Source organism: Meriones unguiculatus, chromosome 8, assembly GCF_030254825.1.
Source record: "Meriones unguiculatus strain TT.TT164.6M chromosome 8, Bangor_MerUng_6.1, whole genome shotgun sequence".
NCBI lineage: Eukaryota > Metazoa > Chordata > Mammalia > Rodentia > Muridae > Meriones > Meriones unguiculatus.
The window spans coordinates 100137442-100252789 of record NC_083356.1 but is presented as its reverse complement, the minus strand read 5'-3'; the positions used below and the strand labels follow the sequence as shown (position 1 = coordinate 100252789).

General features: G+C 44.3%; 1 protein-coding gene across 1 annotated transcript; it reads left to right on the top strand.

The window, feature by feature from the left end:
• The first annotated feature begins 3050 nt into the window (after positions 1 to 3050).
• Positions 3051 to 115082, top strand: Pla2r1 (phospholipase A2 receptor 1). The gene is made up of 30 exons (XM_021639237.2): positions 3051 to 3328; positions 20201 to 20587; positions 24315 to 24488; positions 31440 to 31613; positions 38154 to 38267; positions 38811 to 38951; positions 46488 to 46682; positions 48757 to 48914; positions 53060 to 53158; positions 54130 to 54242; positions 62109 to 62278; positions 76256 to 76467; positions 80056 to 80201; positions 83286 to 83370; positions 86988 to 87120; positions 87612 to 87647; positions 87996 to 88153; positions 91700 to 91764; positions 92416 to 92519; positions 94661 to 94797; positions 102131 to 102248; positions 102890 to 103020; positions 103452 to 103596; positions 107153 to 107391; positions 108076 to 108244; positions 109636 to 109776; positions 110741 to 110857; positions 111978 to 112154; positions 113993 to 114025; positions 114131 to 115082. Exons 1-30 carry the CDS (start codon positions 3193 to 3195, stop codon positions 114343 to 114345), a joined length of 4422 nt encoding a protein of 1473 aa, XP_021494912.1. The 5' UTR covers positions 3051 to 3192; the 3' UTR covers positions 114346 to 115082.
• Positions 115083 to 115348: the final 266 nt, after the last annotated feature.

The following is a 115348-nucleotide window of genomic DNA, read 5'->3' as shown; positions in this document are numbered from 1 at the left end:
TTATTAAGATTAAAACTCGAGTCAGACTGGTGAATCTGAATGATCCCAGACCCATGACATACTAGGGGGTCTAGCTTAAGAGGTTCTCTATTTGATTGAAAGGTGACATAAAAAACTTTTTTTTTCAATGTGCATGTCCCTCATGTTTCATCTGATTTTAATTTTATGCACACTCAATTGTGCACAGTCATAAGATGGCAAATAAGAGATTCTCCCTAAAAGTTCAAGTTGAAGACAATTTTGCCTCATGAACTCAAATCTGGTTTGGTTCAGATTAGGCTTTCTGGTTTCCTGCCAGGACAAAGGGGACTGTGGAACAGAATTAGTCTAGCTTTGTCGTGAAGGGGCGGAGAAACCTTTTCCATTGGTCAGAGCTGTGTGTGTGTGTGCATCCTGTGTGCAGGTTATGCCTCGGGCTGCCAAGTGTATTATTTTTACAAAGGGGTGTGTGTAGCCCAAGTGAAGTGGGGTACCAGGCTGCTAAACTACTCTCTATGTGTGCCTGTCTCAGCTCCGAGACAGTGCCAGGAAGTTTCCTGCCCAGGAGACTCAGAGAGAAGTGAAATATAGTCACTTCTTCAAGGTTCTCGTGGTCGGGGGGGGGGGGTGTACAAGCAAACAGCCCCAAGGCAAAAGGATAAGCAAGATATCTGCAGGTCTGCAGGGGCAGAGTCTGCCCAGGGTGATCTTGGTGGGGGCAGGAGACATCCCCAGGGATAAAGCGCCCTGCGGCCTCGCTCTGATGAGGGTGGCCGCAGTAAGCGCTCTGCATTCATTAGCTCACTGTGAACAGCATCCTGCTGATGCCCTTCTCCCCATTCTACAGGCTAAGGCTTAGGGAGAGCTAGCCACAGTACTGACGAGTTGCCACCACGCCAAGGCCTCACAAAGCTGAAACGGAAGTCCAGCATGAGCGTGATGATTCTTTTCCTCAAAGGCTAAAACCCCCCAGGACGGATCTCTGCCTCGGAGAGGCATGAAAAAAAAAACCCGGTAGCTCTTTTTGAGTCTTTAATGTTGAATAGGATATGCCGCGTCACAGGCCAGGAAGCTGTCCTCACCTCTCTTCATTACGCTAATTGCTCTGAGGATGAAATACGACTCATTTCCCTCTCTTGTCCTCCTCCTAGTCAGAGCTCTGCCACTTTAGAATATTATCTGCAAGGAGCAGGGAAGGCTCCCCTGCCTCATTATACAGAGGTTAAAATTTGAGATCCTAGCAAGTAAAAGACTTAACGAGTTGCCTCGTTTGCTAGGGTGTCTGTTGGCTGCTCTTTGCTCCAGCCAGGCACGCCTCTTCTCACCGGAGCACTTCATTCTAGCAACTTCCTATCCCAGCCAGCCTCTTCTCCCCAACAACCATGGGGGTGGGGCGGGGTGGGTGGGAACGTGAACTTCAGAGCCCCCTACTTCCTCCTGTCTCTCTCCCCTTTGTCCTCACTGCCCTGCTTCTCTCCGGAGATTGCTATCAGTAAGCAACTTTGTTACCTAATTAGGCCACATGGATTGCACCTGCGTGCCACCACTGATGCCAACCAAGGCCAAAACCTCCCACCGCAGGCAATATGCCCACAGTGGTGTGCTTCTGAGGCCAGGTGAGAGAAGACTGCTGTTGGGGACTGCAGGCTGTCCGCTGTGCCCACAGCATGCCTTTTCTGCGTATTTTCGGGCAGAGGTACCGACTTCCGCATAAGCTGGTATGCTACAGGCTGGAACTTCTCTCATTGTCCTCTTTTCAGCCTCGCTCCCTCAATTCCCTTCACAAAGGACAACCAGACAGAACCTCACGGTTCTTTAAGCCAGACTTCTCAAGACTCCCAGAGCTGCTGCTCCTCCTCCTCCTCTTCCTCCTCCTCCTCCACCTCCTCCCTCCTCCTCCTCCTCCTCCTCCTCCTCCTCCTCCTCCCTCCTCCTCCTCCTCCTCCTCCTCCTCCTCCCTCCTCCTCCTCCTCCTCCTCCTCCTCCTCCTCCTCCTCCTCCTCCTCCTCCTCCTCCTCCTCCTCCTCCTCCTCCTCCTCCTCCTCCTCCTCCTCCTCCTCCTCGCAGCCCAGGCTCCTGCATGACTAAACCCCTTTCTCATTTTGGCCTTTCCCTCCTGGCTGTCTCTAACAGACAAAGGCACATTTCCTAGCCTGGCACTGAGGTACCTGTGCCTGTACTTGTCACTGACAAAATACCTAAGAAAGACATGTCCTCCAAGATCCTACCACCTGTCCTCCTTTGTCCCTAGGATCCCTAGCTGCTGTCGCCCCTCTTCTGTTTTACCATCTAATGCCGAGGTCCTGCTCAGACAAGGATCTTGTATCAAACTGTTCCCATGCGCATGGACTGCTTCCAGCATAGTGAATGCTGAGTATTTGATAGGGAAGGTAGCCAATTAGAACGACTGCTTCCGGTCAGGGTCTGGAGAGCCTGGCGTCTTGCATTCATTTGTTGTTGTAGCCTCCTAATTGAGGGAGAAAGTTTTTTTTGTTGAGCTAAGGAGTAACCAATTTCCAATCACTCACCTTTCTGACTGGGTTTTCTCAGCTCCACGGTGGGATGGATACTGACTTACATAAAGCTGATCTAAGGAAACCAAAAGGTGGAGTTTCTATTTTAAACCAGGATAAAGCTGGCTACCAGAGGCCCCTTCTGGTTACTCTGGAGAGATGCTGGAGACCAGGTTGGGCCCCTAGGTGTCTCCTGTGCTCTGCATTCCAGAGGCCTCCCAGGCCTGAGGTCACCAAGCAGCCCATTTTATTAATCTGGGGACAGTCAAACCCTTGCAAGTCCAGTTGACAGGTTTCTTGTCCAGGAGAGGATCAGCTCGCTCACCCTCAGGGCTGGCAGCAAACCAGAGAGAGAGAGAAGTTTGGGCACTTGTGGCGCCCGGAGGGGAGGCACGCGGCACCCCAGCCCCGTTCTCCTCTAACCCCGAAGGCAGGAGTGTGTGAGCTGCGCTGTGCCCGGCCCCTCTTCCTCCTCCCTCCCCAGGGCAGTGTGGGCAGGGCGGGGAAAACTCGGCTCTCCGCGTCTCCACGCCCAAAGCCCCAAGTGCGCACCCTGTGCCGACAAGGGAGGCCAGTTCATCTCCAGGGCTCCGGGGTGGCGTGGTCCTCGCGAAGGGTGGACGCTGCTCTTGCCTCCTGCACCCTAGTCCGGCGCAGGAGACGCAACCGTGACCCCTGCTGGCGCCACCTAAAGTGTCTGATGGTGCAATGGTTAGCGATGTTGCAGCTGCTCTGGCTGCCGCCGCCGCCGCCGCTGCTGCTGCTGCTGCTGGGGGTTCACCAGGGCAGCTCCCAGGATTTGACCCACACCCAGGAACCAGCCCTCGCGTGGCAAGGTGAGTGTCCCGGGCGTCGGGGTGCGGGCAGACTGGCACTCGGGAGTCAGGGCGGGAAACGGGTAGGGCTTGAGCAAGTAAAGTAAGAGCAGGGCAGAGTTTGCGTTGTGATCGTTCAAGTGTACTGTCCCGGAGCAGATGGGACAGACCCCATCCATACTATTTCTTCTGCACATCCTCCTGGCCTTGGAACGAGGGCACGGTGAGGGGGCAGGGTCTTGTTCTCCAGGCTTGCGGAACTAGGTAGAAATAGCTTCAAATTGCAAACTTTACAAGGATCGCCTTTCAGATAAAGCTGGGGGGGGGGGGAATGTTTCCTTCCATTCCCTCCTAAAGCGAGAACTTGGCTGATCCTTCGTACACCCTACAGATGACCCCCAAACAGGTCTGTCTGCTCCGCCCCTTGAGGAGGCGGGGCGCTGTCTCCAGTCTCTCGGCAGGGTGGACCCGATGAGATCTGTACAGACACAGGCTACCTTCTGCTTCTTGGTGTCTCTAGTCTGAACAATGGATCTATGATATTCGTGGAGCCACTGAAAACTAAGTCACATAGCCCAAAACACGTGCACAGACTGATAAATTCAGCATCGTTTTGAGCACCAAGCACAAGACTCAAAGCGAACTTGTTAGGAAACCCAAGGAAAGACCAACATCCTGAAGGCGTGTCCCAGAGTACATGCCTGTGTGGTGATAAAAAGCAAGGAGATGGCCGTAAACTAGAGGGAGTCTCTTGGCAGCTCCCATGTACTCTGTCCTAGGAATATGTTTGGGCAAGAGGCATAAAACAAGATGTAACGCAGTTCTTTTTCCTTCAACGCATGCACACATTTTTAAAAAATTTTTTCCCTCACTGGGCTGTACTTTGTAGCACTCCCCAGGGGCTTTATGCCCAACAAGGCTAAACCACACCAGCATTTACTCTGGAGCAGCCACGGTCAGAAATGCTCAAGAGTGTGCACAGTTGGCCATTTTGCTTCTGAGCATCCTTTTGGGTCTTAGCATCCCTTTGCGTCTTAACATCCGGGTCCTGCCTGGGCTTAGGGGGCAGCAGCTCGTGAGACAGGCTGGGACTGAGCCACGCAAAGCTAATCCTTTCTATATTTGACAGACCCAAATCCCGGCCTGAGATAGCAGCTAATGAAGGCTTCCTTTCCATAATCAGGGGCACTTTGAAAATTAAACTCACCACACCCTACTGTACTCTGCAGATCTGTCTGGAGTTCACCCTGTGGGCACAGAGATTCTTCAAATGCAGGCACTGCAGTTGCTGCGCTAAGCTAAGAGTACAGCTAGTGCAGTTAGAACAGACAGTACTAACTACCGCCCAGGCTCCCTTCCCAACCCCATCACCCGCCCCAACGGAATTACAAGTGAATTGTAAACAGGCTTGAAATGGAGTTTTGGTTAGCAAAGAAGGAAAAACAAAACATTAGTATTGGAAAGAAAAAAAAAAAAACCCTAAAACAGTGTCCACTTCTGTCTTAGGGTTTCTATTCTCGTGACAAACAACACTATGAGCAAAGGCAGCTTGAGGGAGAAAGGGTTTGTTTCACCTCACAGATCACAGTCCAGGACGGAGGGAGGGCAGGGCAGGAATTCAGTCAAGGCAGGAACCTGGAGATAGGAGCTGATGTGGAGGTCATGGAAGAAGGAATGCTTTCTTGATTGCTCCCTACTGTTTGCTCAGCCTGCTCTGTTATAGCACCTGGGGCAGCCAGCCCAGGCAGGGGAGGCCGTGGCAGCAGGAAGCTGGACCCTCCCACGTCATTGATTAAGAAAATGTACTACAGGCTTGCCCACATTCAAGCATCCTCTCGGCTGGACACTACCTCTTCTCAAGTGACTCTAATTTGTGTCAAAGTGACATAAAACTAGCCAGCGCAACTAAAGTTCACATATTCAAGCGCAGGAACCAAGGAAGAGCCATGTTCAGCCGTGTTTCGGGACACTCCCTCTTCTCCCCACCTCAGCCCCGCATTGATTTACCGTTAGCCATGACTGGCGCCCACCTAACAGTGAAGAGGAAAATGCAAATCTTTTTAGTTACACACCCGCTAAGAGTCCATTGATGGCAATGCATAACAGGTTACACATGCAATACTGTTCTGCGCATTCCAGGTATGCCAGCCCTGAGAGGCAAATGAGATCATATTGTGCCTTTTTACTCATTTATCAGTAGTCTTTACGGGAAACTCGGTGAATGTTTTGTCTTATGGCAACAGAGTTCCCTGGGCTTCAGGGAAAAGGCTGGATATGATATTTACAAGAGCTTGAACAACTTGCTTAGTGTCTGTGCCTCAGTTTCCTCCTTTGTAAAAGGTAGAGCCTCAGAAGGCACAAGCTGGCCTCAGTGGTGTGATCATCACGACACCTTCTTCCCATGGCTAGGACTGTGTTGGCAGTTTGGCAGCCCTGGGTCAATCATTTGCTATCCTCAGCACTACCTCTGGAAGATCCTATCCTCCACGTCTGGCCTTTTGTGGTTGACTTTCCTCCCTGAACGCTTCTTCTTCCCTGTTGCTGTGACAAAGAGACTTTGACCAAAAGCAACTTGGGAAGGAAAGGGTTTATTTGGACTTATACTTCCTGGTCACAATTCATCACGGAGGGAAGTCAAGGCAGGACCTCAACGCATGAACCATGGAGAACCACTGCTTGCTGGCTGGCCCACTGGCTGGCTCATGCTCATGCTCAGCTAACTTCCTTACATGGCCTAGGACTACCTGCCCAGGAAATGGGATCTCCTCTTGTGGGCTAGGCTCTGCTACACTAACCCGTCAAGAAAATGCCTCATGGACATGCCTGCCCACCGACTAAGCCAATAAACACAATTACTCAACCGAGACTCCTTTTCCAGTTGTCAAGTCGACCACTCACGTACTCCAGATACTGGGAGAGCAAAGGGAGAAGAGAGAGCAGAGCATCCTGGGGAAAGAAAGGCAATGTGAGTAAATACATTTTGAAGCCACACTGAAGGTTAAGAGCCATAACTGGAAGGTGGCCCTGACCAGAGCATAGCGAGAGAGTTTCCTCCAATGGTGTCAGATGCACAAGTGTAGTGAGCTCCATCAGACCAGGGTACTCCTCTGAGAAGTTAGTGCCAAGAACAATGGGGGTGTTAGTGACCGTGAGGGCAACATCTTGACCACAGGCCCCGCCTCAAGAAAAGACGATGAAATAAGGTGAGAGGCAGGAAGAGAAGGGAACAAGAGCTAAAGGCCTCCCTGGTTTCTGTCTGATAAATGTTATGTGCTCCTTCCCTGTGCGGGTTTTGGGCTCCTCAGAAAGCAATCCCTGAGATGTCTGTTTATTGCAGTGAAGGTTGTTTATTTGGGAGGCGTTTCTAGGAAGGGAGAGAGGTCATGAGCAGGGAAGGGAAGAAAGCCACTGTGGGCAACTGATGTTGAACTTCAGAGTGGACTGGCTTAGAATTCTCAGTGGCCCCCAGAGGGACAGAAAGCTGTAGCATTTTCCACTAACATTCCTCCCCTTATTGTCGTTCCTGAGACATTAATTCTCGGGTGCTTCTGGCCTGCCTGAAACACCTGGGTAGAAACAGAGCCTGTTGGGTGAGTAGAGCTTGTTTGCAGGTGAACAATCTCTGGACTAGAGGAGTGAGCTCAGAGCCAGCAGCAGGAGCTGCACACCCCTATATTTCAGATATAAAAACAGGAGGGCTATGACACTATCTCCAAGAAGCCAAGAGAGACAGACACAGAAACACAAACAATTGCAAAACAATAGTAGGTGCTGAGACAACAAGCAATGAGCAGAGTGATAAAGGGCTGCAGGGGAGGGACTGGCCTGAGGAGCTGGAGACCCGCCAGTGGGCTCTTGTTTTCCCTAGGGATAAGTACAAAGTTGGCATATGGGGAAAGGGAGATAGGGTACCAAGTCACATTTTCTGTGAAAGTCGGGGAACCATGTCAGCAGCTGTCAAAGGTCAGTGAGCTGAAAGGTCCTGATGAGGCTCTTTTATGTGCAAAGAAAGAGGCCTGGTAAGGTCACTGGGGCAAGTGTAGGACTTCTTGTAGGTGTCCCAGAATCTTGCGGAGATTCAAGAATCTTGGCCACTGGAATGAAGCACACATACTCCACCCCCAGCAAAGACATCACCTGGAAAGCTAATGTGAGCTAAGCCAGTCCAAGCAGGGAGCATCATGTTTGAAGTTTTTAAATATGATTTTTTTTCCTTTAAAATGAATAAGTGAAAGGAGATGAGAAAAGTTCAGGGAAGGGAGGGTAACAGACAGTGGGAATTCTCAGTTTGGGAGACATATCCATTCTGGGGAGTGGTACCAAATGTGTTAGGAAGATTCGGTTGTAGGAATGGCCATGAAATTGTACAGCAAGCAAAAAGAGATATTTGAAGCAGAAGGAGTCAAGAAACCAACTGACCAGCACAATACTAGAGCCAGAGTCAAGAGTCTAATGTTCACAGAAATATTTCATACCGCAATGCACAGTATACGTGGGATATATGTGTAACTGTCTCATTTAAAAGATGCCCTTGCCCAATATATCATACTGGTTTTTTTCCTACTCTATACTATTTTGTCTATTCTATCATGGTGGTTATGATACTAAATTCATTCCATGAGCTGCATTAATAGGCACAGCCTTCAGCAGACAAAGCACTGGGCTAGAGTATTGATATATGTATTTGGAAGTTAACGATTTTTAGATGAAGAGAACAAAGGAGGAATCTGCTGCTGCCAGAATCACCGTGTGGGGAGCAGTGGTCCGGGGCAGCAGGCCCCTGTGGAGGAGGAGAAGAGAGACTGCCGGCTGGTAGAGCTTCCTGGGGGAGAAGAAGGAAAGGCACCTACTGGAGGCCAAGGCGGGGAAGAGTCATCGCTCTGACGTTCTCCCACAGAGCCATTTCTGATGCCCGCTGTACTGCTGGAGAGGACTCTGGGCCAGTTGACATGCGCCACTTTGACTTTATCGTTAGCCTGCGGTAGGCCACAGTGATACACAGTGATTCCTTTGTAAAGAGGAAGTAGGTTAGGTAACATGCATCTGCAGGACATGCAGAGCAGAGCTCCAGGCCAGGCATCTGTCCATGAGTGTAAAGGATTGCTAAGTGAGCTCTGTGGGCCCGTGGCCTACTTCCGTCTTCTCCTACTCTATACTTGGAATATGAGGTTTTCAGCCCTAAGATGATCGACAGGTCTTCTTACTGTCTGCAGCTCCTCCAATTCAAATATCCCTTGCACAAGTGACTATTTTCATAAAGCAAAAAATGTGCAAACCTATTGATTTACACACCATTCTAGGGAACTCCTATGTCCTTAGGCAAAAAGCACTTCTCCTAATCTGGAGATTTGGAATTTAACAACAACAACAACAACAAAAACATGACCAGACTGATCTAGCTATGTTCCCTGATCACACATCACTCCTACCCTCTGAACCCCATTTCCCAGGTCATCATCTCTCAGCATCTCTCCCTTCATGGTTTGTTATGTTTTCTTCCTTGTTTTGCCTCCTCTGTTTGGGTCTTTACCTCATCACTTCCTTGGCACATTAGCACAGATTTCTGGTTAGCCTGGTCCTTTCAACTCTTCATCATTAAACTTCTAATCTCATTACCCATTGGTCGTTGTCATAGTAACAGGTACCACCCAACACAGGTTCCAAACCAATGACTAGAAAGCTTGAGTCACATGGGGAGCCCAGTGGCCCCCTCAGTTCCTCTTCTTTAACCTGACAATTCAGTTATTTATCTCAGGTGTCCTGAAGCAAGAGTGCTTTTGTGCTCTCCTTAGCTAGCAAATCCTCAATCGCCTCATTCGCTCTATCAGAGTAGCAGATTTGAGGCATCTACGGAATGTTCCTTCCCTATGCTTTCAGAAACTGTCCTTGAAAGCCTTTTAGGAGATGTTCCAGCACACAGCTGAGAACATACAGTGTGGCTTGAATTGACTGAAATGAAAAAAAAAAAAAAAAAAAAAACACCATAATTTATAAAAAAGAAACAAACCAAAAGGCACCTTATAAATAGTAGATTAACTATAGTATTTCTATGAAGGAAAGCCACTCAAGAAAAATGGGCTCTGTGATAGGTCACTAAATCAAGCAAGAGCTTTCTACTTCCATGAGTGGTCACATGACTTGTTAATTTATGATATTTTCCTGACAGTTGTTCCAAAGGAATGTGTTATTACTGCTGTTGGGAAATTGCAAGGATAAAAATAAACAGGAAACACAGTGATTATATAACTATGAACACTGTCTTTTTTTTTTTTTTTTTACCACCCTTACATCCCAAGTTAGGATTGGTTTTCACTTTTACGAATGTTGTCAAAGTGATCCAAATGACCAAGGGTATCCCGATCAGGATGAGGGATCCACGGCAGAGTCTTTCGTCTCAAGCATGTGTTGTATAGCCTGCTGGCCTTTTCTCCTTAGCACCAACTTGGATCAAAGAAGCCCAGGGAAGGATCCACAGGCTTGTACCCAGCGTAGTTTCTTGGAGTCCCGTGCTCAGAAGAGTCTCCAACACACGGTTTAATGTTCCGTGGTTTGGGGGTCTTAATAATTTTTATCTTTTAGTTTATGTGCCTGGTGTAAGGCTGATGGACAGAGGAGAACAAGCCAGAGACTCGGGGCTCGATTCACCTGGCTTTTCTTCTCTGAGATGGGTTCTTGACTGCTTCCTCCCTGGCACCTCCCCACAACCACTGCTACTTTCCAAGTGAAGTAGCAAGCACACTGCCTGAGGCTTGAGAGCGGACTGCCCGCTGGCCGGTAACCTCACCGCATACCCTAAGAAGACTGAGTGGGAGCTGATCGCGATCGCCTATGAACACTCTAGATACTAAGTGTGTGTCAAGAGTATTATGGGATTGAAAGTGTGATCCTTGTGGACCTGAAGGAGGGAGAGCTATTTCTCTGCGGCTAGCCTGGGACACGTGATTTCTTTTTGCACTGGAGTCTGCAAAGAGTGCAATAAGAAGAATGGTGTATTAGTTACTTTTCTATTGCTGTAATAGAATACCATGGCCAAAGGACACTTAAGGAAAAGAGAGTTCATTTGGGATTATGGTTTTACTGGTGAGGGAAGCATGGCAGCAGGGGGCCAGAGCAGGAAGCCAAGAGATCACATCTTCAACTTTAAGCAAAGGAGAGAGAGAAAGCTGCAAGGGGGACAAAGCTGCACACTCTCAAAACCATTCCCCCGCAGCCAGGCGTAAGCACCTCTCTCCCCGAATAGCGTCACCAGGTGCTCTAATACCAGAATCTGTGGGGACATCTTTTATTCAAATCATCACAGATGGGGACAGGGACAGTTTGAATTGTGTCCTCAAACCCCCAATCAGACGGTAGAGTTAAAGTGAGTTGGTTAGCGTGGCCTTAATCTTATCCAGTGGTATAGTAATAGTAAGAGGAACTTGGGATGAAGAAATATGCATAGAAAAGAGAGGTATGCGCAGAAAATCATCTAAAGCAAATGAGAGGGGCTCCTTCCCTCCCTGCCTCAGAAAGACCTAACCCAGCCCAGCTTGACCTTACTCTTCAGCCTCCGTAACGGGGAGAACAGCAAATTTCCGACATTTAAGCCACTCGATTTGTGGCAACTAATAAAGGTATAAACAGTAGCCCACCTTATATGTTGTGTTGTGTTTGATTTCTTAGCACCTACTTCGAGATTACATTAATTTTTAAACAGGCATGTTCCTAAAGCAGTTAGGATAGACAGCTCAGTGTAAACACTTTTGCCTTAGAGAGGTCATTCATATTGCATTTCTGGAGTCTTTTTTTTGTTTTGTTTTGTTTTGTTTTGTTTTGTTTTGTTTTGTTTTGTTTTTGGTTGATGGTTGGAGCTGTTTGCTTGCTGGGTTCAGTCTGTATCATTTCCCCCAGGGCTTCAATATGCAGGCATTTGAGCAGGAAGTTTAACTCGTCAGCCTTACCGCGTCCTGCCTGAACTTGCTTTCTGTAAGCATGCTCCCTGGTGACTAAGATGGTATAGTTTCAACACGGGCTGTAAGAAAATAACAGAGCCACGGTGAAGAATGAATCCCACCCCCTTCCCCCCCCCAGCAATGTCTGCTGGGTACTTTCCGGTTAAATGAAAGCAAAATGATGTGGGAATAGGCTAAAAAATGAAAAGGAAGAAATGTGTTCCTTGCTCGGTTTTAAATCTTCTTAGTAAGATATAAAGTGATGGCAAAGAGCCTGTCTGGGGGTGGAGGCTAGGAGGCCGGGGCGCGGGGGGGGGGGGCAGACAAGGGATGAGGGTGAGAGTGGGCTGGGATGGCTGAGACTGTCAGAGCAGTCCAAACGGTCACTGCACCTGCAGGGGTTGGAAAGCAGCAATTTGAAGCCTCACAGAAGGTGTGCCCGGTGGAGCGGCTTAAGCTGGGTTTCATTTTCCCCACTTGCGACAAAGGATATTGTGTGCCTCTCAGAACCCGAAGCAGTGATTTGGGGAGATTAGAGAGAAATGGGACAAGATTTAGCAAGAGTGGACGGGTGGGCCTCGGGAGGTGTCGATTATTCAGGCTCACTCAAAGCAAGAAGACTACAGAGGATGCCTCGGAGTCAAGGACATGCTAGGGCAGGGTGAGGGGAGGAAGCACTGAGGCAGGAGGAGTTTCCTGGTTGGGGGTCATTTGTTTGTTTTTTTGCTTTGGTGTGGCTTTGCACGTGATTTTTTAGTTGGTTAATAAAAGGCAATAGACAAAAACCAAGGACTGTTAAAGTTATGAATAACACTCAGGTGATGTGCAATAAAATACACACTCTCAGCAGAGAGGCATGGAAAGGCCTGTCTCCCTGTTCTTTGGGGAACCAGGCAGAAGCCCTTGCCGGGAGCATGGGAAGTTCCTCATTTCTGGATGGCAAAGTCCTATGGAAGAGAACCAGATTTCTCCAGATTTCTCTATCCCTGAGCTGGGAGGAGAGATTGCTTCAACAGCTTCCCAACACCCCTTCCTGCTAGAGTCAGGAACAGCTGTACCCGAATTCCTGTGGTCACTGTGTTTGTTGGGATGCAGACAAAGCCAAATACAGGATGTTGATAAAGAAGGTCCATCTCCAGAGAGAAGCTACCAACCTTCAGACCAGTGACAAGAAGGTGCCTTCCCCACTAACTCCTGCACCCTTCTGTATGCAAGTAGAAATACTGCCAGAAGGGAGACAGGTTAACTGGTAAGAACACTTGGTTGCAAGCATGAGGGCCTGAGTTCAAATCCCTACATGAAAAGAGTCCATCATAGTTACATGTGCTCTTCTTTTTTTTAATTTTATTTTATGTGTATTAGTGTAAGGGTGTCAGATCTCTTAGAACTGGGGTCACAGACAGATGTGAGCTGCCAGGTGGGTGCTGGGAGTTGAACCCTGGTCCTTTGGAAGAGCAGAGAGTGCTCTTAACCACTAAGCCATCTCTCCAGCCCTTGTAACTCCACCACTAGGGGATGGACAGACACAGAAGGATCACTGGGGCTTGCTGGCTTCCAGCCTAGCTCCAGGTCAGTGAGAAACCCTGCCTCAATCTGCCTCAAAGTAATATAGGAGAGAATATCAAAGGAGGACACCCATCTCCTTTGGCCTGCATGAGTACCTGCACACATAAATGCACATGTGTACATCTCTTTCTGTCTCTCTCTCTCTTTCTCTCTCTCTCTCTCTCTCTCTCTCTCTCTCTCTCTCTCTCTCTCACACACACACACACACACACACACACACACACGCTAAATGATCCGATTCAAGGAGAAGCTGCAGCACCCCCTCTGGGGGTCAGTGGGCGATATTTGGGTGGATGAAGTAAAAGGCTTCAAACTCAGGGAACTGGGAAACGAGACTGACACGGAACACAGTTCACAATCTGTGACTTCTTAATAGCTTGTCTTAGGCATTGTGCTGGACGTGAGCTGTGCACTTGAACTTCCGTTGCAGCTCCCTTGACCCTGAATAACACAGAGGCCAGCTTTCTCATGGTGTGACCTGTTGAATACCAGAGATAGCGCCGTAGCACGGGGTTTCTTTAGAGCTCAGGTCTGTCATCTGTTGTAAGTGGTGTTTGTTCAAAGTGCTGGTGCTACACAGAAGATTAACAGTTCAAAACTCATCCTGGCCACGCTCTGCCTCTAAGAGAGGAGCAAAGTCAGGAGACACTGACTGACAAGAGGTAGAGAAAACCAGGAGGTTTCCCAGCAGCAGAAGGGTCTCAAGAGACAAGGTGACTCTAGTTGGCGCTGAGAGGATTTCAGTTGTACTTTAACTCTCAGTGGTCTTGATCGGGTTCGTTTACTCTGGTGGTTAAAGAATTAAAAGGCAGGAATAATCTCTTGTGTGATGGGCAGCAGCTCTAAGAAGCTCTCAAACAGCTGTCAGCCAGTGAAGAAAGCCTTTTATCATGGAAGGGAAGACACATGCCGCAAACACACAAAACGACCCTCCTCAAAGCAGACAGGGTGCGCAGGAAACCGGACCATCTCCCCCTCAGCAACTGGGGCTTCGTTAAGTCTTTGAAGGGTCTTGTTCCCCTAATTTAGAGTTGGTGAGTTTGAAGAAAGACAGACGGCTGATAGGCCCACAAATGTTACATAAACAGGTCATCATTCAGCTTTGAACTTGCTGGGCCAGTCCATCAACAGAGGCCCTACTGGCTGGAGAAAAAACCCAAAGGCTTTTTTGTTTTACAATGCCAAGCTTTTGTTTCAGGTCAAGAGGGTAGAAGCCAGCCATCTTGGAAGTTCCTCATCTTTATTAGCTAGCCCTGGTCCCTCTCCTTATCTGACTGCCTACCAGGGAATCTGTCTAATCTAGTCCCTTACTCTGACCTCAGGAGTTAGGAGAAATCTGATAGCCATTTAAATGCATGAAGCCAAAAACTTAGCCAGTGCAAGGACCTATAGATGTAAAAATCTCAGTTCTCATCTTAAAGGGAATCAGAGATAGTTTATTCTGGATCTATTTTGAGTGCCCATGGCTCAGGAACACAGATTTAAGTTACTGCAAATTCCATCTCCGATGTGGAAGCAGTTTTATGTTTTTGCCTGATAGTTTGAATGTTTTGTTTTGCTTGTTTGTTTTATAGTTTACAGGACAAAGAAAGTCATAAATCCAGGGAAGTTTAAGACACATTGGTGAGTACACAAGAGGGGTGTGTTCAATGAGATGGGGGTGCTGTTCTACAGGCCCAGGAGACACTCTTAGCTCTTGGATTGGTGGACCTAGTGTTTGCTAAGTTAATAGCTTCTGAGAGGTTTCTACTTAGTATTCCAAGGTGTTATTTCAGATACAGGGGGGCAAAGAACGTGTGTTCCACAAAGCTAAAACTAGCCCAGGATAACGTAATTAGCCTCTGAATCTACAAAATCCCAGTCTCCCCTCAATCCTGAGATTCCATTCCAGGTGTCAGTCTCTGAAGACCCAGAAACTCACACCACGAGTTGTTCTGTGCACAGCCAGACACAGCTTCTCTTCAGAGATTTCTGTTCATGTACCTTTCCAGAATCCTTATGTGATGCTCAGCATTTTGTTGCTATAATGAAATAACCAAGGCTGTGCAGTTATAAAGACTTTTGGTTCATTGAGTTCACAGCTCTAGAGGTTCAACAGCTTGTCACCAGATCAGTTCTAGGGAGGACCTCATTACAGATGACATCACAATGGCAGAAGTATGTAAGGACCTAATTACAGATAACATCACAATGACAGAAGTATATAGAGACACTGACAAGACTGGAAACCACAGGAGCCCTTGGAAGACACATGCATCCCAAATCCCAAATCCCTGCCATAGCACCTACCTTCCATTGATAACCCAGTCCTGCCATCTCTTCGCCCTTGTGGTGTCTCCCTCACTTGCATGTCTGTCTCCAATGTGAATCTCCAATTCTGGATCACAATTATACTTTCCAGACTGTTCCTCAGATCCCTCCACATACTACCTTCCTCTGCCTAAATTTAGAGTGTCTTGGTTATTTGTCTTTTTATCTAGGTACCTAAAGTGATGATGGGCACATAAAAAGTGCACTATAAATGTTTTAGTTGAAGTCTGTTTGACCCTAGTTTCTCTCTTAAGTCACAGCCTCAGCTATGTCTTGTTCTAAAAGCTCCCTTTTGTATAATTAATAACATAAAAGTTTTTAAAAATAAAATTTAGGACCGTCATAGAATGACCCCAAAGGACAAAGAAGTCATTCTAAGTTCACATTTTCCTGCTGCCAAAATTTTCTCTAAGCTATGCTGTCACCACCTAAAAGCTGACTATTTTCATCATCTCTGAGCTTTGGTGACACTCCGTGTCCAGACTAGCCCATTTGCAAGTTTCCTCCATTGGCCACCAGAGTATCTGCTGACTCACCTGCCTGTTCTTCTGAGCACCGTGTGACAAGCAGAGGCAGCTCTCTGGGACCAGTACATGCCTGTGGCTACAGATATTAGGCTTCTTGTCAGTATTTCTTGGGTGAGAATTTGAGGACTGTGATTCTGATATTCAGGACCAGAAGATAACCCTTTATCCCTGGCATCCACCATTTTGGACTTCTGTTAGGCAAAATGTAAACATGACCTTGAGCTATAATTACCTATCACTTCCTCCAGAGGGCAGCACTCGGGCTTAGCTATCCTTCCATCTGCGGGTCCCCAAGCATGTCACTCGTCACTGGTATCATGCTTGCTGTTTGAAATTTCAAGCTGCCCACTTCAGCAATCTATGGCCTTTCGTTTCTTCCTTCTAAATGTTTTGGCAGGGTATATGAAAATAAAGCCACAGTAGAGTACAGTCCTCGGTAAACTTCAACTGAGTATCCCAAGTCAAAATGGATTTGGAAGAAAAGCAATGAATGAACGGTTCAGCTCACTCCAGACCTGTCTTTCCCAGATCTGTCTGACTCTGGAGGTCATGGGTCTGGGTCTATGGGCAACGCTTGTCTCCCTGCAACTTATGCTCGTTGGCCAAGCTGAGCAAGCATGAGTACAGACATGTCCCCAAATGGAAGGGTCCCATCTTCTTCCTCCTGACAGCAGTTGAAGGCTCAGTTAAGTGTCTTTTTATGGGATCTTTTTCCTTCGCCCTGGTTTTATTTTAATTACTTATTTTCACAAACCCATTTTGTGTGCAACTGTAGCACTATCTCTTCGGCCCTGAGGGGACTTCCTTTGTTACATTAGCTAAGGTCACTGCTTAAGATGCCACAGCACATGGATCGGATTGATAGTTTCCACAGACAGATTTTAGACTAACAATTCCTTGGCCTCCAGGCCTGTCCCTCTCCCGTCTGGCTGGTACCAATGAGTAATGAGTGCTTGCTGAGTGAATGAATGAGTCAATGTTTTACCTGTATTCAGGAAAGAAAAAAAAATCTTAGCTTAAGCTGAATGGTTGACCAAGCAAGAGCTTCCCTCTCACATCTGAGAAACTCACAAGTAGAAAGAGGGGACTATTTTGCCTGTGTTTTAATGGATGTAAATTACCTTGTAAATTTCTTCTAGTAATCCATACTTCTTCTCCTCCCAAATTTATAATTAGGAAGCAAAGAACATAACACTTTCTTGCAAAGAGATGTAGTGATTCTGGCAGTACTTCATTAATCACTTCATCGCCGCTCAAGCAGAACCAATGTTCTTGACGTCTATAATCAATCTTGATTCCTCCAGCACTTGATTTCCATCCTTTTGGAAATCCACCCACCACACACACTCAGGATCAGTGGCCTCCTTACACATCCCGGGAATTTCAGGGACAACTGTTATGTGCACACAGGAGCAGCCAGAACGGTGACGCCTACAGTGGCTCTCTTCATGGAAGACTGTTTTGTTGTTAGTGAAGTCAAAGGGATTGGTGGTGCTGGAAGGCAGGTGTGGTAGCTCACGCCTGGGATCCCAACTGCTTGCAATGCCAGGGCAGAAGGAGGGAGCTCAGGACTAGCCTATGGGATAGCTGGATTCTGCCTCTGATAAGCAGGGGACAGCGACGGAGACGTGAGTTGTTAGGATCAGACTCCAGTGGCGTGGGTCGTTTGCTAACTTGAAGGATGGAGAGGTAGCACGTTTGTTCGTGTAGGTGAGCCACGCCTACTTGTGTGAGATACAGACTGATTTGCTTCCCCGAAGCTGCATCCCATGGTACGGGCATGGTTCCAGGACTCGGCAGCACAGATCAGGCTTAACTAGTAGTCTTTTATGCTTTGGAATGGATTTTGGTGGTTACGAGTGTGATTCCACCATTTCTAATTCTGCCACTCTTTCCCCTTAAATGTGCATTCATCTGGAGCCTTAAAACACCTCTAGTCCTGGTGATGGGCGATTTCTTTGTCTGCTTATTCATCCTGCCACTCCTATAGTTCTTGTTCATGTCACAATTTTTTTTTCTTTTTTTGTTTTGTTTTTTGTTTGTTTGTTTTTGTTTTTCAAGACAAGGTTTCTCTGTGTAGCTTTGGCTGTCCTGAACTTGTTTTGTTCGCTTCAAACTCACAGAGATACCCCTGCCTCTGTCTCTCCAAGTGCTGGGATTACAGGCCTGGGCCACCTCGCCGGGCTGAGACAAGGATTTTTAAAATCTGGTTCTTTGAATAGTGTGTTTCCATCATAAAGGATAATAGCATACTATCTCAGAATCATGTTGCCCTCACTATGTGTGATTAAGCAAAAGTAAACTTATTTTTTATAACATTAAAAAAAATAGAGTTCTGTTTGGCAAATGTTCAGAGTAGAACTATAATGCCCAGCAGATCTTCAGTCTGCAGTAGGCTCTGCCACTCAGGGTCAGGAAGTCTGAGGACTCCTACCAAGGTCTTGTTGGATGAGCAGGTGAGTGACTGTCCCACCTGCAGTCACGAAAGAGTACCTCATCCAGAGCTGAACAGTTGATCAGGCCAGTGTTCCCCTCTCACTTCTTAGAAACTCAGCAGTAGGGGTCTTACTTGGGTCTTCTCACAGGCCATGGTAATTTTTCATGGTTTATTTACCAGCCTGTCCTTCACATCCTTATGAGATTTGTATCATTCATGGCCCCAACAGTGAGGCTCTAAGAGATCAGGTCATCAGTCCAGAGTTGCACAGCTGGTCTGAGGAGGGTCCACCTGTATCCAGAACTCTTCTCCACAATCCAGTTACTCAATGTGCTCATCTGAGATGGATATACTGAGGCCCAGTCAGTAGCTATCAGAGCTGGATACACTTGACCGTGTACATCAGATAGAAGCTGAGCTACAGGGCGATCACAGCAAAATAATTATCCTTTATTGAAAAATTAATGGAACTCTGAGCTAGCTAGAAAGCAATTAGTGGATTACAGCAGAAATTAAGGCTAGCATTCTGCCCAGGCATGAAAAGGTGAAAAGAAGGGTCAGAGGGAAGGTTAATTATTGAAGTCCATATCACATTGGCGAGAGGTAGATTTGATTTTGAGTGACTGTTACTAATAACCACCCAGAGATGGCTTTCATTAGGAAAACAAATTTCCTGATCTAAATGAAATCTCCCTAAAACTATTCATTACCTACCCCAACCCCTCGGCACTCGCTTCTCTTCTGCTCTGATGTATGGTAATCAAAGCATTTTCCTGACAACTAATTTAACTCCTCAAACACATGGTTATAAGAAAGGTTATCAATTATTAAATGAGGTATGGCTTTCACTAATACATTGACAATGTTTTCAACAAAGTCTTAAGTGATTTGGGTTACCATAAATCAGCTCTCAGCCTGATCAGTTTTGGAGGGAACCAAAAGTATTTCCCCAAATAGGAGGCACTATCCCCTCAGTCCTGTGTATTAGAAGGCTCATTTACACTGTCCCAAACCTCCTATGGCTCTCCCTGTCTCTGTTCTGCCTTTGCTATCACTCTCAGTGTCCTAAGCCCATTTAAAGGAAATGGATAAGCTCCCTTCAGAGTTTTAGAGAATAAATGGGAAGTAAAGTGTAATATGGGAGCCTGGCTAAGGGCAGGACAAAAGAACTCGAGGATCTGAACAGATCTTCTGCGATAAGGCCACCTTACAGCCCAGCTGCCATGGGCTTTAAGCAGCAGCTGCTGACATGTCCAATCAGCAGCAAGCACTTACTAACTCCAGACCACAGCACTAAGATAGCGTTATCACCTTTCGAATACCTGTGAGGAAATGTGTGCTTAGTCATGAAGTAGGTGGCTGCTAGGACAGCAGGCAAGCCGCGGACAAGCCTTCTGTGGCTGGATCCGACCAGCTTTTTCACTGGAGACTGACCCGAAGTAGGAAGACTCGAGAGAGTGCCCCGTCATGTCCTGTGTCATTTTCCACTGCTGCCTCTGTGCCCCGTGCCTCCTTCACATCTAGGCATCGAGCATCTGCTATTGCCAGTGGCTGCATGCTTTCTGGGCTACTCCGCTCCCCTTTTGCACTCCTGGTGGCTCTAGACAGGAAGCAATCTGCAGCTTTAAGCACTGAGTCCTCTCTGGAACAGCTGCAGAGAGGCACTTCCGTTTACTTCATTACCTTGTGGTTCTCTGCAGGAAAACGAGGCTAGAGAGATTTTCATCTCAATGGCTCTCGAATAAGCTGCCGTGTCCCAAACATTAAGAAATTTGTCTGAAGAAAAATCGATTTTGCCTGCTCCCTGAACACGCAGGGTTCCTCTGTATCACTGCTCTCGGTTCAAGTGTTCTAAGACCTTTGACTGTCAGGAAACCCTGTTCATCCATGCCCAGGAGCCTCTTAGATTAGTGGTCTCCCGTTACTGCCAGGGAGGACTCTTCTGCCTGGCAGGGAACTATTGTATGCAAATGAAGACTTTCCAGGGGACTCTGTCCCTTAACTCCAAAATGACTGGCAGCTGTGACTTATCACAGCTTAGATGCACACGCTGGGATCGTCATCGCCTTAGCTAATTATAAATGAAAATTGCATACCACGTCTTTCGTTCATTCTGTTACAGATAAAGGAATTTTCATTATCCAGAGCGAGAGCCTCAAGACTTGCATTCAGGCAGGTAAATCTGTCCTGACCCTGGAGAGCTGCGAGCAGCCGAGTAAGCACATGCTGTGGAAATGGGTCTCAAACAACCACCTCTTCAACGTGGGAGGCAGTGGCTGCCTGGGTCTGAATATGTCTAATCCGGAACAAGCGTTAAGCCTCTATGAATGTGATTCCACCCTTGTTTCCTTGAGATGGCACTGTACCAGGAAGGCGATTGTGGGCCCACTCCAGTACGGGGTCCAGGTGAAGCACGGCAGCAGCACCGTGGTGGCGTCGAGGAAACAGCTCCATAAGTGGATCACCTACATGTCCGGGGGTGGAGACGTCTGTGAGCATCTTCACAGAGGTAAAAGTAGGCGTAGATGTCCAGAGCAACATAGACAGTATACCATAAGTGAATATATAGAAAGAGATGGTGATAGAGATGCAGAAATATAATTCTACAATGTAAAAGAAGCACATGGAGCCTGTGATGCCGAGGCTTCTGGGAACTTTTAGTAGCTTCCTTGCTTATGGTAAAAGGACTATCGGATCTTGGGATGGATGTGCTAAAGAGACCAAAGAGACGGCAATCTCAGAATTTAAAGATGTTGAAGGAAAATATTGAACTAGCTCCAGGAATCACTACAGGTGGGGGAAAAGCCAGCAAGAGGGGGAGGTGGAAAACCAGGACGTATCAAAAGGGAAGGGTTTTGCTCTGACAGGTACCACTTCTATGATTGTGGAGGCTCATCTCCACCTGTGGGGGATTCAAGAGGGTGTCTCGGATACACTCAGATGCCTTCTAAGCCTGGCTGTCCGTGTGACAGCCGTGCTACAAGGCACTGGAAGATAAATGACACACTATTGTCAAGGGTTATTTGTTGTGTACCAAGCATGGATTGTGGGGAGGCATGATTTATAGGGGGACTTTCATTTTCTACAGTTCTGTTACTTTTTGGCATTTTTAAACAGAAAAAGAATGGAGGATATAAAAATAAAGCTACACAGTAAAACGCTGACACCCACGTTTCATCCCTTCACAGGTCTATTCATTTGTCCATCCATCCATCCATCCATCCATCCATCCATCCATCCATCCACCCATCCATCCACCCATCCATCCATCCATCCATCCATCCATCCATCCATCCATCCGTACACAGTGTACACAGTGTGTTGTGGTTGTGCGTGTTTGTTTTTGTTTTTCTTGAGCACTGACTGGGGATCAGACACAGTGTTAGGCACTTGGAATACAGAGACCAAGACAGATGTGGTCTTCCTCCTCAGGATTACAAGTGCAGCGGCAAAGTCCTACGTCCTAAGGCAGGACCTTCTGCTGCTGATGTGAGTGAGTGAAGAGTCAGGTCCAAGACTAAGACTTTTTTTTGGGGGGGGAGGCTTGCATGCTGCAGTAAAGCAAGAGCTTTCTCAGCACGCTGACGTCCCTACAGTCCTCAGAGAGAACTTGATGCTTGCCTATGTTAGCCCTCTAGCCATACTGACAATGCACACAGCAGCCCACGCTGCTGAGTAGAAAACAAGGGACTGAAAGAGATAAAAGGCTGGGTCCTGAAATACCTCCAATTTCTGTGAAAATCCACTGTGTGGTGGGAACCCAGTCCATCCCCTGCCAAATTCGAGGCAGTGTAGAGATCTCCATAGCTGATCCTCTTGTCTAGATGAAGACCTGATGGCTTCATTGAATATGGCTTAGAAACCCCCATCTTAGAAATCACCCGTTGAATCATGAGTGGTCAGTCATGATGGGAGATGATGGCCAAGGAGGACGGATTTTTGCAACATTCTGAGTAAGCTGTCAGCAGATCTGCTCCGCATGGCCATCTTGATGAGAACAGGAGCTAGAAACCGGTCAGGTGTGTTGAGGCTCTGAGGATGGCTTTGCTGGAGACCTGGAATGCCAGAAAAGTGTAGATTCCTGTTTCTCTTCCGTCTCCTAAAAAGGCACTCTGCGGCCATGGCAACCGCCTGACAGAGACTGAGAGGAGGCAGCTGGGCGCCTTGTGGTTGTGCAACTAGACCGGCCAGTTCGTCTTCCCTCATACCGCAGCCCACTTTCTGCCCCAAGTCCTTTCAAAGGCCCAGACTGGCAGCTGGACCTGAGTTGGTACCTGAGTTCCTAGGCACATCCCTGCTTTACAGACCCGCCCACTGCACCCTTGAAACTAAAACAAGTTTCTAAAACTTTCCCTCCATGATCCATGGATTTCTTTTTCTTTCTTTCTTCTTTCTTTCTTTCTTTCTTTCTTTCTCTCTCTCTCTCTCTCTCTCTCTCTCTCTTTCTTTTTTTTTTCTTTCTCTCTTTTTTTGAGGCAAGCACTGCCTGAGAGTACCGGAGTGGGGAGCAGCTTTGCTGGCCATGTCTAAGACCCCAGCTCCCTTAGTGGGATGCTTCAGTTATGGAGGGCACCACCCACAATATTGCTATGGATAGAAGCTGCCTCACCTGCTTCACTCTCCCCATTCGTGCACCCAGGGATTTTTTTTTTCTTTTTCTTTTTAAGACTAGAAGTCTGTTTTCATGACTTCCTCATTTGAGACCCGCCACTGACCCCCCCCCAGCACCCCCAGAATAAAGACGGAAGTATATTAACAGCAATCTGAGGAACAGCTTCCAGGAGTCCACTCCCTGGAGCCGCCTTTATTCCGCAAACACTCTTTTCTCCAGTTCTTATTGTTCTGGGACAGTTTCTTTCCCCAGACTAGCATCCTTGCTCCGACCAACTTATTCATAGAGCTTTCAGGACAGCCACCCAGTGCAGGGGCCACAGCACTCTATGGCCAATCTTTTTATTTTTATTTTCTTATAGTTTATTTTCTTCATGGTGTTTATTATTACATAAAACTATGTTCACATATTCTTTCTCCTCCAAACTAGCTTGTTAACAAAAAAGATTTTTTTTTTAAATTTCCCTACTATATTTCTAGTTCAGGGTATGTTAAAGGATCAACAAGTACTTATTTTTTTTAATTTTAAGGGATCCATTTACTGACTTAATTATTTTGTGTGTGAATGTTTTGCCTGTATAGAGCATACGCACGTTCACCACATGCATGCTTGGTGCTCACAGAGGCCAGAAGAGGTCGCTGCATCCCATCCCCTGAAGTTTCGGTGGTTGTGAGTCATCCACGCGGGCGCTGGGAATCAAACCCAGGTCTTCCACAAGGGGAGCAAGCACTCCACAACATTAAGCCACCTTGTTAACCTGCAGATATCTATTGGCCGTTGTGAAAATCCCTTCCTTGAGGAGATGTAAAAAACATCTACATAGTATCCCAATGACAAACAGAAAGCGGAGTCCACCAAAGTTATCCCCGAGGAAGCAATGCTTCAATAGGCTCATTTACACAGCGTGGGTCAGAGGTATGGCCTAGAGACTGGGCGGGCCTAAACCAGCCATACTGAAGGTCTATGCCTAACATGAATGATAGCCCTTCATGGCTGCATAAATAAACCCCTCTTCCTTTGGCCTTCCACGGCCTATGCACTCACGTGCCTCTGAATCTCTCAGGACAGTTATACACATTTGAATACAGATGGTGTGGGAGGAGGAGATGGCTAGATAGTCAGGGGAGAGTCCTATGGCCCTCCCTGTCCTCTCCTTTCTATCAGGAAAGTCAACATGCCACAGGCCCAATCATGATGACACTTCTGATCTGAGGAAGATGGCAGCTGTTTTGTTTAGAGGACTGTGTTCTGCACGTCAACCAATGAACGCACAGACGCCTACGAAACTATTTGAGTTCAGATAACAAGGGCTGATAGGAGGCTGGCACTTTAAGAGAAAAATGCCATTACATGTTTTTTTTTAATTTCATTCGAAAATTTGTATGCTGCTGTGAGCAGTAGCCATAGTAAACAAACAGCTAGATAAACATAGGAACAAACCAATTGCCACTCCTTCTAAAGTGTGTCTGCACTCACTAGCTGGTGAGGCCCTGTGGGCTCATAGAGCTTTTAACAAGTGCCTGCCTGTGGGAGGTTTTCAACCAATAAAAACACTCTAACCGATGACACTTTCCAAGGAAGACGCTGACACCGTGTTTGACTGTGATTTTTTTTCCTCTCCTAGATTTATACACAATCAAGGGGAACGCCCACGGGATGCCTTGTGTGTTTCCTTTCCAGTTCAACCATCGGTGGCACCATGAGTGTATCCGGGAAGGGCAGAAAGAGGGCCTGCTGTGGTGTGCCACCACAAGCCGATACGAACGGGATGAGAAATGGGGATTCTGCCCAGATCCTGGTAAGAATACACACATCTCCATATGTCACGAATGAATCAAGGATGATTGGAAACTTATCTGTAGTGAAAGAAAACCACCGAGGTTGATGGGCTGATGTCTGAATAAGCACTCTGATTCCATCAATCTAGATTTTGATTTGAGGTTTGTTTTTGACTTGAAGAGACAATTTTTAATTCATAATCCTTTCCCCCTCTACATTCAAAAGACACTAACTAGCCTTTCTTCATCAGGCTTGGTGCGTAAAAATGATTTAACTGCAATCAAATTATAATATTCTGGGATCTTGCCAATGCCAGCTTCCCAGCAGGAAGCTTCCAAACAACCAGAATACAAACAAGAGCCAGCCATCCTTTCAATCCATGGCTTTGTATGAGCTGCCATAATGTGTCCACAGCCAGACTTCCTGTCTGCCCACTGTCAAGTCCAGACATCAGCCAGCCCCTTGATGATCTTTCTGTAGCCCCGCAGTTGCCCTCATGACTCATCAACCACGAGGTCTCATCTGGAATTCTGACTTCTCCAACCTCTCTGTGTAGTCTCAAAACCTTCTCTCAAGTTCTTAACCTAATTTTCAAAGTCCAGTGGCAACTATAACATCCTACTTCTTGATCTCGGATAGTGCAGGATTACTATATTTTTTTTTTATTTATCTAAAAGATTTCCTATTGTCCCTAAGTTTGGAGGATTACCCATAGTTTCTGCTCTCTGTATTCTGCTTCCTTCACATTGGTTCCTGAGACTCAAAAAAATATATACCACCTACCCTGCCTTCATGCCCACCTCCCTTCCATGCATGCAATAAAAGGCAACAGTTAAATTTGAAAGAAAGGCAAATTAAAGAGCCAACTCCCAGTAGTACAATCAGTAAGCTATCTGAATAGTGATGTTCTAGTGTAAGAGCCACGGGGTGGTTTTGAACTTAGACAAACCAAGGTGAGTCCAACTTCCTCCCAGCAGTGGTTCTTTAGAAAGTACCTCTGACAGAATGAAGACCATTGCATTGCCTGTTAGGGTTACTGTGTGTATTCAATTTGACAGTGCATCAAAGACACTTAGAGCGGCAGGCTCTGGGTAAGCCCTCGTACGGACTGGCTGTCACTCATTTTTTCAGCATGTTTTCTGTTTTGGCAGCGCTGGGTACCAGACCTGGAGCTTTTAACAGGCCAGGCAATCACTCTGCTACTGAGCTACAGCCCTGTCCTCTCAGCATTTGCTTCTGAATGAATGATCCATCCTCTTCCTTGCTGGTCCTGCCACTAGACCGGGGCATAGAGAGTGGTGAAGGCTAAGAACTTGAAAGCTTTGGGTGTTCCCTCAAAGAAGTTGGCATCTAGACTTAAGGCAGGATGAACAGGCTTGTTCTGAGCCAGAAAATGCAGACAATATTGGATATGATGCATCGGAATCCCCTGGGGGAAGCGGCCCAGTGGTCCAGGATGTGTGACCTGGTTCAAATGTGGGGCCCAGGCACCTGCATTTTTGACAAGTGCTAAGGTGAACCTGATTCATAAAATTCTTCACCAGGGAATCTGCATTATGCAAGTAATTTCAGGCTATCTCTACCTATACACCAGGATGATATTATCCAGGATGATACACCAGGAGATTTATCAGCCAACATCACTCCAGGTATCAACCATTCCACACGGATACCGTGGTGTGAGGCCCCATTCTTCACATGGGATTGCTTTTAAGTACAGCCTTCTCCCTAAGGTGCTTTAAAAAGAACCATACACTAGCTTACCTTCCATGGCATTTCTATAAAGCATACAATCAAAAAGCAACTTGGGGCTAGAAGGGCTTATGCGGCTCCTATTCCCAATCCACAATGAAGAGAAGTCGAGGTGGGAACCCCGGAAGCAGAACTGAAGCAGAGGTCAGGGAGGGACACCACTCCATGGTTTGCTCCTCATTCATACAACCTGGGAGCTCCCACACCATCAATCAAGAAAATGCTGCACAGGCTTGTCCACCGGCCTCACTGATGGAGACACTCTTCTCAATTACGGTTCCCTCTTCCCAGTGACCAACGCTTGCGTCAAGCTGGCAAACTGACCAGCAACAACAGTTCTCTTAAGTTTCTGAAAAGAATTTTGTCACCACCCCCTGTCGCTCGTAGCCAATTTCAGTTTCCCCCACCCCAGAAGCTAGGTGTTCTTGAGCTCAGGGCTTTTTCATTCCCCAGACCATTTGCTCAGATGGGGGGCTTCTTCAGCCCCCCAGCTTCCAGCTTCCTCACAGCAGCAGCAAGCATGGTGATATGATGCTAAAACTACAGCTTTGTTTTTCTTCCTTTCTTATTACTTTTGGATCCTGGTGGCCAACATAACTCAAAGTGAATCTGAGTACAATGACAGCCCTTTTCATGAGTCAAAAAGTAGACAGGACAAAGAGAGACGAAATAAAGATTCTCACTTTTTGTGTCTCATCTAATTTTACAAGGAACATTTTAAATTTTCTGCGTGTGAAATGATGGCTGCCTGTGATAAAAGTTGACTGTAAGGGAGCAAAATTTAAACTTAACATGTGAACAAACCCGATAGCCCTAAGAGTATAGTTAAACACTGTCAAGAATAAGCATGATAAACAGGCCTCAACTCAGGTCTGTTTAAAGTCTGGGCCATGCCAATACTCTCTGGGCTGTATACCTCACACGGTGAGAGAATTACATTTAGAGATACTTTAGAAGAATTCTGTCTTCTGGAATGATCCAATTTGCCCTTGAACTTTATTCAGTTAATATATTTTTGATCAGGAATTTGAATGATGGAACTGGATAGATTGGCACCTACAATAATTGCAACCTTCATCGGGGTCCTTAAAATGGATCAACAATATATTGTGTCTCTCTTTGTAATAATAAAACAATAATTTTAAAATAATAATTAATAATAATTTTAATGATTTTAAAATGAGAATTAATGATAATTTTAATAATGAGTTAAAAATAAATAAACTTGTGCTTCAAAGAACCTGTCAAGAACCCTGAAAAGAATGGGTTAGTGGTAGAGTGCTTGCCTGGCATGATCAAGGTCCCAAGTTCTATTCCCAGAACCTTCACTCCAAAGATCTCCTTCAAATGGAAGAAAATATTTACAAATCACTGGCCCTGTGAGGATATTGTAGATTGATTTTACACAATCCAAAGATTCCCATGGGTGGTACTGCCTCCACTGGCTGGGCCCTTGTCTTAGTTCCTGTTCTATTGCTATGAAGAGACACTGGGACCATGGAAACTTATAAAAGAAAGCATTTAGTTGGGGATTTGCTTTCAGTTTCAGAAGGTGCGCCCATGATGAACATGGCAGAAAGTATGGCAACAGGCAGGTGTAACACTAGAGCAACACCAAAGAGCTTACATCTTACAAGCACAGGTGGCTCTTGAAGCCTCAGAGTCACCTCTAGTGATATACCTTCCCCAGCAAGGCCCCACCTCCTAATCCTTTCCAAACAGTTCACCCACTGGGTGTCAGATTCAAAGGAAATTTCAATTTCCCAAACTACAGAATGCTCTACAGGGTGATTTCTGATGGCTAGCCATGGTGCCTGGGAAACTTGTGAAACCAGTTCCCATCTGTCAAAAGGAGTCCTTTCCCTTAGCGCTGGCAGAAGACATGGAGGGCTCCACCGACAATATCAATGCCTGTACCAGCCTCCAGGCTCCCTCAGTATCATAAGTACCTGTTCTACATTTCAAAGTCCACATTAGCATCCTATCCCTTCTCACTTTCTCCCTACCCTAACAGGACTCACCCCAGCTCATGGGCTTCCCTCCCCACAGCTGCTCATCCTTCTCACAACTTGCCTGTTCTCACTATCTGCTCTCTATTCTCTGTCTCTGGTTACTCCACTTTCTCTCACAGACAGCTCCGGCTGTGTTCGATCTGCTACTTTTTCTCTCTGCTCTTTCTCATATCTGCAATAAAAAGCCTTCCCTTTAACCATACCATGGAGTGGTCATGTCGGCAGTTTCTTTACTGTGACCCCTCAAATACTCTGAAAACCAAACATTCAAATGTGGGGGTCATTCTCATTCAATCCATCACAGCCCTCCCACATCAATCATTAATCAAGAAAGTGCCCCACAGACATGCCCACAGGCCAAGCCTCATGGAGACAATTCCTTAATTAAGGTCCCCTCCTCCCACGTGACTCTAGTTTATGTCAAACTGGCACACTGCTAAGGAGGTATCATATAGTACATAATACTGAGCAGTAAAAAATAAATAAATAAATAAATAAATAAATAAAGCAAGCCACAACATAAATGACTCTTAAAACCATAATTCTAAGAAAATAAGCAAGGCACACAATAGCACATATGATATAATTTCAGTTATATGAAATGTATAATAAAAGCAAATATATAGGCACAGACACGGCATTAATGGTAGCCATTATAACACAATAACGTGAAATGGATGGAGGTAGGTAGGGGGGAAGTTGAAAGGGAGGCTCCAACTGGCCCTTCATGAGTACTTTGCTTTTTCTTCATATGATTTAACCATTCTAAAACAATTATGATGGTTCCACACTCTTCTGGCTCTCCTAAAGATTGGATTATGTGGTTTAAATAGATGAATTACATGGTGTATGACTTATGTTGCAATAAAAACTTTAGGAGATGAGGAATTATAGACAGTATGTGCATAAAAGTATATAATTATTGGAAACAAAGAGAAGACAATAACTGGGATAGGGAAAACAAAGTTGAGAGATTTTTGTCTCCTTTTAGGAATAAACGATACTCCGCCATCTTGGAATGCATCTGGAAATAATGCAACTGAGGCATTAAAGATGCAGGAAAGTGAAAGCACTTGATGGCTTCTATGTGGTCTCTTAGAAATCAGAAGAAGGGCCCCAACCACACACTCAGCCTTAAAACTGTTGTAGACACAAGAGGAATTCTCAGTAGGAGCGATGGAGAGGACAGCATAGGCCCTAAGACAATGATAGATGGTGCGGTGGGAGAAAACCAGAAGAAACTGACCCAATGGCTGTGACATTGGGCATCTCAGTACGTCTACAGTGTTTCCTGGCTGGTACCTGTACTTACAGATGAGTTCAATGTTGAAGACAGCAGAAGACACAGCTTGTCACCCAACAGCATTTAAGGAAAGAGAGAGAGGAGGAGGAAGAGAGAGGGAAATTTTTAGGAACCGCTTTGCTGGGGTTTGCCTAGAATGTCCTCGCTCAGACGGAATCCTTCAGGACCTCTCCAAATTCCACATAGTAAATAGTTGCGGTGAGAGTTTTGCAAATGATGCGTGTGGGCTGTGGGGCATGCTAGATTTTGCCTGGGTTTATACTGCCTGTGATGATTTCTAAGGTTAGATGATCAAGAAACTTCAGTCAAATATTTGCAATAGACGCACGCATTCTCACAAGTCAGCTCACTTACCATTCACATCTGTTTAACTCAAACGTTAGAATTCACGCTTCTGTGCAGGCAGACCCAGGTGATGTCTGCTTCTCTAGAGGGGCTGTGTTATTCTGTATATCTCGTTTGAAAGTTGTCAGTCAATTTTCATGGTGTCAGTGGTCACATCGGCGTAAAGTCTAAAGCCAGTGTATTATTGTCCAGCTCAGGGAAGGCCCACCATTTTACCTAACGGCAGCCATGAAGGATTCCCTCCCAACGAGGACATGCTAGCCACCCCAGTAAAGTGGTTCCTAAAAAGTTCCCTTTCTTTTCCTCCTCCCTCCTCCCCGCCCTTCAATGTTGCTTGGTGACAACCCTGTTTTCTGTTGTCTTTAATATCAGACCCGTCTATAAACTCACCCACCAGCCAGGAAATACTGTAGACATATTTAGATACGTAATTATTTACTAATTTCCAATGAGCTCATTTGGTTCTTGAAAATGTGTTCAGCAACTAGGCATAAAATCAGGGCTACATTTCTCAAGGGAGTTATCTAAGTATTCTAGGTAAAAACATACCAAAAAAGAGTCATTGTCAAGTCAGTTTGAAGTATATTGAATTAATATTAAGTCGGTTTCTTAACCGCAGGAATCTTCAATGTGGTATACATTATGTATTCCCAGAGGACACGCCACACATATTATGAACCAAACTGTCACGGGAAGTGTCTGGAAGTCACTTTGCTTTAAGGACCATACTTGGGGAAAGAATGGTCTAGACTGCAGCTTGCTGCTTGCCCATCAGTCACGTGTATGCCAAAATACAGTTCGTGTTTTCTACACTGTGTCATTGTGTGACTGAGTTTGAGATAGTTTGAGCTCGAGAATTAGTTCGCCTTGGGGGCTGGTTTAGAATTTTAGCAAGAGCAGCCATCTGGGCCTCTGCTTTCTGTCATCTTAATAAACTCCAGATTCCAGAACTACACTTCACACTCTATCACATTTACTTTTAAGCATACCATGAAATCTTTGACCAGTGTCTTACAAGTAGATTCTGTTTCTATTCCTCTCGTCTGAAAGAATTACTTAAAATTAATATCGCTGTTCCTGTGCCCGGTGAAAGCGTGTCTTCATTTTTGACAAGTGTATCTGCTATATCACTTCCACTCCATCTTGGCAGCTTGGTATTAGAAGAGAAAGGTTTGGAGAACAACATTAAGGTCTATCCCAAGTAAATATTTAATTCCCACATTTAACATAGAGTCCTAAATGCTTGCTTATGAGAGAATCAAAATATTATTTTCAAAAGTACTTCATCTCCATTGCTTTCTCTTAAAACTAATTTCTCTTACTTCCTTGAAAGTATCGAGTATTCTTTACTGATCACTTTTGAGTTTCCTCAGGTAAATTTCGAATGAGTGTAACAGTAAGATGCTAATGAAACAGCAATGCATAAAGAGCTAGTTAAGACACTGAAGTTTTAGAGCTTGCGGGCTGGAATCATCTTATTTAAATTCATCTTAGAGATGTTAGATTTCACTGCACAGAGAAGAGCGTCACGAGTGTTTTTAATGAACTCTGTTTTCAGCCTCTACCAGGACATTCTGTGATGCCGTGTGGCAAAGGAACTCCAGTTCACACATTTGCTACCAATTCAACCTGCTTTCATCTCTCTCTTGGAATGAGGCACATTCTTCATGTCAACTGCAAGGAGGGGCTTTGTTAAGTATTACGGATGAAAATGAAGAAAACTTTATAAGGAGTAAGTATGGGAATGGTGCACATTCATATCAACACAATAAAATGGCTACTGTGGACATTTTTGTTCTTGGATGATATATATAATCCAATATATATATATATATATATATATATATAATTCTTTTCCTTAATATCACCCAAATTCTAATTCTGAATTTTAAAACCTTAACTTATGGTATGTGTGTGTGTGTGTGTGTGTGTGTGTGTGTGAGTTCGAGTGTGTGCATGCATGCATGTGCGTGCAGATGGCAGAGAACAGCTTTTCAGGAGTCAGTTCTCTCCTCCCAACGTATGGGTTCTAGGGATCAAATTCAGATTGTCATGCTTGGTGGCAAGTGCCCCTACCCACTGGGCCATCCTACTACCCCTCCAATCCTGAATTGTTTTCTGTGAACACTGTGCTTTTCTCTTTGGCATCTACTCGTGTCTCAGTTTCCCCTTGGGGAAGAGAAGTTGAAGTGCTAGCACGTGACCCAGGGGAGCTGCAACTCTTGCAGGTGGATCAGAGAAGTTCCCAAACTTAAGAACCAATTCCTGTCATCTGCAGGATGTAGATTACATCCATTCCACTGGTGAATGACCAGTCTATTCACTAACATTTTCTCCATCCTGTGTGCAGGTGGTCTATGATGCCCACAGTGCCAAAACTTTAATATTAGAGGGCAAATAAAAAAAAAAAAACACTTCCACATATAAGACAACATATATATTTCCAAGTGCCAGCAGTGATGGGGATGGAAAAACAGCTTTACTCTATTCCCACATCAGGCTAATGTTGTCTCTTTCCCTTAGGGACCTCCATTCAGGCAAAACTGAGATTTGTGGCTTTGACAAAGAGAGTCATTTTTTTTGGAAACACAATATGATAGAGTTGGAGATTTATTAGAAGACATTTTAACATAGATCTTAAGATATAGGGTCAAAGCAAAGTGTAGGAGTAGCCATTGCCAGCATGTTTTGAGTCTGGAATGTGCTGTTTGGGGAAAGAGCTTTTCTACGCTGTCTCAGACTGCTCTCTTTCAGCAACAGCATGACTTGAGACCAGTATATCAGACTGCTTGGAAATAGCCCTCCACATAAGCTTTGCATTGTTTTATCTGATCCAAGAGTGGGATGTGGAAAATGTTGGGGGATTTTTATCGTTATTTCTACTAACACTTATTTTAATAAAAGTCACATAGTTCTTTGACCAGAAAACAGAAACAAAGAAACAAAGATGAAACTCAAGCTGGGTTTATCAAGGCAGACCCACCCAAGTTACAGGCAAGGAAAGTCACCAGCAGTACTTTAGACAAGCTCCCAAGTTGCCAATGGTGATAAACACAGAGGCACAGCTACACTCTCTTCCCCACACGAGCATGGAGGGTTTCCTTTCTGTTAGGAACTTCCATTCTGGCAAAGCCAGAGTTTGTTGTTGAATGAAAAAAAAAAAAAAAGGATATAAGGCTGAACCAAATACGAAGCAGAATTAGAGATTTATTACATGACGTTTTAACGTTATCTTAAACACAGCGGCTAGTAGAGAAGCACCGGGGGAAAAATAAAAAAAGACAGACCCAAACATTGGTATCAGTTTCTCAAGAGTGAGATCCCGTCTAGGTATCTTGACAATAGATATTTATAGAATTTTGGTGGCCTCGTTACATCTCTAACGATTGCTCAGAAGTCATTCTTCCCCATTTTTAAACATTTCTCAGAGATATACTTTACAGCCATGTTAGAAGTTAAATAGTTTTTCTCTGGGATTGGGGAGATGGTTCAGCCGTTAAGAACACTGGCTGCTCTTCCAGAGGACCCGAGTTCAATTCCCAGCAACTACATGGCAGCTCACAAGTGTCTTTAACTCCTTTTCCGGCATATCCAATACCCTCACACAGACATACATGTAGGTAAAACACCAATGTGCATAAAAAATAAAAATAAATAAATTATTTTTAAAAAAATAAATTGATGTGCTTTAAAAGGTTCTTTTTTTTCTGAAGAAAGTTTTAAGTTGATTTATGAAGGATATTGTTTAGATTTAGGAATGTGAGAAGCTCAGAGTTAGGCTAAAGTATACACCATTTGTTTTTTACCTTTGACAAGATAGCTTTAGAAAAAAAAATGTATTTGGCCCTATCAGTGGTCAGTGGTGCTTGAAGTTCTCGTCTCCGTCAGTAGGACAAGTAAGCCAGACCCAGGATGAAAGGCCTAATTTCTCATGCTTTCGCTCCCATGTGCCCGTAATTTTTCCTACCTTTTTATCCTGCCTCAAACAGAATTGTGAGAGTGAGCTGAGACTTGGGTCTTCTCCATCATGGAACCCTCACCTTCCTCTTTTTAGATCAAATTCATTCAGACCTTTAAAAAAGTGATTTGGGGCCTGACAAGGAAATTTGGTGGGTGGAGAGCAGTGTCCTGGCCTGGCGGCCTCAGGAAATCCTCGGATTTCGTGGTGTGGCAAGAGAGAAGCAACTCGTGAGAGTGTTGTCCTTCCATTCGCACACCCGTCCTTGCACACATGGACCCACAAACACATTAATCACTTATCAATTTTAAAATTAGTTTGGAAACATTAAGAACTATCGAATGTAATTTCATTGAGTTTCTAACACAATTTTTTTTCTCCAGTTTTACTTCACCAGTACTTTTAGAATTTGAAACTCACCCACATAGAAAGAAAAGCAAATGGGGGAAAAAGAAACTGCCCTAGTTCTACAATTTACACTTAACCATGTTCTGCCAAAGCAGAATAAACATATGTGTTCAGACTCAGTGTTCCAGTTGTGGTAAAGGAAAGGGTTTATTTCTTTGTGTGCTTCCAGGGAATAGCCATCACTGAGGGGAGTCGGGGCAGGAACTCGAGGAAGGGACAGAGGCACATGCCACAGAGGCAGGGTGCTGACTGGCTTTGTTTAGCCTGCTTTCATATACTACTGAAGGCCATCCATCCAGGGTCAGCCCAGGGGCGGCACCACCCACAGCAGGCCGGACCCTCCCCCATCAACGACTGCTCAGGAAAAGGCCCTAGTGCCTTGCGCCTTGCGCCTTGCGCCTTGCGCCTTGCGCCTTGCGCCTTGCGCCTTGCGCCTTGCGCCTTGCGCCTTGCGCCTTGCGCCTTGCGCCTTGCGCCTTGCGCCTTGCGCCTTGCGCCTTGCGCCTTGCGCCTTGCGCCTTGCTTTCGGGACAGCATGATAGGAGAATTTTCTCAGTTGAGCGTCCCTCTTTCCAGGCGACTCTGGCTTGTGTCGGGTCGGTAACCACGACAAACAAACAAAACCTAGCCAGTGGTATCCATAGACATTGGTACAGCATTGGAAACACGGGGCGCCATTACGTGGTACACAGATGGAAGAAATGGGGGAGGGGCTCCTGCCTGTGTTTGAATCCTGCCACTACCACCTACTTGCAGGCTTACTTAAGAAGTGATTTAGCCTCTACACATTTCAGTTTTCCCCGCCATCTAGTGGAAATAATGACAGTACGCTACTTGGTAGGGTACAATGCATCTTACAACGCAACGGAAGCCTTAGCGAAGTGTATATATTTCTACCTCGTGGTGTATACGTGTGTGTGTGTGTGTGTGTGTGTGTGTGTGTGCACCCATGTTTTATGTGTGGCATATGTACCCGAGTGGGCAGATGCATGTGTCCTTGTGCAGGCAGCTGGAAGGCAGAGCAAGGCCTGCCGTCAAGTGTCTGTCTGTATTACTCTCTGCCTTATTCTTTTGAGACAGTCCTCACTGACCCGGTTCACAGGTTCCTCTGGGCTAGCTGGCCAGTGAGCTCTTGGGGTCTTCCCCGGATTTGCAAGGCGTACCAGTCACGTCCAGCTCTTGATGTGGGTGCCGGGAATTTGACTTGAGGCCCTCGTGCTTGCTGAACGAGCACCCTTGCCCACAGAGCCATCTCTTCAGGCCTGCACCTTGTTTTAACTGCTACCGAGCAGTGTAACTTTGTAGTAACATATCAATCTGCCTTTGGCCTAGGCAGATAAAATTATTTTGGCATTTGTTTATCGCCGTGGCCAACCATTCCCACACATCCCTTTGGGAAGCATCCCAGTCGCTTTATCTGTATTTGAGGAACGAGATTCTCTGGATGGAAGGAGAAGCCGACTCACAGCTTCACAAAGCCAGAGCCGTCTCCCGGGAGGACTGTGTGAGTAGATGCATAGTGCGTGCTCACCCTCCCCCACCCCCCACCCCCCAGCTCTGCACAAGTGGGAAATTATCGTCAAAACTAATTTGAATGAATCTTATTGGAGTAAAATGACAATTTCCAAAAATCATTACTAATGTGTAATGGGTCTTATGCAAAAGCTTGCACACCATTTATGAATTACAGTTGTTATCTATCTTGACTGCCATGGTTTCTCGTGGGAGACTTTGTACCTAGTCATCAAGCTTGAATAGCAATTTAAATAAAATAAGATATGTCGGTGGCTTTTATTTAAACATTTCAATTCTATAATTAGGCTTCGGGGATTGTTTGGGGAAACAGAAGTCTATTCATAAAAACAGAAATTGTCCTAACCCAAGTATTCTTAGTGATGTGACAAGTCTAACGTCTCTCTAGTCACTAAATTGTGAGGGAAAGAATTATCTACGCTGTCACAAATGACAAGAAACATCCAAAGGGATTTATTCCTGAGTTTGTATTTGTGTTAAGGGTAAACTTAGTTATAAAGGGAAATACACGTGAGGGGGTGTTTGTTTGACTGGTTGGTTGGTTGGTTGGTTGGTTGATATTTGTGTGTGTGTGTGTGTGTGTGTGTGTGTGTGTGTTTAGTTTTATTTCTGTGTGTGTACTTTTAAACATGAATTACAATTTGCATGATCTTTGTTTGTGTTTCAGTAAACACAATTGCCCGGCTATGAGCACATGAATCAATTCTAAGAATAATTAATATTTGAATTAGCTTATCTACAACATCACTTAGAGCTTTGCCTGGGTATGACGTATGGAAATTCCTCGCTGTCTTGTCAATGAGTCTTCCAACCCACTCCATCCTTATGGGAAGGTTAATGATTTAATCCAACCATCGGGAAGAGCCTGGGTATAAAACCACAAAAACTTGGACATGGAGTTCACGTACCTATATTCCATTCAGTGTAACAGCATGCTTTTCTGAAGTGTTTAGCTTACCCCAGCAGCTTTCACTGTTGTGTGGAAATATCTATCCCCTTGCTGAGGAGGAGCAGCAGACTTACTCGTGAATACACTGAGCCCTCACCCTGATAACCACACAACCCGTGGTGCAAACCGAAGAGCGTGTGAGAATAAAGGGATTTCGGTTACTTCCTGTTATGAAACCACAGGAAGGAAGGAAGGAAGGAAGGAAGGAAGGAAGGAAGGAAGGAAAGAGGGAGGGAGGGAGGGAGGGAGGGAGGGAGGGAGGGAGGGAGGGAAGGAAGCCCAGACAGTCACTATCTGTATAACCTGCCTATAATCTCAGGCTAGGTCCCTGCACTTAGAAAGACGGACAGACAGACAGAGACAGAGAAACAAACACACAGAGATAGAAACAAAGACAGAGACCCTAAGAGCCAAAAACAAAGGCAGAGACACACAGAGACAGACAGACTGACACACAGAGACAGAAACAAAGACAGAGAGACAGAGAGGCAAGGAGAGAGAAAGGGAGAAGGAGAGGGAGTGAGTGAATTATTCTGAAGCACATGAATCAGTAGAAAATGGTGCTTTCCTTTATGAAAGAAATGTCAAAATGGCAATATCTGAGAAGGCCACAAAATTAGTCATTTTCACTAAAAGTCCTTGACATGGGTTGCTCTTCCCATCCCAATTTTATTGTACTAGTAGTACACATTCATTCTAAAAAAAAAAAAAAAAAAAAAAAAAAGTTTTTCAACTTAGGCACACTAAAAGAAAAACCTTAATTACACAATTTCTATAGGCACATTTTTCTGTGCAAGCAAGTCAGTCATTTTATTTTCAGTGTCCATCGCTGAGACATGGTTGGATAAACTCGAGGGTTGCTACAGTGCCATGGTTAGAAGAGACCACGGAACCACAAAATCCTCTTCTCAAGTGCATAGGCCCTGGCCTGGGTCCCCCTGCTGAGGCCTCCTGACCGCTGGGCTCTTACACGATGATGCGATGATGCGTCTGCTCACAGCTCTCAGAAGCTCTGCTAAGCTTCCGTTCACCCCAGTGTGGGCACTTGTTTCCCTTCACTCCCTGGGTGTGGCCACGGTCATCTCCTCTTCCACCATCTGAAACTAGAAGTGTGTGAGCTGAAGGAAATGGGAGAGCCCCATGTTCTTTGGGTGGCCCAGAGCTGGGCATTGCTTGTTGCCATCAGCTGGTGTTCAGGAGCTGGCTGTGTGACTGCAGGTGACAGAACCCTGCTTTGTCACCCCCGAAGCCCCAGGATTGGGGGAGGGGGGTCATAACACCTGTTTATATCTTAGTCTGGCATTACCTGTGGCTTTATGACGTGAAGAAATAGCAAGTCAAGAAAGCAGTGGCGCGCTGGGTTCGGCTTCCTTTTTGTTCTGTCTGTTTGCTTTCCTGTTGGAACGCCGTGTTTTTCTTTTCAGAGCAGCTGAGTGGGGACACGGTGGAAGTGTGGATTGGTCTGAATCAGCTGGACGAAGAGGCCGGCTGGCAGTGGTCTGACGGAACGCCGCTCAGCTACCTGAACTGGAGCCCAGGTAGCTGCGGTGCCTTCTTCACCTTCAACATGCTGGGCTATGCTGCAGACTTAGATGCAGCAGTCCCAGAAAAAGATCTGATTCTGAGAGCAGATGATTTCTTTTTCCTTGGGTCAGGGTTATCCAAGCAAGTCTAGAGCTCTCAGTCCTCCTGCCTTGACCTCTTGAGTACTGGAACGGCAGGTGTATGCCACCACGCTTGGTGGGTTATACTGTTTTATCCTTACTCACTTCCTACAAGGCAAGCTTTGCAGAGGGCGGAAGCCAGAAAGATAATCTATTTAGCTAACATTCTAGGGATTTTGGGGGGTCAGAGATGGACTGCTGTTTTCAAAATAGCAACAAAACTGCAAAATACTCCTCTCCTTTAAAACAACGGAAGTGGCTCTCTAGCTGTCCTTGGAAGATCAGTTTATCACCTTAGACTTGAACTTCAAGGTCACAGCTAATCATGACAAATATCCCGTAGGGGTCGCTAACAGGGGCAAAGAGAAGGGTTACCCTCTGTGCGGAAACTACATTTCTGTGTATGTTGATTTTCAGAGATACATGCTGGGCCGTTTGTTGAGTATGGTTGCGGAACACTGAAACGTGCCTCAACTGCCTGGAGGAGCAGGGACTGTGAGGCCCCCTTGCCTTATGTATGCAAACGGCATCTAAACCACACCGCCCAGGACAGTTTTGGTAAGTGCTCCCTCAAACATTCTGTGGTCGTTGACAGGTCCCCTCGATGCACTGAAATCGCTCTACTTCGGTTAATAATTCATAATTATGACTTAGCAGAATCAGAGTTATGGCTATATAAATAAAAATATATGTGACCCTGCCATCCTAAAGTACCATGGCGGCAACAAGTGCATTTACTCAAAACTAGAACAAAACAACATGAGCCGAGCAAATGTTTCTGTCCTTTCTCTCAAAAGAGTTTCACTCTTCATCATTCTACATTAGAAAAACAAAGTATGCATATATATACTCAGTATACATATATTGAATTTTATTTGTGGGATTCCTCAAATTTAAAGGTAAAAGAAAATAATTTAGAGCCAGGCCCCATGGTGAGCGCCTGTAATCCTGGCACTCGGGAGGCAGAGGCAGGCATATCTCTTTGAGCGTGAGGCCACCCTGGGCTACAAAGCGAGTCCAGGACAGCTAAGGCTATGCAGAGAAACCCTGTCTTGAAAAAAATCAAACAGTACTTTTATGTTGATTTTTCCTTTTTGTTCACCTTTTAACATAATAATTGTACATAATCATAAGTATAATGTGTTTTGTGATTATCAGCGTATCCATTACTTCAAACATTATCCTTTCTTTGTGGTGAGACCATCCAGACTCCACCCTTCAGGCTGTTTCAACATTGTACTGTTTAAACGCTGGTCACCCGGTACGCAGCCGAACTCCAGCCCTCCACCTTAGGATTTCACGAGGTTTCCACCACATTTCAAATTCCGTATTAGTAACGTACTCTCCCCCCTCAAACAACGAACAAAAGCTGGGCTATATTTAAGACAAAGAATACCCAGCTATGATCTAGTATAGAACAAGCGAGTCCAACCTAGCATCGTCACTGTTTTTTATTCGTCTGCGTGTATGAGCAAGTGTGTGCATGACCTGTGTGTCAACAGTGTCCAGCGTCTGTACCAGCTGTATGCTCGTGCATGTATATGGGCACCTACCCGTGTGAACATACTGAGGCCAGAGGAGAACGTCGGCTGTCCTGCTCTATCACTCTCTGCTTTATTCTCTTTAGACAGGCTCCTGTATGGAACTTGGAGATAGACGGGCAGCCAGCAAGCTTCGGCAATCCTCTCTCGGCAGTCCCTTCCCATGTTAGGACTATAAACACACACACACACACACACACACACACACATACACACACATGACCACATACACACACACACACACACACACACACACACACACACACACACACACACGACCACACCTGGCTTTTTACACAGGCTCTAGGGATTTGAACTTGCATACTCAGGCTTGTTCAGCAAGCACTCTTACTGATTGAGACATCTTCCCAGCCCTAATTACATCTATTTCTAAGGTCTGTTACCTCATTTAGTTTCTATGGGAGTTGCTATCTTAACTCAAAAGCCAAAATGAACAACAAAGCCAGTTTTTAAAGAATCATTACAAGAATAATTAGAAACAGCTCTAGATTTTAAAATACACTGCATCATAGTTTGTAAATACGGCCTCTTCCACTTGGGCTCTCACTGTTATTTTCCCTGTAATGGCAGTTGCCTCTGGCAGTGTTGAAAAACTGGGCATAGTGTGAGGGAGGGAAGAAGCAGCTGGTCTTATTTTTTATGTAGCAGCTTTTCCATTATTTTAAGTTTTCGCTAGAATTGCTTCTAGCTGTTACGGTTGTTTCCTTTCTGTTTTGTTCCTTTATTTCTTCTCTCATCATCCATTTTTGTTCTCTCTCTCTCTCTCTCCCCCTCTCTCTCCTGTCACCTTTGTTTTCCTCTGTTTGACTTGTTAGTCCCATCAATAGGTCTAGTTAATAAATTGGTCTTAAGGGTTTCTGAGCTGCTGGGGATCTTTTTTGGCTAAATGCCTCTGACATGAACTGATTGGCCTGCTCTTTGACCACCTCCCCCTGAGGGGGGAGCGGCCTTACCAGGCCACAGAAGATGACAATGCAGCCATTACTGATGAGACCTGATAGACTAGGATCAGAAGAAAAGAGAGGAAGACCTCCCCTATCAGCGGACTTAGGGAGGGGCATTCGTGGAGAAGGGGGACGGAAGGTGGGATTGGGAGGAGAGGAGAGAGGGGTTTATGGGGGGATACAAAGTGAATAAAGTGTAATTAATAAAAATTAAAATAAAAAATATTTTTAAAAAATTTCAATGTGCTTGTGGGGAACAGAATCGATAAATGTTCAAAAGTACCCGCTGCTCATTCGAATCAGGTTACGTATTCTATGATCTCAACTGTTAATCATTAGGGAAAACTTGCAAGCCTGCTTCCAGGTCCTGAACGCTCAGCCCCTCACGGTCCCCACTCCGGCTCTCAGGAACCCAGCAGCGAGTAGCCTCTCCCCGTCCCAGCCTTTCACTCCCATCACTCTCTTCCAACATCACGACAAGTTACAATCGTGAAGTCATCGTCTATGAAAAAGTCTTTACGTTCCACATGTGAAGGAGAATGTGTGGCCCATGTCTTCTGCCGCTGGCTTAACTTACCAGACACAGTGATCCAGCTCATCCATGGTGGCCAAAAGACAGGATTTCACGCCTGGCGGCTAAACAATTCCATTAAAGATATCGCGCAGGATGTAAACATGTCGAGTATTTTACTCATTTGTTAGCGGAGTGACACCTAGGTTGTTTCCGTTCTTGATTACGGTAAATAGCGTGATGTCACCGCTCTAGAGGAGGTGGGACCTGGGGGAGCAGAGTTGATAAATGAGTTAGACCAAAGTCTCGGGCAATAGCCGACTTAGTCAAAGCAACAGACAATTCATCCTCTGGGGCCCAAGAAAGGTCACCCGAAAGAAAGTTCTCATGAGTTAAGCTGTGTATGATCACAGAGACAAGCAAGCCACATGTAGCAAAGGCATATAAAGGTCGTTTAAACATTTAAGTGAATAACATCAGCAAGCAATAATGACTAATCTGAAGTAAACTCCCTCCCTCCACTACACCCGAGAGGAGCAGGAAAACACAGTCCAAGAACAACTCCGTGTTTTGGGGAAACTGAGGTCACAAGACTGTTGTCTTGTTTCCTTGGTGCTTTCTGACAAGCATTCAAAAATTTTCCTAGCCAGGCGCAGTGGCGCATACATGTAATCCCAGTACTCAGGGAGGCAGAGGCAGGCAGATCTCTGTGAGTTCAAGGCCAGCCTGGTCTACAAAAAGAGTCCAGGTCGGCCAAGGTTACACAGAGAAACCCTGTCTCAAAAAAAAGAAAAGAAAAAAAAATCCTCCTCATACAGCTCCTTTTTCAGACCATGTTTCAACGATGCTACAATGGACATAGAAATGCAGATGTTCTTTTGAAATACTAATATAATTTCATATCTATACATATATGTACAAATATCTACACATATGTATATGCATATATGTGTGCACATGTGTATGACATGAAATTAGTATGTATATTCAGTAGTAGTCAGATTGCTGGATTAGATGGTAGTTTTTAAGGAGTTCCTGATAGTTTTCCGTAACAGCTACACTACTTCACATTCTCAGCAATGTGTGAGGCTCTCTTTTCCCCACAGCCTTGTCGGTATGTACCATCTTTAGTCTTTCTGACAATAGCCATTCTTCCTGGGATGAGGTAATATTTTATTGTTTGAAGAGTCTTTTCCAAATGAATAGTGATATTGAACATCTTTTATACCTGTTGCCTATTTGTATGCCCTGGAACTCATTCTGTAGACCAGGCTGACCTTGAACTCACAGAGATCCACCTACCTCTGCCTCCCAAGTGCTGGAATTAAAGGCATGAGTCACCACTCCCGCCCAGCAGCCCTACTTTTGATGTGTTGTCTCCTGCAACTTTGAATTTATTATTTCTAGTAGTTTTCTGTGGGGTTGGAGTGTCTCTGTATGAGATGATGACGTCTACACACAATGACAGGTTTGAATGCTCTTTACCAATTTGAATGTTCTTCCTTTCCTTCTTTTGCCTGATTGCTCTGGTGAGGCCTCCAGGACAAAGTAGTGAGAGCCGGCATCCTGGTGATACCCCCTGGGGTCACTAATGTTTTACCCTGGAGGGTTGTCCCCCAGGTGCAGTGAAGAGTGAGAAAAGCGGGAATACAGGCATCTTCACACTCAAGACTTTTTGAATATTGTCTCAGTTCCTTTTCTACCCTGTGACACAAGACCGTGACCAAGGCAACTTATAAAACAAAGCATCTAATTAGGCTTACAGTCAGAGGGTTCGAGCCTATGATGGCACAGCAAAGATGTGGTGGCAGGAACACCTGACAGCTCTTGATCCACAAGCAGGAAGAGCAGAGGGCACACTGAGAATAATAAGAGGCTTGTGAAACCTCAGAGCCCACCCCTAATGACACACCTCCTTTAACAAAGCCACACCTCCTAATCCTTCCCAAACAGTTCCACCAACTGGAGACCAAGCATTCAAATGTATGAGCCCATGGCAGCCATTCTCATCCAAACCTCCACAGTGTTAGTGGGCCTGCTGGAGGGATGGTGTGGTGGGTATCACCTTCTAAACCTCAGAATTTTCAGACTGTAACCCAGTAAGTAACAGATAGGTGGCTTCAGAGCTCCGAGCTATCAACTGCCAGGCTATTCTCGGTTTATGAGCTGTTCCTTTTATTTTTATTTTACCTCGACTTTCTTCTTCACCAGCTTTCACAGAGGTAGCCTTTAGTCCACCATCTTACCCCAAAGTGCTGATGTCTTCCTTTCCATCTCTGGTTTCACCTGAGTCTTTTTGTTGTTGTAGTTCTAGCTAAGGGTTTGTCTCTTGTGTTTGAAGAACTCTAGTACACTGTTTCAGTGACCTTTTGTGAATTTTAACATTGTTTCATTCATTTTTCCTCTGATCTTCATTATTACTTTCCCTCTGCTAGTTTGGAGTTTGGTTTGTTCTTGGTTTTCTGACCCCTTGAGATGGAGCAAGGGAATGAGCCCAGTACTAAGCTATTTGAGTCTTCTCTATCTTTTATGGGTTTCATTCATGCCAGGTTTGCTTTATCCCATTAATTTTGGCACATTGTATCTCTATCTGCACCTGTTTCAAAAGATTTTTTTTTAATTTCTTCTCGACTTATTCCTTGATCTATTGACTATTCAAAAGTAAATTGTTTAATTTCTGTGTGTTAGCATAGCTTCCTCTTTCTTGGTTCTGAATTCTAGTTTTATCACATTGTGTTGAAATAAAAAATAGTTGATGTGATTTCGGTTGTCCATTTGTTGAGGCTTGTCTTGTGGCCAAGAACATTATTTGTCACAGAGAATAATTTATGCTGATGAGGAAAAACGTGAAGTAGGCAGTGGTCGGAATCTTATGTAGATGTCTGTAGGGGCAATTGGCCAGGGGAGCAATTTGACTCCGCAGTTATTTGGTTGGTTTACTGTGTGGACGCTGTGTGCATCACTAAATATGAGGTACAGATTCCCAATCACTACTGTAGCGGAGTCTCTCTCTTCCTTTAAGCCTGCTAATATTTGCTTGTGTGTGTGTGTGTGTGTTTCAAGCTTAATGAGCTTCTGTAACGTGGCAGTTTTAAACTCTATGGAAGCCTTCCCAGACTGATCACTAGCTAGTCCACTTCTAGAACCTTCTTTTGAGACTAAATGCAGTCCCAATATTTGTTGTCGTGCAGCAGCATCCAGCCATCAAAGGACCCACTGTTTATTTTGCTTTTCCTGATATGGTTTGGCTTGCGCCCCTCTTTCTAGAAATGCTAATCTGGATGCTTGCTTTCTCTGAACCATTAGTCATGTGATAATTCCCAAATCCAGTTTGCTAAGACCTTCGTATTGATACACTGTCACTCATATCAGGCGGCAATCCAAGCCAGCTTTTACCCAAATGCAGTTAGTATGCTGTTCAGAAAGCGCTAAGAGAGTATTTAGGGAGAGAAGCCTTCACCTGGAGCCTGGATAGATGCAGATATAGCAACTTACAAACCCTCCCCTCCCCCCGTCACACACTGAAGGATTCTGCCCAGTCCTGGGAAGAGTTCTGGGAAGAATTATCAGGGATGGACTAAGTCATACCCACGGCCACCAGGCTATGCTCCAGTACAAAGCCCTGGGCTAGCTTTTACCCCCTGCTCTCTAGCATACGGAGTCCTGATCTCTGCTTTGCCTGATCTCTGAAGTTAGAAGGCAGTATTGGCTACAGCCAGCTTTCCTGGCCAAATGCAAGACTCGGGCCCACGGTTAATAGCTTAGACAGGAGCTGCAGGGCTCTGCCTAGCCCTGGGTTTCACCATGGGAGGCCTGGTGCTGGGTCTCAGGTCTAAGATTACATTTAATTCTATCTTCCTTCCCTACGTTAGAGGAGCCTGCGCCGTGCTGCTCAGAAGCGGAAAGGGTGAAAGGGGTGGCACAGGGTCCCTTCCTTCCTGCTTTCTTCACTGCCTCCTCATTTTGTTAAACGGAGTCACTCGAGCACCTCTGCTATCCTTAGCTCTTCTGAAGAAGTCTGGTGAAAAGCAAGGAAGAGGTTTTTGTTTTTTTGGTTTTTGTTTTTGTTTGTATTTCTGGAGAGTGGAAACTGAACCACAGCTGGTATATGTATCAAGCCCTCTACCAGCCCTCAACAGCCTCCCAACTCACCCTCTCGGGCTCAGCCTCTCAGGACCTAACCACTCCTGCCATCTCAGAGACTCCTCTTTCATCACCTTCCTTACATCGAGAGTGAAGTTTAGAGTAACAGTCTCTTTGTTCGTTTGTTTTGTTTAGGTTGTCAACCACTGACCGTATCTAAATGATTTAACATTTTTTTACTATGATTATTCAATCGATGTCAGTGTCCTAAAAGTAATTTTGAAAGAATGAATTATTTCTCAAAAAGTAAAAACTAACCGAACTAGCTCCTAAGGGAGACACTTGCTAACAAGTAATAAGATGTCCCCCAAATGCAATCAGAAGTCAGGAACAAGCTCCCCCCAAAATGAGAGCTGACCACCTGACCTGCACACTACCACCGTCTCCTCACGTGTCTAAAGTCTCGTGGCAACTGACCCTGGGAAACCTCATCTGGGGTTCACATCCAGTGTGACACCAGAGAGCACAGGGACCCCAAGGGAACAATAAAGTAAGCCTTCATCATCTGTTCTAAAGGGAGTGAGCTGAATTTTAGGCTCTTTTAACTCGAGGCTAAGTATCTGCTCTGCCTACCTATCCGATGTGAAATCCTTGGAATACCACTTATGGTCGATAGCAGCCCTTTTACAATGTAAAAACATTTTCAAGTGGACACACCTGCTACATCCCTCCCCCCATCCCCCCCGTGTGTGTGTGTGTGTGTGTGTGTGTGTGTGTGTGCGTGTGTGCTCAGTGCTTGTCTAGCCCAGAAAAGAACTCCAGATCCTCTGAAACTGGAGCTAAAGATGATTGTAAACCACTATATGGGTGCTGGGAGTCAATCTTGTGTCTTACTTTCTGAAAGTAATCATTTCTAATGGCAATTTTTATGAAGGGCGTTAATTAATATTGGAAGTAATTGTGTAAATGGTATTCTTTGTGTTGATTTATAAAGAAAAGGACTCTTGGAAATACCATGCCACGCACTGTGATCCTGACTGGACTCCCTTCAATCGTAAGTGCTACAAACTTCAGAAAGAAGAAAAGAGCTGGCGCGAGGCTCTGCATTCTTGCCAGTCTAATGACAGTGTGTTGATGGACGTGTCTTCACTAGCAGAGGTGGAGTTTCTTATAAACCTCCTTGGGGATGGTGAGTACCAAACCTTTTGTTTTAAGACCTATGAAATTGTATGTTACTACTTTTTAATTAGAGTTTAAAAAAATTAATTAAACCACTTAAAAGTGATTATTTGTGGTATATAGAATAATACATATGTGAATATATATGGGATATATATTCATATAAATATATATATTCAAAGTTTCTAAAATATAACCATAAACACAATTCACTGGATTTCTATAAATCATATATTCAGAAGCTATTTAATATATTCACATTTGCCAAATAGATTTTATTTATTTATTTATTTATTTATTTATTTACATCTTAAGTGGTGGGGGCAAGCCTAACTGATGCATCTACAATCCAGCTGGTACACCTAAGGCCTAGGAAATTTGATGGAAGAGAGAACAGGAAGACCAGGATGATCACTGTGAGATAGTGTCTTCTAGACACGATAAGGAAGTGGTACCCATGAAATCTTAACAGTACAGTAGACTAACCAAGACCTGAATAATGACAGCATCGGTTGACATGCCAGCGTAGATAAGGGGAATCTCATGGGGCCCTACCCCTAAATGAAGAGCTAACATCAACTAATAGCTACAGAGAGAGGAAGAATCAGTTTTCTCTAGGGATGAGCCTAGGTTATTCAGTCCCAAGTGGTCAGCCCTAAATACATGGACATATGAGCAACACTAAATGGAGTCAATAGATTATAGACATATGTGTGTAACAAAATAAGGAAAGAAGAGAAATAGTGAAAATGAGTGGGACACAGAAAAGAGGGAGAGGAAGGGGTAAAAATGATGTAAACATAAAACACATTAAATTCTTAAAAAAATAAAAAAATAAACTAAAAATAATCTTAAGGGGGTAAAAGTCATAAAAGTCATTCCTTAGAAAGTCTATGCAAAGCCTAAACCGGTAAGTCAGCCTTAAGGCCACTGGATAGCCACAGTGCTCCCCTAAAGATAATTCCTTAGGTAAATAAGTTAAGTAACTTTATTTGGCTTGGTGGTTTTCAGGCTCTGTGTCACACTGAGAGGCTCCAGGCTCCTGGGTCTCCTATCCTGTTTTTCAGAGCAAATGTTCATCCTGCCCCATGTCGTATATTAGACACGGAATCTTCCTAAAAATCCTGGAAATCAGTGGTTTCATTTTCCAATGTTTAAGAATAAAAACCAAAAAACAAAAATATCCATAGGCTCTAGTTGGTGACCTTTGCAATGTTGTGTCTGGGCAAACACAGATACTTCTATGTCATTTTCCCTAATCCTTTGCCTCTGGGATTAAAAGAATCCTGCAGCGTCCCCTGCACCAACAAGGACACTCGACCGCCTCTCTGCTACCTAATACTTCTCACTGCACCGCGGTTGTCAGCTTTGTTTGTATTTCTGAGAACCATCCTGTTCTGTGGGAGCGCCTGGGAGAGTTTCTGCTTGCTTTATTGTGTGGGTCTCAGTGGGAGCAAGAGAAGGAAAACATTCAAGTTACAGCTACGGTTAAAAGAGGTCTGGAGGAGGAGGAGAAGGTGGTGGTGGTGGTGGTGGTGGTGGTGTTTTTAATGTTTCCCTTTCAAAATCCAATTAACCTCTTAATTTTCCTTTTCTCTCTGCAAAAGCAAAACTAGGTATTTCAGGTCCCTTTGCACCTAGTGGAGGAGCCCGACGTTCTGGGGCCCTGGAGCTCTGACTTGCTCTTGACGGTGCTTGCTTTGGCTTTAGTTTACGTTCTGCCTCCCTTATACGTATATTGAGCAAACCTAGATATTACAGGAGGGAAGAGGTTTAGACAGGTATTTCATACTAAGATTTAAACAAGATTTATTACATGGAGAAATCAAGAGAATCGATCTGGGCGTGATGGCGGCTCACACCTTCAATCCAGCACTCAGGGAGGCAAAGGCAGGCAGATTGTTGTGAGTTCGAGGCCAGCCTACTCTACAAAACAAGTCCAGGACAGCCAAGGCTATACAGAGAAACCCTGTCTTGAAAAAAAAAAAAAACAAACAAAAAGGATATAACTTACTAATAACCTGTGTGTGCCCTAAAAATAAACAAATAATATCTTATAAATAATTTCTACTTATTTCTTACAGAAAATGCATCAGAAACATGGATTGGTTTGAGTAGCAATAAAACTCCAGTTTCCTTTGGATGGTCCAGTGGATCCTCCGTCACCTTCACTAACTGGCATGCTCTTGAGCCTCGAGCTTTGCCAAACAGAAGAGAACTGTGTGTCTCAGCAGAGCAAGCTGTAAGTTGATTCGTTTGATCAGTTGATCAGTTTTGTGGCTCTGATACTGAGGACCACTTAGACCGGGGGCTTATGTCATGGTGGAGACCAAAAGAGGCAGTTCCTGCTCTTCACGGTGCTTCCATGTCAGTTACTGACCATATGGTGACAGCTATGGTCATTTGAAGCAAAAGGGACAAAGCTGGGGCAGAGCAGGAGCTTCAGACAGGGCAGGGGTGGCAAGCCTCTCTGAACAGATGGTGTTTAAGCTACAACTTCAAAAAGAACCAAAACCCTTGCACAGCGGAGGAAGATCATTCTGAGAAAAACACAAAGGTAGGCAAAGATCTAGAGAGATTGCTGCCACTTCCTCCCCAAATGTCACGAAGACACACAATGACCTGAAGATTAGTGAAAATCTGTTATCTTCAGTAGCCAAACACGACTAGTCATAGGAGGTGATGGGACATAGGACAAGGGACGTACAAAAATACCAGCTTATACACCAAGGTATAGGGGCCGATGGAGGGCTTCAAGGACACAGTGGGGAAATCTGACTTGAAAAATAACCGTGATCATAACATATGGAATATATTAGAGAGGAAAAAATAGAAGCTGGAAAACAATTTGGTGGCAATCCCATGGTTGCCCTAGGATGGTGACTAGGAGAAAAGACACATGATGTTTTAGATAACAAGACTCATTGCTAAGGAAATTGGATGTGGAGAGTCAGAGACTTTTTTTTTTTTAACTTGAATGAACACCATTTTTGCAGGCAGTGGGGTAGAGCATCCTGGTGAAGAGATGGGGAAGATGAAGGTGGGGAGGGTACGCTGGGAAGTGATAGTTTTGAAGCTCCGTTAGCTTATGAACATGAAAACATCGCTCAGGATGTGGAACCTCCTTGGAGGCCATGGATTGATGGCAAACCTCGTTCTCACACGAGTGCAATAGAGCCAGTGACCTTAGCATTGTGTAGACTTGTGTTCCCAGCTCCCATTTATCTGAGACATCAGATTTGTCAGAATTAGTTTAAGTCCAAAACATCTGAACAGTTTATTAAACATTTTAAACAGATATCCTCCCTTTGCTCAAACAGCTGCTGAGAGCCCTGGCTGAGTTCCAGGAGGCTTTGACGGGTGTCCTCATTCTTTCTAGCCACCGGATGCTTCCTCAAGTTCCTCCAAGAAACAACTCATTAAATGCTACTTAAGTAGCTTGACAAAGTAATTGTTGCAACCAAACACTGAAAATTTTCAAAGCACTTACTTGTGTGACATGTTTCACTTTCATATCTTTTGAGACCCCCAGAAACATGCGCTTTTGTAATTACACACCCTACCGACGTCTGTCTGGGTGGCATTTGGGGAGGAAGCGGCAGCCATCTCCTTAGACGTCTGTCATGGATCTGCTGCAACCTGGCACTGTTACAGGCATTGACGGCGTCCGAGGCACTGCTCTTGATATAATTAAGATGACCTTCATTTCCTATTGCCTGGTGTGTGACTATTTCACTTACCGTATTTATAGAAGGAAAGCTAACATTTGGACAGGGATTGCTTTAATTAGTGTATATTCACTGCACACAGTAATGGGTTTGTAATGACATTTTTATTCAAGCACATCACCTGCTTTGACCGTATTCAGACCTATTACCCTGTAGTCCTTCTTCCTGTCCTCTCCCTCTTCCCCAACAGTCCCCCATTTTGTGTGTTTATGTATAAGTATGTATATGTGTGTGAGAGTTGTGTGTGTATGTGTATGTCTAAAACCAAGGTTCCACATAGGAGAGAAACATGGGATAGTTGTCTTTGTGTCTGACTTATTTTAATTGTGCTCTCTAACTCCTGAGTTAACTCCTGGGTTAATTTTAAGAAAACCAGGACAGATATTGATATCTGTGCTGCTTGGTTTTTATGTCAGCCTGACACAAGCTGGAGTCATCCGAGATGGGGGAACCTTAGTTGAGAAAAACGCCTCCAGAAGATCAGGCTGTAGGCAAGCCCATAGGACATTTTCCTAGGTTATGACTGATGGAGAGGACCCAGCCCAGGGTGGGTGGGGCCAGGCCTGGGCTGGTGGTCCTGGGCTCTGTAAGAAAGATGGTTGAGCAAGCCATGGAGAGCAAGCAGCACCCCTCCATGGCCTCTGCAGTACTTCTTGCCTCCAGGTTCCTGCCCTTTTTAGTTCCTGTACTGACTTCCTTTGATGAGGAACTGTGCTGTGGAAGTGTAAGCAAAATAAACCCTTTCCTCCTCAAGTTGCTTTTGGTCATGGTGTTCCATCACAGCGATAGTGACTCTAAGACAATATTGTTGCATGGGTCAGAGCAATGATGCTCCGGGAGGTTCTGTAGCGCCCTCTCTTGGCAGCTCACAGACTCACAGCTCACAGACTGTAAGTATATGGAATGCTGAAATTAACCTTTACTTCCATCAAGTAGATCGCAGTACGAATATACTAGTTCTTCTACGACTAAATAATGATTAGCACTAACTTTACTTAAATCTCGCTAACACCTAAATCTGAAGGTGAGAGCTACCCACTCACACATCCTGCCAGCAGCTACAAAGCACTTGTAGTGTGCCTGACACCGTCCTGTAGCGTGATGATTTTCTGGCAGGTTCCACGGGGAGAGGTACAGAGCTGCTCTTACCGCTAAAGACGTCACCCTTGACAGAGTATTTCCCTGAAGGCCATGAAAGGACTCCGCGTCCCCCTGAACACCAAAACACTGCCTGAAATTTGAGCGAAGTGGTTTTCACCTAAGGGTCTGTTTCGAGTTAAGATTGCAGGTCATCTGGGAAAATACTGCTTTGGTGGCTGCGCTGTTTTATCATTGGCAGTAAAGGGTCTAAGAGAAGCTCTAGGCCAGAGGGTCTCAATCTTCCTAACGCTGCAGTCCTCTAATTCAGTCCTCATGCTGTGGAGACCGCCGGCCATAAAATTATTTTTGTTTCTACTTCATGGTTGTAGTTTTACTACTGCTATAAATCCTAATATAAACATCTGATATGCAGGATATCTGCTATGTAACTCCCAAAGGGGTCCTGATCCACAGGTTGAGAACCACTGCTTTAGGCAGAAGTAAGATAACACCTAAAGGAGTCTGTATATAAAGAGAAAGCTGGGGCTGGGGAGATGCCTCAGCGGGTCTAAAGTACTTACTCAGCAAGCATGAGGACCTGTGTTTGGGTCTCTAACATACATGTAAAACCTAGGTATGGCACCATGTCTGTAACCGCAGCTATGGGGAGGTGGGAAGACACAGGGAGATCCCTGGTGTGCACTGGCGAGTCAGCCTAGCCAACTGGTCAGCTCCAGGTTCAGTGAGAGACGCTGTCTCAAAAAATAAGGTGGAGAGCCATTGAGAACGAACTCAGCTTAATGTCAACTTCTGGTTTACACACACAAACACACACATAAACACACACACAAACACACACACAAACACACACGTGCACATGTACACCCCCCCATATATACATATCTGCATACACATGAGCATGTGCATTCAGCACACACAAGAAAGAAAGAAAGAAAGAAAGAAAGAAAGAAAGAAAGAAAGAAAGAAAGAAAGGAAGGAAGGAAGGAAGGAAGGAAGGAAGGAAGGAAGGAAGGAAGGAAGAAAGGAAGAAAGGAAGAAAGGAAGAAAGGAAGAAAAGAAGGAAGGAAGAAGGGAAGGAGAGAAAGAGAAGGAGGGAGGGAGGGAAGGGAAGTCAAGTATGGACATGTCTATAATCCTAGGAAGGTTGCCAGGCTGAAGCAAATCTAGGCTGTGTAGTGAGCTCTAGGCCAGTCTGTGTAGTGAGACCCACTCTCAAAAAATTATATAAAAAAATATTTGATTAATTACAGAGAAAGCTGAATGAGGAAGGACACTGGAGTTGGACATGAAGTTTGACCCTGAGGGTAGCTTCTGGGTATTCCCAGGGGCAACCAAATTCCTTCCTCACTCAGATCCACCGGGCTTCGGACTGCACTCGGGGAACTGCCGCAGGGTCAAGGGCATCTATCAGGCCTTTGCACCACCAGGTGGAGTTCTAGAACACCACCCCTCTGGGAACACTATCTAGTCACAGCTCGGCTCTCGACTGACTAACGTTGCTGCTCACCAGCATCCTTACAGAGTCCCCTCATTCATCCTGTGACTCTTCTCCCCTTAGGATGGGCGCTGGAAGGTGAAAGGCTGTGAAGAAACGCTCTTTTACGTCTGCAAAAAAGCAGGGCAAGTCCTCGCTGACGAGGACTCAGGATGCAAAGAGGTGAGTTTGTTGAATACCGCCATGGGGCCCGGCAGAACTAGAAGCATGTGCCCACCGCGGGGTAGGGCAGCAGCCCCTTCGGAGTGAGAATCTCCCCCTCACCAGTCAGATTTCAGCTGGGGGCGGAAGAACGCTTTTCAGCCCTCAGAAGGAGGATACGTCTTTGACCCCAAAACTACCTTTTTAAAAAGGCAAAAATGTAAACGATCCCAGTTTTCCTTCTGTAACCCCCCCCATGGCGATCACGTGACACGCCACCTTGCGAGGTCCTCACAGTTCTCAAGTGGGATGCCTGGGGGTCAAACAGGGGTCACTCTCCCCCCTGTCCTTCCAAGAACACCCCAGAGATACCTAAAGGGGCTCAGTCTGTAGCCTTTGTGTTGAGGCCCCAGAACAGAGTGAAGGGAGGAGAACAGAGCAGATCTTGGGAGGATGCAGGAGCTCTGTGATTGGCTCAGTTTTCTGTTTTGTTTTCTCTTTTTTTTTTTTAACTCAATTGGCCAATTTCTAGAGTGTTCTACAATTAACCCCAGAACTATGACCTTTTCTAAGAATTGTGCTGGAAATCATCTTGTGTCTGGTGATCACTGGGGGGCACAAAACCGATGAGCATTTTAAAATGGCGAATAAAAATAGACAGAGGGAGTCACGTGACTTAGTATCAGAAGCAGCCATGATGTCAAATGAGGTAGAATGAATGGGTTGCCTTGGTACCACGTGATTTTAAGGAATAGACACCATGTCCCTTGCTTCCATAGGTAACCCATGGCTTTTAGGTTGGTTACATTTTTTTTAAATGTAAGGTACGTAATTAATTAAATGTTGAAATGGCTGTAACTGGCGGCGATTCCAGACCGAACGAACTCAAAGCGCTGTGAAAACAAAGCTTCAACCAAGTCAGAAAAGAAAGCAATGCCTGTGGGGAAGGGATCAGACTAAATCAGCCTGTATCCTTAATTTCCCTTTTCCAGGGATGGGAGAGACACGGTGGATTTTGTTACAAGATCGACACAGTCCTGAGAAGCTTTGACCAGGCTTCGGCTGGCTACTACTGCCCTCCGGGCCTCCTGACGGTCTCCAGCAGGTATGTGAGAACTTCCTAGCCTGCCTCTGCCTTCCAAGGGATTTGCAATGACAAAAATCTGTCTGCAGAGCTTGTCCCCATCTACAGCATGTGTGCAGTGGGTTATGAAGAGGGTCTGAGTATTTGTTGAGAAGAACTGAAATCTGCTGTTATGTCTAATTTGAGTTTTAAATGACAAATAGTAAAACTTAAGGTAGCTTTGACTTTCCGAGAACACTCACGGGTTATCCGGCTTTGTTGATATAGACAGCTATATTTGGGCTTTGTCTTCTGTTGGTAATGAGAAGAAAATGTCATTGAACAGTCCTTTCAAACAGGATGGTGAGAATGTGTTGTTTGGTTGGTTTAACAGGAAGGGAGATATAAAGAAAGTGAAGGGGCGGGGAAGTGCTTCTTAGGAGTTTTTTGTTTAGGCTTAGATTGCTCTGCCCACCTCTGTCGCCCTGACACAGCACACAGACTACACCTTGTTATGCTGTTTAAAATTTGAAGTGTGCTACAGATGTGTAACGTGAAGAAAAGTCTCAAAGGTGTATCCGCACCAATGCCTAGGCCAGTGGGGGCTGGGTAACCAGCTCTTCCATGCCCAAGACAGCATAGGGTAGAACTCTTCAATGCTTCCATGGGAAATGATCAGCAAAATGAGCCACTCTGAGAGTTCATGGCCAGCCTGGTCTACATAGTGAATTCCAGGCTAGCCAGGGCTGCATGTGAAACTTTGTCCCCAATTAAAATACTGCACACAAGCCCTGCTCAACCTACTTTGGAAGTCTACATTCATAGCCATTGTCATGGCCTTTCCCCTCCCGTCCTCTTCTTCCTCACAGTGCTTAGGAACATGCTCATGCTTGGGAAGGAGACTGTGACCCAAGAGAACAGACTGGCAGCATTCCGTGGACTGAGTAGCCTTCAATGGGGCACAGCACAAGCTTGCCAGATCTCTGTGCTATTTCTGGCTCTGCCTTTCTCCTTCCCAGGCACAGCTTCCAGACAGAAGGACTCTCTCTCTCTCTCTCTCTCTCTCTCTCTCTCTCTCTCTCTCTCTCCCCTCTCTTTCCTCAGCTCCCCAAAGCTCCAAGTTCATTTGGGGTCATAAGTCTACCAGTCAGAGACTCAACATTGGACATTATGGGAGCCTGACCAATGAGACTAGCCTCCTCTGTTAATTATAATTTCATTGAAAAACAGAAGTCAGATTGTTTCATCATCTTTTTAATATTTCATCTTTCATTTCTGTTGAATATTCATTAAGTATCTATCACTAGAACTAAAATTTCTTCCCTTGGGGAGATGTTAACAAAGTCTATTCCTCCTTCTCTGGTCCCAACCACAAACTAAGGCACAGTTCTGCTGAAGTTCACCCTGAGGAACCAGCGAGTTTGTCTGGCTTTCTTACAGAGCATAGATGAGAGGTTATATACAGGCCCATGAAATACTCCTTCCCCAATAGGCCACCCCTAGAAATCCTTACCCCAAAGGGATGAGAGCTTCCAGGAAGCCGCATTGCTGGCTCCTCCTCCCCACTCGGTCTTTCCAGGCTTATATAAGCAGGCGGTATGGAGCCGCTGAATACTCAGGCAAGGTTCTGTGGCCCTGCCCGCCCCTCCATCAGTGGATGGAAACAGCCAACATGCCCAGCTAGGATAATCCCTTTGCACAGGGGGCACAGACGGCACGGCCCCAACAAGGCAGTTGCATGGCTGGTGGGACCCTCACACACAACAATCACCTTCCCACGTGGTGTTAATTACTTTTCACACGTTCGCTGACCATGCCCCCCCAAAAAAAAATTATAGTCAGGGGTTCATCAGAAAATTACTTATTGGCTACCAATTTCGTGAAGGACAGCATATTAAACACCGATATACTAGCTAGAGAAATAAAGGTGGGTCTGACTGTATCTTTTGTGGTGCAGAACTGTCTGAACATTGCACACATAAAATGAGTGAAGGAGGAGGGGCAATGGGACAATTGGGCAAGGCCAAAGCATCCTTACAGATTGCTAAGAGTGCGAATGGGACCCAAGCTAACACAGAAATCTGTTCAAATCCTTCGTATTCTACCAGCTATTTGGGACCTCAGACAACTGCTAGAGAGTTTCTAGGGACAAAATATTTCATTTCCTCCAAACTGGATGGCTATAAGGGGGTACTATAAACATTTGTGGGGGAGGGGTTCTTTTTTGATTTTTGCTTTGGTTTTGGTGTTTTGGTTTTGTTTGTTGTTTTTTTGTTTCTTGCTTTGCAATCAATATTTAGCAGCCAACACTTAGGTACAGTTTGCCTTTAAAGAGATGTGTCACACAAATTACAAATTGTTTTTTTTTAATTTTAATTTCAGCTGTGTCTTAGTTAGGGTTAATAATGCTACGATGAACCACCAGGACCAAAAGCAACTTGGAGAGGAAAGGATTTATTTGGCTTACATATCTTGAGTCACAGTTCACTGAGGGAAGCTAAGGTAGGAACTCAAACTGACTGGGAACCTGGAGACAGGGGCTGATGCAGAGGCCTTGAGGAATGCTGCTTACTGGCTTGCTCCTTGTGGCTTGTTCAGCACCTAGAACCACCAATCCAGGGCTGACCACGATGCCTGGTCCTTGCCGAACTGATCACTAGTTATGAAAACCCCCTACGGACTCCCCTGCCTACAGCAGCTCTTCTCGAGGCGTTTCTTCAATGGAGGCTCTCTCATCTCAGGTGATTCTAGGTCTTGTAAAGTTGACATAAAACTCACCAGCACAGGAGGTGTAGGTTACTTTGTTCCATGCCATCTGTCTCCAACAGAGCCTGCAGGGCTGTATGAGAGCCATGGTGTGACATCTCTCCCACTCAGCGAGCACAAGGACTCCACCAACAAGGACACATCAAAAGCACTGACTCCATCAGGGGACTCTCGGGGAGGAAAGAGGGTTCCCTTCTCATGCAGACCCTGTCAGGGAAGAAACCAAGTGGTGATCAGTGCTCGGAAAGATGGGCAGTGTGAGGGAACTTTTCTCAAACCAAGGCACTCCCGCTAACAGGCTTAGGAATCATCTGCTTTCCTTACCATTTCCCCTTTGAGTCACAGACACTCGACCACTCTGAGTGCCTAGGCTTGTAGTTGCTAATTGATTTTTCCACTGTCTGAACAATAGAGTGACAGGTTTGATGGGTGCAATTTGAACCACTAGCTGCAAATTACTCATTTCTTTTGTTATGGGGCAACTGCTTCAAGTTTAAGGACCTTTTAACTCACAGTGGAGTAGAAAGAGGAAGAAAAACAGACCCTTCCTTCTGAGAACAAATTTTGATTTACTGGACTACTGTTTAAAAAGAAAGAAAAAGAAAAAGAAAGAAAAGAAAAACCCTCTTCAAGTCTGGCCGCTTTGCTTTCAGACAGAGCAGGCAGCAAAAACTGAATTGCAACAATACCACAAATTATTGTGTACATGCCCAGTAGCTACACTGATGAACCATGAATCAATCAGCCATGAAGAGTTTTGTGCAAATGATACTTGAGTTCGTGAATTTGCCAAAAAAGAGATATCCTGACATATCTCACATTCTTCTGTTCTGAAGGCCATATGCCCATAAACAGTTATAATTAAGTTGGTAAAATATTTGTGAAATAAAATGTACCATTGTCACCACTTTAAGAGAACATCAGTGGCCTTCCACCTCTCTGGGCCTCCACCAACGCCATCGATCTCCAGCCTGTGGGTCTTCTTCGCAAACTGGAAATGCTATACTCATTCAGTAATACTTCCAGTTCTCTGCCTACCCCGGTCAGCTCCTGATGAGCAGTTTTCTGTTTTCAGTCTCTAGACATAATTAGGACCATCTTACAGCTGTGCTGCTCTACCTGGCTCATTTCACTTAGCACAGTGCCTGCAGGTTTTATACACATTGCAACATATGTCAGAACTGTCTTCTTTTATACAGCTGGTCAATAGCTCACAGTGTACACACAATGTTTTCCAACTTACTCATCGTTAGACGTTTAGATTTCTTCTACCATCACTGTGAACAATGATACCTTGAATGAGTACCCAAATCTGCATCCTTAGTTGCAATTCCTTGAGGATATAGTCAGAAGGGAGATTATTGAATCATGTGATGGTTTTAGTTTTAATATTTTGAGGAGTTGCAAAACTGTTTTCCATGGTGATCACACCATTTCACATCTCCTTCTAGGAGTGCCCAGGGCTCCTCCAGGCTCTCCACGTTCTGGACTTTCCTTCTTACTTCCTGGTTGTTTTCCTTTCTTTTATTTTGATAATAGTCACTAAGTATCTCACGGCAGCTGTGATTTTTATTTCTCATGATGATTATCAGTGCTGAGCACTTTTTCCTGTGCTTACTAACCACTTATACATCTTCAGAGAAATTTCTATTGAAGTCCTTAGCCCTTTTAAAGCTTAGGGCATGTATTGTTGAACTGAAAGAGTTCTTTGTGTATTCTGTGTACACAAAGATACATCTGATTTGATACATAATTTAAAATATTTTCTTCATTTTTGTGATTGCCTTTTCACTTTTTGATCTCTTTGACGTCCAAAAGCTTTTCACTGGGAGGAAGGTCCAATTTATCTATTTGTTATTTTATTGCCAGTCCTTTTGGTATCATATACTCGAAACCATCACCAAATCCAATGCCATGTGTTTTATCCCAAGGATTTTACAATTTTAGCTTTATGTTTAGGTCTTTGATCTACTTTGAGTTCATTTTCTAACACAGTATAAGGTAAGGATCCTGTTTTGCTTATCCAAATTTCCCTGCACTACTTGTTAAAAGGACTGAACTTCTACATGGAATGTTCTTGGTACTTATGTTGGGCATTATTTGACCATATATGCAAGGTTTTATTTTGTGGCTTCTTCTATCTTATTCCACTCATCTTTATGTCAGTCTTATGCAGTACAACACTGTATTGATTACTGTAGTTTTGAAGTAAGTTTTGAAATAAATAAAAAAACAAACAAACAAAAAAAGAAATCTGAGACACCAAACTTTGTGGTTTTTTTTTTCCATATTGTTTTGGCAATTCCCTTGGAGTTGTACATAGATTTCAGAATTAATTTTTGTATTCTGCAGAAACAAATCACTGGAATTTTCAGTGATTACATTGAATATGTAGTAGTATTACCACTGTGACAATGTGGACAAGTTAATAATAGTGAGTTTTCTCAGCTATAAAGGTGGGATGTCTGATATTTTTTTAATTAGCAGCCTGCAAATTTTGTTATTCAGTACTTTCTATTCTTTATGTGACTTTGTTCCTAAGGATCTCATTCTTTTTGGTGCTGTGGTAAATGGAATTCTTTCCTTGGCTTCATTTTTGGATTGTTCGTGGTTAGAGACAGAAAGACAACTTCTCTTGGTTCAAAGGATAGCATAAAACCATATATATACAGTGATCTTGGTTTCTTAGACCATGGCAACATCTGAATTAATATCAGTAAATTCAAGCAAAATGTCCAGATGGCGTACAGTTCTGACTTGTTTTATAAATGATTCTAAAACATGGGGGTAGAAAAACCCTTAAAAGGTTACTGTGAGTATTTGAATGAAAATGGTCCCCATAGTCTCATGTATTCGAATGTACGGTTTGAAGAACTGTTTAGAAAGGATTAGGAGGTCTGGCCTGTGGGAGGAGGTGTATCACTGAAAGTGGGATTTGAGGTTTCAGAAGCCCACTCCCATTTCTGTTAGATTCTTCCCTTCCCTCCCCATCTCTGTGTCTCTGTATCTCTGTCTGTCTCTGTCTGTCTGTCTGACTGACTCTCTCTGTGTGTATGTGTATGTCTCATGTTTGTGGATCAGATCTAAGCGACTGCTCTAGCACCATGCCTGCCTGTCTACCTGCTGTCTACCTGCCTGCCTGCCTGCTGCCGTGCTCCCCAACATGAGGGTCATAGACTCTAACCCTCTGGAGCATGAGCCTAAACTAAATGCTTTGTTTTATATGCTCCCTTCATCACCATGATGCTCCCTTCATCACCATGTCTCTTCTCAGATACCATCTACACTGTTGCAGCCAGGATCTTTCATCCAGTGTTTGAAACTAGGCAGAAAGTGGTAAAGAATATAAAGCTGTTTCTTTGCTAATAGAAGCAGATACTCAAGAGCTTGTCCCAGGTCATGCACTGTTATCCAGAGCACTTCCCAGACAGCTTTAGAAGGACATGTTTGGTCTAAAATAAAGACACACCTGCTGAATTATTTTACGAATGGCACCATCTTGTAAATTGGACTGAGTGTTGCTTTTTGATTTGGAGATTTTAATGTTTGAGTATAAATAGACATGGCAACTCAGAAGGCAGGTTTCAATTGTCTCAAACAATGATGGAGGTAAAAGAGCAAATCAAAGTGAATGAATAAATCTGTAACCAAGAAGGTGCAAAAGCACTGTTGCCATAAATAGTGACAGCCAAGACCAAGTTTCTTGCTATTATTTGATAAAGTAATGGAGGAACCAGCCAGGCACCTGGACTTAGCAACAGCATAGTAACTACTAGTCCCTGGCAGGTAGCAGGGCCGTTCTGGGTAGCAGAGGGGAGCTGCAAAGTAGATCAGATAAATAAGGAAAACCACCACAGCATCAAGACAATATTTAGCGCTGTGCACCTTCCTCAGAGAAACATGGGCGTAAAGTTCTGCCTCTGAGGCGCGGCTGAAAGTAACTGTTGTGATTCTAAAAGTGTAATATTTATATTGTTGATAGAACCTTTGCAGGAAATATTTACTAAAGCCTGATGAAGCCACATGCTCTGCCAAAGTGAGCGCTTAAGGTGAAATCCACTGGGATGGCCCTTGGCTCGTAATGGTTCACCTTTTGGTCTTCTGTCATTCGCTCCCCATTCCCTTTGAGTCTTCTCTATTTATAAATGGTCTCATTGCTTTCGCTCCCTGTAGCAAGTGAATAATGCGTGCAATAAAATGAATCCAAAGTTGAATGTTAAAAGTCCAATGCACTTTCTCCTGAGGTTTTTTGGATAATTTTACCAGGCGTTATGTTTTTCCTTTGACTCAGCAGATCTGGCTAGAAGTCACCACCTTTTGAAAGTCCTTTTTACTTTATGTGCTTTGAAAGTAGTTTCAAACTAAGCTTTGAATTCAACGCTGGTTGAGTTTGAGACCGATGCTTCTGTGTGTGTGTGTGTGTGTGTGTGTGTGTGTAAGCATGTATATACAAGTTGTCTACATCTGCCTTGGATGTGTTTATATTTGAAAGGGAGCATTGCCAACAATCATTGGGAGCAAATTCATTCAGCTGCTTGGGGAAAATGTTAGTGGGTGGAATCCCTTGGATTTGTTGAAATTTATCTTCAGTGAAAATACGCGTTTGAACACATTTGAATAAGCCAAAGACGACATATGTAGGTGAACAGACTGCTCTGGGAGGCATAAAATTGTTCCTCCACTTCCTTCCTTACTAAGCAAGTGTGGGGAGAGGGCACACGCGTGCTCCAAGGTGGCAAATGCACACTCAGAAAGTAAAATGTCTTCCCCGCTCCCTTCCATCTCTCCTAACCCATGTGTAAGATGGTACAGTGTGTGGTGTGTACAGCCTAAATATAAGATAGCATCTTTCTCCAAGGGGTGCATTGCTGTGTGTGTGGAGGCTGCCATTTCTTTGCGACTTTGGTCCTTGGAACAGTTACAAGAGTTAAATCTTCGGGAGTCATGTTCTCTCTACTCAAGGACTTCTGGAGTTGCACTGACGTGTGACATCTATTAACAAAGGCCCCTGTGCATTTTCTGGTTCTGTGTTCTAGAGAATTACCAAGAAATGCTTACCCTGGGTCCATTCTGTGCACTTCACTACGCTTTAATGATGTTTTTATTGTCCAGAAACTTAGTATAACAATTTTTTTTTTCAAGGTTTGAACAGGCTTTCATTACCAGTTTGATCAGCAGCGTGACGGAAACGAAGGACAGTTATTTTTGGATAGCTCTTCAAGACCAAAACAATACAGGAGAGTACACTTGGAAGACCGTGGGACAGGGCGCTGAGCCAGTACAGTACACACACTGGAGCACACATCAACCCAGTGAGTAACCCCTGCAACACCAGCTCGCCCCTCCCCTACCCCACCTCTGCAAATCTGTTTTCTTGGCCCCAAATTCCTTCCACCCTTGATCACTCCCTTCAATTCTCCCTGAATGTTTTCCTAATGCCTAGTGTAACTCAAGGGATCCCAACAGATGTACATAAGATGACCTGGGATGGCCATTTAAAAGTTGACATGTATCGTGTGAGGTTTTCAGGGGTGCAGCTGTTGTTGGAGGCCAACCTCGCCTTAGTTTTGAGAAAGTTTTATTCTCTTTAAGTCTTTCCCTACTCTTGATCCCTGAGTCACAGTAGACTGTATTGTTCAGTCTAGAACAATACAGGTACAAGAAATCAGCCATCTTGTTCACAGTTCACAGTTGTTGCCACATTGCATCCCAGTGGAGTGTAGGCCCATTGCTGGAATGCTGTTCTTTTGGGTCTTCATGGATTCCTGAAGTTCTGATAGCAAAGCTGTCAGCCCTCTTAGTTCATCCTCACGCGTGCCACTTTGGGTCCCAGTGCACAGATCTGTGCCTGGTTGGCCAATTTCAGAGATGCCCATGGCTTCAGCCACAAACTAGAACCAGTGAAGAATAATCTTCAGGCTCTAGGGAAGCTTAGGCTGGCAACCTAAACTATGCATTCCTTCTTTATTTCTTGTCTATGATGTTCCGTCAAAGGAGGCAGTAGATTTCTTCTGCATCTTAGGATGTGTGAGAGGACTCAGACTCTTTCTTCCCAGAAGGTCCCAGGATCCTTTGTACAATCCATCTATCAATCTAGATACCAGGCCAAAGAGAGTCTTCACTAAACTGAAGAGGGTTGAGTACCAGTGGCATGTGAAATGGTATGAGACACCTCAGGAAAGTGTCTCATACCATTTCATGCCTGTGGTCCCAGCACTCAGAGGGAGGCCGCATCAGAAGGGTTATGAGTTGTAGGCTAGCCTGGGATATATATAGGAAGCCGGAGACCAACTTGAGCTACTTAAGAGGCCCTGTCTTAAAAAGCCACATAAATTTGGGTTTGGTTTGGTTTTTGTGGTGCATATGTGTGCACACACACGTGGAAGTATGTCATAGAGGATGTGTGGCAAAGGATAACTTTTGAAAGGTCATGCAGGTCTCGGGCTGAACTCAGATCATCAGGCTTGGCAGCAGATGCCTTTATCTACTAAGCCATTTTGCCAGCCCATCCTTCTTCTTCTTCTTCTTCTTCTTCTTCTTCTTCTTCTTCTTCTTCTTCTTCTTCTTCTTCTTCTTCTTCTTCTTCTGCTTCTTCTGCTTCTGCTTCTGCTTCTTCTGCTTCTTCTGCTTCTTCTGCTTCTTCTGCTTCTTCTGCTTCTTCTGCTTCTTCTTCTTCATTTTCATTACTATAAAAGTCTAATCCAAGATTAATTCCTAAAACAATAGGCAACTCCAAAAACAATTGGCAAAGTGTCACTAATCAAATTGAACAACTTAATCACCGGTAATTGTCACCATTGATAACATGCTATGTTGTGCGTTTCCCTGATCAGTTCCAATCTGATTTATATGTCATCAATTAATCACATCTATTTTTACTCTAGCATTTTCTGTTGCAATAAATCTATGAGTACAGTAAGAGAAATGTAGAGGATCTTGCCTTACCTCCCAACACCAACACTTCCCACTGTTAACTGGAGTCATCCAACTATTTTGTGTGTGTTTACAGTCCTTTATTTTATATTTTGTGTATGTTTTGCCTGCGTGCATGTCTGTGGGGGTCTCTGCAAACACCGCATCAGAGGGTTGATTCACAAGAGGCAAGAGGGTTTCAGGGGCTGGAGAGATAGATGGCTCACAGTTAAGAGCACTGGCAAGTCTTCCAGAGGTCCTGAGTTCAATTCCCAACAACCACATGGTGACTTACAACCATCTTTAATAGAATCTGATTCTCTCTTCTGGTATTCACGAAAACGAAACACTCATATACATAAAATAAATAAAACTTTTAAGAAAGAAGAGGGTTTCAGATTTCCTGTGACTGGAGTTAACAATGGTTGTGAGCCAACATGTGGGTGCTGGGAATTGAACCCATGTCCAGTCTCTGTAGAAGAGCAGCCAGTTTCTTAAACACTGAGTCTCTCTCTAAGCCCAGTCTTTTAGTTTTTAATTTATATCTTCCCCTGGAGAACTTTCCACATAAATATTTGTAAATCAATACTTTTAGTATCTCAATAGATATTAGTTTCCAACAGGTCAATGTTCGAGGCCAGTCTGGTCTACAAAGTGAGCCCAGGACAGTCAAGGCTACACAGAGAAACCCTGTCTGAAAAAAAAAAAAGCACTCTAATGGTTAAAGCCAGGAAGATTGATTATGAGTTATCAGAGACATCTGTAGAGGAAGTACTGTTCCACCTCTAATTCAAAAGATGGTAGAATTTGATGTCTATGCAAATAGAACTGTTTAAGTTTGAAAACACGCAGAGTCAAGGAAACACAGGGCAGCCCTGAGAGATTTCTGGATCAAGGATCTAGAGGGTAAGTTATACAGCGACAAGTTATGAAACATAAGGCCAAAGACATAGCAAAACCACCACTTAAAATTTTAAGCTCGAGATTTTTCACTTACTCTCTAGGTGTGGGAAGCCATAAATAGTTTGGATGAAGTAAATATTAAGATCGGAACTGCCCGGCTATGGATGCAGCTAGTGTTCTGCTAGCCTGCATGAGACTCTAGGCTCCATCTCTATCCCCCAAACAAAGCTAGTCTTCACTGAATATGAGACTAATCGCCACGAGAAACCGTGGGGTAGGATGGCTTAGTATGTAGAGTACCCGCTACTGAGCCATATTCAAGCTGAGGCCCCACTGTATGGTTTTAGAAAAGTTAATTTCTCCATCTCTGTTTCTTTCTGATCAAGAGAAAGATGGTAATAGTGTCTACCCTAATAAGTTTATACGAGGATCAAAAGAAATGTTACAGTGTCTGCAGCATTGTAATCGGAGCCTTTGTTATTGCAGTGTATAATATCTTGCTTAAGTCTAGAATACCTTGGTTAGCCTGTTAGAATTCCTCCCCAGACACTCTAGATGTGTATTGTGTGTGTGTGTGTGTGTGTGTGTTAGGCCAGCCACTGATGCGAACACTCTGGAAAAATCATAAGACTCCAAACGAAAGTCTGACTTAGTCACTAATGTTCTCTTACACTTATAACCCAGCTTTAAGTGCTTTAAAAACATTTCTTTAGACTGCCTGAATCAAAAAAGAAAAGGAAAAGATAAAAAAAAAAGGCCATTTATATTCTCTTTGTTGGCTACATGGTTTAAATACCTGCACTTTCCGAAGACTGCCAGTTCCCAGTCCAGCATGTGAGAAGTTTAGAAGTGGCTATGACATCGTAATAACATAAAAAGCTGGACACATCTAATAATTCTTAGAGCCATCAGAAAAATGTGATCAGAGGGCAAAGCCCTACTCTCTAACCCATGGATGACCATCAGAAAACACAGACATTTCCATTACAATTCATAGCACAAAAATATAGCTATGAGGTGGCAATGAAAATGATTTTATGGTTGGGGGTCTCCACGAGATGAGGCGCTGTATTAAAGGGCCACAGCCTTAGGAGGGTTGAGAAGCACTGCCTTCACCAACAGACAAGACAGAACTTCCACCTCCTGGGGCAGAAACTCACAAGCAGAGTTCTCCTGAGGGGCCCAGGGCTGGGACAGGATCACTCAGAATGCACCTGTGGAATTGCTGGAGGCTGGGTGAGGATTCCCTGAGAGCCTGCTCTCCAGGAGGGCCCCGTCACAGCGGGCTCCCCCAGATCTCTGAGCTCTGTAATGTCAGATTCTCACAGTGAGTGCTGGGAAAAAAAAATCTCTTTGTGCTTCCAGCTGAGGGAGAGGCAAGAACATTCTGCCTTGATGATGCAAAAGAGACTGTTTTGGGGGGCAGGGTGGTGCCCAGTGCCAGCCTTCTCCAGCCATTTTGTCCCCCTGAGGGGAGAAAGCCCTCACAGTTGAATACCACAAACCAAAAACATTAACATCAGGCGCAGAGGGTGCGGCGCTCGCTCTTCCTTGCCACCTGACCTCATAACATTTTACCGAGTTCCTTTAACCAAGCATCTCTCATCGAGCTGCAGCAGAAACACTGTCCCATGCTTAAAGGCAAAAGGTGCTGACTGAAAAAACTGAACCGGCTTCAGAACCAGTCATGTGACAGGACCAGTCGTGTGACAGGAAGGTTGGAATTACCAGTCAACTTTGAAATGATTATTGACATCCTGAAGGCTTTAACAGAAAGCAGAGATATGGGTGTTCTAAGGAAGAAGACAAAAGGGCAAATGCGAGGCCCAGGTATCAACAGAATGGAAGCATGCTGAGGCTCTTTACCCTGCTCTTGCTGAGGAAGGAAACCTGCACTCCAGGCTATGACATAGAAACTTGGAAACTCTGAGAAACAGAGAATAGGAGGCTGAAAGAAAAAGAGCAAACTACCCAAGAGCTGTGGGATAATTAAGACAGCTTTAAATATGTGTGATAGGAATGGAAGAAGGACAGAAAAGAGAGAAAGGAGCAGGGATGATCCTCAGACAACGAGTGTCCCCAAACCAAAGATTCTAGAGGCTCAAAGAACAAGCAAGATGAACGCCCTCCCCCTGACAAACTACAGCTACATGTACCGTCTTCCTTTTTGGTTTCTTTTATTGAAATTTAGATTTTTTTTTCATTCAATGTATTTTGATTATGGTTTCCCCTCCCTCTAGTCCTCCCAGACCGTCCCCACCTCACCTTCCATTCAGATATACCCCTTCTGTCTCCCATTAAAAAACACAGTCATCTAAGAGATAATAATAAAATAAATCAAGATAAGACAGAAACAACAATACACCAGAGCAGGCAATACAAACAAATGGAAAGGAAAGAGCCCAAGAAAAGGCACAAAGAAATATAGAGAGAACCAGAGACCCGCTCATTTGTGCGCTCAGAAATCCCAGAAAAACACAGAATCAGAAGCTAGATAGATACATGAAGGACCTGTAGAGTAAACAAAAGAAAAATAAACAAAATTTAAAGAAGAAATAAAAAAAAGAAGCCCCTACATGGCATCCTGATACAAGGAACCCCCAAACAGGACACTGAATTCATTTTCTGTTGGCCACTTCCTGCTGGGCATGGAGCCTACCTTCGCTTAAGAGCAGTTGGTCTCCCCAGTGAGATTCACTTCGAGAAAACTAAGTTTTCATTTGCAAGTGGCGATCAATTGGAGACAGTTAGGGATCGGGGCATGTGTCCACTTCTTTCAACTATACGACCCCATCCAGTGCAGACTCGTGCAGGCCCCGTGCAGGCCGCCTCAGTCTCTGTGAGTTCATGTGTGTCTCCGTCCTCTTGTGTTTATGAGGCCTTGTTTCCTTGGCGCCCATTCCCTCTGGCTCTTATATTCTTTCTGCCTCCTCTTCTGTGGGATTCCCTAAGACTTGAAGAGAGGAATCTGATGAAGGCTTGCTATTTAGGGCTGAGTGTTCCAAGGTCTCAGTCCTTCGTTCTGTGCATAATATCTAGGTCTCTCTGTTCCCATCGGCTGTAGGAATTAGCTTCTGTGATGATGCCTGAGCAAAGCACTGACTGTCATTAGGAATAATTTTACTGCTATGTTCATGAGTCTACTGCTCCTTTAGTAGAGCAGTAGTATTTGGCTTTCCCCTAGGTCCTTGGGCCATCTAGTCTCAGGTTCTTGACACACAAGCACTGTATGGGTTTCATCTCACTGAATGGTCCTTAGGTCAAATCAGATATTGGTTGGTTCCTCTCCTATGCTTTGGGCACTATCGTGTCTCTCAGACAGGGCACCATTGTGTATTGAAGGGTTTGTAGCTGGGTCGGTGTTCATGTTTCTCCTTTGGTAGTGTGCATAGTGCCTTCCTAGGACTAAGAACAACAACTTTCAGGAGTGAAGGCTCTGGGTAGGCACCAGCTCACCTTCTTCGTATTCAATGAGTTGTGTAGGTGTTGTCTTCAGCCATAGGGCCTTGCTGACAGTTGGTGAAGAGCAAACTTGGCAGCAGCCTGGGTTGTTTGGAGATTTCCACAGGACCCTTTTGGCCAAAAACTCAATTAGACATGACAAGAATGTCCAAATGGGGTTCTGTCTTCTCCATTATTCAGAGATTTCATTTAGCTCACCTTCATATGTGTATATATGTTACAAAGATTTAACTGTATTAGGTTTTCATACTACTCCTCAAATGGCCCTTAATTTCAGTTGTCTCTCCCTGTATTCTCTCCTTCACCCCCTCCTCCTGCCTGTTTGATCCTCCCATTCCTGCCTCCTGCCCCCTTCCATCCGTAACTATTCTATTTCCCTTTCCTAGGGAAATCTATTCATTCCCTGTCCACTAATATCTAATATCTGTGGTTCTATAGAGTGCAGCTTGGTTATTGTTGTAGTTTGAATGAAGATGCCCCCCAATAGGCCCACAGTAAGTGGCACTTGTTGGAGTAGGTGTGGCTTTGTTGGAAGAAGTGTGTCACTTGGAGGTGGGTTTTGAAGTCTCAGATGCTCAAGCCAGGGCCAGCATCTCTCTCTGTTTTTGTTTTCCGCTGATCCGACTGTAGAACTCTCAGCTACGTCTCCAGCACCATGTCTGCTTGCATTCCACCACGCTTCCTACCATGATAATAATGGACTAAACCTCTGAACTGTAAGCCAGCTTCAAGTAAATGTTTTTCTTTGTAAGAGTGGCCTGTAGTTATGGACTCTCTTCACAGCAATAGAAACCCTAACTAAGATAGTCATCATTGATTTAATTGACTTAATAGCTAATATCCACATATAAGCAAATATGTATGCTTTTGTCTCTCTGGATCTGGGTTACCTTACTCAGGATGATTATATATACATATGTGTGTCTGTGTGTGTATTTGTGTATATACATATGCACACATACATATATACATACACACACACACACACACACACACATATATATATATATTTCCATCCATTTACCTGCAAATTTCAAGATTTCATTTTCTAACAGCTGAGTAATACTCCATTGTGTAAATGTGTCACATGCTCTTTATTCATTCTTCTATTAAGAGACATCCTAGTTGTTTCCAGTTTCTGGGTACTACAAATAGAGCAGCAATGAACACGGTTGAGCAAGTGTCCCTGTGGTGAAATGAGGAAACGTCCTTTGAGTATATGCCTAAGAGTGGTATAAGCAGATGTCGAGGTGGATCGATTCCCATCTTTCTGAGGAACCGCCACCCTGATTTCCATAATGGCTGTACATTTGCACTCCCACCAACAATGGATGAGTGTCCCCCTTTCTCCACATCCTCGCCAGCATGAGCTGTCATTCGTTTTATTGATCTTAGCCGTCTGGCAGGTACAAGATGAAATCTCAAAGCAGTTTTGATTTCATTTCCCAGATGACTAAGGATTTACACATATCATTCTCAGACTTCAGCTATAAAAGGCAAAGGAGCCAGAGTGGGAAGGCGCCTTCCCTGCACTGGAGCAAAGATAAGAATTACTTCTGAGTTCTCAGAAATCGTGCAGGCAAGAAGGGAGTCTGTGAAATATCTGGTGATAGAGGCAGGAGGGAGGCCACTGAGAGTCCTATGCTCTGAGAAACTATCCTCTCAAACTGATGGAGAACTGTCTTTATAAGATAAAAATTGAAGGACGTTTTGCCCGTTGGCCTTGCCTGGCAAGAAAAATAACACAGAAATGCAGGTGTTCATTTTCTCCTAGAAATGAAGTGCCTAACAGGGATGAACGGGATTCCAGGTGACTGCAGCGTGTCACTGTGGGTTCATCAGTTGTGACAGATGCGCCGCTGTGGTGCGCCGTCTAGAGGGAGGGAGATTGGACAGGGAGGAGGGAAGGGGTTGTCGCCATCCCATTGAACTTTCTGTAGGGCCTAAAAGTACCATTTTAAAAGTTTAGTTTGTTGGTGTTGTTTAATTCTGCTTTTTAAAGGTGCACATAAAGTGACTTTACAACAGTTTGGGATTCTGGGGGTGTGTGGGTGTGTGTGTGTTGGAGGATGTGGGTGTGAGCATTAGTTTAAGGACTCTGTATGGAAACTGCTGATGCCACACAGCTCAGATAGGGAACACCACAGCCCATGCTGGGGACTGGTCCCCTTGTTCTTCACCCAGAACACCACGTGTGCGTGAGAAGAGCACAGCTCTGTGTCACTGTGCTGCCAAGAAGGAACTGCTCAGGGATCGTGTCTCTATCCTGGAATTCTGTTAGGAGTGCCTATACCCGTCAAAATAAATTAATCCATTCTGAGCAGACAAAATTTTTGGTTTTTCCACGTTAACTTCCTCGGGGCATATTTAGATGTCTAAAATCTGGAAATGAAGCGGAGCGCCCTGTCATTCATAAGTTTCTGCTGTAATTTATTTGAGTGGCATTACTCTCACTCTCTCTCTCTCTTTTCCCTGAAGCAAAAATAATGCTGTGAGGCTCAGCGTGGCTGCGTGTGGTGACTGACACTGAGTAAATTGTCTCTGAATAAGATGAAAATGTAAATTGTTTCTGGGGAAAATAGCAATATAAAAGGCCCTGTGTTTCCCTTTTCCTTTTAAATTGCAGCTTGTAGAAACACCACCTTAAATCACATCTCCTCTCCTGCCTGTCACAAACGAATCCATTAGCTCAGGCCCCGTGGCAGGCTCTTAATCCAGCATAAACTGACTACCTAAATTGACCACCGAACAGGAAGCCGAAAGCTCTATATAAACTCAACCAAAGCTGTCTGTAAGGTAGGCCTACGAGATAAGCAGCCCACAATAAAATCACAATTCGGCCATTTTTTTTTTAACCCTGTCTTATGTTCGTTAAATAGTATAATGAACCACCAAGAAGTTAATGAATCATGGTCAGTGCTGTTTCAGCTCCAACGCCAGCTCTGTCAGTCTTCTCAGAACAGATCTCAGACGTCAGGTCATTTCATCCACAAATACTGCAGGGTTAGCACTAAAATAAAAGGACTTCTCTGTTAAAAACATACTGATGGCACTCGAGACTATAATTCTTTAATGCCATAAAGCTTTCAGTTAATTCTCAGATATCTAAATTATATCCGGACACATGTAAGTATATAGACACATGTAAGTAATATATATTCTAACTACCATGCGGTATATTTTAAGATTTGTTTGCGTCAGAATCTAAATAACGTTTACACACTGTAGCTGATTAGTAAAGTCTCCTGAAGTTTGTTTTAGGTCTAGATTTTTTTTATCCACCCCTTTTTTTTGTTTGTTTGTTTATAGTGTATTTGCTGATGTAAGTGGGTTGGTTATTTGTCTTGTAAATTTTCTAAAGTCCACACCTCATTGTTTATCAAAGACCTGATGAAAACTGAGGTTTATTTTACTTTAGAAAAACTAGTTCATGTAGCTGTTTGTTCTGTACCAAGTGTCAGAATGCCCAGTGTTCTCTGTGTTGTGACAGGGAGTTGTTGATGATCAATGTGTAGATTTGTTGATTCGATGGAGTGATATTGTTATTTGGTTTGGTTTGAGGATTAAACTCAGCGCCTTCTCCTGATAAGCAAATGCTCTACTAGCAAACTCCATCCCCTGGCCTATTTGGAGTGTCTTAATTTATAGCTGGGAGATTTCTGTAAAGGAGCACCTCTCTGCGATCAATGCTTTGTTTCCTTAGGGGTACGGACGCTATGGGAAGGCTAGCATAGGTGCCTGGCTCCACCCGGGAGGTCAGGGGCTCCTCCGGCGTCACGAGGAAGTGAGCACCTTAAGCCCTGGTAGACCTCCATCAGTAGCAGCTGTCCTTAACGCTCAAGCCCTACCTGCTTGGTGGGAATCTGCACACTGCATGTGTGAAGACAAGATGCATTTTCAGTTCAAACATGCTGTCAGTCTCCGTTCAGGACTACAGAGTTTTTGCTTCATCTGTCTTTTATCTGTGTTTTCTTTTATGCCAGAATCCTCAATTCTCTCAACACCTGGAAATTCTGACATTTCCCCTTTTTAAAACAACAAAAGGACTCCCCAGCCTTAGTATTTTGAGAGGAACAGAATATTCTGTAAAACAGGAAACCATTGGTACTGAATAAAGAGAGCAAGAATGCACAGAAACAGAAATGTTCCTTGTTGTTATAGTAGGCTCCAGTAAGTGGAGACAGCTCTGCAGGGGCAAATGGGGTCGTCTCCTGGTAAGGCGGCGCAAAGCTTTTCTAGGGTAAGTGTGTGCTTCAGATGTGTCCCAGTACATTAAATGAACACCTGAAACCACTATTTTGCAGCAGTCGCTAACTTCAGCTCTGCCTCAGGGCCATTTGTAGATCTGTCACGTGGGACCATCCAGAGTACCAGGTCTTCCAAATCAGCTGGAACCTGCCAGTGAAGGGCAACTGGATTCCAGCCCAGCTGGACAGATTTGTGTGCTTAAAGGTCTCCTCCATAGAGTGAGGGCTAGGAGGCCTGTCACATCAATGAACGATGACCAGGATGGCGGAACTTAAGGCTCCTCTGCATTCCAAAATGAAATCCTGCACACTGAGCATGTGCTCAGCCTTATGTCTGAGCACATTTCCAGGACTCTTCATAGTCAAGCAAGGTAACCAGTGACAGGAGTTCTCTGAGGGAATCCTGCGGCCACACAGGGAGAGAACCATGCTGGGGGGAGGGGTTGGAATGGAAGGGACAGGACAGGACAGTGCGGGACACAACATAGACTCAGCTCAAGAGGAGGCTTGTTCTCACTAGCCTGTCCAAAGCACTGACCGAAACCAACCTAGGAGGGAAGAATCTATTGGTCTCACAAGTTCCGATCACAAGGGTCCATCATCAAGACCTCAAGGCAGGAGCCTGGACACAGGAACAGTAGCAGAGACCTTGGCGGAACGCTGCTTAATGTCCTGTTCCCTCAGGCCCACCTACCCAGGGATGGCACCACCCACAGTGAGGTGGGCCTCCTGCATTAATTAGCCATCAAGAAAACATCCCCACAGACATGACCAGAGGCCAGTCTGACAGAGGGACCAAGAGAACGCGTTCCTCTGGCAGCTGTGTATTGAATATATCTCCAGGCTTCCGCACCACCTCACAATCAGATCTGCTAAGTCTGGTGTGAATCCAGCCCTCACAATTGGCTTGATTTGGTTGGTTTATGCTTAAGGATTTGACCAGAGAGGTCAAAGCTCATAGCTTTCACAGCTCGATTCACTTTCTGTGATTTAGCTGTGGCACTTGGAGAAGTCTAAAGTCACGAATTAGGACCTCTCAATTTCAGAAAGCTTTTCTGCTGCTGTTTTGGGGAGATGGTGAAGGGGAGCAGGGAGGAAATGTGGATTAGGGGAACACACTGAAATGTGAGATTTGGGTTTGACCAGTGAGGAGAAGGATGACATCTTTCCTTGTCCAGTGGGAACTGAGTTATCCAATGGAAGAGCAGTTCTTTTCGAGAAGCTTGCCTCTGCCCTTTCTGCCATCCTTTTGTTATTGAGTTGGCAAGCTTCCCCGCAAAATGACCTACAGAATCAGTTTGTATCTCCCGTAGCCCAGCCTCCCTTTATTACACCACTTTACTGCTGCTCTGAGGCTGAGACTCTAAAATTTGGGTCAAATGATACATTAAGTCAACCACTTTAGAATACCAATAACACTCCTGCAGCACTTTTCATCTTCATGGCGGGCCACAAACATCTCTGTCCTCACTAATGAAGATGGCTTGGATATCCACCGTGTCGAAAACCATAGCTAGTTAATCATTGTCTAATGCGGGGAAGTGAGACAAAAATGCAAGGCCAACAATAAAGTAGTACTATAAACTTGCTGATTCAAACCTTTTAAAAATTCTTCAGCATGCTGCAGAACTTGTGTACACACACACACACACACACACACACAAATCCCAGTTTTGTAATGAAAATGCCCATAAGAAGTATGGGGATAATTTTAGCTTTCCGTTTCACAAAGTCCTTTTTAGTAATTATTTCATTTGATCTTCATGGAGACCCATCAGAAGAGAAGGAATTATTTATTTCCGACAAGACTTATTGTGGTTAATTAACTCAAATGTCAAGTTATTAAATATTTGTGCTGAGACTAGAATCCCAGTCTTAAGGCTCCAATTAGAAATTCTTTTTGGAAGACTTCCCACCTGGTAGATGAAAGTCCCCCCCGAGGGTCCCGTGAAGGAACGGTGGGGCAGTCAGAGGAGGCGCGTCTTTCCCACCAACCAGAGCAGCACCACAGTGTACTGTTATGTATGGGGGGCCTTCTGCTGGGTTCCGCAGTTCAATCACTTCACCAAGCACATGCCTTTCCTCTGCTGCTCTTGATCCAAGCAAGTAGGCTGTGGGCCTCATCCCAACATTATGCTCACGGGACCTGCTGAACTTTGTTCGTGGCGGAAGGAGTTCCATGAACTCTGCTGCTTCCCTCTCCCTCCGCCATCCCAACTCCATCACCACTGCTAAATAGTTGTCTACACCGCTGGCCTTTGTATGACCCAACACTCTTATTTCTGTTCAATGTAAGCCATGCTTAGAGTGCTTTCCACTTTCGATCTACCTGCTTTCCCCTTCCTGGGTCTGTTTGATGCATAAGCTTGTCTGAACACACGAGGATAATTCTAGCCACACACTATCGAAAACAGCAAGCAGCCATTTCTTCTAAGGGGGAACTAAACCAGATAAATACATCCTGCCAAGCAACTACATAGTTTCAAAATGCTTTTTTGGTCGGAAATTATCACAAGTCTCCAGGAGCACCCTCCAGTATCACTTGATTTTTACAAGCCTGCCTTGAAAATCCTTTGCCTTTTCCACCCTTCGAAATTCAGCTCAAATGGCACCTCCCATAAACTCTTGGCTGGCAAACTCTGCTGCTCCTTCTGAACTCTCCCCCAGAGCTTTGAGCAGCCCCTACCCTATATTCAGGCATTTGAAGATGCACAATTTCGTGTGGTTGTTGAATGTCAGTTTAGTTCATTGAATGATCAGCCTGAACTCAAGGGAATAAAGGAACAATGACATTCTCACTCATTTTTTAAGACAAGATTGTTTTCAACTAATGTCCACTGAAATGTATTTTCAGCGGCCTTATAAATTGTATAAATTTTGCACAAGTTTAAGAACCTTCGCTCAGTCTATGTGTTGTTCCTATGGGCCAGGCATGGCGGTCCACCCCTGTAATCTCAGCCTTCAGAGGACAGAATAAAGGGAGATCGCAAATATGCGCCCAGCCCGGACCGATTAACAAGACCGTGTCTCCAAAATCTTCATTAGCAATGTGAAGACTTGTTTCTATGGAAAAGTACATTTCCTCTTCGGCACACATAAAAGGGCTGTCGGCAACGGAAGAGGTTTCCGAGCTAATATTTTACACAGTGTTCACTGTGAAATTGGTGTGCTTTCTGGCTCCTTAGAAGCCGTCTCCCTTCGTTTCCCTGATATCTGCTGTTTCTACCTCCAACCTCCTGAGATATATCCTATTTTCAGAGCTTATCTCATTTTTTTTTCTCCTTCTCGGTGGTTTGTGGCTTAGAGTTTGGGTCTTTGTTGTATTTCTTGTCTCCCTTGAATCCATTATCCATGTGACTAGTTTACCATGGTGTACCTCTCTCTCAGGGGATGAGCATCATGCAGTTGGCTTTGGGATGTTCACAGTGCAGTTTCGAAGCATGTCCCTGAGGGGTGGGGCAGTCTTTGGCTTCACATCGGAACAGCACCTCACTCCCCCTCATTTACCATCTGAGCTCAGAGCAGACACCATCCAAATTTCAGGCTTCACAGCCTCTTTTCTCTCATGATTCTGTTTTCTGTTCTTCTCTCCGGAGATGAAGAGAAAGGAGATAATTGTGCCAATAAAGCATCTCTCCTTGCCTTCATTGTTCTTCTCTGGTGCTTCGTTATGACATGTCAATTATTCAACACTCCGGAGAGCTGTCTTTGGAGCACAAAGTGTTATGATCATATTATATTAAGATGTTTGTTCTCTGGTTTCAGGCTACAGTGGTGGCTGCGTTGTCATGCGAGGAGGAAGTTCAGGAAGTTCAGTTGGTCGTTGGGAAGTGAAGAACTGCAGCGACTTTCAGGCAATGTCCCTGTGCAAGATGCCAGTCGACATCTGGGAGAAAACCGAGTTGAGAGAGAGCTGGCCCTTTCACCCCTGCTATTTGGATTGGGAATCAGAGGTTGGCCTGGCCAGTTGCTTCAAGGTGATGTCAAAGCTATCTGTATACTCATTTGGTCCATGCATTTGTTTGTTTGTTTGTTGCTGTTGTCTGTTTAAATTCTAAGACTTTCTATCACAATGCCTGGTGCACAGCATATGCCACTATCTATTGCCTCTCTCCGCTTATGTTTCTATTCTAAATAATGCTAAATTAAAAAAAAAAAGGCAGATATTCCCAGTGTCACTGAGGGCAGAAAGACCATGTGTCAGGATTAATCCCCAGGAAAAGAGCCCTATGCACTGGTGGCAGCCCTAGGAACGAACTCTAAATGCTTGACCAGTTTCTAGAACTGGTGGGAGGTTTCGTGCAATTTCACCTACCAGAGTTCAAGTACAGTACGGCAGACCAGTCCGGTAAGTCAGGCAAAACAATTTTACTTTTCACAGATAGGCTGCAAGAAACAGTAGATCCTAGGAGCCCAGTGCCCCTGTCCCTCAAGGCTCAGGAAAGCTACCCAGGACAGCAGTTGGACTCTCTTCCTACCGCAGCCCAGGGCCTAGGAAACACTATTCTCTGGGCTTTGGGCCCCATCTCAGTCCACTGGAATAAAATACTGCAGGACCCCCTGTTCTGGGAGGGACAAGGATGGTTCTTCCTCTTCTCGGGGTGCTGCATTCTCAGTACATCCCGAGCTAGAACTGCAATCAAGAAAGAGCAAAGGAAGGCCAGACCTGGTCATTCATGGGACTGTCTTCCTATAATAAATACAAAGGCACCGGTCGGTGCTGTTTCTATCGCCAAGCTTATGCCAAATAAAGGAAGCCCACACTCGATGGGTATTACAGTGTGCCATTCTATATTTTTATAAGCCCATTCATGAAGTACTTATTATGAAATAATTCTTATACTAAAGATAGACTTTAAAGGCTGCTAGACAGCCGAAGATCAAATAAGGTAATACAGATAGGTGGCATGCATACGTATTTTTATATATGTTTATATATAAATTATATATGTATATATTACATATATAAATGTATGTAAACCTTCTTGCTCTAAGTATTTACATATATTTATATAAATTCATATAAACATACATGTAAATGCTTAGAGCAGGAAGCTTTGGGATTAAGGTACTAAAATATTTACATGTACAGAATAAGATGTCTCTGGGTTGGGACTCAAGCCTAAAGACAAAATTTAATTTGTTTCATATACACTATGTATACATGGACTGAAGTCACTCTCTGCGTTGTTTGGAACAGGAAACCGTCTAACAACAGTCAGAAAACGAGACTGTCCCTACCACAGAACTTTCAGATTTTAGAGGATGTCCCTACCACAGAACTTTCAGATTTTAGAGGATGTCCCTACCGCAGAACTTTCAGATTTTAGAGGCGTTCACAACTTCCATTTCCATATTAAAAATGCCCAATCTATATATGAGAGATGTATGTGTGATAGACGTGTGAAATCCTTGAAGAAATGTCTGTTTGCAAATCCACTTTAGAGTCTAGATTTAAACAATTCTTACAGTTGTCTTATTAGAAATATCCACTTAAAAAATTACTCTTCTGTTTAGTAGTTTCCTCTTGGTTCGTTTTATAGGTAGCAATTCTCTAAGTCTGTGGAGGAAGTTTTCCCCCATCATCTGGACACATGCAGGATGAAGACAGACAGTAATCCACAGACCCTGCAGTACAGGGTCTGTGTATTCCTGTGTATCTAAGTGTATGCACAGAAAAATCCCTACATAAAATTCATAAATAAAGGCCCCAGGCATGACCCTCATGGAGCAATAAGTTAAACTTCAGAAATGAGTAAACTGAGGCCGGTGTGATGAAGTGATTTGCTGAAGATCACAATTATTCCTTGACGGGGCTAGAATCAATCCCTGGGTCTTGGGACTCCCACTACAGTGCTTGTTCACTATCCATCACCCCGGTATGTCAACAAATGCAAGGTGTAGCTTGATGTGCTTGGTGCTGGGATTTATGAATCTGGAGTGATTCGGTGAGAGGTTCCCAAAAGGGGCATGTTTTGACATATAATTTAAAAGATGGAGAGGCTGTGCTGTGGTCCACAGAACTCAGAAAGGCATTCATTCTGGTCTCAGCAAACCAGAGTCTGGTGAAGGCTGTCTGGAGAGTGTATTTGCAGCATCGGAGGGTCAAGCTTAGTAACCTCACTTACAAACAGTGAGGATGCGGAGGCCCCGGGCTGGGAATTCTGGGTCTTCAGCCTTCTTCTGGATCTCAAGACAAAAGCAGATGCTCTGAAAGCAACTACTTCCTGTTAGACAACAGCAGCTAACTCAGACACTGTAGCGCTGCTGGCTCAGCAAAGACCAAAGACCCTAGGCCTTGTTTCCCCTTGCCTGTGATGGATGCTACAACTTCATTGTCATTCCGTGAATTCTAACTTGTCCTTAGCCAGGCTACCCGTTTGGAAATGGATGGATTCTGGAAGCAAGGAGTCCTGGGCCCAAACCAGATTTATAGGGGTGTGGCCTGGCGTTCTTACTGTCTCTTGACCTGATTTTTCTCATATGCTGACAAACATTTATTAAAAGAAAACTGTCTTGTCATAAGAGGTTTAGTGAAAAAGAAGCCGAGAAGGATAAAACGGTCCAGAAGTTTTACAAGGACTGGACATGTGCTGTTTTGACATATGTTACCTTTTCAGATCAAAACTCTACCAGAGTGGACGCAGGACTAGCCACAGGATTATCAACATGGATTGCTGCAGCCATGAATCATCTGAAGGAATGGGCGGGCATGGGAGTGTTAGCAGGCCTTCTGGTGTTGGTCTCCTTGGTTTGCCTGTGGTATATATGCAAGATTAGAGTCTCACAACAGTGTGATGCAGCCATGATCATTCAGGCCTTTACAGCCATTGAAGCAGGACATTCTCCCCAAGCATGGTTAGATACCATAAAAAGCTAAAATGATACACTCAGGATGCGAGGCTAAGCACTGCACTCAGGGTCAGCCGCTTTGGAGCCAGAGAAGAGCATGTCTGATTGCATGCGGGTTGATGCCCCAGGTCCCGCCTCTGAGAAAAAGGTATCAGACGGGTCTGATGCTCTTTGGGTGGATGACTCCTAAATGAACATCTGTACAAAGTCCCAATTTATTTCTAATATCAGAGATCAGACCTCTACTCTTGCCTGATGCATCTAAAACAAAAAGGGGGAACTGTAGAGAGCTGCGGAATGCTATGCCTTAAAGATGGAGCTGGTTCCCGCCTTCCACCTTCCCAATGGTGAGTGCTCTCTGTCACAAACAACTCCACATTTGGCTAAGGCCGAGGATCTGGCTTGCTTCCATGTATGTGGACCTATCTGCATTGCCCCCGTGGCACGCCTGGGTTGGCTACCCAGAGGCTATTTAAGCTGTGGGCTGGCTTTCCCCGGGGTCCGAGGATTGTTCAATGTTCCTGAATAAACAGCATTGAAAAAAAAAATTTCAATGAAGAATAATAAAGGGACGGAAGTCTGGCTCTGTGCAGAGAGCACATGCTCAGTGTGCAGGAAGTCATCCACTTCTCTTCCCTAGGGTGCCTCCAAAAGAAGAAAAAAATAATACCAAGCAGATCAGCAGCTTTGCTCTCTTTTGCGTTGCTCTACAGGTATTTCATAGTGAAAAGGTCCTGATGAAAAGATCGTGGAGAGAAGCCGAAGCCTTCTGTGAGGAGTTCGGAGCTCACCTCGCAAGCTTTGCCCATGTAGAGGAAGAAAATTTTGTGAATGAGCTTCTACATTCAAAATTTAATTGGTAAATGCCTATTAATTTTGAGAAAATTGTAGTCAAAAATTGTCTCCTAGTATTGCCTTCTTAGAGATGAGTATCCAAAGTGGTTGTTTAAAATTTCAGTTACTTGTTTCATGTTTAAAAATAACTAGTCACTACTTGTGAAAGAAAAATACATCCTCACATAGTTTTGTGGGTTTTTTCTTTTTTATTTATTTTTTGATTATTACAATTTATTTATTTTGTATCTCAGCTGTAGCCCCCTCCCTCTTCTCCTCTTATGCTGCTCCCCCAGTCCACTGATAGGGGAGGACCTCCTCTCCTTCCATCTGACCCTAGCCTTTCAGGTCTCATCAGGACTGTCTTTCACAGTCTTCCTCTGTGACCTGGTAAGGATACCCCCAACTCAGGGAGAGGTGATCAAAGAGCCAGCCACTGAGTTCATGCCAGAGACAGCCCCTGGTCCCCTTATTTGGCGACTGAGCTGCCATGGGCTACATCTGAGCAAGGGGTCTGGGTGTTTTGCATCAAGTTCATGTTTATTTGCATAAAACAAAAAACAAAAGTGATAATTGTTTAGATATTCAAAATGGTTTTGTGTGCCTTCAGACTTTTAGAGTGTTGCTTCCAACAATATCTAGCGTGGAGCTGAAAGTGTTGTCTGAGGATGCTAAGGGCCTTGGAGTAAATGGAATCATTTGGGCAGAGCTTCAGTTCCTTGCTTGCTGGCTCCCCAGAAAACACAACCCCATTCCACTGACAAGGATTTTCTATAGACGAGAGTCCATTTACAATTTTGTTTGGAAGGGGAATCCCAACAGTTGAGAACAAAATCCAATCCAGCTCTCTCAGTGTACATTTGAAGAAATCATCATTCACTCATCAGTGTGCATCAGCTGTTGGAATGACTCTCCATGCTCAGGAACTTAGGAATGTAGTCTGTTTTTTGTTGGTCGGTCATTTGGTTGGTTGGTTGTTGGTTTATTGGTTTGTTTATGGGGATTTTTCTTCTGGTGGTCAAACCTAGGACCTTGTGTACTCTTAACACTGAGCTAAATTCCTAACCCTATCACCTAAGTTTAAATGGGAAGAAACCTAAACTATGTATCCCATGAGTGGATACATAACAACCATCAAATTATTCCCCTTTAGAATTTACAAAAATGACCTTGCAGGTGAGAGCAAATGTGATTCTTAGGGCAGGTTCCATAAGGAAAAGATTTAGTGGAGGGGCATTGTTATTGTTCTTTGAGAGGGATGGAGATATAGCATCAGAGGGAACAAATAAAACTGAAAAACAAGGCACATATTAGAAAAATGCTCTGTAATTAGCATTGTGAAGACTTCTAGCAGGAAGTACGTTCTCTCCAAAATGTTTTTATTTTTCCCCCTCTTGAATAATCTTAGCATCCCACAGAACCGTTAGTTCCTGCAGGTCCACTACCCTGAACCCCTGGTCTCAGACAGAGCCTACATGCTGGGCACCTCGGGATGCAAAGCCCTCTCTGCCACCTCAGACTTTGTGAGGTGTGGAAGAAGCTTCCTCCACGGCTGGATGGCTTGCCAGCTATGGGTTCTGCTGTGCTTTGATACTTTAACCCCTTGCAGGGCATGCTTACTCATTGCGCCCATAGACCGGTTCTGTAAACAGTTTCCCTTTAAGGTCAAATGTAGTAAGTGTTACATTTGTTTACACAAGTGTCCACGCTAGAAGTTCCCAGGAGAATTTCGTGCATCTCTCAAATTATTGATCTTTAGCATCTGAACACAGAAGTTGTATAATTTATGCTTTCTTTTTTTGCCCGTGCTACCAAGGCAATTCAGCTGTGTCAAATGTGTGTTATTTAAAAATTACACAATTTAGGAAATTAGTGGAGAGAAAATAAATATCAATTTGTCTTCTATGAGCCAGTAGAGCAGGGAAAATAAAGAATGGGGGACTCAGTGAGAAAATAAACAAACGTGTGGGGAGAGTGAAGCTGGTTTCTGGCCAGTGCCCTGGAGGTTAACACCCCTGGCTTGACTTCTGCCGGTCACCCCTGCCTTCTTAGAAGCATGGTGTCATCAGGGGCCACCCAGGCACCAGTGAGCTCAGGTACTTTGTGTTTGACTTTGATCTCTCTCCCTCACTTGTGTGAGAAGCGGCCCTGCAGGGCGAGCACGCCTCTCTGCACTAAGCATGAGAAAAAGCAGCTGTCCTGACTTCTGAGTCTCTTAAATCTTTAATCCTTCAAAATTATTCTCAGAAAATTATCTTAGTGAGATGGCTCACTGTAAAATTAGGCTTTATTGCTTGATTTATTGAGTACTCTGCAATCTGACATATTTGTTCTCTGCCTAATAGTGGGGACAATGATTCTCTGTGAAGCTTCTCACCAAGTCTAAACCAGTGGTGGCTGCTCAAGTTAATCTACCGTGGCCCAGGCTGATCTCCCACAGAGTTATTTATGTTGGAAACTGGGGTGGGGGAGACTCCCCAAACATCCTGTGTACCTTTTATTAGATAGTGATCAACTCACAGAAAACGTACAAACAGTCGAAAAAATAGCAAGAAATCAAACCATCATAAGAGAGCACAGAAAGCAGAATCAAGTAGTAAATAGGAAGACAGTTTAAGGTCTCCCGGAGACGCCAGGCTCTGGGCTTTGCTAGCAAATTGTTTTTGTGTGTTAGAGACCTGATTGAAAGGCATTTCCATTCTTTTTTTTTTTAAGATTTATTTATTTATTATGTATACACTTCCATCCTTGGTGAAAAGCTCCTGTTCTCAGTGTAGGTTGACCTTTCCTTCCCTATGTCCATGAGCTCCGAGCCAGCCACACAGGACCTTGTGAGCCTAAATGTCTTCTTCCCTCATTTCGTAGCGCAGGGTTTCGCACGTAAAACGACATTTGATCCACTTCTGTCTTTGTGAGGTGTGGAAGAAGCTTCCTCCACGGCTGGATGGCTTGCCAGCCATGGGTTCTGCTGTGCTTTGATACTTTAACCCTGCCAGTCAGCATCAGCTCCCTCCTGCTCACAGAAACGCTGCAGCGCTTCAGCAGGGCCTTCCACCTAAAGTTGAGAAGGAGACTAGAAAGACACAGCTCTTGTTTCTTCTCTTCCTAGGACACAAGGAAGGCAGTTCTGGATTGGATTTAATAAAAGGAACCCACTGAATGCCGGTTCTTGGGAGTGGTCGGATGGCACGCCCGTAAGTCTTCCTAACTGTACACAGGAGGCGTACTTGAGCCAGGGGGTCCTGAACCCACTCAGTAAAACAGCCAAGAGAACCAGGAAGTGGCTGCAGCCCTGAGGCAAACTTATCCTAGGCCTTGGCCAAGACAGTGATTCCAGGAAAGGTCCTGGGAAACCTGGGGTGACCATACTGTTCTGGGGTCCCTATAGTTCATCCTGAGAAGAAATCCAAATCTCCAAAACTACGCCCCTAAACTGCCCCTCATTCAGAGGGACAGCTGTTCTTTACAATAATAACAGACTTCTAAGCCACCCTCTCTCCTGCACAAGGCCTGACTGTGTACGTGGCCTTTCTCCATGCCACAGTGAAAAAGAAACTACTTGGAAGCTTCTGAGATAGATGAGCAGATAAGCATGCTTGCTCTGCAACCATGAGGACCTGAATCAAATCTCCAGCACCCACATAAAAAGCCAGGCATAACTGCACATACCTCCAGTGTTGGGGAACAGAGACACAACTCTCTGGCCAGCCAGCCAGGCCAGAATGGAGAGTTTCCAGTTCAGTGAGAAAGCCATAAAGTAAAGATGTCAGCCCAGAGGAGGGCACTAGACACCCTTCTCTGGTCTCAGCCTGCTCCTGCTCCCACCATACACACACACACACACACACACACACACACACACAGAGAGAGAGAGAGAGAGAGAGAGAGAGAGAGAGAGAGAGAGAGAGAGATTTTTCTTGGTTTGTTCATTGTTTTGTTTTTTGTTTGTTTGTTTGTTTGTTTTTCAAGACAGGGTTTCTCTGTAGACTTGGCTGTTCTGGACTCACTTTGTAGACTAGGCTGGCCTCAAACTCAAATCGATCTGCCTGCCTCTCCATCCCTGACTGCTGGGATTACAGGTGTGCACCACTGCTCCAGGTGAAAGAGAGTATTTTTAAGGATGGTTTTTGTCTCTGAAAAAGGACAAATACCATCAGGCTTAGGAATAACTCCTTCTTAGTCAGAAAAGATAGTTCCAGAAGGGGGAATACAGTTTGCTTTTGATTCCATGCTATACTCACAAACTCTGTGAAGGGAAGAAGGAGCCGGATGGTGCATTGTTTTTCCAGGTGCATTGAGGAATTCTCAGATTTCCATCAAGGTGACAAGGAAAATTATATGACACCATTTCAACTTTGAAAGGGAGCAGTTAGAGCCAGCCTCCAGGGAACATGTGAGGCAGCTGCTGTTTCCCAGACCTTCTTAACATCCTGTGCCGGTGGACAACAGAGCAATTAGCCCACAAAACTTATTACACAGGGCAGCCGGGATCTGCACACGGGTTGTCCAGTGCTGTGACATCTCCCGGTTTGTAAGATACCAGCAGTCCAGTGTGGATAAAGACCAACTGGGGAAAAAATGCTTATTCAAAAGATGCTTGAATTTATAGCTAAGAAGAGATTTAAAAGAAAAGAGGAATAAAGAAAACCTGTGTGCTTCTACAAGGTACAATAATAACGAAGAAATGCTAGTTTAAAACTGATACTAGCCACTGTTCCACTCAAGCATTGCTTCCTTTTGAAAGGATGTCAAGGACAAGGAGTGCGAAGAGACCCTGGAGAGGGTTTGGAATCCCTCAGCTGTGCCTATCTGTTTTACTAAAGAAGAAACTAAGATCCAGAAACGGAAGGGGCGCTAAAGCCATTTTACCTGTGGGAAATGAGATGTGGTGCATAGGAGTTAAAATACTTTGTTTTGTTTTAGTCACTCAAAGTCATTCAGGACAGGACGGGGACAGACAAATGATAAGAGCACATGGTACAGAGAGGAGTGGTGGACGGAGGTGCTCGAAACGAATGATAACCCACGCCATTCTCTAAACACGAGGATAGAGACACATTAGGTGAATTGATGCATAGCGTTGTGCGTATCTAAATAGTTCAAAGTGGCTTCTGAGCATCCTCTCATGTTCTACATTTTCACCCTAACTTTCATTTGTGGTTCATCCTCTCTTCTGTTGGGTAATCATTAAATAGTGGCAAGGGTTTACACCGAATTTAAAAACACCTGTTGTGGGAATCATATAGAATATGTGGTCACTCAAAAATAAAGTTGCTTTTCTAATTGATGGAAGTTATCTCTGGAGCCAGGCATGGCATCGCATACCTTTAATCCCAGCACTTGGATGGTAGAGGCAAGTGGATGTCTATGAGTTCAAGGTGAGCCTGATCTATGTAGTGAGTTCCAGGGATAAGTAGTGAGACCCTGTCTCAAAAAAAGTAAAACTAAAACGAAAAAGCTTTTCTGCTTTATGACTTTAGTCCTTAAAAACTAAATGCTTAGTATTTCCTATAAATGCTTAGCAAATGGATGGCATCAAAGATGATAACAAAAATCTGAGACATCCCTGAGCCTCTGCACTTACCCAAGGCCCCAGACAACAGCTGTCTTAGTCAGTGTTCTACTGCGTGACCACAGCAATTCTTATAAAAATAAGCATTTCACTGGAGCTGGCTTACAGTTCAGAGGTTTAGTCCATGGTCATCATGGCAGGGAATGTGATGGCACACACACAGTCAAGGTACTGGAGGAGGAGCCAAGCATTCTACATCCAGATCTGCAGACAGCAGGAAAGAGAAAGAAGCCTCTGGGCCTGGCTTGGGCATCTGAAACCTCAAAGCCCACCCCCAGTGACACACTTCCCACTCCAACAAGGCCACCCACATGTCCTAATCATTTCAAATACTACCAGTCCCTATGAGGAGCTGTTTTCATTCATACCACCACAATGGTGCAAGTTCAGAAGGAAGTGTACATCTGATTTCTTCTGGAGAAAACAATGGAGAGAGTTGTGTGTGTGTGTGTGTATGTGTGTGTGTGTGTGTGTGTGTGTGTGTGTGTGTGTGTGTGTGTGTGCACATTTTCACATGTGTGTAGAAGCCAGTGGCTAGTGTCAGGTGTCTTCCTCAATCACTCTCTACTTTTTTTGAGACAGGACCCCCAATTAATCCTGGAACTTAACCAATTAGGTACCCTGGCTGGCCCAGGTTCCTGCCTTCACTTCCACAGTGCTGAGATGGCAGGCACATGCTGCCTCACTGCTGTTTTGTTTTGTTTTTTAACACGGGTGATACTTAGGTCCTCATGCTTGCTACAGCAAGTGTTTTACTAGCTGCCACATCTCTCCAGCCCCTCATGCCTCTTTGTAAGAAAGAAAGAGGGGGAAAAATGCTAAGTACCCACCAGCTTAGTCTTCACTAATGTGGACCAATCTTCCTCTGGAATGTCATGTAGGCATTTCTGAAGACCCCTCTGAAGTCCCTTGGGCAGTGGTTCTCAACCTTCCTAATGCTGGGACCCTTTAAGAGAGTTTCTCAAGGTGTGGTGACCTCCAATCATAGTTATTTTCGTTGCTACCTCACAACTGTAATTTCTCTACCGTTGTGGATTGTGATGCAAATACCTGTGTATTTCACGGGGGGGGGGGGGGCCTTAGGCGAGCCCTGTGAAAGGGCTGTTTGACTTTCAAGGGGTGGCCACCTGCTGGTTGGGAACCACTGCCCTAGTGCCTGCATCACGGGTGCCCTCTCGGCTCTTCTGAACCTCCTCTGGGGGATCATCATTAAGGAATAACTAACTTCATCCGCCGCAGGTTGTCTCTTCATTTTTAGACAATGCTTACTTTGAAGAAGACGCCAGGAGCTGTGCCGTGTATAAGGCAAACAAAACCCTGCTGCCCTCGAACTGTGCTTCCAAACATGAGTGGATATGCAAAATCCCAAGAGGTATGAGACCTTTCCTGGGATGTTGTCATTTTAATGATGTGCAGAGATTCGAACCCTCAGCACTAGACCCCCGAGCCACACGGATGAACCCAACTGTGCTAATTTAGTAAAGCAGAGATCATGGGAGAAAGAAAGACAGCGCAGTACCCTGCACCCAGCAATCATGAGGGGTGAAGGGCACCAGCTGACCTTATGGAGCTAGCACTCTGACGTCACGAGCACTCGCCCACGGGAGGTCCTGTCCCGTGAGCACGTGGAAACACGGGGTGTGACAGGTGACTCGTGTCCCTGTCCTTTCTTCAGGCTCTCTGGAGATTGCCCTGTGAGTCTGAACTCTTCACGGAGTCTAAACAGTGCAGGGTATCCGTCTTAAAGCTTGTCTCTTTGAAGGTGGAGCAGGAATAGCGGGCGGGGTTAGAGCAGAGGGAGTTCAGAAAGCACGGGCACCCGCATGGAAGTCTCAGGCGCCGTGTTTTGCTTTTGCTCTGCAGATGTGAGGCCCAGCTTTCCACTCTGGTACCAGTACGGTAAGAGCCAGCCTGGCAGTGCAAATGCACAAACTTCCAAATGCACACAGCAGTGGGGATCTCGTAACTGCTCTAACCTGCCCTTCCCATACTGCCGCTCCCTTCTCTTTGTCACTTGTCCTTGGGCAGCAAGGCATGGCGAAGCTCAGAGAGTGATGATGACCACTTGCAGCCTCACTAAGATGTAGGGGCGGGGTTGGGTGAGGGGGGGAGCTTTACACACTTTTTTAAAATGCAAAGTGACCAAATTACAAGTTAGGAGTCAGTCACAGCCCACTCTCCTTCGAGTGCGCCCTCCATCCCTCACTGGTCTTGACAGGACCCCATCGTCACCTGGTTCTCTTGCAGATGCGCCCTGGCTCTTCTATCAGAATGCCGAGTACTTGTTCCACACCCACGCCGTGGAGTGGGACGCCTTTGAGTTTGTCTGTGCCTGGCTGCGAAGTGACTTCCTCACAATTTATTCTGCTCAGGAGCAAGAATTCATCCACAGCAAAATCAGAGCGGTACATGAACACAAATCACTACACAAAATTCATAGCTTACACCTTCTTTTGTCCTTGGGGGGGAAGAAATATTTCTAAGATCTGACTTTACACATTCAAGCCTCCAGAACAGACACAGACTTGTTTGAAGATGGATTTCGTTCCCACGCTGCAGATTAATAGAAAACAATGGAGACCTGGGTTTGTTATGTTGTTATATCTGTCCTTTGACTTTGGTTTGTTCTTTAATCACACGGTGGTAAGTTAGTCTGGTCCTATTTACTGAGATTCATTCATCGCTCCTGAGGTTTCATTTCCCTAGGATGCTGGCACCACTCATGAGGGCTCACTTTCCTCATCTAATCGCTTCCCAGAGGCTTGAGCTTTCTAATCTTGAGAGTTGGGATTTCAACATAAAAGACCGGGAAGGGAGGACACATACACATTCAGTCTGGCAGGATGTAGCTGTAGATTAACAAGCAGTATTTATTTCTTCCCATGATTGGTATGTTTTGTTGACAGTAGCATGGTGATATTATGGTGAGCATTAACATTTAACAAGTGAGAAGCCTCATGCTTCAGAATATCCTTGTAAACCGGATGTGGTGGTGCACATCTTTAATCCCAGCACTCTGGGAGGCAGAGGCAGTCAGATTGCTGTGAGTTCAAGGCTAGCCTGGTCTACAAAGCAAGTCCAGGACAGCCAAGGCTACCCAGAGAACCCTGTCTTGAAAAAAAAAAATAATAAAATAAAAATTAATTAATTAATTAATATCTCACAACCAAACTTTGGGCAGAGTGCAGGGAATCTTATGGAAGAAGGAGAGAGAAAGACCTGGAGGGGGCAGGAGCTCCACAAGGAGACCAACAGAGCCAAAAATCTGGGCCCAGGGAGGCCTGCAGAGACTGAAGAATCAACCAAGGACCGTGCATGGAGATAACCTAGATGACCCCCTGCTCAGATGTAGCCCATGGGGTTGCTCAGTCTCCACGGGGGTCCTCTAGTAAGGGGAGCAGAAGCTATCTCCTGGCATGAATTCAGTTGCCTGCTCTTTAATCACCTGTCCCTGTCAGGGTGGCCTTACTAGGCCAAAGAGAAAGAGGATCCAGATAATCCTGATGAGACATGATTGGCTAGGGTCAGATAGTAGGGGAAGAGGACCTCTCCTATCAGTGAACTAGGGGAGGGAAGAAGGGGAAGGTGGGACTGAAAGGAGATGAGGGAGGGGGCTACAGCCCACATACAAAGTGAATAAATTGTAATAAATAATAATAATAAATTAAAAAAAAGAATATCCTTGCAGAGCAGGAAGACACAGGAGAACGTACCGATTCCAGGATGAGTCAGCTTGGAGAGGCCATGCCACTCACTTTTGAGGCACACTCATCCTAAAGATGTAAAAAAAAAAAAAAGCTGGAATAAGTAATTACACTTAAATAACAGGTTTTCACAACACCATCCTGTGAAGAGTAGTGACTAGAATCGAGAAAGGAAAAAATAACATTTATTTGGAGTGTGGAGAATTTGATATGAGATAGAAATCTGGGTACAATTTCTCTAACAAAAACTGACTTTTCATTTGAAGAATGCTTATGTTTTCTCCCCCTCTCTGATAACAGGCCATGAATGTTATCAGAGTGAGCTTTGAATGTGTCTCTTTTGACCAATCTTCTCTTTCTGATCAGTGATGAAAACGTTAAAAAGCTACAAGCACTTGAGAGTCACTGGACAAATGGCTCCCCCATCAGTCACTTGGCTACTGCTTGTGTCTGTGGTATATAGTATTTGCACTGGAAAATGGCGATTCACTATTACCTTTTAAGTTTTATGTTTGTAAACACTTCTAAAACTATATATCACATCCATTACTTCCCAAAATCTGGCATTTTAAGCCCTTAAAAGAAATGAAAGCCCTCAATCATTTGGGGGGAATATATATATATATATATGATGACAGATTGCCTTTACTTTGGAAAGCTTAGTAGATGAACATATTGGCTGGTGTCCTAGCTCACTGGAATGTGCCCTTCCATGTAATGTTGACTGTAAAGCTGCTTGAGCATAGCAAATGTAAGTGATTCGTGAAAAGTGTCGTCATACCAGGTTTCCTTCTTTAAAATGTAGGTTCCAGTGTTTGTGACCATCCGTATACCTAGCTGACATTTAAGATACTCACTTTCCGCACGGGGGTGTTTTGGCCAGGCGTCTTTCATGGCTCGTGCCTCGAACATCACGGCTGTTGCTGTGCTGTGCGGGAGATTGCCAGACCTCAATTCAGTTGGTAGAATATATGGCACTTAAGATGTAAACGTGTCATAACTTCTCTCCCTACCTGGGAACAGTGAGCGATCAGGCCGTGCTTTCGACTGCTGCTGCCCATGAGCCTTCTCTGGGTGTGATAAAGCTGTGGTCTCCCCGCTCCATCAAGAGCCAGTCTCAAAGGGGGAATCTGAATTCCGAGTGTGGGAACATGCCCATGAAACAGCTCCTCAGGGATCTCAGATTATTGTAGTTCCCCTCTTGCAAGAGTCTCAAATTGCTGGTCTGGCAGACAGCCACGCTGTTTAAGGAGTGGAAGTACACTTGTTTCAAAATTAAAATGTGAGCAAGCTATCGGGCTCTGTTGCACGATGACCTGAAATTCATATGGAAGTAAATAACATATCTTAAAATCTATCCCCAGGCCTTCTCAAAAGGAAACAAGGGTATGCATTTAAATTCATAATGCCTTGGAATTAATAGTCTGGGGGCATAGAATAGTTAATTTGCATTTCGATACACCCACAGAGGGAGCAGATACACCATAAAGCTCTCCGCACGGGAAGGCTCGCTGAAATCCTGTCTGTCCCTTCCTCTTTTACGGTTAAGGGAAGGCTCCGATTTCCTGGGCTGTAAGTCCAGCCTGACATCTGCTGTGCGGTGTGGATGGGTGTGTGCACCTGCACCCGGGGTTTTTCAGTTTGATACTCCACTGTGCTACGCTCAGTGATTAATATTGGCCTTGGATTAATAAAATGGATAGAGGATGACTTCCTAAACTGTCAAATATTGGAATTCTGTAGCATCCTTTTGTCCTATGCCATGTCTCTCTCTCTCTCTTTGAATGCTGCACTGTCTAAAGCCTAACAGACTAACACCTAGACTCTAAATCTTTATTCTGTTAATGTCTTCATACCTTGTTTGTCAAACAGATGTCACATCTGCAGTGAGCTTCCATAAATCATGGAGAGAAGAAGCCACTAACTATAATCAGGAAAGGAATCCACCTTCCCTCTTACGTTATATGGCTTCTTACAGAGTTCGAAAGAATGCTTTTCAAGATGAATGAAACAGAAAATATTTTCAATGGTTCGCTTCAATTCTCTTTCATAATGAACACAGAGTAATCTAGAATAATGCAGTTTTAAGTTTTCTCTAGATAACTAGACCTTAGTTACTCTTGCTTATGTAACTGGGTAAAATCACAGTGAATAAAAAGCTAATAGCATCTCCACTGATCCTAATAGGGAAAATTTTAAGCAAGAACAATAAACGCTGACATTTTCTTTCTTTCTCCTCTTTAATAGCTATCGAAATATGGTGAAAATTGGTGGATTGGACTTGAAGAAGGAAGAGCCAGTGATCAAATTCAGTATGAACTGAGATTAATCTGTATTTAACATCATTTGATTAGTTGTATGTGTGGTAGGATTAGAGTTTGGCGATCAGTTTGCTGAATAGCCTTCAGCTATCCTTGACATATGAATTTTCATTCTTCTAACAAAAGGCATGAGCATTTTTTACCTCAAATGCCAGTCTATGCCACACCCATCACCTGGGAAAGCTTCTGCGTGCCCTATTGTGTGTGTGCGATTTTAAAACACCAGCACAAAATTTACTTTTAGAAAACTTTCGTGCATAACAATGCAGTATTAACTGTAGGTAAAATGCTACATGCATGCTTACCCAAGTTGAATAAACTATGACACTTCAAGTCACTACCCTAGAACTACAAGGATGGATTCAGATACTGAACATGCAAACTGAGACCTTAATATATATATATATATTTTCTTGAGGCTGGAGAGATGGCTCAGAGGTTAAGAGCCCTGGCGTCTCTTTCAGAATGTCATTCCCAGCACCCGCAGTGGGCAGTTCACAAACCCCTGTAATGCCAGCTCAAGGAGACATGTCGCCCCCTTCTGGTCTCCACAGGCATCTGCACACATTGTGTGTGGCATAAATAAACACCAACAGTAATGCGAAATGTGGAAAAAATAAATCTTTTAAAATTTTTCTACAGTTGGAGTAATGGGTCGCCCGTGATATTCCAGAACTGGGACAAAGAGAGAGAGAAAAGAAAGAGTAACCAGAGCCAGCAATGTGTCTTCATTTCTTCCACAACAGGTAACGTTACGTGTCCATGCTTGAGTTTACAGTGCAAACGCCTCTAGAGGCTGCCAAGCTCCTTCGTGCGCTTATGTCTGTTTTCAGTTGATGGTGTGTAGACTCATGCGTTGTCAGGTTTCTGGACGACCACTGTCCTGTGAAATTCATGCAGTCACATGCCTGTAAAGACCTTACAACTGGACCTCCTCTGGGACCAGGCACACGTGCGTTGCACACGCACGCACTCAAGCAAAACACTCAGATGCACACAATAATAAAAATAAACCTTTCAGAAAGGCATGCCCTTCCATAGCAAAAATGAACAAAATAGATGTTTCTTGTCCCTACCAAAAAACAGTTAAGAGTTGCTTACTGATTTGTACAAGAAAATATACTATAACTGGAGGATGAAGTGGGAATCGAATTTAAAATATACACAAAGCATCTCCCTCGAAGAAGGTGTGAGAGAGAGCAAAGGCAAAGTGTACTGAGTGTAGAAAATACAAACAAATCGTAAAATCATTAAACATAAAATCATTAAAGTGACTGGGTATGCTGGGGAAAAGCATGCCTTGTACATGCTATTCTCCGTGCAATGTCAGCGCAGAACTATTTTCCATACATCTTTGCTGTCTTATTTATAAACAGGATGACACTTTAGCATCTGCGAAACGTACTTCCGTTTTCCCCTCAGATGAAAGAAAGAGAGAAAGAAAAAAGAAAGAAAGAAAACCCTACATTCAGGGCTGGAGAGAGGACTCAGCAGTTAAGGGCATTTCTTCCAGAGGACCTGGGTTCAGGTCCCAGCATCCACATGGCAGCTCACAGTTGTCTGTAACTCGGGTTCCAGGGGATCTGACACCCTCACACAGATATACATGCAGACAAAACATCAGTGCACATAAAAATGAATAAGTCTTTAAATAAAACACCTAAATTCAGTTCACTGTTTTATCATCATCGATGTCTGGCCCTAATGGCTGCTCATCTCAGAAGGGAGCCTGTTTGCCAGTTGGACGCGATGGCACAGTGCAGCTAGAGAGCAGCTTCTGGATGTTCTGAGAACAGTGCCGCCTAGGCTGAGAGTCCACTTACACCAGACATACTTTCCAGAAGACCAAAAAAGAAAAAAGCCGTATTCGAGGCTCACTTGGTCAGGAGAGACAGAGGAAAGGCGAACCTCGAGGCGGCTCTGCAGTTAGGGGAAGCTGTGGTTAATCCGCTCGCTCTACCAGCAGGTGTCACAACAGCCTGTGGAAAGGGCTGTTCTGCAAGAAGAGCAGAGAATCCGCCCAGTCACAGTCCCACCTCAGAAGCCCCTGGTTTTCACTCCTGTCCTGAGGCAGGAAGCTGGCCCTGCCTTGCACTGGGCGTGTAGCTTCTATGTGCTGGCTTTACACACATGAGTTCTGCCGCCTTTCCTCTGGAATGGCAGCCCTTCCAGACTAAAAGACAGTTTGCAGGAGGCTGGGAAGTTGGGGACCAAGGGTCAAGAATGAGAACTGTTACTTTTTGAGAAGTTCCTGATTTTAACTTTTCTGTATTATTATGTAGGTTGAGGGTCTTTTCTCCCAGTTAAGATGTGTTTTGGTGTTTGCAAGTTGGGGAGTGCTTAACTGGGGCTTTACCAGTGAGCTGTCTCCAAGCTAAACAAACATCTGAAATCAGAGGCTTCCAAAGGGGAGAATTCCCAAACAGCTCGTCAGCGCTCAGAAGTTTTAGAATTTAGATGATTAGATTAGATATACTCAACCTGCATTTCTCAAGAAGCATTCTAAAGTTTAGAGCTGGTTCTGAATCTTTAGAAATGATCTGTTGTCTTAGAATCATTTTCCCTGTATTCCGAAGCCAGATTCTTAACAACCATGAAGTCTCCTTTTGCTTCCCAAGCCGAATACTCACAGGATTCTGAAGTAATCTTGTTTCGATGACAGCATGTGTTTCCTTCTTTAAAGAAGTTTTTCCATTCTCACAGTCCAGTTACTCGGGCGGCACCTTGCCCAGGTGTCACTCAAGATCTCTGCGACTAGCAGTCTAGTTCCAGACTTCAAAAAAATAAAAAGACGAAAAAAGCCATCGCAGTCCTGAAAATCAATCCGTGAAGATTTGGGGGCAGCCGCCCTTGTTCCTGAGGCTTTCCACCCTGTCTCCTCCTGCAGGGCTCTGGGGGACTGAGAACTGTTCCGTTCCTATGCCCAGCATTTGTAAGAGAGTGAAGATATGGGTCATCGAGAGGGAGAAGCCGCCCACACAGCCTGGCACGTGCCCCAGCGGGTGGCTTTACTTTAACCATAAGGTAAATGTCTTCCTATGAAGCCGCCTTTGCTTCTCCTCTGTAGAACTTCAGTTGAAAAGCATTTAAAAGTGAGGGGAGGTTTTGTTGTGATGGTGGTTTGGTTTGGTTTTGGTTTATTGTTTTGTCTTTTTTTTTTTTTTTTTTTTTTTTTTTTTTTTTTTTTTTAGCACTAGTTATTTAAGGGACCTGAAAGGTCCCTGTCACAATTTTTGAATGGTTTCGGGAGCTTTCCTTTTCGTGGGGGGGGGAGGGGAGAAGTGGCGAAAAAGGGTTTGTGTAAGGTGGCCATGCCTGCATGCTTCATTTATAGTTTTACTAGTGAATGTCACATACATACATAAAGTGTATGTGTGTGTGCAGTTCATGTGTGTGTTCATGTGTGTGTGCCTGCATGCCATTCATCTAGGCCCTGCCTGCAAATAAACTACAAACTTTAGGAAGCCCGAGTTCCACCCCCCTCACCCCGCCCTGAACCAGCAGGACCCTACCTACCTGTAAACTGATTAACTAATAGTGTAATTTGGTCAGTGTCATCTTGAGATTCATAAAGCTGAGCTTCAGTGCAGAATCCAATTGAAGAGGGAAAGCTGGCTGGCAGGGACGCTGTCAGCCAGGTTTGTGATTTCTGATGCTGCCTTCAATTAAGGCTTTGCCTCCACTCCTGACGTTTTGTAATAAAATAACTTTATTGGCCTTGGGTGGAAGTGATGAAAATAAATCCCAAACTGTAATCGTTTAACTCTTAGAGAATTAAGAAGTGAAACGGTGTCATAATTTCGTACACTAACAAACTGCTCTTTAATTGTGAACAGCCAGTTGTAAAATTCCAAGCATTCTGTCACACTGGCTGCCATGCTCTCCTACACCATCTTGCTGTGAGTGTTAGCTCAGGCAGTGAAGACGCCTGAACTCTGTACATATATATATGGCTACTCTGTACATACATATATATATATATATATGGCTACTTATATGTGGCTCGGTTAATTATGATGAAATTAAATTATGGCTCTCTTCACTTAGCATGGTATCTTTAAGTCTCAACCACTCTATGACACCTAACAGGATTTTTTTTTTTCCTTTTTAAGGATGAGCAGTAGTCTATAGCATAAATGTTGCCAAAATTCCTTCCCTGGGGCCATATAAACATATTTCCTCCTGCTCCTAAGATCCCAGAGACAAACAAAGGTATTATTCTACCAAAAACCATCCTGTAGAACCATTCTGTTTATTGGTTACCTTACAGGGTGTCGGTGAGGGTCGCTTATGGGAAAGTCTTTACCTAGCAGTGATGATGTCATAGCTGCATGGATGGGGCCTTCTTCCCCCGGTCTTCCCCAGCCTGTATACCCTAGCCCCTCCCCCAGGCCATCCATAGTTGGAGCAGAGTGGCATCCAGCAGGTGGTAGGAAGCAGCTGGGTGAACTCATACTCAGGTGAGGGTCTCACGACCCCTTTCCTCCCAGTGAGAGTAAACGGTCAGTAAGTCCACCTGGGAGAATCTTTTGATGGGGGCACAGCTGCCCGGAAGATGGCAACTGCTTGACTCAGAAGACGTGACCACCTCTTGCTCACCCATCTGTAAATACTCACCGTCATGCATACTGAGCATTGCTCTCACTGTTGGCTAACTTTGCTGGGTAGCACCATCAATCTTTCTTACTTGATTGAAATTTTAAGACACACGATGGTATTTTTCCAGTCGTACATCTGAGAAACCTGAAGTTTGTACAATCGTGTGACTTCTCTGAAAAGACATGTCACATCAAAATTCAGTCTCAGGCTCAGGGTATAAAGCACCTGTCTGGCCAAGCAAGCCTGGCAACCTAACTTCCGGTCCTTAGAAACCCTGTAACACAGCAGATGCAGCCACACGTTTGTATCTGATCCCAGCACAGGCTTCTACCTGGGCGAGGAAGTCACCAGAAGCTCGAGGGCCAGTCAGTGTGTGCGCACAGCAGGGAGCAAGAGAGATCCAGCCTCAAACAGGGTGGAAGGCACAGAGTGAGACTCAAGGCTCTCCTTCGACAAGACAGATGCATGGCCCTCCTACAAGAAAACACACACACACACACACACACACACACACACACACACACCACACCTTTTTCTTTTTGTTAAGTTGTATTAGATTTGTTTTGTTTTAATGCTATTTTTAAAATATCAGTACTACCCAAAGCAATCTACAGAGTGAGTGCAATCTTCATAATATCCCACTGGCACTATTCACAGAAATAGAAATAGAATAGAGCAACAATATACATCAGTGTTTACACTTCCAAGTCCCAGTTTGCTTTCCTAAAGCAACTGCATAATTGCTAAGTCATAGGATGTTCTTGTTTGGCTATTTGGAAAGATGACAAATGGATTTCCCCAGCAAATAAACAATTTACATTTGCATGTGTAATAGGAGGTTTCATCCATGTGCTTTTTGGGGGAAAATGTTCAATTAAATACCTTGTCCGTGTTTTAATTTAGTCCTTTTTTTTTTTTTTTGTACTGTTGAATCGTAGGAATTCCTTCTAGTGTTATATGTAATGAATTCCTATCGGGTAAACAATCTTTACCCCTAATAATTATAATGATGTTTTCCTTTATAATTATAATTCCCACGTGATGTGTGCAAGATTATAATTTTGATAAAGCTCAATGTATCTACTCTTCCTTTCGTTGCTTGTGCTTTGGGTATGACACCTGAGAACACAGCCTCCAGTCGCATTCCATGATCTTGGCTCAGATCTGAATTCTGATTGACTTGTCCTTCATTATGTGAGTTTTAGTGTCCTAAGGCTATTAGAACAAATGTGTCCTGCGGTTGGTGGTTATGGACAGACACAAACAAATGCCTATCTAGTCTCAAAGGTTTATTTTAAAACAGAATAAGAGGCAAGTGTGTGCATCTTGAACTTACACCGGGCAGTCGGGCGGCATAGACGGAGAAGCAGAGACTAAGGTACATGATCTTCTGTCAGTGCACAAGTGCACACCTCAGTTTCCTAACGACTTCTTAGGCTCCACCTCCTGAACGCCCACAGTACCTCCCAATGTGGCACCTGCTTGAGGTCTTTCCAAGGACTGTAACTTTGATAAAGTTTCATTTATAAATGAGGTGGGTTAAGAAACACTTATTGAAGAGGTGGCTCAGCAGTCAAGAGCTCGTGTGGCTCCCTAGAAGACCCAAGTTCGGTTCTCAGCACCCACAGGGGGCAGTTCACGGCTGCATTCAACTGTAGCTCCAGCTCTGACACTCTCTTTTGACTCTTCAAGCACCTGTACTAACCTACACATATAAAAAAATTAATCTTGGGCAGAAGAGATGGCTCAGAGGTTAAGAGCATTGGCTGCTCTTCCGGAGGTCTTGAGTTCAATTCCCAGCAACCACATGGTGACTCACAACCATCTGTAATGAGATCTTGTGTCCTCTTCTGAACATTATATACATAATAAATAAATCTTAGGAAATAAATCTTTAAACAAATTGTAATAACAGTAATAAAATGAAATGATGTCCTATAACAAAATTAAGAGAATGCATCCCTCTCTCTACCCTGCTCTTAAAGCTGTGGAAAGAAAAGATGGGGATAAATTCTGAATAAATTTCAATACATTATGGACCATTAAACTTTCTCACTTCTTTCTCACTTTCTTCTCCAAGGACTAATTTTTATTACTTAAAAAAAAAAAAAAGAAAGAAAGAAAAACTCAGCTGACAAGTTAATCACCTTTTTAGAGTTTAAAAAACAAAAACAAAAACAGAAAAACAAGCTATCTGGAAGCTAAGCATCCTTTCCAGTGTCTCATAAATCACCTTCTCCATGTTTGATAATGTGGCTTAATGATGTATGACAAACCTGACAAGGTGTCGCAGCAGGAAGCCAAGAGGGAGGGCTTCTCCATCTTTGTCTTCTTCTTCTCGTTCCTCTCCACCTTCCCCCCCTCCTCTCTCTCCCTCTCCCTTTCTCTTTCTGTTTATTTTACAGGTTTTTTTTTCAGACCTCGGTCCAGTGCCAATGAGTTCTTCAGTAGCATCTAAGGCAGAGACGGATGGATGAGAACATAAGGTTGTTTCAGACATAGGTAGTTATTCCATTCAACGACAGAGGGAAAACTGAGAAGAGACCAAATCTGAGGGAAATATTCTCGATTCTGTTGTCAAATGTTGACTAGGAGCTCTTTGGGAACGAAGTATTTCTATGATTCCAAGCTCACTTGGAATATTATAGGGCCTCCTTAAGTCACAGTTATGATGAGGGACACGTAAAACTCAGCCACACATTGCAAATTTGTCAGAAGGTGAACAAGTTAAAATGGAGGGTGTCGTCCTTCCTCCAGCTGTTCTGCCCTAATTATTAACAACAACGTTTCAGAGTGTGTTAGTTAAATGTGGCGTATTTTAGAAAAAAATAAGCCTGCGGTAATATTGTACTTCCACTGTCAAACTAAGAAATCTTGCCTGCAGGAAACATGTGAGCTAGTGAGGGAAGAATCTGCCTGCAAAGAAGGCTGGAGCAAAAGGAGCCAGCAAAAGCCACTGGTGTTTATGAATGGTTCATTAGTGACTATCTGAACACAGGGCGAACTCGCATTAAATGATAAGGCTTCCCCATAATTAGCGTGTGCCACACTTTGGGGTTTGTAATTAGAAGAAAGAAGCAGAATAAAAAGAGGAACAGATAAAAGGATGGTTGTTATAAAATAGAAATCCTTTAAAGCCAATTCCGTTTCTTTGTGAAGCAAACAAGAAGGAGGTGTGCAGGAGAGCTGGGAACCCATTCCTCTCTTGATTAGTAACTCAGGCTGCATCACAGTTCCTGGTTTTTTTCATCCTAAAAGCAGCAGGAGCCAGGTGAAGACCTGAAGCCCCAAAGAACGCCATCATCAGGACTGAATGTTGGCAATATTGATGCTTTGGGCAGGAGTGGGAAAATTCATGGCAGGAACCGGCACTGTCTTAATCTCCCACCGCATATTCCAGCGGCAACTCTTCTCGAACTACGTACGACTAACTAAAAGTGTCCCCAGACTTCGCTGTAACATCCACAAGGGTAAAAACTGTGTCACATGAGAACTGCTGTGTTGAGTCTAGAATGCCTGAGAACGTCACTGCGTAATTGATTGCCGGGAGCTGTTTGTTCTGGAGAGTGCTGAGCCAGGGGCGGAAGGAGAGGAGGGTGCGAAGGACCCATTGCCTGCATCAGTTCAGGAGAGCACTGGGGTTGTCCCCAGAATGCTGCTCTCATTAAGGAAAGGAAGTGTGGGGTGATCTTAGTCTACCCCTGCTCATGTGGAGAAGCCCTGTGGGGGTGGGGAAGCACGTTCACAAGCCAGCTCAGTTAAAGTTAAATTTTCATAAACCAGTTATGAAGGAAAAGATGATGGACCCATTTCTGGGCATGCTAAGCTCAAGGTCATAGAGCACATAGTTTACAAGGTTAAGGACATTTCTGGGTATGTTCAGTTCAGTGTCACATAGACAGAGGACACAAACAATTGTTCAGTGTTGTAGTGAGAGAGACAAGTTTTCTCTATGTGCCTAATAGAAAGGGCCGGAGTGCCTCCATGGGCTTAGTAATCTTGGCTGGTTTTTTTTCTTTGTTTTCAAATCCATGTGTCATGTGGTTGTGTGTATAAGTTATTGCATGTGTGTAAGTGCACAGGAGTATATAGTTGCATGTACGCGTATCCATGTTCGTGTAGAGGCCCAAGGTTGACATTGGTTTTGGTCCTCAAATGCTCTTCACCTTATATACTGAGATAGAGTCTGGCTAGCTCTCCTATGAGCAAGCTTGCTCCAGAGATCTCCATCTCTACCTCCTGCTTGCTGGGATCACAAGTGGACAGCCTGGCTTTTTTCACCAGTTCTGGGCACTCAAATCCCCATCACCACACTTGTGTGAAAAGGGTTCTTCCACTGAACCTCTCAACAGCCCTATAACTGCCTTTCCTGTTTCAAAAAAAAAAAAAAAAAAGGTTTACATTGGAAAAAATTAAAAAAGGAAAGGCTACTTACGTGATATTTTAATGGAATAGTTCCGCTCAAAGGTTCCTGGCTCACTGAGTAGCTCAAAATTGGCAATCATTTCAGTCTCTTCTCTTAACTCATTGATGGTTTTTAGGGATTGCCCCTGGTGTGCTGCCAAAAAGACTAACCATCTCTGATTTTATGGGGTCATGCTGGCTGGGAGGAGGTTGACAGCAGACAGATTAGAAATTAGCAAATAAGAGAGAAGGACACCACTCCAAAGTAAGACAGGAGAGGTAGTGCTCTCTTATTGGAGTTTCTAGGTCAACTGTGGTTACTTTGAAATCCTCTCCGTGGCTCTGTGCTGGGATCAGACCCGCCGATGACTAGGGCTGGCCATGTTCATTGAGGAGGAAAATGAGTGTAAACAGAACTTGCCAGCGCTTTCTGGGTGGAATGATCCCTGCACAAAGTCTCGCGAGACTTCTGTGGAACCCACCCTGAAGTGTCCGAGCCTGGATCTTCTTTCTCCCTCTGGCTTACTCCGGCTGTTCCTGCCATGTTTGCATTTTACTGAGCAAGGTGGGCACGCTAGGCCAGCTGTACCGTCCTGATTCTCATCCCGTCTCACAGCAAGGAGCAGTCCTGGGCCCCACAGCATGGCTCAGCGGGTAAAAGCGCTTTCCATGCAAGCCTGGCAGTCTGGGTTCGATCCCCCGACCCCGCAGTGGAAGGAGAGAGGCGTCACACCCCTCAGCGCTGTCTCCTGACCTTCGTGTGTGTGACATGATCATACTTTTGTTGTTGTTGTTGTTAAAGTAGCCAATCTCTTTGTGAAAATCCAGCTCATATTTCTTTGTCCCATTTAGCATCGGTGGTGATGTTTGTTCCTCGGTAGTCATCTCCTTTGTTTTCCTTTCTTCCTCTCGTCTCCTTCCCTTGTGCTTTCTGTTACGTGGCTGGCTCCCAGCTTTTAGGGACCGTCAATGTGCTTTCCCCTCTCACTGCAGTGAGGAGGTCTGCTTATAGACACAGTCAAGCTATGCCACTCCTTTCTTAGACGAGGGCCCCTACTGTAAACCGTGCAAGCGAGCTGGTGACTGGCTGCTTCTCCACTGAGGGGAGGCTCTGCTCTGACATTCTGCATGACAAGCACACCCCTGCTTCGGCTCTGCCTCCTGAGCGTGAGACAAATCGCTCTTCGTCCCATGGCCCCCTCTCGCCTTGCTTAATGCCCGCAGAGCAGGCTAAGACAAATGAGTTCTCTGCCTAAGGAAACGGTCGTTTCCAAGGCTGACCTTCGGTGTCTTTGGGAAACGTAGAAGAGTGCAGGAATGAACCCCTCGTGTTGTGGTTGTGTTGTGTTCCCAGTGCTTCCTGGTGACGATTCCCAAAAACACCCACGAGCTGAAGACCTGGACGCGTGCTCAGGACTTCTGCGCTGCCAGGGGCGGGATGCTGGTCTCCGTGGAAAGTGAACTGGAGCAAGGTAGAGTCTGAGGGTTCAGCCAAGCCAAAGTGGCCGCCATAAATTCAAGTCTTAATCAAAACAGCACCCCCAGAATCAGCGCTTAAAACACTGCGTTGCAAAGACGCAGGAAATTTCAGGGTTTGTGCCATGGCATCTGTGGGAGTCAGCCGGCTGCCTAGACACTGCTGCCAGGTTTTGACTGGATTGGAGAGTAAGGACTTATTTGTGTGTGTTCTAAAACACACTAGAGTAATTTCTCAGCAGCATCTAGTACAGTTGCATGGTAAGCTTTTTAAAGATCATCTTGAGTTCACCTGTGTGCTTTAATTGGAAATTTAGGCAATTGTATACTTCTGCTTAAATATGGCACATTAATCCTCTTTTGCTTAAAAAAAAAAAGAGTAGTAAGTAAACACTGGAAACTGTTTTGCTAATGATCTGATGAAATCTCTGGTTATCTAGCTGACTTCAGTCAATTTAAACTGAAACCAAAATGAAAGACGCCATGTTACCTTAATAGGAACAAAGCAAGGGATTCCTACAGTTGATTCATAACGAAGCTTTGCTGTCATTTAAATATAATCATCTCTATGGACAGCACCTGATGGTGACCCAGGGCCTTGTATGGTATTACTAACTAAAGTGTTTCTATTTTCCAGCTTTCGTTACCATGCATCTCTTCGGCCAGACCACGAATGTGTGGATAGGGTTACAAAGTGATAATCATGAGAATTGGGTGAACGGGAAGCCTGTGGTGTATTCTAACTGGTCTCCGTCGGATATAATAAATGTGAGTTCTAGGAGTAATTGAGGGTGGAGTTTACTGGGGATTGAAACACAGCCTTGTACACTTTAACCATTGTGCTGTGTTCCAAGACCCTTAAGATTTATTTTAACAGGAGATGATATCTGAGACTTAGTGACTAAAATCTCTCTCTTTCTATATTTTGGAGCTATACATTTATATTAGTTCACTGATCTCGTGTTATATTTGTAATGATGTAACATTACAACAATTTCGTGAGTACCATAAACACAATTACTCATCATGATAATTGTTTATCTTAGAGGCTGTGAAGAAGTTCCGGATTGGTTTATTGGGTATAAATAAGAGAATAGTATTGTTTTGCTTTTAAAAATTATTCCCTAAATAAAAATTTTCAATATAACAATAATGTTATATGTTACTGTATATTTTATAACATATGCATTTCTTTAAAGATCCCAAGCTATAACATTACAGTTCAAAAGCGTGCTCCTCTCTGTGCCCTGATGTCAAGTAATCCTAATTTTCATTTCACTGGAAAATGGTATTTTGATGACTGTGGGAAAGAAGGTTATGGATTTGTTTGTGAAAAAATGCAAGGTAAGAAACAACCGGGACTTTGTTCCTTTTATTTCCCACCTTCCCTCCACACCTGCAGCTAACAGCGCGAGTTTCTTTCCCTGTGTTTAAGTGTATTTAGCCACGTGTCCCCCACTTCTCAGGACCGTGCCCTTCAGCTGTGTTCTAAGGACTGCAGAAGCCATCTGACAGATGACCAGGTTATACACCAACCCTAGAACCATTAAAAAGCTTTACTCCTCCGTTCTGGGATTCTCTGCCTGTAGTGGTCCATTTTCCCATACTCTAACAAAGTTAGCATTAACACAGAGGAAAGCACTTTCTCTTGGCTTGTGGTTCTGCTCCAAAGCCAACTCGATGGCCATCTCCCTGCCAGACTTCCAAGGTGGCACATTACATAGCGAGAGGCTGGAGTAAGTGTACTCTGTTCCCAGTTAAAGCCACCAAGATTCAGTCAGGGAACCCGTGTCCTTACCTCAGCCTAATCACCCTCTGAAGACCCTCTTCCAAACTTCATAGTCAGATTTTTTTCTAACTGCCTCATACTTTACCATGAGGACTACCTTCCAACATATCACGCTTTGCAAAGAACATTGACACTAGATCCAAGAATAAACTATTGTGGCTATTTTTACAAGTCACCCAGAATGTTGGAAAAGAATAAGAAACTAGACTTAGCGTATTCTTAGCTTATTTCTGTAACGCCTGCACATGGAAGGCTGAGACAAAAAAAAATAAAATAAAAATTAAAATTAAAATTTTACCAAGTTCAAGGCCAGCCTGAGACCCTGACTCAAAACAAGAACAGCAAATGCCATAAACCAATTCACACTCACTCCTTTTTTTTCCTGAAGCTCCAAAAATAGTGTTCATGGCTAAATATGACATGTAGTGTGTTTCTAAATCTATCTGGCAGACGAAACTCCCGAGTGATGTTCAGAGTATAATACCAAAGCCGTACGTGATAGCTTCCCTTCCCTGTAACGAAATACCTAAAATCAGCCTATAAATACCTAAAATCAGTTTATACTGGCATAATGATTTTAAAGGTTCTAGTCGATAATTGATTAGACCCATTGCTTTGGGGCTGGGGCAAAGCAGAAAATCATGGAGAGACGAGGGGGCAAAACAGAGCCACTCAACTCATGACTGGGAGGCAAGAAATATGAAAAGGAAGACTCCAGGCCCCCACAGTCCTGTTCAGTCATGCCCACAGTGACGTAAGACCTCCCAGCGGGCCTCACCTCCTAAGTGCTCCTCCATTGGCTCCAGTGGCTCTGGGGGCCACGCTTTGGATACCTGGGCCTTTGGAAGACATTTAAGATCCTAACTAAAGTGTCAAACTGTCACAAACCTCCAGTGGGATGCATGAGCAGTGTCATTGTCCTTGAGTGGCCTCGAATAATAAAAATAGTAAAGACACCTCTTGCTTTCACTCACTCCCTGCTACATACATGTCCCCGAGCCTGGCACCTTGCCTTGGGTTTATGAGCACTATGCCATAAAACCCTTAGGACCATGCCAGGAAATAGGTCAAAGTCTCCCCATTCTATACTTAAGGAACTTTAGTCTTTAAAAAGAAAAAAAAAAGTATTTCAGTTAAATATAGTGATTCTATTTCTGTAATGTTGACCTCTTTTCAAATTTACCAGCTGATTGCTTTCTTTGGCATTTGGGGATAAACAACATAGACACTCCTTGGGTGACATTGCAGGGCGAAGGGGGAGAGCACAGGCCTGAGGTCTGGCCACAGACGTGCCCACTCCACCTCTGTAAATACACTTCCGTAAAATGACTTATCTTCTATGAACCTTGATTTCAGTTTCTATAAAATGAGGTTAGAAACGACTTGATATGCATATACATAACTGAGTATAGTTTGTAGCATACGCTTAACAAATGATAGTTTTAAAAAATATTTCTGAAAAATATTATTAAACTTTGATTCTTGTTACAGTGAACACTCTATACTTTTCCATATAAGTATATGCTTGTATTAGGCTTAAGCCAAAAATTGTTAGGCTTTGAAAGAATAAAGAGATGTAAAGAAAGAAAGAAACAGAGGCCAGGGGAGGTTGCTCAGTAGGTGAAAGAATTTGCTGTACAAGTGTGAGGGCCTGAGTTTGAATCTCCAGGACCTATGAAAAAGCCTGGTGCCTGGTGTTAAGCCTCTGTGAACCCAGACTCCTTCAGGGAGATGGAGGACAGAGACAGGAGGATCCCACAAAGTTCATAGGCCAGCTAACCTGACAACTCAGCAGAAAAACAACAGAACAGCTCGACTCAAATAAAGAGAAGAACCGATGTTCATGTGTGTCTTCCAACCTGCACATGCATGCCATGCACACACAGGCTTGCATTCACATACAAATGCATGTACTTACGTCATGCACACACAGGCTTGCATTCACATACAAATGCATGTACTTACGTCATGCACACACAGGCTTGCATTCACATACAAATGCATGTACTTACGTCATGCACACACAGGCTTGCACTCACATACAAATGCATGTACTTACGCAGATGTATGGATTTCATGTAACTAACCATGAACTGGGAGCACAGACTGGCAAGCAGGCTCCAGCAAAGAACACACTGGTGACAAAGTGCAGTCCATCACTATTTAATTGGTAAACAGGCTCGTTTCACTTAGGTTTTACAACATGTGCTTTCTAAATCAAGGAACAAAGGCAATAGACAGCTTCCCAATTTGCCATTTTTTATTTGTGGAAAACATGACCAAAACAGGAGAGGGAAGAGAAGAACAACATTTATTAAGTGTTTGATGTGTCCTAGATGAAATAGAGTGTGTCCTTGTGGATACATGATGAATTCTACACACACTCCTTGAAGGAAGACCTTACCGGTTTCTTATAGACCTCAGATTTGAGCTTTAGGCAGCTTAGTTTTCTCAAGGTGTCTTAGCCAGGAATGGCTAAGTCCGTGCCTTCAGCCATTCTCATCTCAGCATTCCCCTTAATAAGTCCAAACCGCTTACTGGTTTTAATTTTTAGCCTAGCATGCAAGAGAGATTCAATTCACTCGAGATCAGATAGTGCAGAAATTTTTACTTTGTTTTCCTGTTTCAGTTTTTCTAAACTCCGGCTGTTCTGTGGATATAATATAACACAGAGAATTAAAAAAAAAAAAAAAGACAAATGCATATATACTAAAGAGAATGCACTTATAGATACACAGGGGGGGACGGAGAGAGGGAATATGTTAACTGGAAATGGTATGGCTTTTTAAACCTCAAAGCCAAAGCCCACTCCCAGTATCACACCTCCTCCAACAAGCCACGCCTCCTAATCCTTCTCAAACAGTCCACCAACCTGGGCCCAAACATTCAAATGTATGAGCCTTTGGAGGCCATTGTCATTCAAACCACCAAAGTGTCCCTGTTCCCTAGCACCGCTCACACACTTCCAAGTAGTGTCGTTGTTCTGAATTCATCACTTCTAGAAGAAAAACTGGTCAGTGTCGACGTTAGTGACAAAGATGTATGTTAAGTTTGACCTCCTCCTTTCTAGTCCAGACACTACAAGCAATTTTGTTCTTGTTCTCATTCTAGATACTCCTGAATACCATGTAAATGTGTCTGATATGTACTCAATCCCCAGTACATTAGAATATGGAAACAGAACATATAAGATAATTCGTGCTAACATGACTTGGTACGCAGCAGGAAGAATCTGCCTGATGTACAGAGCAGAGCTGGCCAGCATTCCAGACATATTTCACCAGTCCTTCCTCACGGTTGTACTCAGCAGGCTGGGGCATGCCCATTGGATTGGACTTTCCACCAAAGACGTAGGTGTTCTCTGCCCCTCCCATAGTCTTTGCAAAGTCTCTGTCTACTTCCTTAGTGAGACAACCACTGAAATCCACATGCAGAAGCAACTCTCAGACTCAGTAGTAAATGTAACATTTCAATAATTGGTCTATACAGAAACTACTGGTTTTTTGCTTGTTTGTTATTTGTTTTTGTTTTTGAGAAGACCAAGGCTACAAAACAAGAGTGTACATCTTTTTAGGACAAGCATGCACTTGCCTGATTTCTAAATATAATGCCCTCATGGGTCCTTTGGAAATTCTCAGGCATCCCTGAGGACTGACTCATTCATACAATGTAACTTATCTCAAACTCAAGTACCATGTTTGGGCAATTTGTTATATTTCCAGAAATTTCCGTGAAAAATGATTGCTGCTGAAAGCTCAGAGACTTTATTATTAATTAATTCACTACCCTTGAAATATAACGTGCAGAGTTCTAGTTGTGTGCTTTTGATTTTTGGTTTTGTCTTCTGTTTATTTTTTGCTTTTTAAAACAAGAGTACTACACACTTTCATTGCTGAAGAGAAAACCCTACTCCCTCCATCACCTGTGGTTCTGGAAAACAGTATCGAACTTGGAAGGAGTGGGTGCTCGGGTAGTCCTGGGTGAACCCAGCAGCAGCGTTGGCAACGAAGTGACAGTTCATATCCTCTCTGCAGAATGGTCTCAATTTCGACTGGTCAGATGGCACCAAATCCCCTCTCACCTATTGGAAAGATGAGGAGTCAGCCTTCCTTGGTGACTGTGTTTTTGCTGACACTAGTGGACGCTGGCATAGCACAGCCTGTGAGTCATTTCTGCAAGGAGCTATTTGTCAGGTACCCACTGGTAGGTACAATTCCATCCAACTCAAGGAATGCATCCTAGGTTGCTATTCTGTTCATGATTGTGCTCAGAAAGGAAAAAGAACATGAATAACAAGAAGTCTCGGCTCTTGGGAAGCCTACAGTCTGGTCTGTGGTGTAAGGACCATACCTGTCATGCCAGGCATGGCTAGACGATGAGCAAAGAGAGGGATTATCAAGAACAGGATGGACTGTGTTCTTCTGATACTGCCCTCCCCACTACCATCTGCAGTGTAGGAAATAATTTTTTTGTTGTTACATTTTAAAAATCATCCTGCCTATTTGGGGGAAGACAGAAGGCTTCTTGAAGGACATGGCAATGTATGCAGGTGGGAACTGAAGAATGGGCAGGAGTGATGGGCAACAACAGAGCATAGGGAAGCATGCAGAGGAGAGAAGCCTAGACGGACACGGAGATACAGGATGGGGGATACAGACGGCACCGCTGGTGTTGAGTTTGCCAGCATGGCAGGTTAGGATAAGAGGAGACAGGAAGTCACACTAGGAAGGTGTGCTCGACTTCATGGAGAATCTGAACTGATGGTTTGTTTAAGACGAGGCTGGTAGATTCTTAAGCAATGATTATCGTGGCGGTAGCTGATGCTGTTCAGACATTCGTTATACTCCCTACCCGATACATTGGATAACATCTTATTTACATGGAAGTCAGCTGGCCCAATCCCTTTACTAAGCATAAACCTTAACCAAGAGCGTTAAATAGACTCTTGGGAGTCCATGTGTCCACAGGCCAAGAACAGAGGCTCCGCCTTCTTACCCTCTGATGTGGTGTGTATCCTGTTTTTCCTAGCACTCTGCTTTGTTGCTCTGACAGTTCCCCCTCTGATCTCCTTTTAAATCGCTCATTTCATCAAACTGAGTTATTTACTTATAATCTAGATACTATTACAAGTAGCACACATACTTTGCATAATTGCAGATGAAAACAATTCTGGATTAAATATAAGCGATGTCTATATTCATGTATACACAAGTAAGGATTATAGAAATCTGTGACAGCCCTGCATAGGACAGGTGTTATACATTTAGGCATCCTTTTCCATTATCATTCAGCTACCACTTCCTCCATGAATTGCACCTTCCTGATGTCCTAAAGCTTTAAGATAACAGTACACGTCTTCACCAGGCTGCATTCAAAGTACCGTGGTAAAGCAGGCTTTTTATACACTCTTCATGTTTAAGTATTTCTAACAGAAATTCAAGAGCTTAACTCTAATCATCGACATCCACTCCAGCCTTTTGGGGTACTATCATGAAAATCTTAATGCGTGCATTGATTCTGGCCTTCCATGGAAAGTGAAATTAGGTTTATCTCGGCATCGCCAGCCCGAAATCACACCTGGTTTTTCTTCGTAGAGACAAAGGCATTTGAGCATCCAGTGCTGTGCTCAGAGACATCAGTTCCCTGGATAAAATTTAGAGGTAATTGCTACAGCTTTTCCACCATCCTGGACAGCAGGAGTTTTGAAGATGCTCATGAATTTTGCAAAAGAGAAGGTAATTCTTCTACGGTGTAAAATCGCTTTCACATACCCCCTGACATCTCCGTAAACAGTGTGTGTTCTCAGATGCCAACTACCCGGTAACTTTAGGAGCCACGAGAACTACTGAAAAAAATAAACACTATGGAATTTGCTTATTAGGGGGACAGATGTTTCAGGCAATTCAAGTTCCAGTGCAGACTTTGAAAACCCAAGATGGTGCCTCAGTGTCCAGCTTTCCCACAAAAATTCTTCCTTCTGAAGCAGTGTGCATTATGAATTTTTAGTGTTGTCTAAACCAGATCATTGCTGTTTTAACTTTCTAAATGAAAGCTTGTACATTTTTATATACACAGTTTTACCTTAGAAGTCTTAAATCACATTTTAGGGAGGGATAGTACACAGGCCTTTAATCTTGGTGCCCAGGGGGTGGAGAGAGTAAGGGCAACCTGGGCTATATAGTGAGTTCCAAGCCAACCAGGGCTACATAGTGAGACCTAGTTTTGTTTTGTTTTTAATCACTTTAAATTGTGTGTGTGTGAGAGAGAGAGACAGAGAGACAGAGACAGAGTTGATACCAGGTGTCTTCCTCAACCACTCCGTGTCTCAGACATGGTCTCTCACTGACCCAGGCCAGCAAGCCCCAGCACTGTCTCCCTAGCCCTCCACTTTTCCTGAGTCCTGAGGATTCACACCCGGGTCCTGGTGTTCATGCAGCAGGCATCTTACCAACTGAGCTGTATCCCCATTCTACTCAACCACTTTTTAACAGTAGAAAATGGAGTTTGGGGCTACGCTCAGCAGTAGAGCCCTGCCCAGCTTGGCAAGTGTTGGGTTCTAGCCCCAGCACCAGAAAGGAGGGAAAATGTATACCAAGTGATGAAATATCTATTTTTCAAAGCCAAGGTTTTGCAAATAGAGGCACAGAAACATTTGGAATTGTGTTTGCCTCGCTCACTGGCTGCTTGTCTCTCTTGCAGGGTCTGATCTTCTGGCGATCAGAGATGAGGCTGAGAATTCATTTCTCCTGGAAGAGCTTCTTGCTTACGGCTCTTCTGTCCAGATGGTGTGGCTGAATGCTCGATTTGACGGTAACAGTAAGTGATGGGGGTGCGGAGGAGGCACAAATTAATACGCCGTCACTGGAGCCTCGGGGAGCCACATGTTTGCTGTGAAAATGCAGTGTGAATCCTCCAGGAGCCCCTCCCAAACAAAGCAAAACAACGACTCAACCTCCATGACGACACTGAAGATGCTTGCTGCAGCTCTGTTCCCAGGCCGTCGTGGCAGAGCCAGACCACACTGACCTGAAAACAACCCACTTTCTTAAGCGCTGCAGAGCACCACCGAATCAGAGAGCTGTTTCCATGATAAGCTGTGCTTTTTGAATCCTCGTACGCTATTCGTAAACACCAGTGTGTGTGATTTCCTTTCTTTAGGTCACTGATATTATTGAGAAGCACTTGTAAAGAAAATTATTTTAATTGTCACGGAGAGAGTGTTATGTTGGCGTAGGAGGGCAGGTACAGAGCCCGTCCTCGAGAGGAGTAATTTTAATCCTGGGCGTTGAATTTCCAGCAGATGGTGTTAATCAAAAGCTAGCTGACCTGTAGTTCACTTTATTGTTAGCTTTAAATTATTTTCAGGCAATGCACCACAAACCACATACACCTTACTGACCATATATGGGTTGAGCTTTTTCATGGAATCACTTCCAGTATAATAATGACTTTAGGAAATGAGTCCCCTTGTTATGGTGTTGATATTAGAGATTTAAGGGGTTTTCTATACATTAACTAATTTTGTTTACTGTGTGGTGTATTTAACTGGTTAGAAATCTGTAGACTGTCTCAAAATTCTAACCAGGACATTAAGAAACAAGACATTTATATCTAAATGACACAGCTGCCCAGGAGCCAACTCTGATGAACACATACCTTTTTCTGTTTGCTTGCTTTTGTTTTTGTTTCTTCCAGACAAGGTTTCTTTGTGTAGCCTTTCCTGGAACTTGCTCTGTAGGCTAGACTCTCCTCAAACTCAGAGTTCTGCCTCCCAAATGCCTGGCTTGATCCATAGTTTTTTTGATGTTTTGTTCAAGAATATACTTATGGAATTGAATGTGTCTCCTTAAATGTGGGGCTGCTCTTATGGCTTATCCCAGTCTGACTGTGGTAATCATGCACGTGATTCGTAATAAGCCAGCAATCTTTTCCACAGATGAAACCTTGCGGTGGTTTGATGGAACACCCACAGATCCATCAAACTGGGGCATTCGGACACCAGACTTGGACCACCTCAAGAGCCGTCCATGTGTTGCCCTGAGGATCCCTGAAGGCGTATGGCAGTTTACCCCCTGTGAAGACAAGATGGGGTTCATATGTAAAATGGAGGCAGGTGTGTGAAGGGAGAGACAACGCCTTCATATTGACTCTTCCCTGCTTAATGCTGACCCGCCATGGTGACATTGAAAGAATTGTAAATGCAGATATTTGGAGGGTTTTTCAGATAGATTCTGGCACGAGTCAGAACATTTCAGCTCCTCTTTTCCTCTAATATGAAGGGGAAAAAAATTATTAGTCATACAAATGAAATCAAGACACGCAGTTTGCACCAAAAAGAGCTATGCTGTGCTGTGAGAATGTTTAGGGTCGTCATTTGGTGCATTTGTTGTGGTTAAGTAGGTGTAATTCTCTCCTGCGAGCATGTTCCACCAGGAAAGTCATATGTGACTAATCCTGAGAAATACAGTTTATAGTGATGGAAATTAGGTTTTGAAAGCTAAGAACATTCCAGACATTTGCAAACAACAGCCAAAGTTTCTAAGCTAGCCTAACATGAGAACCATAGGTGTTTACACTAATCCAGACAGTCCCTAGGTGCACATTTTAGCAAGAAGGAAGGCTCTTGTGCCTCTGAGCTGCTGGAGAATGCTTCAGAGAGAGGAGAGTCCTGGTTTTGAAGAAGGAGGGGAGTTTAGGAGCTGGACCAGAGAAGGGAAGATATTTTAGATCAAAGGATCAACATTGCTAAAAGCAGCCATGGCGAATGTGCTAAACTGAAGCAGAAGACATGGTGGGAGTAGAATTGGCCAGTGAGGCCGGATCCAGTGCTGTGCTAAAGAGCCAGGCTTCCTGGTGGAGCAAAGGATACACAGTGTGCCCAAGTAGTCACTGTCATTTAAGCACCAGGAGCAAATCGCAAACACCGTACACCCGTTTTAAAGCACTGTAGCTTTTCAAGGAGCTGTTCAAACATACCCAGCCTTTGGGGGAGAAAGTGCCTGTGCAACAGGCTGCACTGACAACCAGCTGTTTGTTTGTTTGTTTCTTTCTTTCTCTCTCTCTCTCTCTCTCTCTCTCTCTCTCCTTTCTCTTTTTCTTTCTAATGTAGCTTCTTGAGGTACAGTCTCGCTCTGCTGCCCAGCCTGTTCTGGAGCTCCCTCTGAAATCCAGACTGACCTCAGACTCCCAGCGATCCTCCTAGTCCCGCCTTGCAGGCGCCTCTACATCTACATCTGGGTCCTTCCTAGACCGAAAACTGCAGAACTTAGGCCCTGAGACAGTCTTCTCAAATGAGAAACGTTCCTACAGAAAAATATTTTTATTAAAACAGGGAGTCTGTCACTTTGGAATAGAGGGCCTGTGTATTCATTTCCCACTCCTGAGACCCACAGGTATGAATGGTGCTGACTGTACAGTTGTCACATACAGACAAGCAGGGACTCTCCATCAAATCCCAACAAAATGGTGACTTGCTGTAAGCAAGGACCATGACTACCGTATGTTTCTGTTGTGATAGTGTAAGACAAGATGGAAAACTTTTGGCTTTAGTAAATGGAAAGGAAGGAAGGAAGGAAGGAAGGAAGGAAGGAAGGAAGGAAGGAAGGAAGGAAAAGGGCCATGTGTTATGAACATCAATAATTTTCACTACAAATGGCTCATGAGCTGGCAATAACTAGTAAAGGCACTTGCTGCCAATCCTGGAACCCACATGGTAAAAGGAGCGATTCCCACAAGTTGTTATCAGACACACACACACACACACACAGACATAGACAATATATAAATGAATGAATAGCAGAGCTCCAGTCAAACATTACTCATAAAAACAGGCCACCAGACTTGCTGTATGAGCAATAGTTTGATTCCTTAAATAGTTAATTACTTAATATTTTAAGTAATGACATGACTTTGCTGAATTTAAAGAAATATTTGTTTATTATTTGATTTTAGATGTTCCAGCTGTAATGAATCATCCAGGGAAAGGTAGGTTTAAAAGAAGAAAGAATGCTAGATTTTTCTTAGAATTAGTAAGATGGACGGCAGGTATGTGACAGTATCTATTTTCTCTTTGTCTTTGTCTTTCTCCAGGACTGAGCCACAGCCTCGTTCCTCTCATAGTCACAGCGACGCTGGTAACATCCCTGGCCATTTTCATGCTTTCCTTCTGGATATACAAGCGGAACAGTGACTTCTTCCGGAGACTCACAGGGCCTAGGCGTCTTTACTATCCTACACTCAGCTTCAGCACGGCGCATCTAGAAGAAAACATTCTCATTTCTGATCTCGAGAAGAATAGCCAGTGATGGCGAGGCGAGGAATTTTCCAGCTATGAAGAACAAAGGAGGCCATGAAGGGAGCCCTGTCTGCATTTCCCCCTAACAAGATGCCATTGTAACATGAATTGTGCTCTGTTTTAATTATTCTTCAAGCACTGGTTCTGAATTTTAACCAAATCAGATTCAGTTTAATATACTCACTTCCTTTATTCACATTCCTTTTCAGAATGTGACCCATTCTGAAAAGGGGCATTGGTCATTATTTAAAAAACAACTATTAAAAAGACTCCTGCATTAAGAACTCTCAAGCCAGTCTCCCACGCATTCAGACACGTAAGCTCACCCAACACGTTAAAAGAGGAAGGGGAAGGCCCTCCCTCTGACTGCTTAGGAGAGGAAGGCGCTTCTGCAAATCAGTGTCTTGTTTGATTCTAACTCAGTTATTATAGCCTGGTTTGGGAGAGTCCTAAATTTTAACCTTCGGGATCTGGTCTCTCAATTAATACTCTAGATGACCTTAATTTTTATTAGGTCTGATTCTCAAGCTAAACAAGAGAAACATCACCTGCTCCTAAATATGAAGGTCTCGGCAGGTTGGCACTCTTAGGAACAACCATGCAGTTCAAAACGTGTCATCGACTGTCACTTGTTAAGCAATTGCCATGATTTAAAAGTATCTTTTTAGGTAAATTCAAAGGAACAGAGAGCTAATATTGTCAAAATTCATGGACCTTATTAAAAACGAAAGTAATAGAATATAATAACTTTTTGTTTTGTTTTGTTTTTTCAAGACAAGATTTCTCCGTGTAACAGTCCTGGCTGCCCTGGAACTCACTTTGTAGACCAGGCTGGCCTCGAACTCACAGAGATCTGCCAGTCTCTGCCTCCCAAGTGCTGGGATTAAAGACATATGCCACCGCCACTGGACAATATATAATAATCTTAACTGGGACTTACAGAATATATGTAATTTAAATGTAAAGAAAAAAAATGAAAATCTGGATTACGCTCCCATCAGAACCAAACTAGA

Excerpts from the sequence above, each read along its gene's own strand:
- Pla2r1 (XM_021639237.2), top strand. The coding sequence starts at position 3,193 with ATGGTGCAATGGTTAGCGATGTTGCAGCTGCTCTGGCTGCCGCCGCCG. Across the intron at positions 62,279-76,255 it reads CTGGAGCACACATCAACCCA|GCTACAGTGGTGGCTGCGTT; the intron begins GTGAGTAACCCC and ends CTCTGGTTTCAG. Across the intron at positions 103,021-103,451 it reads CTCCGTCGGATATAATAAAT|ATCCCAAGCTATAACATTAC; the intron begins GTGAGTTCTAGG and ends ATTTCTTTAAAG.